The sequence below is a fragment of the Numida meleagris genome, chromosome 1 (genome assembly GCF_002078875.1).
Source record: "Numida meleagris isolate 19003 breed g44 Domestic line chromosome 1, NumMel1.0, whole genome shotgun sequence".
Taxonomy (NCBI): Eukaryota; Metazoa; Chordata; class Aves; order Galliformes; family Numididae; genus Numida; species Numida meleagris.
The window spans coordinates 143,170,070-143,314,248 of record NC_034409.1 but is presented as its reverse complement, the minus strand read 5'-3'; the positions used below and the strand labels follow the sequence as shown (position 1 = coordinate 143,314,248).

At 43.0% G+C, this 144,179-nt stretch overlaps 3 protein-coding genes and 1 long non-coding RNA gene across 6 annotated transcripts in view; 2 read left to right on the top strand and 2 right to left on the bottom strand.

The window, feature by feature from the left end:
• HS6ST3 (heparan sulfate 6-O-sulfotransferase 3) overlaps positions 1-35,629 on the top strand; it is a 297,613-nt gene extending 261,984 nt beyond the window's left edge. Inside the window, exon 3 of the mRNA XM_021402460.1 lies at positions 29,995-35,629. Coding sequence (XP_021258135.1) covers positions 29,995-30,700 — 706 coding nt within the window. The 3' untranslated portion in view covers positions 30,701-35,629. The remainder of the gene's footprint in view (positions 1-29,994) is intronic.
• Positions 70,973-80,772, bottom strand: LOC110408083 (2-oxoglutarate receptor 1-like). 2 transcript variants are annotated; one of them, XM_021416507.1, is made up of 2 exons: positions 74,333-80,772; positions 70,973-72,229 (listed from the first exon to the last, which is right to left on the bottom strand). In XM_021416507.1, the coding sequence occupies exon 2, from the start codon at positions 72,205-72,207 to the stop codon at positions 71,242-71,244; it is 966 nt and encodes a 321-aa protein (XP_021272182.1). In that variant the 5' UTR covers positions 72,208-72,229; positions 74,333-80,772; the 3' UTR covers positions 70,973-71,241. The 2 variants fall into 2 exon arrangements, with proteins under 2 accessions (XP_021272182.1, XP_021272173.1); XM_021416498.1 differs by having other exon boundaries at positions 70,974-74,601; positions 75,111-80,772.
• On the bottom strand, positions 88,142-96,640 carry OXGR1 (oxoglutarate receptor 1). 2 transcript variants are annotated; one of them, XR_002444149.1, is made up of 3 exons: positions 95,787-96,640; positions 91,243-93,036; positions 88,142-88,200 (listed from the first exon to the last, which is right to left on the bottom strand). XR_002444149.1 is itself a non-coding variant. In XM_021416484.1 (2 exons), exon 2 carries the CDS (start codon positions 93,019-93,021, stop codon positions 91,990-91,992), a length of 1,032 nt encoding a protein of 343 aa, XP_021272159.1. In that variant the 5' UTR covers positions 93,022-93,036; positions 95,787-96,640; the 3' UTR covers positions 88,336-91,989. The 2 variants fall into 2 exon arrangements, 1 of the variants encoding a protein (XP_021272159.1); XM_021416484.1 differs by lacking the exon at positions 88,142-88,200 and having other exon boundaries at positions 88,336-93,036.
• On the top strand, positions 122,829-130,373 carry LOC110408073. The gene is made up of 4 exons (XR_002444148.1): positions 122,829-124,286; positions 124,835-124,960; positions 127,987-128,197; positions 128,462-130,373. It is a non-coding gene; the product is annotated as an uncharacterized LOC110408073 (long non-coding RNA).

Sequence of the window (144,179 nt, the reverse complement as noted above, 5' to 3'; positions counted from 1 at the left end):
ACTAAAAGTGCTTGAATTGGATCAAACTTTTCAGTGTGGGGGAATGAGATAGCTGGTCTGTTTCCCCTCAGTCTGTGGTGAGCAAAGATCACGGGGCAGGGGAGGGAAATACGTGATGCCAGCTCTGCCATCTCAGCCAGCAGCCTGCAGAGCAGACTGTTAGCTAAGCTCCTAAACCTTTCTTCTGGCATTATATAAAACTGCTCTGGCATGGCTGAGGAGTGCTAACATCCAGTTGTGTGGCCTCTGCATACCTGCAATGAAAGGAAATGGAATAAAAGGAGAAAAATCTCTTATCTTTGTGATTTTATCAGGGAAAAGTGCAAGCAGGTGTTCATGCTGACTTATTCTGGTCTATGACCTTTACTTTAAAGGATTTATTTTGCATTATTCCTTGCTTTACAGCTTTAAAGACATAGTAATGAGGTACTCTCTGTGCATCCTCCTACTCAGAGAAGCTATATTGAGAAGTACAGCTGCAGCCAGCGGGGTGTTAATCACCACTTACCGACAGTCAGGACTAACACAGGCAATTGGAGAGTGTGGTAATTTCCTATAGGACGTCTGCTCTCACCATCCTGTCTTCCATTAATAGGGTAACGTTCAAAATGCTCAAGCATTAGCTATTTTACCGTGGAGAATAGATTTATGTAAACAAACATTATTCTGGGGTGAAATTAGCCAAGGTATTAAACTGATAAACATGACTGCAAACAGGGCCAATGACAAGAAAGCAGAAGAAATACAACGGTGTTCTGCGAAACACTGAATACCTCCCACAGCCAGAGACAGTGGAGTTGGAGAGTTGTGGGCCACTGATGTTAACATGATATTTCCCTGCCCTCTATCAAGTTGGAAAGGGATTTACTGTCTTCCTGCTTGCTTCTGGCCTTGACAGCAGGGAGTGTCGGTGTTCAGTATCATTTCAAACAACCATCATTACAACAGTGATTATTCAAGATAATAATTAAATCCTTGTACTAGGATGCCATCACAGTCTTGTCTCCTGCAAATTATGTCATCCTTTGGCTCTTCATCATTTGCTTCCCAGTTGTATAAAAAAGTTTTTTTAAGGAAAATGCTTCCATTGGGGACAACATTAAAAGCACGAAGAACTGTATTAATTTTGGATATCCCTTACCTTTTCCAGTATTACTCAAAATGTAGATTGTCTTGAATACCAGGGGACCAGCATGATGGATCCAAGTGACTAATCGCGGTAGGATAAGAGGTTATTACGTGCCAAAGAATTATGTGTCTCATAAAATATTATTAAAACTTAATGTGTTTGATTTTTCTCTTAGAATTATTCAAACAATTTTACAATCTCTGGGTAGCAGGCAGTTTGCAAGAGGGTAATCAGAAAATATTCCAAGAAAAATACGAACCCATCGCTTCTGAATTGTTTCATTACGTGTTATTTTACATTTGTTATGACTTTTAAACTTAATTATCTCAAAGGGTAGATATTAGGTACGCTTAGTGATTTGCCAGACACTGTAATATTGCAGTATAATGACTCATGGTGGAATATATGCATCTAGATATTTTCATTGTTATTGCTGCCATTTAAAATATTTAGATCCGAAGCATGGATTGACACCAGCTGACTCTTTGTTTTAGTAGCTCCTTAATGCGGAGAAAAATTCCCATTTTAAAAAGAAGCAAGAAAAAGAGCTTTAAGCCTCTCCTGGCGATATTCCGGCTTCTCCTTGCTTACCCTCATCTTCAGGAGCAAGATGGTTGCATATATCAAAAACACCTCCCAGATCCAATTCAATGAACATTTGTTTCTGAAGGAAAACAGAAGTCTAAAGGAAATTTGACAAGTGATTTTCCCCGTCTGATGTTTTTATTATTTGCACGTGTACTGGGTGTTCCAGTTTTCAGAGACTGTTCTTAATCCTTTTATGATCGAGTTTTTTTCAGTTTTGTCATTAATGGGCAGGGAGAAATAGGTTAGGCTACTTACATTTTCTCTTGTGTTTCAAACTTGGCACGTACGTTGATCGGATGTGATAGGCCATGGCAAGCAGTACGAACATGAGGAGATGGGCTGCTGGCTGGCTGCTTGTCTTCATGCCAGCCCATGAATGGTGTAAAGGAAATATGCTGCCTATGAATATTCAGTATCCACTTATTCACTGTTTCTTCTTCTGTCAGAGAATCATGAAGTCGAAGGAGCTTTTCTATCCATAGCTAGTAGATGGTTCAATTCTAGAAAGGCCAGCCGATGGATCAGGAGTGACCGGGGACACGGGGCATCTGAATGCCTTTTTTCTCCCTCCCACAGGCTGCTTGTGTGACTTTGAGATTACTTAATCTCCCTCTCCACAGGCAAGGACGATAATATATTCCTTCCTGGATGGGATGACACATTCAATCCATGGGCTTGAAGTGCTGTGATGGCAGGATGTATGCAAATATCCAAATAGGCCTAGCATGGGGATTGATGTTAGCAGCGCACAGTGCACCAGGAGAAACTGCTATCGAGTCTGTAGGTGTTGCATCCTCCCACAGAAAATTTCTTCCATTTACTCCCGCTTTAATCCCTTTTGCCAGAGCTAGCTTCCGTGCTGTGATTGAACTAATTAATGTCAATCATCCAATGGACAGAGAGGATGGCATGCATAGGGCCTAAGGGGAATTTTAGCTGCACAGACCTTCAGTGGCAGCAGATTTCTCTCCGCTGGCTGAATGCTGATGCTTGGGAATAGGAAGGTAAAAATGGATCCAGAGGACAGATAAAAGACTACTTTTACTCCAGGCAAAGGATATGAGAGTATAAAGCAATAGCTTTTCGGTTTGTGTAACAACCCTGCCATATTTGAGATGCTTATGGAAGAGGTATTGCTTTGGCTTGCTTCTCAGCCTGCGAGTTCTTGGCTCCCTTACACTTACAGTTACAGCTTGATGTGGAACTGAATCTGGAAAAACAAAGCTATTTTTAGAGAAAGGGATGAATACCGCTGAATGAGGATGGGGTTTCCCACTGACACAGTAACATCTAAAGCAGAATAGAGCTGACCCACCTTCTCTAATCAAGTCCCGATGTACAGATTTGTCCAGGGTCCGTTCCTGATGCATTTGCCAACATCATGAAACCTTTGTGTCAGCATTGCGAGGAGAAGCTGCTCCAGACTATATTTGGACGTTGAGAGCATTTAAAGGCGGTGTGATCACTCCTGCATCAGCTTAACTGTGCTTCAAAACCCACTTTGAACTAAGCATGGATACCATTGGTTATGGGTCAGGCTCACTGCTGGCAAGAGAATTCATAACTGGTGGTGGCACGGCAGCTTATGGCAGGGGATGACGGCATGCTGCTGAGATAAATTATGGTACCAGCAGGCAGGAGCTGGTGCCAGCGATTAAACCTATCGCCTGTTTTCACCACTTCTCAGATAAAAATAAAACTGATTTTTTGCATTTGGAAACCTGGCAAGGGATAATAAAAAGAAATACAGAAAAAATCCACTTTTTTTTTTTTGCGTTCCATTCAACTCTGTACCCTTCTTTAAGATATTTCAGAGGCAGTGTACCCTCTGGTGAACAGCAGAGCGTTGTTTGGCAGGTGTCACCAGGTGGCACTGCTTCCAAAATGTCATTGTGCACTAAGAAACACAGAGATTGGCATCTCTTTCCTGCTGACATTTTAATACACCTTTCTGATGAGGGCATCGCTGTGTGAGAGGCCAGAGAGTTTGCTATCAGCCGATATCTTTGATTGAAGGTGCTCCCTAGGAGCAGAGCATTGGGGTTCAGCTGAGTGTCTTGAAAGAAGGGATTGCCTGCGTGTTATTTATGACAATCTCTGCTTCAGAGTGAGTGTCTAAATGTAAATTACTCCATTTTCCTTTGGAGTATATCCACTCTGATTCCTCCTCTAGTGAGAAGCCAGTCGGCAGGTTGCTGACATCTGCCAGCATTCAGAAAAGATGCAACACGTGTTCCTAGAAGTTAAAAATGGAAGAGACATATTGCATTTTCTAACATTGCTTTTCTCTCTGCCTGTGCTTGTTTGTTCCCTGTGCTAATTCTGGGGGCAGTAGTACTACTCCAAGTTACTAAAGTTGTCATAATGTCTCAGCGAAAACAGTGCCTCTACCATCCAGGTATCGGTTATTCCAATTAATTTACAGATTTGTTTTCATTATTATTGTCACGTCTTTCCTTTCTGTTTAGCCAGTTATCTTTGGGTTTCTTTCCCTGCTTTTTTGCCTGCTTTAAATTACATAGTTTTCAATTGCATCATTCATGCATCCTACAGCTGTTTACTTTAAGGGATGCAGTTCTTTCTTCTCCGACCTGGTGGAACTGCACCTGGTGAGACTGCTCCTGGAATGGTGTGTTCAGTTCTGGGCTCCCAGAATTAGACGTGGGCATACTTGAGCACGCCCAGTGAAGGGATGCAAAGATGATGAAAGAGCAGGAGCACTGGACATATGAGGAGCACCTTGAGAGGGCTGGGACTGTTTGGCAGAGGAAGCTCAGGAGGGATCATAGGACCATGGATAAATACCTGATGGGGGTATTTCCAGAGCCATGCTTTCTCAGTGGTGCCCAGCAGGAGGACAAGAGGCCATGGGCACGAACTGAGCTGCCGGAAATGCCATTTAAACATAAGAAAAAAAAATATTTTTACAGTGATGGATGGAGACCAGACACGGGAACAGGTTGCCCAGAGAGGTTGCGGAGTTTCAATCTCAAGACACCCAAAAGCCAAATGGAAACAGTCCTGAGCAAATTTCTCTAGTTGACTGTCACTGTCTCAGGGCTCAAGAAGCAGGAATTAATATAGCCCAGCTACGTAGGTTTGCTCCTGTCCTGGCATCAGTTTGCTGCCATTTCCTCCAGATTGTTCGTATTTTTTCTTATCCCAAGATATTCAGGACAATTTGCTGTAAGTCAGCAGAGCTGTACCATAAAGTGGAGTAGTTTGGAGTGTGAAGTGACAAATTTCCTTTTTTTTTGTAAATGTAAAAAGCATTTCCCATATTATTCCATAATTCCAATTCATAATGTTTCCATTCCCAAAAATTCAAGTTTCAGGTTATATTTTCCTTCATGTGTTCTCCTACAATTTTAAAGATCATTCTTTTTATTAAATTCTCAAAGTATCTTTGTCTTGTTTTCAGGTCATTCAGCTTCTTGGCATCTTCCAAGTTACTATCATCTTCACAATTAATTAGTTCACTTGATATCTTTTCACTGAAAGTATTTAATCATTGTATATTACACTAGATAACATTGCATCCAACAGCATTGATCAAAGCAGCACCTACTATAAATTCCTGTTTGCAGTATTTCCAGACTTGACATTAATTTCTGTTTTTCCCCATGATTTAATTACCAGGCTATAAGACCATGTCAAGCACTGAGAAATGGTAGCATTTTTTTCATGGATTTATGGAACACCATTACATTTTACAGCAGTTTGTATACATTGATTGCACTCCTCTAATACCTTCGCTGTGGTGATTGCAATCACTTGCAGCTTCGTGCTGCACCCTTCTAGAAGTCATCCTTCTTGAACTGGAATCTAGATACAGCTTTAAAAGCCTAATTTCCGCCTCCTGTTTCTAGAAATCTCAGTGTCTGAGTTTACAATTTATGGGCAGAATTGCTATCACTTGTCAAGCTCTAAACTCAGGCAACTAGTCACTGCATTCCTTAATGAAATCCCTCAGTGTTACTGGTTCTTATCAGAAACAGAAGGGACTAAATAGCCCCACATATACCATGCACATTCCAAAGTGCATCATAATTTCCTCTACCAAGTGACAGCAATGAGCAGGTCTTGGCAAAAGCTCAGAGACAGAAGAAGTTTATAAATGGATTGGACCATCATTTAGTTTAAATTATATGGCAATAAACCAATGACTCAATGGATGACTGAGCAGCTACACTTATGAAGCTAGAGATCTCAGCGCAACAGTGAAACAAAACAAGCAGCACTCAACTTTTTAAATGCCAAAGAGAGAGCCATCTTTTAAAAGCCAGTGTTTTATAAAAGAAGTGATACGACCATATTGTTTTTCCAATAATGTAGGGCAAGTCACTTGGGGAAAATGTCTTTGCTAGGTGTTCATTAAAGACTCTTACTCTTTACCATGTTGCTTACCAATTGCTGAAAAGAAACATCATCTACCAAGTGCAAGAAGTTAAGTACTTGGAATGATGGCTGTCAGTCATTGAGTTGCATTTCTTTTAACATAATTCACATCAAGAACGTGGTGGTGGTAGCGGTGGCGGCAACAAGGGGTTGTAACCAAAATTGAACATAACTGTATGGAGCTCAGTTGGATCACACCTTCACACAGGTTCACCTCATGGGTCTTAGACAGCTTGGTCTTAGGAGGTCACAGTGGAGGTACCCACCTGTCTCCATTGACTGCACAAGGAACTGAAATCCTTAAATTAGGCTAAATATTCAACACTGGCTGGCAGCAAGTGAATTAGTTATTGCCCTAAGTATCCTGTGTGAGGAGGCAGCTATCAACGAAGTCAAAAAACTGGAGATACTTTGATTATGTTTGCTTGCAGTAACCATTTTTCTGCTAAAAGAGTAGGAATGGGGGAGGCCAACATTTACGAGAGAGCTCAGGAAAAAAATCTGAATTTGGACACTTGTAACAGTTACATGTTTTATTTCCTGGTTAAAACTTCCTATTCTCACTGCCAAATGCTCAAAATAAATGTTTTTAGATGCATAATCAAATTAAAATAAAATGTCAAGAGAGTAAGGACAGACACAGTGATCTCAGACCATGGAAATCAGTGCTACACCATAATGCACTGGGAGAGTGCATTTCCAAGGCTTTGGAATATAAGCCATAGACAGTTTGCAGGGACCAGTTATTTCAGTGCTCCACGGAGAAACACACACATTGCAGCTCTGAAGACACAGCTGAAAGGAGTGAGAGGCAATTTGGTTAACAGTCAGATCAGGACAGTGGTTAGTAAGAAGAGATCTCACAAAAATCAGTATTTCAGCTTACTGAAGGTTTAAGCAAAAGAAAAAAAATTGTTCAGGTGTTTGATAGTGTCGTAGACCAGAGGAAATAAAGGAAAGCAAAGACTTTATGGATGTATTAGCTCCAAAGGATCTCTAAAGCTTTGATCGTCTGAAAAAAAGATATCTAGTCATTGAAAAAGAGGTAATCAAACATCAGATATAATCTTGTTTATAATCATTGATATTTTATCCCACAGATAGTCATATTATTGTATCTGGGGCATATTTCCATATTTTAAACATGGAAAACATCCATTTTGTCTGAAAAATTAAACTGGAAGAGTCCATTTTCTTTGAAGCACATTGGTTTGCCCTCTCCTGGTTTACCTTGCATGACCGTGCTGCTTGTTGAGTCAGGGATGTGAGGTCTCTCCGGTTTCACCCAGCCTCTCGCCCTGTGTTTCCAGGCCTTTGAACCCTTGCAGGCACTCAGGCAGGAGCTGTGCTCCCATATCAATTCTCCGTTCCTGTCAGCTGTGATGTCTCCTCACTGACGCTTGTGGTCTGAAGCAGCCAACTGTCAAACAGAAATGAATTCAAAACCTCTCCAGAACTGAAGCAATATTACACCAATTATTTGCTTCCCCATATTTACACCATTTATTTGCGCTTTGACTGAATAAATCCCTGTCAGAGAAAATAAAACTGTAATTACTTTAATTCAGAGCATGTACAGTCCAGCTATCATCCAGCTAATTTATTGTGCTCACAACTGTCTCTCTGTGTAATGAATTAGATAATAACTTTTTTTAAATTTCCAGAAATAATTGAAACCTTGGTTCAGCAAGGCACTTAAAGCCTTAAAGTCTTTATTTAGCAAATTGCTCATACCCATCTTTAACTTTACACAAGTTAACAGTGGTGATAAGATATCCAATGGGTCCCTCAGATTATCTCATCAAACTATTCTTGTCTGCAGGCAACTTTGCAAAGCCATGCTCGTTATTTGTGAGTATAAAGTGGTAGGCTAATTTTAAAATAAACTTTTCTATGTAGCCTGGATATACTTCTTTATAAAGGATATTAATGTTACTTGTCGCTGGACTGACAATATATTGGCCTATATCCTTTTGGAGTACTCTTTTTGGAGTAAAAAAAGTGGTCGCATTTTCCTGTGAGTTTATCAAATAGAATCCCAGAATGGTTTGTGTTGGAAGGGACCTTTAAAGGCCACCTGGTCCAACCCCCCTGCAAGGAACGGGGACACCTAAAGCTAGATCAGGGTGCTCAGAGTACCATCCATCCTGACCTTGAATGTCTCCAGGGATGGGGCTCCCACACAAAATACTCCTTTTGCATTATGGTTTTGTTTTTTCGCTATCAACTATTTGGAGACAGTCCTTGCACTCAGTAATATAATTCTTTCTGAGAAATACATGGACAAAAATAAACCATGTCATATGAACATCTTCCTTTTAATCATCCGTTACCTGTGTCTTAGCTATTCCTAGTGACTACCACTTAAGGGATGAGTCTGAAAGCACATTGCTGCCTTAATAATCATTGCTTTATTTAGATTTGTACTGTGTGGAAGATGCAATGAAAAATAAGAGACAAGCGTTTCCAAACTAAAAGTGAGAGGGAGACAGCGGATCACTTAGAAGCAATAGTATTTTCATACTGGTAAGCATTTCATCTTCCTAGGCCATGCACACTTCAAATCAGTGCACACAGCAAGACTGTAACGTAGATTAATTACTGCGTCCTGAAGATGCTGGTATTTTAATATCTAGTTGCCCAATTTCAGGATTCCAGTTGGAATTGAAAAGAGGTGGACTGATTTCCAGCAAAATGGGTTGTAATGAGGAATTCAGTAGTCTGAGACCTCAGGTCCTAAGGAGTGAGTAACAAGTCTGGGAGGCTCGTACTCAAAGCCCTTCCTGATGCCCCATTGCATCGAGCCTAAGAAACATCAGATGTGGTCGGTAAGATTTCTTAGGAACCTTCAGTTTTGATTCTGTGGATGTGACTGCATTGGGGCATCTGAGAAGCCCTGTGAGAACCTTTTGGGGAGCACAAGTGGGGGATGCCTTACTTCAGGAGCTGTGCCGCACACTGAGCACCTGCAGGTAGATGGGAATGCCACAAAAAACAGTACCCACAGCTGCTGCTGTCAACAGCTGCTGGTGGCATGTGGCAAGCAAGAGGGGTTTCTTCGTGTTCTTCCACTGTTAAACCTGCCCCTCCCATTGCTTACAAAGCTGCTGCAGCTCCTGCCTCTTTGAGGAAGGAATCTGTCCCCAGTCTCAGATTTGATGCTGTTTCATTTTGACCCCAAAAGAAATCAAATTCAATGTGCAAGATGTAAGAGTATGACTGTTCAATAGCCAGCGAGCTCTGCCCTAAAAGATCAAGAAGAAGATGCTCTCCTGAAAGCAGGATAGCAACACTGCTTCCTCTTGCATTGCCTCTCCCAACATGCAGAAGTTTGCCCTTTCATCTTTTTGTTTGTTTCTATACATTTTTTAATAGGAGGTGGAGGAAACAGTATGGAGCAGAAAAAAAAACACAGTGTATTGCGAGGATGGTTATGATAGCAATGGCCATAAGGAAATGAGAGAAATTCTGTAGTCTGAGCAGAGTCTGTGTGACGTGCAGTAAATAGAACTTTGAACTACGTGCACTAAGATGATGATAAAAAGAAATATGGAACAGTCATCTCACTTGCTGAGCACTGCCTGTTCTGAGCAAAGCAGGGGTTCTGTGGAAAAATAATAATTTTTATTGCAACTAAATATGGTATCATAATGGCAAAATAAAACTGCACAAATAATGTTATTTCTGTCATTTTCTAACTCTGAGGACAATATTTCACCTTGTAATAGAGGCTTTTATGTATTCATTTTCTCACAAAACTACCACAGTTTTTTTGTTAACTATATTATGCTCCTTTAAATCTTATATGCGACATTCAACATTGAAGGAATTTAATATTTCAGTTGTGTCATTTACTTTCTTCTCATTCATATAGTTGTAGTACACTGGAAAAAAAAAAAGAAAAAAAAAATGAAACAAAAAATCAACATGTACTGTATAGGAGGAATTGCATAGCCTATGGTAGGAATGGCATGCAGAAGTGTTCAGGGCAGCAAAGCTGAGCAGGTCATCCTGGTGTGGATGCATAATCATAAATGTAGAGTAACTCCTGCACAGTTTTAGCAGGTTTGAGTTCAAAGCTCGAGTTTGACAAGGTCACATTGGATGGAGCCCTGGGCAACCTGATCTAGTGCCTGATTTAGTGGATGGCAACTCTGTCTGTGGTGGGGGATTGGAACTAGATCACCTTTGAAGTCCCTTCCAATCCAAGCCGTTTTGTGATTCTATGGCTTTAGATCTCCTAGTAGTTGCTCAAAAGTGGTGTGAATAAATGATGCAAAGTAGTACTCCAGCATCAACAACTGTTCAGGAGAAGACAATAAATTATTTTTGTGCTAGGAGACTTTGTGCCAGAACGGGAGTTTTTACTCCCTTGTGTCTCATTTGATATCAGCTATCCTTTCAATTCTGGCACGTGTGGAAGCATAAAAGCAGCACAGGCACCATGTCATGTACTTTGGCCAACTCAACAGAACTGTGGTTTTATGCCAACATTTGCTGTGAGCTGTGTTGGAATTGCCAGGCCAACTATCCGCATGCAGACCTGCTATAGAGTGGTGCTGGAGGGGGTGAGCCACTTTCCAGCCTACCTGAAGGTCTCCTCAGCTGCTCCTCCTGCACTGTGGCCGGGATGTGATGTTCCTCTCCCGTGTACGGGACACCTGCACTCTGATCCTACACACAGCCTATTTCTATGGCTCATTTATCTCTCAGAGCTGACATGCTGTTTGATGTTGCCTCCTACCATCCAGCAGTAATAATATATTTCCTGATAGTCTTTGTGTAAATGAATGGAAAGTGTTCATTTTCACCAGTGGTAGAGAAAGAACTGCAATTTGCAACACCCGCATTGCAAGATCTGGTTTGAAGAAAACAGAAAACACATTTCTTAATGTAGGTGAGAGAACATTTTTGATGACATCCAAAGTCTGCTTTACACCTCTGACTAAAACTGTAGACACCTTTTGTCTTTTTTTTGCTGTTTTTTTGTTTGTTTGTTTGTTTTGCTTTGAATTAACTCATCAGCATGTGAGACATTTCTCTCATCACAGTTAATTAAAAAAACATAAGACTGTGTGGTGGCTTGACAGAGGAATATAGTAGCACAGGGACAGCCAAGATGAGTCAGATGGAATGTTCATCTCGCTCAACACCTTGTCTCCATCAGGGCAAGCATATTACAGTCCTCCCTCTGAATAAAGTCCCTAATCTGAAAGCTCAGGGCTTGAGAATTTCTTGCTTGGTAGAGACATCTATGTACTTAATAGCTTTTGCTGAGTTTGTCTCCTATGAACTAGTCAAGTGGCTCCTTGAACTTCTTTTTAATAAGATATTTTCCATGCAGCTTTCTTCTTATGGAACACAATTCTTCTATTTTAGAAAGCCAAAGCCAGGTTTAGGCTAGCTTTAACAGAAAGAAGTTCAATTGCACTGTTGCAATACTGTAACTGTTACGGGATGTCTAGGAAGTTACAATGAGTTTTTTTTCAAAATCGTTCTGGGTCTCAGATTTGTTAAGAAAACCTGAACTGATGTTAAAGTATCTGAAGCACAGCGAACTAAACTGAGCCCTTAGGGAGTCTAAAACATTGAGTGTGGGATGCAGAAATGGGGAGGCTCCAGTTTCAGTGATCCAAAATTTGAAAACCCCAAGTTGCACAAAGCTCCCCATCCAGGCAGCTTGTAAACGGAGAGGCACAAATGAGGGCAGCACTGTGAAACTGCTGATGGGGAGGCAGCCACATGCATAAACTGGAAGCACTGGAACAGGTTGCTCAGGTGGTGGAAGCCCTGTCCCTGGAGACATTCAAGGTCAGGCTGGACTGGGCTCTCAGCAACCTGATTGAGCTGTAGCTGTTCCTGTTTATTGAGGGGGGTTGGTCTAGGTGACCCTTAAGGGTCCCTTCCAACTCAAAAGATTCTGTGATTCTAAGCCAGCACACCTCTTACCCCAGTGCTGTGTGTCCCCAGCATGCAGCCGTAAAGCCAGACTGAATGGGCATAGATAGCATGGTAAAGTGCTGTTGGGGGGTAATGGGTTTTGCCCTAGAATACAGATTCTGACAATTGTAATATTTTTCACACTTTGGAGTGCTTCCCTCTCTTGTTTAGAATAACTTGCCTTGGAAATGCTGCAAGTAGAGAAAAAAAAAAAGTGATGGTGCCAAAGAGTGAGAGAGAGGCTGGGAGAGAATGAAAATATGAAGGTAAATGTACACAGAGTAAGCCAGAAATCTTGCAGTCCTCATAATGCTGAGGAATCTCAGCTGCCTTCTCAGTTTGAGTGTTGAGATTGTGCTCAGGGCGCAGTGATTTAAGAATTTCACCCACAGATCCTTTGTTCCAAAGCATTTAGCATGGATTCTTTATTAAAATCAAATTATTTTCTTTTAGTTCAGGGTTCAGCAACTGGGTTACATGTGTTTGAAAGCTGGTGGTTTGTTCAGTTTGCTTGCAGTTTCACAATAAATGCAGCCACGTTTTGGGATGAGATAAGAGTATTACATTTAAGAGGGAAAAAATCTTTCAAGAAAGCTCAGCCTGTGTACTCATCCCTCATTGCTTGCTTTCTTACTGTTTGCACAGCATCTGTCGTAAACACTTCTTCTTGTTATGTGGAGAACACCAGGGAAAAAGGAAAAGGAATCAGATTAGGGCAAAGCTGTGCCTGTCTTTATGAAGTTAGGAAGGAGAGCCTGTGCCTTCCCTTCCCACCAGCATCTGTTCTCTCCAGGCTACCATCAGTCTGTGCATCGGTAATCCGGTGGTCGGCAGACTTTGGGATGGCTGTTGGATGTTAGGGTGAGGAATAAGGATTGCCCATGCCTGCTTACTCCAGTCACCACAGTGGCATGGCTGCTGTCAGGCTTTTTCCATTCGTGCTCAGAGATCACTAATGTGGCCCTTCAGTTCGTCCCCTGCTACACCTCTGGAGGGCTCCTGCTGCTCCTCCAGGGGTGGTTTCTTGGTGGGAAAGCCCTGTCCCTGTTAATCATTGTTCTTAGCAGTGAGAGTGCTGTTACTGGAAACAAGGTGGAAAAACGTCTGACTGTCTCCAGTGAGTTATTTTTAGAGCTGTGGTTTGCATGAGTGTGCTTGATGCTGGCGTGTTTGTTACGGCCGTGCAGCAAATTAGAGTGTCACAAATAAAGGTCTGTGTGCATGCAAACTTCCTTTTCAGCTAAGCAGAGACACAGTTAAGCCTGAACATACAACAGCTGCAATCTCAAGGTGGAGAGAAGAAACACAAATGCTAAACAGCATTTAGGAGGAACACTGCGATGCATAGTTTTAGTATATATGAAAAAAATGATATAGTTATAAATCAAAATTTTACCTTAGGAAAAGTTGGTTGAAAAGGAACGTCTTAAGGCACATAAGCAAACGCTGATCAGTTTTTCCCCTTTTCAGTTATTTGTTGGAGTTTGTTTGTTTGTTTGTTTGCTGATAGAACAGGTTTCTCAGGAAAATGTAATGAGATTTCTTTTTGATATGCACAGCTATTAATTTATGTAAAATCACGTAGTATTCAGTGAACATAAGATTGACCCAGTCTATGTAATGTAATCCATTCCTTAAAAGATACAAACATTGAGATCATTACAACTGTAGGGAAATGGTTGTGACATGATGATGTTTTAACCTGAATTTTGGTGTATGCATCACTGTTGGATTGTACTGACGGTCATATTTTGTTATGAAGAAGAAAGTGGGATAGAATCTGTAGAGGAATCTTAATGAATGTTTCATAGTTGAATGTTTGTGTTACTTGGCATCCATGTCAGCTACTTTGCTCCTTGTTAACGCATAATTATCTTTCATAACTATGTTATTCTGTTTCCTTTAGAGCAAGATACATTTGTGACCTGAAAAGTACACTGGCTCTTCAAAGTGGAGGGGAGAAATCCTAGACGTGCAAAGACAAAGAACCTTAACATTGGATATTTGTAGCTCTAGGCTTCATTTTAGATAGGTTTGTTTCTACTGCCTGAATTCATGTTCAGCATCTGCACAAATGTTCATTAATTTTGGTGAAAGATACATTTGAAAGTACACTCCTGCACACTATTCCCCTGGCCTCTGGTTCAGAAGGGTGCCAGATCCTGTTGAGTCTCAATGTCAAAAATCTCTGTGGGAAAAGACTAGAAAGACTGATCTATTTGCATATCTGAGGTACAGCAACAGTGAGCTGCACTAATTTGAGAATGTTATTTTACAATAATAAAATTAGAGAGATTATAACCCACTGTTAAATAAAGAAGAAATTCCTCCTTGTTTTTAAAGGCAGAAAAGAAGAAGAGTGGGAACATCAGCTAAGAGACTCTTTGGCTGGATTTTATTGAGGGTTGGATTGCTTCGTGGGCCCTAACAACATTTTTATATAAATGAGTTGCGATAATAAGGCTAATCAAATGTCATGCTTCAAGTAGTCAGTTCATGGCCTGAAGGGATTGGGAAGTGCTTTCCCTCCACTGGACAGATGTGCTTCATTGATTAGGATTTGCCCATTCCAGAGGAGGACTGCTGAGCTAGAGATGCCTCTGATGACTCACTGCAGACAGTAACTCGTACTGCATCCCATCAGCAACTTGGCTATTTTATTTCACTTGGGTGCGGAAGTGTTGCAGCAAACTGAATTCCATCATTGACACTGGTTAAATGTGACCATATCATAAGGCGGAATTGATGAATGATCATGAAAAGTTTGCTTTGTTTGCTGTAAGATCCATGTACAGATATTTACTCAAACGAGTAAATATCTCATATTTAGCAGTGGGTTGTTTTTAGCGGTGGGTTGTTGGAGCAGTATAGTTAGGTTGCAGTTGGACTTGATGATCTTGAAGGTCCTTTCCAACCTAAGCAATTCTATGATTCTATGATTCTATGAGCTAGCACGTTGGTGGGTTTGTGCTGTATCAGCAAGGCTGAATCCACATAATTGCATGCCTGCTAGTCCCTGCCAGAAGGCAGAGCATCCCTCATAGAAGTTATGTGCCCAGGCATCCCTATTTCATACAAGTCCTTTTTGTTTGTTTCTCAGTGCATGGCTTCCATAGCTGATAGTGGCACAGCACAGAGCGCAGCCTGGCATGTGCTTCATAAGCTGCCTTCATGAAGATGTGAAATCAGAAGGAGGTGGTTTGATTTCTGTTGGGCATGGATGGTTAATAATAAAAACCTCATGAGCTAGAAAGATGTGAATGTATAACTCTCTCTGTAAAGCACTGAGAACATTAGGATAAGGGGAAATGGTTTCAAACTAAAAGAGGGGAAATTCAGACTGGACATAAGATGTTTTTTACCATGAGGGTGGTGAGGCACTGGAACGAGTTGGCCAGAGAGGTGATGGATGCCCCGTCCCTGGAAGCGTGCAAGGTCAGGCTGTACCAGGATCTGAGCAACCTGGTCTAGCAGAGGAGTTGGACTAGATAACCTTTAAGCGTCTCTTCCAACTCAAACAATGCTATGATTCTATAATATTAAGGGAAATAACATGCTGTCCCGAACCATATTTGTTTTCCATATCTGTTGGGAGTTGAGAGCACCATGTAAATAAGTTTAATGCCATTTGTACCTTAACTGTTTTGCCTCGAGGGTGCATTCACACAGAGCTGGAGCCACACATGGTGCTTACTGGGGACTCACCCGGGGAATTACAGTGGAGTACCGTCACCTGGCATCTTGGAGGCTGCCTTGCCACGGCAGTTTGTGCTGACCGTGTGTATCTGTGTGTGTGTGTCTCTGTGTATTTGGGGTGGTGGGGAGTTGTATATAAGGTCCTATTTTAACTGGTAATTGCAGTTAGTAAACTTGGAGAAGTTTTATCAAAGTTCTCTGCGCGCCAAATATACAGTGGACATTTTATATATAAAAATGATTCCCTTTCAAATTACAGTATTTTTTTTTTAATGAATTATACTATTAGCGAAATTCTAGTTAGTAGAAAGAAATGTTCTGAGCTACCATAGTATCGATAGACAAAAGCTTTGTAACGTACTGTGTAGGAAAGCTCCTACAGCTTCTGCTAGGATTTGGGGAAGATAAGAGCGCCCCCTAGTGGAAATTCTTACCATCTGCAGCAGATAGGAATAGCTCTACAAAAGGGAATGCAGCAATTTTGCTTGTAGCTGTGAGTTGTGTTGTTCTCAGGAAGCATTTTTGGGTTCAGTTAGACGCCATCAAGATTCCAGTGAAAACACAAAGTGCAATGTAAAAAACAGCAGTCTTTCTTATAATTATTAGGCGCCTCCTCGTCCGCTTATTTAAGGCTTTGCAGGAAAAGAAAGTAGTTACATTACAGGAAGAGGAATGTTAAAAGAAGCAAAGTTAGCACTTCGTCTTACAGCTGAGTGATTTCCTTCGTTTTTTTCAAATTGCTTCACTGAGTTAATAGGGAAGACTACTCTTACAATGTTTTCATTAGTAGAATCACCTGAAATTCTGTAATGTCCATATTGTCATTTTGTTTGCATTATAGGCAAGCGATGCCATCATAGGTGAACAAACACAGGTCATTTTGTTTACATCACTTGCAGTAAACAAACTCAGATGTTTTAAAAACTCAGCATCCAGACAAGAAAATGCTTATGATGTCTGGATTTTGTGATGATCATTTATAATTTAAGGTCATTATGCTTGATGTCAGAATTAATAAAGACTTGAGGCAAAGCTTAGAATAAATTGATGTACTTTCAAAGGGATTTCAATTAGTGGGCCTTTTTATTGTTAATTACTTTATTAATTGAGCAGCACTACTGTACTGATTCAAAATGTGTTGAAGTGAAAAATCCCACAGAATTTTCCTTTAAGCATCCCAGATTTGGATGATAGCATCTACAGCTGAACTATGAGCTGGAAATTAGAGATGGGGCCTGGTTGCCTGCCACCTTGGTGGCACATGCTTGGTTTCTGTTGAAGTCAGACGAAGTGTGGGGATTTTTCTTTATAACCATTACAGAAGACCTTATGTTAATGTATTGAACAGGTGGGAATTCTGTGTCCCCAGCTCTCTGCATCAGAGCTGTGTGAGTGCTGAATGCCCAGACAGTCCCCACAACAGAGAGACTGCTCCCAGAGCAAGGATGTCCTCTAGAAGTTGCTGAGAGGCTGGGACCTGATCTGGGGAGGCTTTGTGGCTTGTCCTGTGGAATAAGGGATATTTTGTTGTGCTAAAACATTACCTGTGGTTATAGGTATCACACTGGAGGGATCCATTCCCAATATAGTTTTTGTAAACCTTGGAAGTCAAGTTGGCAGAACAAGCTCCAGCTGTAGGTCCCTCTTGCTGAACTGTCTCCAAGTCTGCTCTTCTCTTGTCCCTTGCCTGTCATCACCTTTCTTTTCTCTGCTCAGCCCTTGCTTTCTGCTGCCATGTGAGGCCTATGGGTGATCCCCACTGCTCATCTCTCCTGTACTTGTAACTTCTTTCTGAGGGAGGCAGGGTCAGTGCTCCTTCCCCATGCTGGCGCTAGAGACAGACCTCGGAAGAGGCAGGAAGTAAAGTAGTGCAAATACATCCATATTTCTTTTTTCCTCTCTGTGTAGCAGCATAGCAAAGGCAGAGGTAGGAGGAATAACATTCTGGAGTAAGGGTGTCACGTGCTTCAGATTTTCATGGTCCTTATGAGACCTGGCAATGGTCTGTTCACAATGGGGATGAAATGGAGTGAGGGTGATGTGAGGAACAGATTCCTCCTTTTCCACTCCTGGCCACAAAGGATTTGTTATTCTCTCTGGCACAAATTTATGCATGGTCTTGCATACAATATCTTTAAAGAATCTTATGGACACTGTGTATTTCTTGGTTTTAAATAGCATTTCATCCTATGTATGTTCACATGCAGTCTCCTACAAAGAATGGGGCTTCTATTATGCATGAACTTGAATCAAATTCTTCTTATTTGATTTCATTGTTGCATTTTATATTTGTATTTATTTCAGCAAGGCACTTGCTACTTCCATCTTTTCAGCATTTTGAAGAACACTTAGTACAATTGAGCTCGGTACAGTTTAGGCAAGGAACAAAAATCTCTAGAGGGAACTTCATTAGATTTGTGTCTCATCAAGAAATGATTTACGATTTGTATCAAGGTTGTTTGATGGAAAATGGCAGTTTTGTTTTCCCTTCAAGTTGCCTAATCTGTGCATTTCTATTCCAGCCCACTTCGTTCTTAAATATATTGTCGTTTCCTCATCTTAACCTTTCTCCATGTTCTTACATGCAGCAGTGCTTGGGCAACCATTCTCAGCCTTTGGGCTGCGACATGTAAATAGCCAGCATCTTTCTCTGGTAGGAGACAGCAAATTTACCTTCAGAGAAGAATTTGATAAAGGGTCATCTGCAAACGTATTGTAGAAGGCAGAAAAACACGGAGCTGAGTAACAATTTTCTGGTGGACAAGAAGCTGGTAGATGGAAGTTAACAAACTGGGATGTGCTGAAAGAGGAAATTTCTGTTTAAAGGAAAGTTATTAATGAATTTCCTCAGGGCTGGTCTTAGCTCTGATCCTATTACATGTTTTCATTAATGATGTTAGCACAAAAAGCTGAAGTATGTTAATGGAATTTGCTTAATGACCTTGAGGATTTCAGTGAAAGAGGTGGAGTGAAGTTTGGTAGCACAAACTGCAAGGTCATGCATTCGCAGCTCTTTCCTCTATAAACTGAGTGCTAAAATGGAAGGAGGAGCAGAAGGATTCTGTATGTGTATCCCAGTAATGCAGTGAGTAGGAGTTTCCAAAGTTACGCACAAAAGAAAAAACAATGAATGCAATGAGAAGGTGTGTCAGATAATACACTGCTAGTGGGTTTAAGCAAGTATTTATTATACAAACCGCCTGTGAAGCCTCATGTGAAATTTGCCCAATTCCAGCTGTGTGCGGTGAAATGTGAGATAGTGCAAAGTTAAATGCGAAGATGGATTGCTTGCATGGTCAAAAACCAGAACTGGTCTCAGGTCCCTTCAGCACGTCTTACTTTTATGAGACTCATATCAAACATTGGAGCAGTCTAAGTGTGAGCAGAAGGTACTGGGGGAATGCGGCACGGTCACTTCTGGCTTCTCTTATCACAAGATACAATAACAACGAGTTAACTTTGAATAATGAATGCTTAGAGGCCTTCTCTCCTCCTTTGATGTTCCATTACAAATCCTCTTGATGTATTTGCGATGCGAACTCAAGAACAACTGGATGTAACCAGGCCAGGAAAAGATTTAGTCTAGGAACAAAAATCTTGCTCCTAACCCAGTCAGAGTGATGAAGTGAAAAGTATTCTTCAAAAGGGTGTTTCATGAAGGGGATAACAGAGTGCTGGCAGGGAAGGAGACTGATAATCTTGGGAGCCTCCTGTAGCTAAATATAACAGCAGACTATGGTTTCCATGTGCTTGAGCATCCTTAGCTCTTTATACTCCAGTCTTTCTTCACTAACTTTGCTTAACATTTTACTCTCTTTTTGAAAATTTGAGCTTAAATGCAGCACACAAGAAAATTATGCAGTAGCTCAGATAACTCATGCATATTGATATCTATCTGTGTGCGTTTTCTGAAATGCTGGGACTAAAACCATGTGTAGTTAGATCATTTCATTACTCATCAGTCATCCAGAGTGTTATATCCCTACTTAAAAGCATATATGAAATCAATTTTGTAAAATGCAAAGCACGTTCCCTGTACTCTGTCTTCTGTCTTGGGTAGCCTGGAAGGAACAAGGGATGACAGGTATGATCTAGTTGGTAGGTTGTTTATGTTTTGATGTATCTTCTGTCAGGTCTGTGCATTTGGTGACAGAAGACTGTGCATAGTCACACATAACCATGAAATCACTGGGATGAGAAGGGACCCTGGAAGGTTCCTAACCCAACACCCTTCCCAGGGCAAGGTGAACACTGAATGTAGACAGGGTTGCTCATGGCTTTCTCCAGTCAGATCTTCAAAACCTCCAAGGATGGAAGGTGCACAACATCTTCAGGCAAAGCTTTCCCAATACTTAGTTATTCTCTTAGTGAAAGTTATTTTCCATGTATCATCCTCTTTTTTAATTTTTGACCATTGTCTTTCATTGTCCTGTCGTGTATGCCAGTGAAGAACCTGACTCTGTCTTCTCAGTAACCTCTAATACTGGAAGGCTGCTGTTTGGTACCCACCTAATGTCTTTGATGTGTTTAAAATACTTTGCTAAAGTCTGCATCTTCACAAATAGGTATTCTCCTGTGTCAGGAAAAGAGAGTCACAGCACTCACAGTTTCCTTTGTGTGGAGTATGTCTTGAGATCCACGTTCAGGAATGATTTTGAAGGGCTTATGACAACGTATGTGTAGAAAACATGATTCCTATTTAAAATAGTTATTCTTTACTTAATTACAAAATCTGTTGCATACAAAAGACTCATGTAGAAAATCACAGTTCCTAATTCCAAAAGCCTACAGTCTTTCAAACAAAACTTATCAGTTTGCATAGTCCCAAGCCTATTCATTTGTAGCATGGTTAAGAAGAAATATATATATAACCTATATAAATGTATTTATTACTATTGATGGTAACAGATGTACTGCTGGACTTTTAAAGTCACATATTTTCTATTTAATATAAAATTAAAACTATTTTCAAAATAGCTTAACTAGAATCTCATTATTCTCATGTGATAACATTGCTTTATACCATTATCGAATTTGCCCTAGCTTTACTTGAAGGCAAATTAGACTCCTTGGGTGGAAAGATTCCCTGTGTTGTACATGCAGCATTTGTGTTGCCACGGGTTCACTTTCTTCTTTTTACCCTTCTGGATTACCCTAAATCACTGCTGTTAAAAGTTGTTTGATGTCAGAGAGTGAGTGATCTCTAAAGACACTCTGTTATCTGACATTCTTTAATCAGCTGTAGGACACTCATCTTCTCATCAGCAGCCATAAAAAAATAAAATAGTGCTATAAAGCTTGTCTGAGTTTTCCCTGCTAGCACAGATGCAGAAGTTAGTTTGGTGTTTCAGAAGTTGTTTTTTGAAAAAAGTGTTTGCAATTGCTAAACAAAAAATCAGGACTTTTATCGTGAGTACTAAAGCAACAGATTAATGAAACAGAAACTGAAACTGGTAACAGGGAGTACTCTTCTTAAAATGCAAAGAAATGTGAGGTTTCACATTTTGTAGAAGTGTTTCCCAGTGCCCAAACACCAAATTTCTCCTGGCTGTAACAGGCTGTTGTTGCGGTTTACTTCCTGAGCAATCTCCTTTGCAATCCAGGGCTAGAAATGTAATATCAGCTGTCTGACTCTAAGCCCTCGCCTCATCTTACTTAGATCATCAAGGACAACAAAATTACGGTAGGCTTTTTTTCTTGGTTTGGAAATGTGTGTGAAATAACACAAAGCTTACTGAAAGCTTCTTTTTATTTTGTGAATGCTCCAGCTCTAAAACCTTGCTTATAAGGAGATATCCTAACATGACTGGTATGTATATAATAGATACAGTAAGCAGTTACTTCTCACTCACCACAAAACGTGACGTGACTAGTTAGTTTTCAAAGCTGGCTTGAAGTTTGTACTCTGCCCAGGCAGGGGCTTGACTCCAGGCATGGGATCCACCTTACAGATTGGGACTTCTGTGTAGGTGTCTACAATGTAGACATCTCCAAGTTACAGATACCTAAGATCCCACTATGGTCAGTCTACACAGTACAACGTATAGGGTGTCCCTAAAGTGATGTAGCTCATTCTAGTATCAGCACCTACCTTTGGCCAGCTGCATAACTCTCCAGACACCACTGACTGAGCTGGGCAGCTCCCTGGTGGCTTTTGATGTTGCTTAGATGCATAGCTTTTACGTAGATCCTTGCATTTGGAGTTCTTAGCCTGGAAGTAGTATACTGTCCCATCCCTGAGAAGGGATATCCTACAGATGTTGCTGTACCATACATCACTGGGATGGCAAAAAGAGCAGTTAAACAGCAAAAGCTTGTGGCCAATTTGGAAACTGGAAACTGGCCATTTTGGGGGGCAAAATCTTAGAGGAATAATGAAACATACCTAATTTAGTGCCTCAAAACACAAGTTATACTTCTTAGATTTAACTTATCTGAAGTGGCAGCATTTTCCTTTAATGTGAAGTAGCTGAGTGTCTATAGGACACTGCTGCCGCTGTGTGAAGTAAACACAGTGCTCACCATCCCAGTTAAAAATAACAGAAATGGTGGAGGCTCACATCTTCCAGAAAAACAGCCAGCTAAGTGCCTTTTCTACATGCTGAATTGGTGATGTGTGTGGTAAGAATGGGTAAATGTTGACTTCTTAGTGGTGTCTGCTGTCCTACTGACATTTTCAGTGAAGCACACACATAAATAAATCCATGACAGCCTGAGAGTACAGCTAACAGTATTAAGATCACAAACTTTTTTAAGGGTTGGCTTAGAAAACCATTCCCATCACAGCGGTCTAGCATCCTCTAGCAGATGCTAAGCTTAAGAAACCTATGTGCTGTTGCTACACCTACACAAAAGTCTGCTTGCTAGCTGGTGTTTATCCAACCCAGTGGTTAAGCTGAACACATGCCACTTGATAGCATTTTCTCGGTAGTAGTTATTCAGGAGAAGTATACAGCCAGCTTTTGTCACATTGGCCAGATTATCTGTACATTAAGCATAACATAGATGAAGTAACACTCAGCACAACAGTGCTGCCAGCCATGAGCTGAAACATCTGCATTATGCTAGTATGACTTGACCAGTTTATATTAGCACCAGCCCAACAGTGCCACTTCACTTTCTGCCTCCCGCCACCATTCTCACTATGTGTTCACATGCCTTAATTATTCACATATTGCACTACCCATACTTTGTTTCACCTGTTTATCCTGCTCTATGCACGGTTACCCAGGCTGATATTAATTAGCCTGAATCATAGAATCATTAAGGTTTGAAAGACCACTAAGATCATTTAGTCCAACCACCAGTCTGCACCTGTGACCACTCTAGACCATGTCACACAAAGAAGAGTGAAGAGGGGTAGCTGACCACTGGTTTGCTCTGTTATTGCCATTGACAAAACTGGGAAGCACACAGCTTTTGCTTATGTACTGCAGATCCTTCCTAACATTTCATCTCCTAAGGACAGCCTCTGTCCTTAAGACAAGTGTACAGCCAGGATGGCTATTGCTGGGCATTTCAGAACCTGCCAGGGGAGCACGCTCATTTCCAGGGCTAAAGCTGCTAACATTCTGTCACAGCTGGGGTCATAAACTTGAATAGGTCTTATTTTCTCTTCTACCAGGAAGAACTACAGTATGGATGTTTTTATGATGTACTTGCACTTTTCAGTCATTTTGGTTCTTCTTTCATCTGGCTGTTAGTATCTTAGAAAATATTCTCCTATGACTGCCTTTTCCTCCACTTCAAATATTCCTCCATCTCTGCAGAAGCTGCTGTGAGTGCACTCTTCTCCTTTTATGAAGCTCATCAATCTCTGCAATAAGGTCCTGCCTCACTATTTGAACGAAGAGATCTCTGCTTGCTTGCTGCTTGCTTTTTCACCACTCAGCCTCCAGAAGTACTGTGAGAGCTCTGCTTGTGCTGGCTGCTTCATGCAAGAGCAGGAGTGCCAGGGAAGATGTCATTCATCCTTCTTCCCGAGGAGGCCCTACAGCATGTTTTGTTCTCCATGCATGGGGATCCTTCATTTGTACAGTAAATCTTCCTCAGCCTGGATGTCTGTTTTGTGATGATAGAAGACGAAAAATGCCCTGGTTTGGGTTCACCCTCAATAATCTCCTCCTCTGAAATAGATTTCTAAATCAGGGCAATGCTACTGAGGGATTAATGTAAGATTACAGTATTTATATTGTAATACCTTATAATGTGAAAGAAATACATGTTCTTAGGACATAACTAGATGTTCATTTTATCTGTTTTATTAATTAAAAGTAGGGTTTCTTTTGCCTAATGCTAACAAAGAGACTAGATTTCATGCCATTGGGACTAGAGCTTTCTGAATTTCCAGGTAGTTTCTAATTCTGCTGTAAATGGCAGCATTTCAGATACTGAGCTTCTCAAGCTACTAGGACTGAGACAGTGCTGCACTGATGCTGATCTTGTAGGTGTTATCTTGCTGCAGCTGGAAACAACTACACCATACTGCTCTCATAAATAGAGAATCTAGAATATATTTATTGATATAATATGGATACAATATAGTGATTTAACAAAGCTTGATTGTAACTATGGCAACATCTTAACAGCTTTTGAGACTGCTTGAAACACTTGATTATTTACTGTGTATAGGCTAGAGTAATACACACTCAGGACACATACAGGAGGCTCTCCCCTTGAGACACAAGGTTCAAAGTAGACAGCGTGGCTTTATAAACTCTTTAAACCATGGAGATAAGGAGCTGAGGTGTGGCTGGATCCACTCCTAGTCCCAAACTTACTTAGTGGTTTATGTCTAAAAATTGAGGAGGCTCTCCTGTTGACTTACAAGGTTCAGAGTTGAGCCTCTTGCTTTCTAAACTCCTTGAACCACGAAGGCAAGGAGCTGAGATGAGGATGGTTTCACTCCTAGTCCCAGACTTGGTCTATGGTTTATGTCTGAGGAATTATATGTGCACAGTCGATCTAAGATTGAATCTTAGTGAAGCTAACAAAGCTTGTAATCAATCTAAGATGTGATCTTAGGGAGGCTAACAAAGCCTGAAACAAACTATTAGTCACTTACTGAGAATTTGTATCGGCAAGGCATCTTGACATCAAGGTGTAAAGGATCTCTGTGCAGGTGTAACCTCAAGAGGCATCCCTTCTCAAGAGGAGATCATGACATGCAGCAAGCTGCCATGCAGGAGAGCTCAGTGGGCTCTTCAACTGCTCACTATTTATAGGGTAAGATGATTGATTCATAGTCATCGGTTGCTTTTTAGAAGCATGCTCATTTGGTCCTCACCTGTTGAACCAGGTGTTTGTTATCAGTTCTCCCAGCATCCCCCTAGTCTGAGATAGATTTGTGGTAGTTACCAGTACTGTTGCTTATGAATTTGTATATGTTGCTTTTTATATTTATTCTATATATTTTTAATCCATTTGGAAGGTCTTGTATGAAACATCTTCTCAGTGACATGCCAACATATTCTGCTTGGTTAGCCTTTAAACACTGGGGTTGTCTGTGGCAGCAGTTTGATTAATCAATTATGAAAGTCCATTGAAATGAAGCCAAAAAGCCTTGGATGAGTTTGCTTTGTCAAACCAGAGTAACAAGCTAAAACTTAATTCTTTGCTGAGAATTTCTTCCACTGGCTATCTTTGAAGTTTAACACAGCCATGTAGTCATGAGCACACTTAAAGCAAGGAGGTCATTGGCAAATGATGGTGGATGGAGTTAAATCCAGCTGGTGACAGGTCATGAGAGGTGCTCCCCACTGATCAGTATTGGGGCTCATCCTGTTTAAGATATTTATTGATGATCCGGATGAGTGAATTGAGCGCACCCTCAGTACGTCTGCAGATGACACCAAGTTGCAAGGAAGTGTTGATCTGCCTGGGAGTAGGAAGGCCCTACAGAGGGATCTGGACAGGCTGGATCACTGGGCTGAGGCCAATGGGATGAAGTTCAACGAGACCAAGTGCCGGGTCCTTCACTTTGGCCACAACAACCCCAGGCAACGCTACAGGCTTGGGGCAGAGTGGCTGGAATACTGTGTGGAAGAAATGGACTTGGGGGTGTTGGTCAGCGCTTGGCTAAACATGAGCCAGCAGTGTGCTCAAGGGGCCAAGAAAGCCAATGGCATCTCAGCTTGTATCAGAAATAGTGTTGCTAGCAGGAGCAGGGAGGTAATCATCCCTCTGTACTCAGCTCTGGTGGGGCCACACCTCAAGTACTGTGTTCAGTCTTGGACCCCCCTCACTGAGGCCCTGGAGTGTGTCCAGAGAAGGGCAACAAAGCTGGTGAGGGGACTAGAGCACAAGTCTTATGAGGATCAGCTGAGGGAACTAAGATTGTTTAGTCTGGAGAAGAGGTCACGCAGGAGAGACCATATTGCCCTCTACAATTACCCGAGAGGAGCTTGTAGCATGGTGGGAGTTGACCTTTTCTCCTGATTAACAGCAATTGGACAAGAAGGAGTGGCCTCAAATTGCGCTAGGGGAGATTCAGGTTGTATATTAGGAAAAATTTCTTCTCTGAAGGAGTGGTCTTGTATTGAAATGAGCTGCTCAGGGAGGTGGTGGAGTCACCATCTCTGCAGGTGTTTAAGGAAAGGATAGATGTAGTATTTAGGGACTTGGTTTAGTGGGCAATATTGGTGGTAGGTGGGCGGTTAGACTAGATGGCCTTTGATGTCTTTTCAAACCTTAACAATTCTATGATTCTGTAATTCTATGAGTCATTTACACAGGCAAGAACAAGTGCACATCTGTATTCAGACTGGCTCAGGCACATTCAATCTGTAGTTAACTTGATTCTCTTCTACTGAACAGTGAAAAAGGAGATGGAAGGCCGCCACCACCCCATATTTTTAAGAACTATTTCTTTTTCTTCATTATGAGCTGACTCCTCAGCCATTCCTAATGTGATTGAAAACTGTGTATTTTACACTAAGAGCTCTGAAATGCTGCTCTGTTTAATCCATAAATGTCAACATTTAAAAACAATTTCCTGAGATAATTTTGATAATTTTCCAACTGAAACAAATGAGCATAACCTATATATTTTTTATTTACATTCTTATTCTAGAGTTGTGACATCCTTTCTCCCGAAAAAAAAATAAAAAAAAAATTATAGCAGTGCTGTGACTGCTGGATTGCATTCCCTATGCATCTGTATAGCTCTCTAACAGTGTCACTTGGACAGTGCCCAGGATCAGGTGGAAGAAGTCTAAGATATTCCAAGCTTAAATTGGCTAAGAATGATGAAAAGTCTTGAACAGAAGGTTAAACAGAAGGTTGTGAAGTGTGAATGGGGTGCAGGTAGCTGCGCTCTTAGTGCCTTGAGATCTAAATGTGTAACAGGCTGCTGTAAGGAATTATCTTCCAAATGAAGAAGCCATTCAGTCTTAACATAAGGAAGCAACTCTGCAAGGCGCCCAAATCAGAAGCAAATTAATCGGGATAGCCAAACAAGTTGCAGAAGTCATGTAGTCACAAGGAGGAGCAGTAATGGACAGGTGGAAGTTTCTTGCCCATTCTATGCAAGGGAAGCTACGGAAGTTACACAAAGACATGCGCTTCTCATTTCCCTGCATTTGCTTTCGTATTCCTGTTTATTACACATCAAGCACATTTACATATCCAGAGATGAAATGGAAATGATTGATGCAAAGGAGGTATCTTTGTTAATTGCTGGTGCTCTGAAGCATGCCTGGATGGGATTGTTAGAGATGAGTGAGGAAAGACAGAACTGTTAGTTAGAGGTGTAAATAATTGTTGAGAGCAACTTTTAAACCCACCTGTTACCACTTAGCAACATCTAAAATCATCCATAGAGGGGACGGGCAGCAATACAAGGTCTAAGCCGATCTTGATCTTGATTGATACAAATGTTGGCAACTGGCCCTGAATCTTTTTCCATTTTTTCTCATGTCTGCTGCCTGCTGCATGTTGCAATAATACTGTCTTGCGCTCAGAGCTTACAGGTGTTTGAGAGTTTGGCCACTTTGTCTATACAACACCAGTGAAATGTCCGCTTGTTCTCTTAGTTGGAAAGCAATTCCTAATCTGCTCTCATATATGCAAAGTAAAGCCAAGGTGAGATGAACATTCAGTTTGAGAAGTGAAAGCCGTGCCTGAAATACTTAAATACAGTACTTTTCATGGTGGTACTCCTTAATTTATATCCTTCCACCTGTAACCCTTCTGCTGTGAAATAGTCATTGTCATTAGATAGTAGTTCAAGATATTATCCTGTGGCAGACCATAGTCTAAAGTTTGATTTCATAACCTAATTCCAGAAAATGTATTATAAATCCTCTAGGTGGACAACTCAGAATGAATAAGGACAGTGTGATCACTTCTGTTTCCTTTTGCTTTATCTGAATTGGGAAATATATCTGCATTTTAGGAAAATGTGGTGCACGTCTGACTTTATGACAAACCTAAGGTTTACAGAGAAGCTACAGGAATCTTTAGTGGTAGAATATCAGTGATATCTGAAAAAATAAGGGTATCAATCTTGAAGATAGTTAGTAGTGTCAAGAGTTCAACTGGTTAGCTCTTGTATAAGACGGCCCTAGAAGGAGTCCAGCAGAGGGCCATAAAGATGATAAAGGGCATGGAGCATCTCCCATATGAGGAAAGGCTGAGTAACCTGGGTCTGTTCAGCCTGGGGAGAAGAAGACTGAGAGGGGATCTGATAAATGTTTATAAGTATCTAAAGGGAGGTGGTAGGCAAATGGATGATGCCAGGCTTTTCTTAGTGGTGTGTAGCGATAGGACAAGGAATAATGGCCTAAAACTTGAACACAGGAAGTTCCCTGCTAACATGTGGAAGATCTTCTTTATGGTAAGGATGATGAAGCACTGGAACAGGTTGCCCAGAGAGGTTGTGGAGTCTCCTTCTCTGGAGATATTCAAGACTCATCTGGATGCCTATCTGTGCGACCTATTGTAGGGTACCTGCTTTAGCAAGGGGTTGGACTCAATGATCTCTTGAGGTCCCTTCCAACCCCTGCGATCCTGTGATTCTGTGACTCTGTGTTTGTTTGTTTACAGGGTAGCTTGTCTCCAGCAAGCTTGTCTCCTTACTTACTTCATCCTTGTTTAGGTTCAAGGAAGAATATTTAGATAAGAGTTTTCCTAAGAAAACTTATCTTAGGACTCATGATTTATTAATGTATTATTTGCAGTCAGATGAGTCATGCAAACTCATAAGCCTATTTTTGTACCACTCTGAGTGTTAATTTTAGTCATGAATCTTCTGCTAATTATTCTAGCTGACAGAAATCATAAGTATTTTGGTTTTGTTTTGTCTTTATAATATCACCCTGTAACTTAGGTTAGTAGTTAATGTATAAAACATTTATCTGTAGAAAACTACATGTAAAATCCTATGGGAAACATACTCAATTGCAGTCCATCTCAGATTGGTGTAAATAGATGTTCAAACTCAATCCAATAGTTAAAAGATGAATTGAATGAATTGACAGTGTGAGTGCTGCATTTATTTGCTTTATTTCAAATCAATATTTCTTGGTGTCTCTTTTGTATTCTTGACAGGTGAGGTTGAATAATGATAATCTTTATATCAACAAATGCTTTTATACTATGTGATTATAACAAATTTCAATCAAGCACTTGTCTAAAATTAAGTCATGTGGATAGATCTGGGGCCTCTCATTATCATCACTCCAACCCATTTAATGATAGGCCTCTTCCTAAGTAAGTCTTAGGCTGGTCTTCCATATGGTATTATTTTTAGCACTTGCAGCATCCACATTGTATTGCCCATACTTCTCGTGTATTTTGACCAAGTGCTGTATGGGGTTATCATCTCATACTTGCATGTTTCAGTCCCGAAGGGAGGTGACAGGATTATAGAAATCTCTTTTTCCACATTTTCCAACAGTGCTGAATATTAACATCTTAAGTAGAGGGGAGTACTCTTCAGTTAATTAGCTTCTACATAAAATAACTACCACTGAACAGCTGATAGGTCAAAGCAACTCCTTTTCTCTGGTAGCTGCTTGCTTCCTTTCATTTCTCTCTTTCTTGCAATATACCTTGTGTTTTATTCTCAATGCTTGTGAAGCTTTAAGCTTTTTACTGTCTCAGAAATAGTCACTTTAACTGTCTGCCTTACACTGAAAAAAGTGAAGGGGGTGTGTGGTGATGGCCGCTGGGAATCGTTTTGTTGGAGAATAAAAAAGAAAAATCCACTGAATCTTAAAATTGTGTTTAATGATATGTTTCAGGAACTTCTATTACATCACAATGCTGAGGGATCCAGTATCACGATATTTGAGTGAATGGAAGCATGTCCAGAGGGGTGCAACGTGGAAAACTTCCCTTCATATGTGTGATGGAAGAAGCCCAACACCAGACGAGCTACCAACCTGTTATGAAGGAGATGACTGGTCTGGAGTCAGTTTACAGGAGTTCATGGACTGTAGCTACAACTTAGCCAACAACCGCCAGGTGCGCATGCTGGCAGATCTCAGCCTGGTGGGATGCTACAACTTGACTTTCATGAACGAGAGTGAGAGAAACATGATTCTTCTCCAAAGCGCCAAGAACAATCTGAAAAATATGGCCTTCTTTGGGCTTACAGAATTTCAGAGGAAAACACAGTATCTCTTTGAGAGGACATTCAACCTGAAATTCATTTCCCCATTCACCCAATTCAACGTTACGCGGGCCTCCAATGTGGACATTGGTGAGGATGTGCGGCAGCGGATAGAGGAGCTGAACTTCTTGGACATGCAGCTTTATGACTACGCGAAGGACCTGTTCTTGCAGCGCTTCCAGTACTCCAAGCAAGAGGAACATCAGCTGAACCGCCTAAAGAGGCGAGAGGAGCGGAGGCTGCTGCGGGAGCAGAGAGCTCACCAGTGGCCAAGGGAAGAGGCGGCAGAAGTAGCTATTACTGAAGATTATAATAGCCAGGTCGCACGGTGGTAGCGCTCCACCATCTTGTCTAGCCCATGGGAGGCTGATACTTTGTGCAGCTTGGCTGCCTGGAAGTCAGCCAAGGAAGGCCAGCCGCCGTGGTAAATGAGACAGCATCTGACAGCTGTCAGCTTCCTTGTCTCAGTTTTTCTTGCTTTCTGTCGGTGAGAAGAATATATATTTTTTTTCTCCGTGTACATTAAGTAGTGTTATTAATAGCAGTAGAAGAGGTTTCTATCCAAGCAGACTTCCTTCAAAACCCTAAGCTTTGAGAACGGGTTGAAGAGAGAGCTGTGTCCATGACATTAACGGACATACCCTGTACAATCTGAGCTACCAAAACTTGTGCAGACATGAATCAAAATTGAAAAAAAAAAATTGTTTTGATTCCTCTGTGTTGTGAGAGCTGGTTTGTTTCATATTGTCCTTTGCAACCGTAGTGTGTAGCTTCCTAGTGAATGAAATGGAGGTAAACATATCGCCCTTCAAAAACTTCTACATGCTGGCTTTTGATTAAGGAAAGAATTTGCTGAGGTGATTAAAAAAGACGTAGGAAATGTGGGATCGGTGCAGTGCTTGTTCTTTTCTGTAAGCCCGCAGTCAGAGATCGTTTGTAAGTGAAGTGATGGGAGGTTCAGCTTATTTCTCTGCAGATGTTAAGAATATCAAACTCAGCCAGGTAGCAGCCGTCTTTTGGAGTGTGTGTGGCAAAGAGAAAGCTGGAATGCAAAAAAACTGAGAAAAGAGGACCTTGCTGCAGCTGGCCACACGCTGCTGAGATTATCTGGCTGTAGATGATGAAATCAGCCTTCACATTCACTAAAGGTGAAGAAGGGCCAAGCGAACTACAGGAGAGAGGAAAGAGAGCAGGAAAAGCTTAAATATTAGTGTAACGTTTTCGAGATTTGCTGCAAAGGCCTGGAGATATATTGTCTGTGAAGACAGGCAGGTTTATGATATTGTCTGTTAAATTACATTCATGCCAAGTGAATACAATTTAAATTGGTTTTCTCTCTAACTATAGTAGTAGCTACAAAAAAAACTCAGCTTTCATTTTTATAGGCTACATAATAGATACGTGGGAAGGCTTGATATTTATTACTCTGTATGAAGATTCTTTGTAAATTTATTGTTTTCATGAAGAGAGATCTGTATCTGATTTTATTCCTTGTCTACAAAAAGATTCAGTGGGTTCTTCATCGACACATTGCATTCTTAACTGCACCTGTTTATTCTGATATTTTTTTCTTGATTCTATTTGTAATAGTGGAACTTTAAAAAGAGGGTCCTGTGCATCATAGATCTTTTGAGGGAGTTTTTTTCCTTCTTCTTCTAGCATAAATCTAAAGCATTAGGAGGAAATTTCTCTAAGTGCCTCAACGTGGCTGCTAAATCAAGATGCTGAAAGTATATTATTGCATGCATGAATGGCTTTTACCTTACAGATTTACTAATTAGAGATAGTGGAGTACCTGATGTGGATGCACATTTCTCACTTATTTTCAGAATTCAAGTTTTTAGCCTCTCATTAAAAGTTTAGTGTGCTGCAGAGAAAGAAGTCGATTTTAAAAATTTATCCCTTATTTCCAAATGTTGTTTTTAATGCATGATGTATCTTTTTTAGTTCCAACAATGTTATTGCTGCTTATCTATGCACAATATCAAAAATATGATCTAACAATCCTGTTGAGAGTTAATGCATACAACAACATGTTCATCTGGGAATATCATACGAACGTGAAGAAGCGAAGGAGGATACTGGGGCGACACCACATTATCGATGTAGCTTATTAACAATATGCTTCTTTACGTCAGTGTGCTATTTTTGTGGCAAGCAGCAGGGCTGTTGGTCCCTAATACCTGTTCCTCTGGTGGATGGCACACATCTCCTCCCCCCTCCGCCTTCAGAAGGGAAATCACGGGACTGCAGTCATTCTCCTGCCCGAGCATGGGATGTCCGTCTTAGAGAAGACTGCCCGATGTCCTGACTCGATCCCTGTCTCCCCGAAGAGGCTCCCAGGCTCCTCACTCACACAGAAATACCTGTGTTCAGAGATTTGAATTGAAACATTTACAGTCTGGGAATGACTCTCGCTCTGCATGCAAGAGAAGGGAAGGTGCCTGTGGCGCTCCATACACCATGTCCAGGGTCTGCGAGTGCTCTTCTTGTCTCGGTGAGCACAGAGGGCTGGGGTGCCAGGGAGGCCCCGAAGGGCCCTGTGGCAGAGGCAGGGATGGGCAGGAGCAGGGCTGCTGATAGGTATGCGGGAGAGAAACCGAGTGCGTGGAAGGAAAGACGCAAGGACAGATTTGGATTAAGGAGAAAGATGAACAAGAAAGCAGAATCAGTCCCAGCTGTAAAGTGTCCCTCAGCACCAAATGGATCCCCTTTGTCTCATCCCTGCCTCCAAGAAGACTGCCTCTCCACACCGCTCACAGCAACAGGCGCCTCGTTTTTCATTTTGGAAATGCAGTATTATCTTTTCAGGAGAAAGGAGAGAGTAGAAATTGTTCCCTGCAGCCCCACCAGTTGCTCAAAGTATCAGTTTCAGCTCTCTAGGCACACCAACAGTTCTCCAGACTTCTGCACGACACAAAACAAAACCTAATGAGGAAAATCAAAGCAGTCTTTGGGCGGTTTACATTAACTTTAATAGTTTGGCAATACCTTAATGCAATGCCTAACCTTTTCGTCAGTCATTCCCCAGGAGACAAGATTAGGGTCCTGAAGAGCTGCTAATGTGCTGTAGCATCTACGTTAATGGGATTTGCCTTAACGCTTGGGACTTAGTTAAAATTTAAGGGTTTTGTTGCTTTTTTTCTTTTTCCTGGAGCCTGTGTGTCACATAGCACTGGTTTTGTGGGAGAGCAGGCAGGAGGCTGAGATTCTGCAGTCCCCAGAACCCATGGCTCCATCAGCTCCCTACAGCTACAGCAGTAGGTCCAGTGAACCCCCAGTGCCAACACTGCTGCTATCCTTAGCAGATATTCCTGACACATCCAAAATAAAGCAGTTCTGAAATGCTTTCAGGAGGACTTCTTTTAAGACACAGGCTTGCAGCTTTCTCTTCTAGAGGGCAGCACCCAAAATAATGTCAAGCAGAAGAATAAAGGCCCTAGTTCATATCTCTTTTGTTCCAGTTTTCATTGCTCTGACAGGACAGGCTTCACTGTAACTACGCCCACTCGTGTTAGATCTGAGAGCAGTGTGTTCCTTTCAAAACATTCGTGAACAGCAACACTGTAGAAGTTCTGTCCATCTTAGTGGCTTTGTTTTGTTGTTTAAACAAGGCAACTTGGCTTCTGCTACTGTGGTACTGAAACGAATCTCATTCTTTTGTAATGGAGATGTACTTACTAATCTCTCCCATCACTTCTTCAGCACTGGCTACCTTTTCCAGTTATAATTTGCTGTAGCCTTGGAGCGGACAGAGAGACATGCTGTGTTGTTAAAACGAGTTTCTGGTAATTTGATGTCTAGTCCAAGAACTCAGCCTATTGCCTATGGGTTGTACTTTATTAAGGAATTATTTTTTTTCCTCTTTTCCTCACTCATCAGTGCTAACAATAAAATGCTTTTTCACCATGGGGAAATGAAAAAAAAATACACTTTATCATGTTTGGTATTATTCATTGCAATTGCATTAGCAATGAGGCTGTAATAACCTTGCTAGGTCTTCTGCCCAGCATGTGGTAGTTACCTGCAGTTTGCTAGAAACGGAAGTAGAGAGTAAAAAGCTTGAAGGAAATCAGATCCACGGACAAATTCCTAACTTTGGTGTCTCTGTTCAACCAGTCCAAATGGTGGGTCACATCATCCTTGAATTTGAAGGTGTTTTAGAGTCGGCATCCACTACTGGCTGTGAGGGCCTTGTTTCCTGCACATTTTCAAGAGTTTCAAGTATCAGTAACTACAGCTGAGTGTGTGTCTGGAGACCTTCCTCAGGCTGACCTTCCAGATAACACGTTTCGTTCTGGGCTAGTAGGTTGTTGTTTCCCACCACAGTCCTTACCAGTACTGAGCACTGATGCTATAAATTTTGTTTTATCACTGCTGCATTTTTCCTCCATTGCTGTTCCCCTGATATATGTGGAATTATTCTTTTTTTTTTTTTGTATGGGATAGGGAATATATGTTTTCCAGGTTAGTGGAGATTACCCTGTAGAAAGCATTGAGATGATCATGATAAAATCATTGTCATATAATAGATTGCTGTATCCTCCCTACGCATGGCAAAACGATGTTGAGAAAAGGTACCCAGTTTGCACTGAAATGCTCCATTCAGTTTGTAATACTTTCTTTGTTTATATTTCATGGAGGGAAATGGGTTCCATAGCCTATGAGGTCCTTGGCTTTCTTCTTGGCCATATCAGTAGCTTTGTGATTTCAAATAAATGTTGGAAAAATCAAGAGTTCCCATCAGTTGCCATATTTGAGATAAAAGAGTAAATTAATAGACTGTAAATTATCTTATTCTTTAGGATTTTTCCTTCTGTTTGTGTGCAATATGTGTGTGAACTCTGCTACTAAGAGATTGTATTGTGAGTAACCATATCTACTTTTATTCCTATTTAAAGGGTAGTTTGTAGACCTAGGGGTTTCCATTGATGTAAAGCACAATTTAATGAATTATTTAATGTGTTTAACCATTGTGACGTCAAAAGCAGTTGTTTTCATATATTTATTAGTTGGTGGTTTTCTGTAAATTGATACTCATTAAGAAATCTGTTAAAATGTTTTGTTGAATATTGTTGGGTCCATGAACTACTTATGAGCAACAAATAAACATTGATTGCATCTTTGAAATACTAATGGTTCCGTCTTATCTACATATCCATAAAAATGACTAAAAATACTCCTGCTGGACTGGTTTCAAGCATTCATACAGATTCACCATGACCATAATTATGTTTTTTTAATAAAAGGTACATAGAGGAAAAGTATGTTGACATAACTTAGTCTTTAATTATGTTGGGACCCAATCCTAAACCTCATGATTGCAATTGACTTTAGTGGGTTTCATTTCAGATTGAATTGAGACAGGGGACCTGAGTTTTGCATAGGCACTAGCACTAATTCAAGTGACCTCAGTGTCAGAATTTCCATGCTTGAATTGAATTAAGACTTAAGTACAGAAATAATTGAAATAGAGCTAGTGAATTTGTTGGCCTTCATTTCTACCAGTTCCAACTGTCAGAGTAATCTAGAGAGCTACCACAAGGAAGGATGAGAACTTTCAGTATGCTGCTGCACCTTTTGTCTCATCCACACATCCTTACATCTTCTCTGAGTGCATGGGCCTTGGGAGGAGGTGATGGATTTCAGCCTTCTATCTCATATAAATGGGTGAGTACAACGAACTAGGACAGGGACAGAAACATAGGGGAGCATGGATAGGTTCGAATAAGGAGGGAACTCTGAACTCTTTCACAGAGTAACTCAGGATCACTTTTACCTTAGCTCCCTCAAAGAGTAGTTTGTGCATCTGTTCTGTGAATATTTTATCAGACCAAAAGTTCTCCACTGCTCTTGATTCCAACAATAAGCAAATATGCCACATCCCTAGAAGTGAGTCTGGTTTAAAGAGATGACTGTGTTGTGACAAATTAAGAGTGGGTGACCTTCACCTACATCCTTTTCATCAAAGCCGACTGACCTCTGCTAAGTGCTATGGAAAGCCTTATTAAAGGTAAAAATTGTAGTCTGCACGAGAAATTACTCTTGAGACACAGCGAAAACAGCAGCTGTTTAGGGTAGCAGAAGAAAGGAAGTTCTCAAAAGCTCAGGTTAGTTTTGTTTTCTAAATTGTTCTTCGCAGAACTTTACACTCAAAAAGCTAGTGTTTAAAAAACAGTGTTGTAAGGGGAGGCTGATTGAGTCTATAGGAATGAGTACCTCTCTGGAATTTATCCTCATGTCATCCTACCCAGATTTGTATTTTTTCTAAATTTAACTGTACTTCTGGTCTTCTCTTGAAATATTTGTATATGTGTATGGATAGATATCTGGAGTCCAAATATATCAAAAAGCATCATGAAGAACAAGGTAAAATTAAACATGTGCCTTGCAACAGGACTGTTTGTTAAGCTTTTGTATGCCTTTCAGTGCTTTTGGTGAAATCCTTATTGCAAATTTCAATTTTCATGTCACCTGTACCAATCTTAGTGTGTAACATTTTGGGGAAGTGAAAGGACTGGAGGACTTTGTAATCTCAAGATTTTCTAAATTGTACATGTGGCAACACTTCATTGCTTGCCTGGTGGTTAATGTGAATTAAACTTAATTCCTGGGAGGCAGATGTCAGCCTCTGGAAACACATAGTGTTTTTTGAAACCAGACCACCAGAAAATGATGGCTGAATGAGCACAAAGAGTGGACCCTGACAGCGAAGACCAGATGGCATGGGGAGTTCATTCTATGGAGGAACAATTCAGACTGCTAAACAGAGTCATCCAGTGCTGTTTGCCTGCCTGGCCTCCAACTCCTGCTCCAGAAGGATGTCGGTCTCATCATAGATGCTGTGTTGTATCTGTAAGCCCAGTGCAAATGTCTTGGATACCCACAGGTCTCCAAAAAATAGACTCTCTCCACTGGAGACACATATTTAGAAACCCAGATTGCTGCCCCATTGTTTGTATCATTTGAGGCCATCAATTGAGACAGTCTGCAAGGTGAGAGTCCATCATCATCACCAGTAGTGAGCACAAAATCAAATGCACTGCAGGACAGTGTGAGTGATAGAAAAGCAAAATGAATGTTATTATGTTTCTGAGTCCCGCGCTCTAGTGAAAGCAGTTAGGAAGCAGGGGCAGAAAGACGGTAAATGAAATAAATGTCTGTATTGCTGATAAATATTACTGTACAGCAAAAGTAGAAATGGATTTTGCCACCAGAAGACAGATAACTTTTTTCCACATACATAGTTACATTTCAAGAAATGTGTCGGAAAATTGTACTGTAATGCACAGTTATGGCACAGTTATAAGCAAGTGTGAGAATTGGCATTTCTGGACTTTATTACACACAGCTGGAGAAAGGCTTTCATTTTTAAGGTTTCATTCGCATTTATTTCTATTTTAGCTACAGAGGTTATACAAGGTGTGACACCTTTCAGCGTTTGCTAAGAAATTTGTGATTATGCCCCTAAAATCCAGAATATGAGCAAATGCAATTAGCATGGAGGTAAGTAAATGACGGTTATAAATCCTATTGATACATGAAAGCACAGAGTGCTAAAAATGTATAATGGTGAGAATAAATAAGGCCTGCACTGCTCCTACAAGAGGTCTACTGCAGGATTTTGTCCACTGGGTGAACAGCTTGCGACTTCACTGTGAAACACAAAGGGTGAGAGTCCCTTCACACCGTGAAAGGTCAACTGGCACACAACCTCCTCATGCAGCCCTTGGGGAACCCCTATCAGGGCATAAGCATCTGGGCTTCTTTAGGCATTTAATGTGTCCCAGAAATGGCTCGTTCCCCTCGCTGTTTGCAAACAGGAGAAAAAAAAAATCCCCAAATGTACTTTAGAGGAGGTATAGGTTCCAGCCATGACAGAGAATGAGGAGGCAGCACTTCACCTTTGGAAAGATTGCGCTGGAAATGAATTATAGAATCATAGAATCATTAAGGTTGGAAAAGACCACTGACATCTTCTAGTCCAGCCATCAATCCATCACCACCATGCCCACTAACTGTGTCCCTCAAGTGAAAGTAAGGCTCCCAAGGTAACAGGTCTAGAGGCATTTGGGGATGCACAAAGACCGGAGGGGAAGGGTTAAGAATGGAGAGTGCTGACCTCGGGACCCTCTGTGCAAAGATAATTCTCAAAACCACTGGAATGTGTGAGCTAGCTGAGAAATAGAAGATAGGTGGGAAGGAGTGCAAGCATCAGAGGTCCAAGGAGATGTCAGCTGTGTAGAGGCAGTGTGGATGCCCTGAAAAATCTACTTATCTATGCAAAGTTCAAGGAAATAATTGACAGCAGATTTTGGTGGATTTCTGTCTTACTCGGAAAGCTTTATACTGCTTAATACATGCTCAGTCCCAGCCTCTTGAGGCAGGATCTGATGGGGTCACATCAAACCACATGTGCTCTGTCGAAAGCAGGCAAGGTCACCCAGCTGTCCCTCTGGGATTCCACTGCTGTGATGTGACATCCAAGTGACAAATAAGCAGCTTTGCATTACCACACACACGTGGAGCCTAAGCAGTCTCCCTTTGTCTATAGTGAGTGTAGAGTCAGGATTGCTGCTCCAACTGTGAGACCGAGTCTATGGCTGGGGATGCTTACAATAAGCAGTAATGACAATATCACAGCTTCAGAACTTGAAATGTTTCTAGCAGAATGCTGGAATATGCATGCCAATAAGTGGCTGGATATTAAACAAGAAAAAATCATAGTTGAAATCCATCAGCAACAGACCAAAATAAAACCATATCGTTACTATAATTAACAATACAATCTGAATGGTCTGTGGATGCATGATGTCCCAGTCAGGTCAGGGCTCCAGCAAAGAGATCGAATGAAAATAAACACTGATGAGAAAGCATTAACATTTTGGAAGACACGAATACTGCACAGCTCCAGTTAGTGCTAGGGAGTGGTGGGGTTAATTCTCATGAGTGAGTGAAGATTAATGTGTATGGGTGGATGCGTGTGTCCACTTGTTTATGTGTATATGCACATACGTGCAATGCATTTGTCAAAATGTCACTGCTGGCCACCTGCATACCATTTGGGTTGATTCTTATATGCTGGACCCATATGTTTTGGACTGCCAGTCAGGTAGAGCCTAGCCATGCGCCTGGCTTTGATATGGGTAAGTTACTATGTAAGGACCAGACACAGGGAAGTAGTTCTCCAACCAGCACAACTGCTAGAGCAGGAGCTTCTTGTCACCTGCAGGAGTACTGCCAAAAGTTATATCAAGATTTGCTAGCATGAGAGTGTCCATCCAGAAGCTGAAGTCTCATGAAATGTATATTATTTTTCTACTATTTAAATACCTGCTGGTGATAGCAAGTGGTTCTGCAGAACATATCTAACATAGTACTGGTTTCAGAAATGAAGGTAAAATAATAAATACTAAATCCCTTCCCCAGTTCCTCACCATTTTTTGGCACACTGTAAAATTTGTGTCAGTACTCTCAGGGACTAACGCTTCTTACAGTGAATCTCTTTCTCTCCATCAAACTGCCTTTATGAGCCATGGAGCAAGTTACCTTCTGTGGACCTTAACCTGTCTTGCAGCTTTCCTTGCTTTCTCTCCTTTGATTTGCCATCTGATATGCTCACATTTACACTTAGTTCCCCTGGCTAACCACAGGCTGGGTGCTCTGCTCATCTTCTGGATTCTTCTTAGTTCGATATTGGGTCCCAGCTCCATAAGGATACCCTTGCGCTAACCAAGTACATTGCTCTCCATGCAAAGAAGACAGGAACCAATGGGTTAAATGGGAGCTATGGCCACTCCAGTTGTAGGGAGTCCTCCAGTGACCAAGGCTGCAGGATGTAGGCTCGACACTGGATATATAAATTGCACAACCATAGATTTACTCACCTGTACGCTTATGAGAATTAAACAGCAAATAAATGACTTACAGTTTATCAATGATTTAGATAAACAGTCCTAGGACGTTTCATCCCCTGTTGGATCAGTCAGGAAGCTAGCTCAGCAGATCTTGGGCTGAATGTAAACTTCTCTTGGGTCTGAGCCAGGCTTGTCTTTGCCAGATTTTATTTTAAAGAAGCATCTTTATTTATAAACTCTGAGCAGAATTTACGCTACATTTAAACCAATTTAAATAAATCACAAAATGGAACAAGAATCTGAAGGAACGAATATGTAGGAAAATGTGCATTTGTGGTACTCCTGGGCAAAATATGCACTCTTGTTGAGTCATAATGGTCCTTGGCTTGGGGAAATTAGGCACTGGGAGAAGGTAATTCATCTCCTGAAACAATTCTTCTTCACCATTTCTTGGTCTGCTTCACCCTCCGTTGGAGCTGCGGGGGAAAAACCTGCCCACGGAACTCAAGGTACAAGTGCACTAGGGATTTGTATGCTGACAGCATGATGTGCTGCGAGTTGTTTATTGTTGTGGTGGGTTTTTTTCCATAGTTATTTCCTAGAATTCAGTTTTGATTTTTTTTTCTGACCAATTATGAGCACAAACCTATATTTCCATCAAATTATCTATCATAATGGGAAGATCTTATTTCCAAGTAGTAATATTCAACTCAGAACTCGGTGCAGTGTATGAAAAATTAGGATTATTTTTTCCCATGTCTCCCACTTTGAATTTATCTAAGCTGAATTTCATCTGTCATTCTCTCACTGTCACTCCTTGTCATCAGGGCCTTCTGCAATTCGCACTCAGTCCTTGTCTTTAGTACCCTGAATAATTTAGCAGCTATTCTCCAGCAGAGATCAGTGTCCCCAGAGCTCATTCTGCAAGCTGACGAGGCAGCAGGGGAGCAGAACTTGAGGCAAGCCGATACAGCATCCCGGTAGCAGATATAAAGGCTTCATTTACCATCCCAACCATTTTGATGAAAGTGCTGAGATGTACGCTCCCATTCTGCTGCTCTCGCCGTGGAGGTGAAAAATCAGTTTTTATTAGTGTTGAAATTGCTTTTCACACAGGTTGCCATAAACAGAAAGGTATTGCTTTTTGGTTCATTCTTTTAGCAGAGAGTCATACTGAAAATGTGTTTAATCCCCTTTCTCATCTGTATTCTCAAATTCTTTTAAAACTTTTGAAATTGTAACTGTTTCCCTCCTTTGCACACAGATTTTGGCAAATAGGATTTTGTGTCTTTCGAGCACACAAGCAGCTCCCGTTTTCGCTTCTCTCTGCTGTATGGCTATAAACAAAGGAATATTGAGTGAGCTGGCGGTCAAATTACAGGAAGCTGAAAAGGTCAGAATCTTAAATCATGGATCAGATAAGACAAAGAATTTCAGATATCTCACAGCAAATAAGATGCAGGAAATGTGATGAACACTGTGTATAACAGCGTGAAAACATGTATGGAAAAATGTGCAGTGCTATAAACTTCCTCTTCTGATTTAATTTGATACAACTGCATTTAGGAATTATTGCAAAAATGCGCTGATAGCCACATTATTATTTCCACACAGTGGGAAGCAAGGCTGTGCCACATTCAGAGACTGTCAAGAAAAAAGGGGAGTGCTTTAGTACTGCAAAAATCTTGTTAATAGTGTTTTTGTTTGGAAGCTCAAAAATCTGACTTGCCACCCTAGCAACTGCCAGAGATGTATAATTACAATGATGTTATGCTTATATTTCAACAGTACACAAGAATTTGGGCTCATGTACTTCTCTGGGTGTGTGCAATAGGGAGACACGAGGGAGGAGACATCCACTTTAGAAGGGACAAAAAGTGGGGTTTGAAATACACCTTCCTACAGCCCAGTCTGTATCTGTGGTTATTTTCTCCAGGAGTGTATAGGTGACCCAAGGTTGGTGCCCAAGGATACCAAAGACACTTTGAGGCAAATAACCCTGATTTCTGACTTCAGCGTTCATTGTGAACAAAAGTCAGTTTAATGAACAAGTCCCCAGAATATCCCAGATTACAAGGAGAAAAGTAGCATCTGAAGTCAAGGTGAATTACTGGAGCATGGCAGGAAATGCAGGTGAGTGAAAGGGGACCAGAGAAGGGAGCTGCTGCAGAGTGTGTAGGGAGACCCACTGGGTGAAACCATCCCCTTGCTTTGGTCTTTTCAGTGCAGAGGCAGCAGCCACCTAGTTCCCCTCTGCTGGCAGATGGCCCTGGGATCAGGCTGGTTTACAGCAGAGGTGATATGGAGAAGAAACAGGTTAATAGATTTTGGCAGTACTGTGGAGTGTATTTTCTTCAGCTTTTTCCTGTAAAGCTCAAGGACAAGAAGCTTAGCATTTCTTCTTAAAATATAAGACTTAACTTCTTATTTATGAGCTGCTTCTGATACTGAAAACATCTCGTAGTCTCACTTCAATATCCCAGTGTTTGGCCTAGCGTATAAATAATATAGCCGTATGAGGAGATGCATTTCCATGCCAACGCTGTAAATACATAGTGAATATTGATATACTCTGCTAAAATAGGTGGGAAGAGCTGCCTGCCCATAGGCATGGGGTGGCTCTGGGGTGGGGTTAATGGGATGAAAGGGTTCTTCTGCTAAGTGGGAAATCTTGTGTCTGGTCACCTCATACACTCGGCGTGTTGGTTTGGCAAAACCGAGGGAAGGAACCTCAACCTTCCATATGTCTTATGGTCTGCAGTGATACATCTGACTTCAGTTCTCAGCAGACAGTTAATTCAAGACTGTTGATTAACTGAGAACCTGCCTGAAGCCCAGGCTACTCACCCACTCCTCTAAGGGGAGGTCTTGGTACATAGAGTCCCTTGCTGATTCTTGAAGTACATTGAAAAACGTCACTGGAAAACTTGGAACTGAAAAAAAAAACAACTTCTTCAGACCACATTAGTCAGCATTTATCCTCATGCAGCTTCTCTTGTGGAGGTATATTCCTGGTACGTTCTTCCATGCTCTTCTCTGCCCACTAAAAAACTTCTCTAAACTGTGTGTTATTGACCGTAAAGATCCATGCATGAGATTACAATCGACTTTCCCAGCAAGCAAGATACTCACTTAATAGTTTGACTTTACAGTTTATCACAGAGAAACAGGTCCAGAGGAGGGACCTGTAGGGGTCTGAACACACTTTCGGGGAGAAAATTCTAGCAGCACAAAGTAGCAAGGAGCTAGACGTTGGGTCAGAAGCATGGGAGGCAGGCACATTGAGACTCTCTGCGAAGAATGTATTTGCAGTAATCAGAACTTAACCCTACTCTATACTTTCAACTATGTGGAGAGAGAAAGCCAGGTAGACAGCAGGAATTGATGAAGGCCTGGTGACATCAATTATCAACTTCCTAATTCCACTGGAAATATGTTTTCAGAGAGGTCTGTAGAGCCCAAGATGTGGTCTTGAAATGCAGTAATCAAAATAGAGTAATCTCAGGGACTATAAATGGTGTTTTCTAGGGTATAATTAGTCAGCAGGCTCTCTGCTGATTCTCCCTTCTCAATGCTCTCTCCTTTATGGCAAAGATTACCAAAAAAAAAAACCCAACCAAAGCCTTTCTTCAAATACTTAAATCTCCAAAGATCCCCACTGTTATTAGAAATAGTGTAATTAGTGTGCATGGCCCTGTAGCTTTCAACTTTGCCTCTTAGATATTAGTAAAATTGCTTAATCTCTGATTAAAAAGAAACCAAAATCCAAGAGACTGCAGTTGCTCTGTCAATGCAGAGTGCATCCCATGGAGCAATTACCATTTAAACTCTGCGGTAGGTGCCCTACCAGGAGGCCAGAAGAAAATCTGTAGCCTCTGAGAACCTTATCAGGGAAAAGGGAAGAGAGCCCCATCTCTTTCTTACTTCTCATCAAAGGTGTGAGATAAGTCCCAGGAAGCTGTGTGTGTTAACACTGTTGCTGCTGCAGCTGTATGGAGGCAAAAGCAGCTGCATGAGTTCCTCCCTCAGATTTGCTCCCTGTGCTCTGCTGGCTGCAAGAGCTGTAACCTTTCCTCTGGACGAGGATTTGTCAGCTGTTGGTTTTAATCTGCATCATTAGTGGGAAGATCATTAACAAATTACACACTGTAATGTGTTGGTAAGTTTATATCCGAAGTCATCTGTCTGTGGGAGTCACAGGAGCCCCACACAGCTCAAGGACTACAAACAAACAGAACAAAATCCCAAGCCCTTCCAATAAACCCACGTTAGAGCAAGTGACAGCAAACAGCCCACAGTCTGCATGCTAATACACTACTTTTGCTAGTCCTTGTCTTTCCCTGCATTAATTTATTGCATCTGTGCAACAAACCATCCTTAATCCCACCCATGCGCAGGATTAGGGGTGCCTGGCTTGGCCCTGGCACTGCGCAGGGCGGCTCATGTAGGTCAGGAGGAAAAGAATCAGGGCATTGGGTTGTAGTGTTGCACTGTGCTGGATCTCCTCTAGCAGGGGCTACAGGAGCCCCAGGCCCATGGCGTTAACCAGACCCCAGCCAGTGACTGCAGTGCCATGGGGTGTGTGGCCCACGTGGGAAGACCTGGAGAAAGGATTCAAGTGTGCCCTCATATTGAGCATAACACAATGGCTCTGAGTGCTACTGAAGCCCAAAGTTACACAACAAAATTAGTGAACTAGGAGACTAATTAAAAATGGCGAGCAGGCAACAGAAGGTTAATACTTTCTGCACAAGAAAGCTTGGATTTTTGGTTATTTCCATTGTTTTGAATTCAGAGTATGAAAACACGTAAACTTCTGGCATCTAGGTTTGATTAGATAGACACCTGAGCTCTGCCTTTTCCCTCAGATACATCACTAAAACTGTACTTTCTTTTTAATTTACTCTGTGTGTAGCACCTTGTCTCCTTCCTCAACTTGCAAGATATCTTCCCAAGCTCTCTGAGTGGCTATTTACCTGTTGGAGCATTCACATTGATGCTGCAGTGCAGGTGGCTGCTCTTGGCAGCTTTTCTTTTGGACCCAGTGGGCCAAACTTGGAACTTTTTCAGCTTGAAAAGGTCAGGCCATTACAGAAACTGACAATTTTTAATTTGGTGTCTTTTTCAGGGAGCTGAATGGCACTCACTGAACAAATAAATTAGCGTGAGACTGACTACTTAAACCAAGCTGCAGTTGTCATTTGGGGGAAGAAGTAAATTAATTCCAATAAACAAAGAGAAGTCCTCGATGCCCTTCTGACAATGCTGGGACCTCAGTGAGGAGGGAAAGAAATTTAGCTTAATAATTGCTTATGTCTTTGGCAAACTCCCAGTTTATCTTTCCTGTTTGGGTAATGATAATGTTTTGCATTTCTACAGACAGAGAGGACTCTCAAACACTGACAGAGCCTCAGCCACACAGCACAGCCACAACATCTCACACAGGAGACAAGTTAACCTGGCACAGAGAAGGCCACCAGGGTGCATTTGTCATCACAGCCGTACTAGTAGAAGTTTGTGGGAAAACCCCATCCCTGGAGGCATTCAAGGCCAGGTTGGATGGGGCCCTGGGCAGCCTGATCCGGTGGGTGGCAGCCCTGCCCAATGGCAGGGGATTGGGACTGGGTGGGCTTTGAGGTCTCTTCCAATCCAAACCATTATGTGATTCTATGATTCCCCATTTTGTTTGTAGGAAAGTACAGAGTGAGCTGAGGAGAGCTGCTGCAAACCCAAGCAAATCCATCCTAGTGCAGCTGCTGCCAGCCAGGCAGATGCTGTGGAGGGAACAGCAGTAGCAGTCTTGAGCAGCCAGAGAGCTGCAAGGGGCTCCCTGCTTGGTTCCTCTGAGGCCTCCAGAACTTCTTTTGACTCTAGGCTCCAGAGAACCTGTCCTGGTTCTCCCTTCTCCTACCTCTGAGAAGTGGATACAATCTCCATCAGGGATGTCATGTCCTATCCTTGGTGAATTGCCTGAGACAAGTGAAACAGAATTATCTTTTTAATTTAATTTTCTTTCTTTCTTTCTTTCTTTTTTTTTTTGCGTCATTATTTTTTGATAAAATCTCTTCTGTGAGGGAAATAAAAACCAATATTTTTTGTAGGATTTCTGATGGCTATGGTCATGTGACTGAGAGATTACTTCTGTTCCCTAAACATAGGGGAGTATCCTTTTGCTGCAAAGGATAATTTCAAAGCAATATACCAGGTCAAATGCAGAACATTTCCATAACTACTGGCTAGTGTCACAACATGTTTTGTGGTATTCACACTGAAATGCCTATAAGTTGGCAGCCATCCCCTGGAATGGTACTTACAGTGCTGAGTTAGGGGCAGGTGACACCCATCCAAGCGAGCCTCAAAGAAACCAGTTTCCAAATAGAGGGCAACACCAGAGCCTCTGCTTTACCTACAACTTGGCACCTGTGCCTACCTGGCTGCAGTGGGCATCTCTGCCATATTGGGTTGTATTGTTCCTTATGCTCTGATGCTGACAGTGAGCATGTGGGTCTGGATGACCTGCTCCTCTCTTGCCTGCAAACATAATGGGAGAATGAGACTGAAATGGATAAATTCACATTGTAAATCCTTCTGGCCCAAGGAGTTTTAAGCCTGCTGCTCTGTTTTCTTCCCATATATGGGAAAGTGGTATGGCCATCCATACAGCTGAGAGCAAAGCTGAGCTGAATTGTGAGGGAAGTGGGCGAATAGGAGACAAGCAGTCTTCTCTACATTTTCAATTGAACTAGGGTACTGTGAAAGGAATGATAGGCCCTTAGATGTTTGGGTACCTATGTTTCCTAGAGAGAATTTTTGGCTGAGGTCTATGGATTTGTTTGGATTGCCTTATTCAGTTCATATCTATATGGATAGTGTGTGGGCTTTTTGGTTCTAATCTTATATTCTTCTAAGAAATATCTTATTTTTAATCTTCATTTGATTTCAAATTGGAATTAATTACACAGCCCAATGAAACATGTTTTCAAAGAATCATGGAATTGTAGAATCACTAAGGTTGGAAAAGACCTCCGAGATCATCTAGTCGAAGCATCCACTTACCACCAATATTGCCCACTAAACCATGTCCTTTAGTACTTCATCTGAACATTTCTTGAACATCTCCAAAGATGGTGACTCCACCACCTTCCTGGGCAGCCCATTCCAATACCTGACCACTCTTTTGGAGAAGAAATTTTTCTTAAAATCCCCAAGTGCAACTTGAGGCCATTCCCTCTCATTCTATTGCTGTTACCCAGGAGAAGAGGCCACTTCACCACAACCTCCTTTCAGGTAGTTGTAGGGGGCAATAAGGTCTCCACTGCACCTCCTCTTCACCATACTGAACAATCCCAGTTCCCTCAGCCACTCTGCATAAGACTTGTGCTTCAGTCCCCTCACCAGCTTTGTTGCCCTTCTCTGGACACTCTCCAGGGCCTCAATGTCTTTCTTGCAGTGAGGGGCCCAAAACTGAACGCAGTACTTGAGGTGTGGACTCACCAGTGCTGAGTACAGAGGGATGATCACCTCCCAGCTCCTGTTGGGTATACTGTTTCTGATACAAGCCAGGATGCCATTGGCCTTCTTGGCCCCTTGGGCACACTGCTGGCTCATGTTTAGCTGAGTGTCGACCAGCACTCCCAGGTCCATTTCTTCCACACAGTATTCCAGCCACTCTGTCCCAAGCCTTTAGTGGTTCATGGGGTTGTTGTGGCCAAAGTGCAAGATTCGGCACTTGGTCTTGTTGAACTTCATCCCATTGGCTTCAGCCCACCGATTCAGCCTGTCCAGATCCCTCTGTAGGGCCTTGCTACCCCCAGGCAGATCAACACTTCCTCCCAACTTGGTGTCATCCGCAAACTTACTGAGGGTGCACTCAATCTCCATGTTTTCTTACACATGAGCTACTGTTTCAAGGTCCATGTTTATTATGTGGCTCTCACACTTCAACTTTGTTTTGGACGTCTCATTTTATCTCCAAGGTTGTGCCCTGAGTACCAGCAAATACAAGACCAAGGCCCTTAGCTGGATTAGTCCCTTGTGAGGCAGACCTCAAAAGTGGAAGGGAAACCACTGCCATTCTTTTCCACAAGGATCAGCTTGAACATGAAGAGATTTAATTCTCCCTCTCCTACCAAACATTAAGAGCTGATTCAATTTGTCTTGTTTGCAAACTATACCCTAGGTGCTGACTTACTACATTACACCATCTGTTGTAGTCACCATCTCTGGGGGCCCTGCTGAGGCACAAAAAATACACATGAGACTGTAGCTGTGAAACATAAGCATAAGCCACCAGCTAAATAATGATTTTGAAGGAATACACAAGTCCATTGTTGGAACTGAGAAAGGTCATGAGCTGGTCTTGGACAGGCAAGTCCAGTGCCACTGCACTGAATCTCCTGCTTGGAGACCTCCTGCTGACTACTGACAGGGTGCTCAGGAGAACTATGCAAGGAGAAAATTTTAGGATTTATAGGAATTTGACTGAGGGAACCTGAAAGGGTTCTGGAGGTCAGGAAAGGAAAATAAAGTAAGATGCACTTTTTAAAATCTGTATAGTTTTTTTCAGTTTCTGTTTCATTAAAAGTGAAAGCTATGTTAGGTTTAGGACCTTCTGAACCAATGCATGGGTTAATACAGAAGCTGTTATTTAGTGTAACACAGCCCCTATCAGAACTGCTGTAATAAAACAGAGCATTTAATATTTCCTTTCAATATAACTAGAAATGGGGCTCCACCTGGCAAGGTATATCACAAGTTCTATTCTGTAAATCAGTATTCAAATTCATGCAATCTGCCAAGCAGGTAATGAATATCAAGGAGGTTTCTGGGAAAACTATGGTAAGTTGAATTCTTTAGCTACTGTAATTGATAAGGCCTGTCTTAAAATATAATAAACATCATGCTTTTATGGAGCAGAAGTCTGAGGACATAAATGCCCTTTGGAAGAGAACTGTGCAGGGGACAGCAACAGAATAGCAAGCTAAAATTTATGACGTGCTTTTTATGTCATTAGATGGTCAATACGTCGCTCAACATGCACACAGACAATGCTGTTGTTAAACAGATGTCTCTCAGGAGCTAGAAAGGCCTTTTCTGGTGCCCCAGCCTGGCCCGTGATGATTTCTGGCCTTGCTGTTCAGTTTGCTCTCCTGCTGTTGGAATAACTGACAGCAAGAGAGCATTGTGGCACTTTCAGCTGATGATTCCTGACAAGGTGAGAGTAAGGGTGCTCTCCTTTCCTGTAAGTACTGCTACTTATCCAAGCTTCAAACCCCTGTCTTGGGGCTTGATGTACACTCATCTGATGAAAGCATTTTGTCTGAGAGGTAGTTTAGGATGCCCAAGGCATAGAAATGGGCTATTACAGTTTTCATTTGCACGGTAGTTATCTACTCGTTGCTCATAGATCTTTCTCTGTGGCCAGATCTTGAATATGCCTCACACACGTGGCTCTCCGGAATGCTGTACCAAAATGTCATTTTGGGAATGATTCACTCCTGCCTCTGCAGCAGCTGTTTTGTGGGAATGCATTGAGATGGTATGAATTTACGGTGTGAGCCAGAATTGCTACAACCATTGAACATAGGAAGGGCAGATGTAGTTTGGTAAAGGCAGGTCCCAGCTCTGCAGGTTGGAGCTCCCTTGTAGCTAGATGTGGTCAGATCTTTTCCATCAGAATGGCTATTCCTGAGCAACTTTTCGGGTGCTGTCCATGGGTTGCTCACAGCAGGGTCTGGGAGAAAGGAGATTGTGAAGGTCAAAACTGTGCCCAGAAGCAGCATACTGACAAGGGGACAAGGACATAGATCACTGTATCTCACCAGTGTAGAGGTGGCCAGCTGCATCCTCCATTATCCTGCAGTGAATATTTTGTACGCTAGCCCAGTCTGAGCTGAGTGGAGCTGGCAGGCAGCAGGCTGGGAGGCACCAGAGGTGTTTGCCCAAGAGCTCAGGCAGCTGGAGGATTAACTCCAGAAAAAAAATCACAATCCAGCAGCTATCTGTTGTGATGAGAACAGTGCTTGAGGGCAAAGATGTCCATCCTGCCCTGGAGTTTCTGCACTTACATCCTATCAGCAGGCACAAAGAGCAGCAATTATTGAGGAGTCTGGGTCAGAACCTCCTCACAGAGTTTGATAAGGAAAATGAGAGCAAAGTCAGATGCCTTTAGCTGCCAGCGATCTCCCTGACCAGCAACAAAATTAGCTTGCCTGGAGCATACCAGCATGCACTTCAGCAGTTCAGATTTCCTTAGAGCAGGCTGATAAAGCAGAAAATCTGAAAAGCACTCAAGATGGTCAGGCCCCCAGCGGAGCTGCACTCTGTTATTGGACAGAGTCTTTTGCTGCTTCTCTGCTCCCAGGGACTCCCCCTGCACCTGCACATGCTGCTGAGGCCCATCTTGAGGGGCTTGGAGCTGCAGCCATGCTGCCACAGGCTATCTAAATATTGTCGTCTGTGCTCCTGACAATGAACTCAGCAACACAATGTACTTTATCCTCCGTGCCTTAACAAACATTGTCATCCTCTGACTGAAGTGGATCTTTAAATAATGAATGCGTGGTCGTGTCTGGTGTTTTCTTAGCTACGAAGTGTGAGAATGAAACAATGTAAAAAGCCAGAAACATGGCTAATAAGCCTTTACTTCCATGTGATGTCACTAACGTGGGCCATAGCTCTCTCTGTCTACTCGGGGGCACCGAGCCGAATGCCACACCAATGCCCACCAGTGCTGGAGGTGTCAGGCCCCATAATCTCTTGCAGGGAAAGCCACCGTGAGAAGCTGTTTGTTGATGAGGTTTGGAGCAAGCAGCCAAGAGAGTTACAGAGGTGATGGGAGAGCTGCATAATGTTCATATGTCAGTTTAATTGGGAGCTGTAATGGTCATTCCATTCGCTGGCAATTCCGTGTTACATATGCACAAGTAACATCAAGTGCTACTAATGGAGAAGCCTTTCAGTGATGGGATGCTGCTTTTTGATGAAGTGGCATTGCACTCGGCCTAGACAAATGTGCTCAGGCTAAACGGCGCCTTTAAAATGTTTCTAACTGCAAGTTTTTACTCTGGGTGCAATCCACGAAACATTTGCCAAGATATAAGGAAAAAATCTTATACAGTGAGGATGGTGAGGCACCGGAACAGGCTGCCCAGAGATGTGGTTGATGCCCCATCCCTGGAGACTTTCAAGGTGAGGCTGGATCAGGCCCTGGGCAATGTGATCTAGCTGTGCTGTCCCTTGTTCATTGCAGAGGAGTTGGACTAGATGGCCTTCAGAGGACCCTTCCAGCTCTAAGGATTCTATGATGATTCTATAAAAAATGCATACAGACCTTCAGTACTGCTTCATATGACAGCAGACATGGATGTGACCCTTTGGCTGAGCCATGGAGAGACCCTGCTAAAAATCTGCAGGTTTGGGACACCGGGACCTTTCCACTGATGTAGATTTAAAGGCAATGAGATATGAAGTGCTGTCTCTCACGCCTGTAACAAAGAAAATCCTTAAAAACAGGCCTACTTGTTCACAGAAGTATCTTTGGCTATATCCTGGGATAGGTAAACTGTGGAAAACACGTACTGTAAGAAATGTTTATGAGCAGATCTGTGGTTTGGTCATGCTGCTACCACTGTTTGTAAAATTTATACTTGGCTACTGCACATTCTTGCTATAAATTCAGGCTCCAGTAATCTGCATTCTTATTAACAGCTTGGTTTAAGAAAAGAGGGAAGTGTGGGAGGTAGAGGATTAAAGAACAGTATATGCTTGCCTCAGATACCTCTTCTTAGCAAAAGCTTGCTTAAATGGAAAGAAAAACAACAAGCCCTTCTATCCTCTGGGGGAGCTGGCTAGAAGCTGAGAAGGCAAAGATTGTGTGCAGCTGGTGGGTGAAGAGCAGCCGTCAGGTGAAGCTGTTTTCAGGGAGCTAGGAAGGGTTTAGAAAGCTGTTTATGGTTTTGATAAGCAAGCATGTCATTACGGGGGGAGATAATATGCCAGAAGAAAATGAGCTCAGGAGATATCTTCTAAGCACATCCACATGGAGGGATGCTGCTGCCTGCAGTGAGCAACCCACTGGTCCCTACCCATCCCGTGCTGCTCCCAGCTGCGCTCCCAGGCACCACACCTTTCCCTCCACGCTCATATGCAAAGTGTGTTCGCTCCAATGTAGTCTGGTTACTCTCTCAGTAACCCCAAGACCTCTCCACTTAGGCCTTGCCATTGCTCACATTGTTGCTTTTGCAGGGTGGATGAGAGGCAGTTTGTTCTTGTCAAGTATTCCCCTGGATGTCAGGGACCCTGAGGTCTTCAAGCCTTGTGCTTAGGGTTTGGCAGAGCTTGGAGGTGAGGCCCAATCACACAGACAGCCAGTGAGATAAAAGTAAAGCAATAGCTTGAGCTCAGTGATGAGCAATACAGATGTGTGATATATGGGCATACAGAAGTGATAACTTCATAGCACCATCCTTGTAGCATAGAGAAATACTAGTTTTGTGACAAAATCAAGGAGTCCTGTTCAGATAAGAATTTTGTCTTTGACTATTTTACCAGCTCCTTGTAGAATTACACTATTCTTTGGTATCTGTTTTTTAATGAAATGCACAGAAAAACCAAAGACCATACCCTAAGACTGATGACTGCAGAAATATTTCGGTTCCAGGAAGTCTCCATTATCTCAAGGGTTTGAGAAAGTCAGGTCTCCTGGGTAGGCAGGTTCTTACCACAACACTTGATTAGGAGCAGCTGCCTTGTTGCTTCAGCTCCATTTTCCCCCAGTTTGTGTACATCTGAGTACTCTCATTCTTGCTGTGCTTTGCAGGAAGGCCCCTTGATGAGAGCGCTTGTGAGGGGGAAGAAAGGCAATTTTGGCTAAAAGACTTGGAATCAGCTGCAAGTCAAGCTGGGGACATGAGTGGGAGTAGAGTGAATTCAGCACTCAAGAAAGCATCCACCACCTCACAGTTCACCCAATAAAAAGAGTGAGTAATAATTCTAGCTATATCAGAGCTGTCCTTGGGGAAAATTAAAAATATCCCCATCAGCTCTATTGTTGCTCCCAAATTAGCTCTTCAGTTATGTTCCTTGCATTTATGCCCAATAAAGCTCCGAAGCCTTCTTCAGAACCAGCTGTGGAAATGGATGATTCTATGAGTCCAGTTCCTATAGCACGGAGCTGCACTGGGTCCCATTTAGAATCATAGAATCATAGACTCATTGAAGATGGTATAGATCACTAAAAGCGTCTAGTCCTACTGTCAACCCATCACCTCCATGCCCACTAAACCATATCCCCCTTGCTGATGTCACCCGGAACTGGGTGCTTTGGGGCCAGGTCTTGGGGCCATGGAGTAGGCTGATGTGTGCCCAGGCATCCTCGGGACACACTGGGCCATGGCTGCTGGTGTTCTTCCTGGTACCTCCATCTCCCAGGGCACGATCAACAAGTAGCTATCTTCCTCAATGAGTTGTTCCCTTTCTGGCTAAATATACTGATGGGTCTGCTGATGGGATGTGGATAAGTCTAGAGAAATGTGACTAGAGGTCTGGAAATAAAAAAAACAAGTGACTTGGACTATTTCTTATTTGTACAGTGATAATAGGGAGGGCAGGATTGCCTCTAGGCTGGGAGTGCATGTTGTGGACTCCCATTTGCCACAGGGAAGAGGAAGCCTTAGAGATAGTGGATGCCCCATCCCTGGAGACATTCAGTGAAGGCTGGATGGGGCTCTGAGCAACCTGAACTAGCTGTAAGTGTTCCTGCTCATTGTGGAAGGCCTTTAAAGGTCCCTTCTAACTCAAATGACTCTATGATTCTATAAGCTTTGTGTTGAATGGGGCTCCTGCTGGGATCTTTCCCCCACTCCCCAGGGTTGCTCTATCTTTCCCATGTCCCCTCTGGCAGCAGAGGACTGCTGGCCAGCCACTTGTACCGGAGGTCACTTTCACCTTGCTGCACATGGCAGGGGTGTTTCTTCTATAGTTGAAAAACAAAAATGCTCTAAGTAAAGCTGGCAAAATCAGCAATACACATTGCTGCAGCAGCACATGGCTGTCCAGGCAGCTCCTTAGCTTTAGCAGCTTAAGGATTATTTCATTCCCTCACTCTGTTGCAGAGCAGAGCTGGGCACACTGGTGCCAGCGTGGTTGGCTTGTAGGTGCCCAGCGACACACAGAGGAAATAGAAATGCAACACCACCACCACCCACTTTCTGTGACTGATTTTGTCCTCCCAGGATTTTAAAAGCAAGGAGAGACTGTGTATTAAAGCCGTAACATCGCGTTAAGGGATTGCTGCTTCAAACCTGTAACTTCATGGCAAGCTGTGGCATAGCCTGTGAAGAGACATCCAGCCTTGATTTAAGCACTCCCAGTACTGCACATCTCATTTTGAACCTCAGTAAATTTCACTTCTTCTTCCTGTTCAGGGGCTGTGCATTTGTTGACTGGATTCAAGAAGCTTATATTAACAGTGATTTCTTCCCAAAGCTACACTTAAAACAAGACAGAACTAACCCAACCTCTTCTCCATTAAGCCAAACAGATCAAACTTCAGGGGCTTGTCAGCATGCACACTGCTGTAATTGTGCTGTGAAACCTGTGCTGAACACCTGTATGAAGCGTGGACATCTATAGCAGCTATCATTGCCTCGTACTGATGCCAACAGCACTTTGCAGGAGTGATGGCACCTTCTTGTGTGCTGCAGAAACACCCGTTCTTTGCCCAAGGGCTGTCTGAACTCACTCATATCCTGCTTTGCAGGCAGAGGGACTGACACCATGGGCCCTTGTTGCCTTTTGATGCTGATAGGAGGAGACTTCAGCAATGCTAGGCCTTAAATACTTTTTCCAATGTTATGTGATCTTGTCTGGTCTAACAACCTCTGAGAAACATCTGTGTGAGCACTTGCAGAACAGAAAAGGAGCTGGTCTTTCAGCTAAAAAAATCACAAATCACTATCTGTAGGGACTTGCCCAGTATTCTTTCCAAGAAGAACCTGTGCCATTCTATCCACAGGCAAAGAAATTAAGCCAACCTGCTCAGTGCTCATGGTGGGCTGGCAGCACAGCCAGAACAGGGCCCAGACAGCGCTGTGGGAGATCTTACTGCCCAGTGGGTGCTTTAACACCACAGGCCGCAGAAGCCTGCAGTGAGCTGTTCTGAATCAGCCACGGTTTGTACTGAGCCATCTACAGCCAAGGGCAGCTGCAACAAAACCATCTCCTTTTCTGGCCTGGAAGTGCTGAGAAACTTCTCTGGCATCCGCTTGTGACAGAGTCTTGTGTGTCCATTATAATCAGCAGCCATTCAGAGGGCACTGCGCCTGGGTCCTGTCTTCACAGAACACACCATGCTTCAGTAGGGTGGTTATAAAAAAGAAGAGTGTGTGTTTGTGTGTGTGTAAAACCCCAGCTTCCAGGGCTCTAAATCTGCCTCCTTGTGAGGAATTTCTTAAGAACTGTACATCAGTTTATTATTTCTCACTTCAGTTGCAGCTCCTTGGTGACTGACTACTTCCACCTATTTGTTCCAGAATGATGGCAGCTTTATTTAGGTGATAATAGGTGCGCAATGCTGCTTTATGAGGCTGTAATCCAATTCCCAAGTGGATGAATACTCTCCAAGGCCACACAGTTTCTCCTGACAATCCAAGGAACTGAATTATTGACCAGAAAAATGGTGGTGTTGCTGCTCGTGTTGTTATGCTCCAATTCTTCAGTATTTGTGCTAAATAAATGTTCAGTGCATTCAAAGGAAGAAATAATACAGGGAAGAGCACAGGGAGAGGATGGGGGTGGCCATGAGGAGCAGACTGGAGGAGGGGCTGGAGCTGGGGATACTTCATTATTTGCTTCTAAACTATTTCAGTAGTTCCTTGAGGATATTCTCTACCTTCAGCTGAAGACTCCTGGCTCTGGGTGAGCTGTCAGCTAAATCATTTGCATGGGCCCACAAAGCTGAGAAGTGAAGACTGCCCACAGCTTGCAGAGTCTAATCTGCAGCTGCATTGCTGCAGGATGAAGATGGTGGTAGTGCTCACACGGAGCAGGCTCAGGGCTCCCTACACACAGTGTGGGACAGGGTGACTCAGCATTTTTCTCTGCTGCGCCTCCTTGTCCTGCTTGCTCTTGAAAGAGGACTAAAACTGATTCTTCTGTTTTAAATATTAGGTTTTGGTCTAAATGCATTGGTTGTACACAATGCAATTTGCAGCAAAGAAATGTCTAGAGAGAGGCTGTGTGCAAAGTGAACTTTGCAGACTCCAATACTGCTAGGGTGCAATGGATTACAGATCAGTTCTGGGGCTGTACCTCTACCCTGTGCACCCCAACAGTACCCAGATCAGTTTGATTTGCACATTTTGCAGTGTACACATGAATTCACTGGCTCTTTCACTGTGCTGCAGAGTGGAAGAAACACTGCTGAGAGCTGTCAGGCTTCTTCTCTCGCTCCAAGGCTTAGCACATCTGCACCAGTAATATTTGTGCAAACCCTGTAAGAGCTAATTTGGCTTAGGCATATAAGTGACAGCTTACCTTAAGCATCGCATAGATGGCATAGATTCTATCTTCAGGCCAGCTTATTTCACAACACCAGCGGAGGATAAAATCAAAATCATAGAATCACAGAACATGCTGAGTCAGAAGGGACCCACAAGGATCACCAAGGCCAACTCCCGGCTCCACACAGCACCACATAAAATCTGAACCCTATGTCTGAAAGCAGCGTCCAAATGCTTCATGAACTCCAGCAGACTTGATGCTGTGACCACTGCCCTGGGCAGCCTGTTCCATGCCCATCACCCTCTGGTGAAGAAGGTACTTACCTAAATCCTAGTCCTGCAAAGCATTAAATAAATCTCGCTGACTGTGGGAATAGGAACAGGTTTAAATATGAGCTGTCTTCCATATTTATGTCAGACTAGTTGTGGCTTTCGTTTGTGCAAGAGATTTTCTTGTTTGGTCAGCATACGCACTCATACTTACCTGAATATCTGTGTCTATACTAGCAAAGTGAATATTAGTCTATCCTAATGTTTCCTGTGACCCTTTGGGCCAAACCCCAAATTCAGTTTCTTACTGAAAGGAGAACTGATTGCTGTCCTGATAGCAGCAAGCATTGTGCATGGGCACCATGTCTGCTGTTGGTGGCTCATTAGGACCTTTCAGCCAAGCAGCAGTCTAGGTTAGGAACACTTCAGAGGAATTTTGTGGGTTTTTTGGAATCAAGCAATTAGTCCAGGAGACAATTAAACCTAGCATTTGGCTTTCTTGGGTAGCACATGAATCATGAGTTTGAAGACTGGATTCATTTATTTCATGGTGACAAATCTATTTAAGTGATGTGCAATTTTGGGGGCAGACAGAGGTGCTTATTCAAATAATAGTCACGGTTCAAAGATACATACATTAATTATCCCATGACAGCTGCAGCCAGATCTAACAAAACATTTCTCAGCCCAGAATAATATAAATAAATTTTCCCTCTCCAAGGGGCTTCTGCATATCTGAGAAGTACCTCTGATAATGGACTCCACTGGTGCATGCAAAACATGTGCAAGGAGCAAGACCTGGTCAAGCTGTATGAAGGGATGGAAGAAGATGTTTGTGTGAGCTGGGACCTGTCCTCATTTGGTATTTGTCACTGCTCTGGTCTTTGTTCCACTGACCTTGCCACTGAGTCAATATCTATGCTCATATTGCTCTCTCAGTGGCAAGGCATGAGCTGGCAGTGGTGGTCCCAGTCAGCCCCCATGACCTTAGCCTTTGTCAGAAAACCTTCTACAAGATGCATGAGGGTGACAGCCAGATGGTCATATTTAGAGAGATATCTACTTTGTGACAAAAGAGCACTGCCTTGCAAATTAAAGCTGAGTAACAAGTAAATCTGTATCTTAAAATAGGATTTAAAGGGATCACACAGGTGTGCAAAAGAACTGTAAAGGTAAACCAGAAAAGGGGCTCCAAGGGCTCCAAGGAAAAAGATGTCCCTGGACCTCTTTGCTACCTTTCTATCATTTTTTATGATAAGGATGGTGAGGCACTGGAAAAGATTGCCCAGAGAGGTGGTGGAATCGCCATCTCTGGAGACATTCAGGGTCAGGCTGGATGGAGCTCTGAGCAACCTGATCAGTTATCCCTGTTCACCACAGGACGTTGGACTAGATGACCTTTAAGGGTCCCTTCCAACCCAAACAATTCTATCATTCTATGACTTAGTGTTTTGGTGACCTGTTTTTGACCCTCTGAGTTGCTGCACACATTAGGTCCCACCTGAGAGCGTGGGTTTTGGTGCATGGTTGCGGCAAACCCCACAGTCTGTTGGGCTGGGTTACAGAGGGCTCTCTCCAACTTGTGATCTCACAGGGATTCCCAGGGCAGAGGAAAGGCACTGCTCTCTTACGGAACAGCATTGTAAGCAAGCAAGAAGGTTTATCAGAATGATGTGTATTATTTGTGAACCTTTTGGGGCATCTGAATAAACTTAGATAAAGGAAAACTTGGTCAGATTATTTGCAAACAGCTCTCCTAACTTGTTGCTGTGATTGGTAAGTATGCCTCTTTAAAAGACAAAAATAACGTAGAATGGACAATGTACAAACAGCTGGATCAACAAGATATGGTGAAAGCTGTATAACATGAGGAATAAGTCACATACATCCCTCTGCAGCTCTCTCCTCTGTGTTCTTCTCACAATGTTTGTTTCAGCCATTGTGTTGAATTGTCTAGGTGTAAGTGGGAGATATTTTTATATCGCATCCTTTGATGTGGGCGTTGCTTGGGTGCAACCGAGACAAATTTTCAGCTGTGTCAGTTTTTAGTGTAGCTTAGAGATTGCATTAGGAATGAGTGTTAATGCTTCTCAGTGCATGCGCCGGTTCCACAGGTGGGGAAGATATCTCTCCAGCAGCTGTCACCCTGCAGGCTGCCACTCATTTTAATCTCCCCAGCACCTATATTTCTCAGGCACTTGGCAGCCCCTCGATTTTACTACTGAAAATTATGTACTTCAGAAGTCTCATGAAGAAATTTAATAGTTTGGTTACATTGCAGGAAGGAATCTCCCATAAGTTGTGCTTCTGAATTTCCATAACATTTTCTTATATGCCATCTAGGGTGTCAGTTAGAGCGTGTCCCATCTCAGTGCTATGGCAAATTAGTGGGGTCTAATGAGAAGTCCTTTTCTGACAAGCTCCTGTGAGGGCTTCGAAAAGCTCTCCAGCAAACTCAGTGAGTTTGCAGAGGTGCAGAGCAGTGATGCTTCAGGTGTGCACAACCAGGACCTGGGTGCAATAAACAACCCCTCTTCTCAGGCTCTTAAATCCATGTGTGTGTGTGTGTCTACCTGCACTGTGTTTGCTCACTGTAGTCCTTCTCTTCTTCCCTTGTGATGGCTTCCTTCCTGTTCATTTTATTCATGTTTGCTCAACACTCTTCATCCCTTTTCTGAATTCTGAGAGCACAAATTCTCTCATGGTTTTTGCTTTTTCTTGTAGCTCACATGCTCTTGGTTTTTCAGTGCTGCTACCGTCCTTCCAAACACCCTTCTCACTACTTGCCAAAGCCCAAACCCAAATCCTAGCACAAATCTACACAGCAGCCATCCCCTCCCTTGGCATGCCCTGCAATCCTGCATGCAAAAGGGTCTCATCTGCATAGATAAATAGTCAGTAAAATAAATACATTTCTTAAATTGAGTATATTGCCACTCGGATGTGTGTAGGGAGGGTGGGATGCTCCCTGGTGCAGGATGGGATGATGACAGAGCCTGGAGTGCCCCAGCTCTCGTGTGCCAAATATTGGATATGAGTCTTGCCTTTAAATGTTTTTAATATATTTTTGAATGTTTTTATACTTTATTGTTATTATTATTTCTTCACAATTCCACATGTTCTATTATATTTTTCTGGTTATATTTTTCTACTATTATTGTTCCATTGCTCAAGTATTGTTATTATTTTCTATTTTATTATATTCTCCTGTGTCTCATCTACATGGTGTTCTAGTTCTAGTGAAGCACTGGAACAGATTGCCCAGAGAGGTGGTGGATGCTCCATTCCTGGAGGCATTCATGGTGAGGCTGGACAGGGCTCTGAGCAACCTGCTCCAGCTCTAGGTGTCCCCCTGTCACTGCAGGGGGTTGGAACAGATGAACTTTAAAGGTCCCTTCTAACTCAAATGATTCTATGATTCTATATTTAATCTTTCTATAGAACAAATACTGAGAATACACGTAGGATATTCTGTATTCTTTTCCACATAACCGCATCTTCTCGTTTAGCAAGGCAAACAAATATAATACAGATTTCCTAAACTAGGCTGTCTGAAGATACTGATTAGCCAGAAGGCATTGCAAAAGTTCACGTTATACTTTAAAACATATAATAACATCAAAAACTGAATCTGCTGTTTTTTTTGCCAAACTTTTCAGTACAGAAATAATGATCATCATATGGATAAGACACAGTGGGCCAGGTTCATCATGCCAGAGGCACAAAAGTCAGAACTGTGGACACCACTGACTGCCTTTACTGCTCATCTGCCCTAGGAGGGACTGACTGGGCTCTCCAAGCTGCCATTCCTCCCTCCTGGCTGTGAAACTATCCATAGCTAACTCAGAGATAGGCCTCCATTTTATCTGAATTCAGTTGAGGGAGCCTTACCTAGGATGACTGCTAAGAGAAAGCTTAAAACAAAAAGGCATGCCAGAGATATGCTTCTGTTTATTTTTTTCCCCCAGAGGAGAAAGAAACAGATCCTTTACAGAAAGTAAAATAGTCACCCTAAGAGGGTGATGTAATGCTAGATATGCATATAAAGCAGGTCAGATAAGGATGCTCTTTGTATTCTAAGTATGTGAACGAATGTAAACGACTTGGACAGTGAGACACACTCAATTGTGCAGTGCAGAAATAAGCCACACAATCGTCTTGAAACATCAACATCTTAACAAGAAAATTTACATTAAAATTTACACAAGCAAATGCCCCACACTTGAATAGCTTCCCCCTGGATACACAGCCAAATCCATTTTAGTACAGAACATTATGTTTATCACACAGGCAAATAGAGCTTGTTTCCATGACACAAAAAAGAAGCTCAATAGCCAGGTGCCACCTATATTAAATATAAACACAGCAGAATAGCTAGAGATTGGTCTTGGAACCAATAGTAAAACCTTACTAATTTGTGCATGGCAGAAAATTATATCTGAGAAGTGATCGTGTTTACTTAACCCAGAAAGTCACCACATTGTTTTGAAAACTGCTTCCAAAGGTTTTGCCCACTGCTACAATTATTTTGTAATCATTTCTTTTTGTTCTGAAAAGGTAAATTCTGTTCAGCCAACATCTGCCGTCAGCGTCATGCTGCTCTGGTAGTACAGGAGAGAAAAGGAACAAGTGAAATGTGTATTTGTATCCCAAAGAAGAGGTTTAAACATAACACAGCACTGTTATTTTGAAAGACTTATATTTTTGTATTAGGTACTTCCCCGTGTTTCTGTATCTGCACGTCTGTGTTTATGTGTCTCTATAAGCACAAATGCTAAGTAGCTGCATCATTTACATTTTTATGGTACAAGCCCTTGATTGAATTTTCATAATGCCAGGAGGGTCCATTTGGGATTCTGATCCTGCTGTGCAAATGCTCACTAAGGCATCTGCCCCAAAGAGCTTCTAACTCTAAGCGGATAAAATGTGGCAGGGGAAATAATTAAGGGAAGATAAAGTGGTTCTCTGCTGCTGGATGGGAGTGTTGGCCAGCTCTTGGACAAGAGCTTGGAGTTACGCTGAGCTCATGGCCGGACTGTCCTTCCGTCTTTGCTGGTGGATGACTTGGCCACAGCACACAGCGATGTCATCCCCTCCTCTCGTGATTATGGTGCACAGGAATGAGAACACAAGCTGCAAGCTGCTGCGATTGCCCACTGCCCCTCCACTGGCAGATTTAGGTAAAATTCAGAGCCCCCAATGCCTTTGTTTCCCTCTACGCAAACCCACAATATATTTTGATGTTGCCTTTATCTCTGTGGTGCTGGCCCAAGATGCTGCAGGAGTACAGGATGGCTTTAGAGAACAGGTTCAACTTCTCAGCAGAGTTTGTGTTTCAGATTCTCAGACCACAGCACTGTGATTTTAAGTAAAGTCATCCTGGTCACCACTCCTCAGGGTTTGCATATGCAAACTGATGCACAGCCACTGAGGTTAATGTTTGGGTTGGTGGTTTCATGAAGGAGAAATCTGCTGAGGGATCTGTGGGGATGCACGACATAACTATTTGCATAGGATTGGTACATATACAGAAAATAAAGTTTACTGACAGTCATCGTTTTTAAATACAGTTCTTAAACAATGACACGTTTAACTGAGGGTCGTGTTTAGTCCTTTGGAATGAAGATGTCTGATGAATTAGCAGAAGCTTCTTCTTTCCCATATGGTCACAGGACCAAAATGCATTTTGTACATCCAGCCGTGTGGTTACACTTCTATGCAACACGTGACTGGCTGACTCAGTTTTGTGGGTTGCTTTTGCGGTTTTATGCGATGCCTTCCCTCCCCACAGCTGTGCTGAGCATGTTAATCCATACCTCCTGCTCCCTGTGGGGTCAGCAGAGATATCCCAGAGCACATGCTGCTGGAGAAAGAGAAAACATTATTAAAGAAGGAAAAGGAAAAGGGGGTCATATTCACTCAGAGAGTCTCATCAAACTGGAGGTAGGTTTTTCTCCCCTCCCTTTTCACTGTCCCTCAAGCATTACCGTGCATGGCACACATACAGGCCTGGAGCCCATCCAGGGCACTTGCTCAGGTAGGCTTGGACTGTCTGCTGGGCATTTTAAACACTTCAAAAAGGGCATTTTAAACACTTCAAAAATAGAGATATTTCTGTTTCCTCAGAGGTGGAGGACAAGCCGGGTGTATATGTCGTACACCTGGTGAGACTTGCCTTCTCCTCTGCTTCACTGTCAGTCACCAGGTCCTCAAGCCCCACACTACTAATAGGCCGGTGTTGGGGACAGGCTTGACAGTCTGCCACCATCACTGCTGCTGGCACCAGCCAGGTTTCTCCTATGCCTGTGTAAAAAAGTCCTCACTGTTTTTCCTTGCTGTGGAGACCAGCTTCAGGGCAGGTAAGACTGCACCGGGCAAGGGATCTGAAGCAAAAAAGGCTGATTAGAAAGCTCTTTTTAGGGCTTTTTGAGCCAGAAAAAGTGCTGTGCCTGTGCCAGGGGGCTGGCAGCTTGTGGGTGGGCTGCTGAGCTAGCAGTGCTGGAGCTGCCGCGGCCCGCTCGTGACCTTGACCTTGACCCTTGGCTGCTAGGCTGTAAGTGGCCTAAGGGAGGGCAGAAGCTAGCTAGAACACAGAGGGTGAGCAACAGTGCCACTGGTCACTGAGAACAGGGAAGGGAAATCAGTGTGTGAGCACGGCCTGCACTGCCCCTATGGTACTGCAGCAGCAGGTGTGGGAGGTGGGTCGAGCAGCAGGGCATGTGAGTGCTGTCCTTCTTTGCTCAGGAGACCAGCTCTCCTACTGTCAGTCTCTGAGACCACAGGTTTAAACATGATCTCCATCAGACAGCGGGCTTGCCCCAGGAAGACTGTGGTGACCCAGACGGAGGGACTGCCCAGAAATGTGGCGGTTCAGGCCTCTGGCTGCAGGGAGTGCCTGAGCCTGCTGCTGCGGGTGAAGGGCGGCAGAGATTCCACCTGAGTTAGGTGTGAGCAGGTGGATGAGCTGCTCAGTGTGGCAGTGGAGCTCAAGGAGGAGGAGGAGAGATTAAGGACCATCACAGAGTGTGAACAGGAGATTGACTGGTGGAGTAACTCTCTAGAAGAAAGACACCGGAGTGATACCCCACAAATAGTGGTGGACCCTCTCCCTTGCCATAGCTGAGCAGAGGCAAACAATTTGAGAAGAGAGGAGGAATGGAAACAGGTCCCAGCTCGGTGACACAGGCAACACTCATCCTGACCTACCTCAGTTCGCCAGGTGCCTCTATGTAATAGGTTCGAGGCCCTGGAACCTGAGAGAGAGGTGAGTGAGGATGCAGGAGGAGGTCTGCTTGCAAAGTTGTCTAGGGTGAGGTGGTCAACTCCATGCCTGGAGACTGCCTCTGCCAGGCAGGACAGAAGGGTGGTCATCATAGGTGACTCCCTTCTGAGAGGAACGGAGGGCCCTATATGTCTGCCTGACCCTACCCGTAGGGAGGTGTGCTGCTTCCCTGGGGCCGGGTCAGAGACATTTCTGGGAAACTCCGAAGTCTGATCTGCCCCTCTGATTGTTGTCCTTTATTAATAGTTCAGGCCGGCAGTGATGAGGTTGCTGACAGAAGCCTGAAGATTATCAAAAATGATGCCAGGGGACTAGGGCAGTTAGTTGATGGAACAGGCGTACAGGTAGTATTTTCCTCTATTCTTTCAGTGAGAGGCAGGAAAACCCAACTTATAAACACATGGCTGAGAGGCTGGTGTAAACACAAGAATTTTGGGTTCTTTGATCATGGGGCAGTTTACTCGGCACCTGGCCTGAGGTCTGCTGATCAGTTTCACCTGTCTCAAGAGAGGAAACAAATCCTTGCCCAGGAGCTGGCAGGTCTTGTAGAGAGGGCTTTAAACTAGATATTAAGGGGGAAGGGAATAAAACCAGGCCTGCTAGAGGTGAGCCTAGGGGAGTGATAATGGGATTAGGGGTGAGGCAAGGGGTTCAGCTGAAGTGCATCTATGCCAATGCATGGGCAACAAACAGGAGGAGCTGGAAGCCATCGTACAGCAGGCAAACTGTGACTTACTTGCCATTACAGAAACATGGTGGGATAGCTCCCATAACTGGAGTGCTGCAATTGATGGCTACAAGCTCTTCAGAAAGGATAGGCAAGGAAGGAGGAGTGGTAGTGTGGCCCTCTATGTTAGAAAGTGTTTTGGTGTTATTGAGCTTGTGGCTGGGCATGATGAGGTTGAATCTCTGTGGATCACGGTCAAGGGAAGGGCTGACAAGGCAGACATCCTGGTGGGGGTCTGTTATAGACCGCTAAACCAGGATGAAGAGACAGATGAGGTGTTCTATGAGCAGCTGGCAGAAGTTGCGCGATTGCCAACCCTTGTCCTCATGGGGGACTTCAACTTCCCTGATACATGTTGGGAATACAGCACAGCACAGAAGCAGCAGTCTAGGAGGTTTCTAGAGTGTATGGAAGATAACTTCCTGATGCAGCTGGTGAGAAAGCCTGCCAGGGGAGGTGCCCTGCTAGACCTGCTGTTCACAGAGAAGGTCTGGTGGGAGATGTGGAGGTCAGGCACTGTCTTGGACAGAGTGACCGTGAAATGGTAGAGTTCTCGATTCTTGGTGGAGCCAGGAGGGGGGGCAGCAAAACTGCTACCTTGGACTTCTAGAGGGCAGACTTTGAATTGTTCAGGAGGCTAGTAGAGAGGGTCCCTTGAGATTCAGTCTTGGAGAGTAAAGGGGTCCAGGAAGGTTGGTTGCTCCTCAAGAAGGAAGTCCTGAAGGCGCAGGAACAGGCTGTCCCCCTGAGCCACAAGATGAGCCGATGGGGAAGGAGATGGGCGTGGATGAACAGGGAGCTTTTCCTGAGGCTCCAGGAGAAAAAGAGAATCTACCTCCTGTGGAAGAAGGGACGGGCAACTCAGGGAGAATACAAAGAGGTTGTTAGGATGTGCAGGGAGAAAATTAGAAAGGCAAAAGCCCAGCTTGAACTCAGCTTGGCTGCTCGGGTATGTCAACGGTTTACGGGCGTTAGGCCCGATTCCGTGACAAAGGGGACGGGGGACCCAAGGGCCCACGTCCCGGGAAAAGGGGAAAGGGGAAAAGGGTAGGGAGATGGCCCTGAGAGCAAAGAACAGCGGCAACAATCTGAGGAGAAACAAACTAATTTACTAAATAAAATATCGGAATGCAAAACAACACACTATAATACAATATAATTACAATTTAAGCTGATAAATCCAACACAGAGAGAGAGAATGTCCCAAAATCAAGGTAGGCCTTACTCTACTACCGACAATAAGACGGCTGGAGAGCGAGGTGCTGCCAAGACGAGAGACGGCGGAAAAAGGGACGAGGTCTCGTGATCTGCAAGTTTTTATACTGCGAGCTTTTATCTTTTCCCTCCGGCTGGAAAATGGTAACAGAGGAGCAAAGTGCCGTGGGGACTGTAGTAGTCCTTCTCTTCTGAGAACCAGGTACATTCACTACATGATGTTATGATGTGGAATACCAATAACCGAAAATCATAAAACCATGACAGGGTAAAAGGGAATAAGAAAGTTTTACAAATATATTAGCAGTAAGAGGAGAACCAAGGAGAATCTCCTTTCTTTACTGGATGCGACCGGAAACATGACCACTGAGGATAAGGAAAAGGCTGAGGTTCTCAATGCCTTCTTTGTGTCTGTCTTCGAAAGTCAGGCCAGTTATCCTCAGGGTACTCTACTTTCTGACCTGGAAGTCTCAGATGGGGAGCGGAATAAACTCCCCCCGATTCAGGAGGAAACAGTCAGAGACCTACTATTCTGCATGGACTGCCCAGGGAGGTGGTGGAGTCACTGACCCTGGAGGTGTTCAAGGAATGTTTAGATGTTGTGTTGAGGGACATGGTTTAGTGAGAACTATTAGTGATGGGTGGATGGTTGGACTGGATGATCTTGTAGGTCTTTTCCAACCTTGGTGATTCTATGATTCCTTTCCACTGGAAGATGATTTACTGGAGACAAGTGGAGAACAATGTTTTGCTCTCTGATGTTTTCTTGAGTCTGCAGCTTCCTTTCACTGGACATGAGGCTGATGGAGCTGCCTGAGGGGTGAGAACGTTGCCTCCTGTACTTCTAGAGATGGATCTGTTTCCTCTAACAGACTAGTGAGAAGTCTCCAGGGGGCCCTCCCAGTGATCCCAAAGGGCAGGCTGGAGATGAGAGCAGCACATTACACGGTATACACAGTGGCATTCCTAACACTTACTATTTGTTTTCCAAGCGTGATTGCCACTGCTTTCATTATGTAAGAAAACATTTTATGAGCCACCATTTTTGTTTCAACTATTGCTGGGAGTCAGACACCAGATAAATTCTGTACTTTCTGAGAAAAAGTCATCCTTGTCCTTGGTGGGTACCTTCCTTCTGCCTGTGCAGTTACTTGTGCAGGCAGGTTAGGAGGTCTGGGACTTTACTGAGAACAGTAAAATGTCTGTTTTGACTTTATGTCCCTGTGGCTTGTGTGTGAATCCAGTTATGCTCCAGTGCAGTGAGTGCATTACAAACATGAGCATTAATTGACTGTAGTATGCTACTTATTTAAGGATTGGTGCTCTACCCATAGCAGACTGAGTTACAGGACCACTTTATTCCTTGAACTTGGTTAGTTTATTTCCTCTTCTCCCCTAACACAGATGTATTAGAGGTTGCTGGAATGAATCTCAAGCTTTTGCATTGTAGCAGTTCTGACAAACTTAGGAGAATGTTAAAAATTAAAGCTAAGAAACCATGACATCCATACAGGTGTAAAACCAGAAATTAATATAATACTAATATAGCTAAACTGTTCTCCCTATCTGTGGTGATGAAAATCTTAAAATATCAGGATTGCGTTCTGCTGTGGGACATGACTGTCATGGCAGATGCTTGCAGTTTCTTGATAACACTGCGGTAGTCTTTCCCTTTCCTTCCCTGGCTCAGGCTGAGGATGAACTGCAGCGGAGTGAAGGGAGAGCTGAGTGATGCTGACAACTGCACAGCAGCTCTGACTGTGTGACTACCACCTTTGGTTGGCCGTTGTCACACCATAGGATACTGGGTCAAGAATGAGCCTCCTGAGATCTACAGCCCTACAGCAATCAGTGTGACAGGCATGCAGCTGGAGCAGCGGGAGGCGAGAAGGGCAGGGGAAAAATGGGAGTATGTCTGCACAGAGTACATTCAAAGGGGGTAGGCTATCGCAGAGCAATGTAGAAGCTACATGCCAGCACTGCCTGAGGGGATAGGAACCAGGCAGGAATCTTAACATAGACCTCCTCCTTTTTTATGCCTACTACTGAAATTGTAAAACTACAATTTATAATCAAGTCACTTATATATTTATTTACTCTTCTTGTGTTGTAGAGGAACCAAGATCTGGTTCATCCCCTTGACAGTTCAAGATGATTCCCGCCCAAATTATACAAGGTGATGATGCTAGTACAGAAGATGTTCCAGGCGTTTTGCATTTTAAAACGGTGTGGAAAAGAAAAGGGAAAGGAAATCGGGGTTTTTTGATGGTATGCTCAAACCTGAAAAAACGCCATGTTCAGCTTTGCGTTCTGGTAGTGTATCAGCTGCCTCTTGTGTCTCTGTGAATGTGAACAAGCATTTGTGAGCAACACTGGAAGTGGGGACAGTGCAAACCCAGCACAGTGTATGTAGAGTGTAAGATATTTCCATTGCATTTTTATTTATTTTTGCTACGTGCAGCATCTCTGCAGGCCTGCACAAGGCAAGCTTCTCTCTTCAACTAGCTTTCTTCCCCACACTTTGAGGATGGGTACTGGTCACAGTCATGCTGTGCTGTGCGGAATTTTTAAAACTTGCCTCAATTCCACCTAAGGGCTATTTCTGCAGAAAAATAGCTTCCATCTGCATTTTCTGCCACAGCTTTTGCTTCAGAGCCCACCTTCTACTCTGTCCTGGACAAATGCTGTTCTTCCTTTCCCCACCTCCCTTATTATGTCAGGGATGGTTTCTCACGTCCTCTCCTGCCCCTGCTGTGCCTGTTGTTTGCTGTTGCCTGCTGTTTTTCCCTAGCTGCTGATAACCTAAGAGAGGTAGTGAATAGACCTCCTGTGCAACAGAGGAGTCACAGGCTGTCTGCCAGTCATTCAGGTTTGTGCGTAATGGGAGCAGTGGTCTGGTAGTCACTTGAAAATCACAGAATCATAGAATGGCCTAGGTTGAAAAGGACCTCAAAGATCATCAAGTTTCAACCCCCCTGCTGAGTGCAGGGTCGCCAACCACTACACCAGGCTGCCCAGAGCCACGTCCAGCCTGGCCTTGAACACCTCCGAGGATGGGGCATCCACAACCTCCCTGGGCAACCTGTTCCAGTGCGTCACCACCCCATGTGTGAAAAAATTCCTCCTAATATCTAACCTACATCTCTTCTGTCTCAGCTTAAAACCATTCCCCCTTGTCCTATCGCTATCGACCCTTGTGAATAATCATTCCCCCTCCTGTTTATACGCTCAAAAATAAGACCACATGTAAAGGGACTGGATAAAGAGAAGGGTCTCAAGAAAGCCTTATGCCAGCATGTGTTGTCATTGATTAATGTATATTTTAGAGTGGTGAGCAACAGTAATGAAACATCAAATAGAGATGCTATAAAAACATTAGATGAATCACTCTGTGGTGATACTTCTAGTCTCTAAGTATTATGTTGATAATAGTTTTGTGCTGATGATGGCTAGGATACCTCAGCTGGTCCTGGGACTTCTCTAGATGGTGTCTGCAAGTATTAGACTTCTATTTTGCTGTTAGTCTATTTTTTTTCTTGTGAAATGGCCCATATTATTTATCAGATATGTTATTACCCAAAGCTATTCCTTAGAATCATAAAATCATAGAATTGTGTAGATTGAAAAAGACCTTTGAGATTATGAAGTCCAACTGTCTCTTTATTTGGTGTGAACAAGTAGAGCTCCAATGAGTAGAGAAAAAGGCAAATATGAATCTCTGTTTTCTATGGATCTGGGCCATTTATACATCCATCCACTTACACAGAATCACAAACTCATAGAATCATAGAATTGCTTGAGTTGGAAGGGACTTTAAAGCCCATCCAGTTCTAAGCCCCTGATACGAGCCCGGTTGCCAGCCACTAGATCAGGCTGCCCAGGGCCCCATCCAACCTGACCTTGGACACCTCTCGGATGTGACATTCACAACTTCTCTGGGCTGCCTGTTCCAGAGCTGTACAACCCTCTAAGTAAAAAAAAAATTTCCCTAACATCTAATCTAAATCTCCCTTCTTTTAGTTTAAAGCCATTAGCCCTTTTCCTGTCACTGAAACTCCCTGATAAAGAGTCTCTCTCCGTTTCTCACATCTGGACTAAAATTAATCCAGAAATAACAGTTGATAGTACAGAAAACCCTTATAGGAGTAGTCTTGTATTATTGCGCCATTCAGCTCAGGAGATTATTGAAGGCACTGAATAGGGTCTTGTTGTAAACCCCCCTCTTAACCACCTCTGGAGAGTGATCCATCCCACTTTATCCTGGACCTGTATAAAAGTAAAGCACCTACATTTGGGTCTGTGCCTGATCTATTTACCTTTTATGGTCAATGGTGAGAAACAGGCACTTCTAGGTCATGATTCATCTTGTCTAAATGCAGGCATCAAGAATAATTAGGTGAATCACACTCTAAAAACTGCTTATTTCTCCCCACTATAGTAGAAATTTATAGCAGGAGGCCAAGGTGATTAGCTTATATATAGAGATCAACCCTGTCAAAGTCTCCAGGGAGGTGAGATGAACTCTCCTGCAGGTCTAAAGTAGGTGAGATGAATTGCCCTCTGGAGCATCTCATCCCTTTTCTTTGATTAGAAAAGAAGTCAAAGCTAGGTACCTAACTTAGAATGGACACTTTACTTCTAAGTTACTAAAATTAAATGAAATTACTCCCATCCTGAATCTGTATCTGCCACTAACAAGCAATTATTTTTTGCTGAAATTGATTGGCCATTCCCCAGTAGAGACATCAAGGATACAAGAGATAAATGCAGAAAAAAAATCTGAGAAATTTACTTTTTTTTCAGTATTTTATTTCACATTTTTATTTTAAAATTTGGGGGGGGGGGGGGGGGTTGCTTGTTTGCTATGATGGTGATGTGTAACTCCAAAACACAGAACAGATACATTCTCCTTTGGCATTGGCAGCGTGAGCCTGAGTACTCTGACTGAGGAGAGGTTCTACCTGCCTGGTTATGGGCAGGTTTGGACTCTACCTGCATAGCTCTTTTATGGCATCAGTCTCTTCTATTTCAAGTTCTTGTGTGTCCAAAACTTGAGGAGTGAGAGGATCGCATGCTGGAAGCTATCTCCTGCCACTACATAGAGCAACAAGTTTCCAAATGTATTTAATGCTGCTAAAGGTTTAGTCAGAATAAACATAAAAAGGATCATATTCTTGAGATTGCAGCTAGCCACTCGCACACGAAGCTCAATCCGAATCCCCTGAAAGACGTGGAAGGGAAGGAAGCACACATAGAAGACCACCAAGAGGACGACGGCAAGCCTGCGAGCTTTCTGTTTGTAGCAAGTCTGTGTATGGGGCCCAGTGGCCAAGGCATGAATAATGAGTGCATAGCACAGAGTTACCGTCACCAGGGGCAAGAGGAAGGCAAATATCGTCAGCAGCCAGTTATACCATCGAGTAGTGTCAAGGTCCTCTGCAGAAGACAGGTCTGGGCAGATTGTCCTGTTCTGTGTATGCTTTATGGAGATCAAGGTGCCCAAGGGGCTGATCATTGCCAGGGAAATCATCCAAACTACTGTGCAAGTCACCACTGCCCATCTCTTCTTTTGAATAAAAAAGCATCTAACTGGGTAGACAACTACAAGAAAGCGGAAGATGCTGAAGCAGCTAAGGAAGATAATACCGCTGTACATGTTGAAGTAGAAGCCAAAGTGAATAAACTTGCACATGAAGTTTCCAAAAATCCAGTTATTTCCATTAGCAGAGTAGTGTATAAAGAAAGGAAGCGTAGCTACATACAGTAGGTCAGTGACAGCCAGGTTTAACATAATGATGGTGCTGCCTTTCCAGGGCCTCATCTTGACAAAGTAAACAAAAACAGTCACGATGTTCCCTGGGAAGCACACCAGGAAGATTAGGCCGTAAAAGGCAGAGAGGTAGAATTTCACCTGTAAGAAATTTTCATCCTTGCAACTTGTCGAAGGGCCTGGCAGAGCAGTAACATTGTCTGCGTGTTCAGGTGCCATGTTTGCAGAATTCTTCTTTAAGCTTCACAAAAATCAGATGTTTATTTTTTAACTTACTGTCAGGATAAATGCATTCGATTACATCTCTTGTCATTGCAGCAAACACCATTATGATACAGTATAGTAAGGGGGAAGAATAAGGTTTTGTTAACATACCCAGATCTGACTATTTCCCCTCCACTCCTAAGTTTGATTTCACCCTTCCACCCACCTTCTGTTGAATTTTGATAATGATTAATTTTACCTTTGCTTTATATAACCTCCTACATTAAAGATGACAATTGCTGCTTACGTGCAAACCTACAAGGGCAGCAAACACACTTTTAGGAAACTAGAGAGTTTAGGCTTAGATTTTGCAAAACTGTGTGTTAGTCTTAGCCTTTCAGAAAGTAAAACTGTACCCATATTTTATATTCATTAATTTGAACTAATCAGTGGACTGTAGTCGTGAAATCAGAGACAGTGTTCTGCTTTCACGGAAGCCAAAAAATGCTGGGTGCAGATACAGATCTCAGGATCCAATGCTCCTGTAACCTGACAGTCATGGTTCGTTCCCTGAGTATGATTGTATTCTCCTGGAGCCATTAGAGTATGAAACTGGTAGAAATGCTTTTCAAGGAAAAAAAAAAAAGAAATAAAAAGCTTGATAGTGGCATAAAACTGATTTAAATGACTAAAGACTGTTTCTCAAAGAGCAGAAGAAAGGTGGAAAGCACAGATACTGATTAAAGGCTCTGATCTTGCTTCCCATTTTGTGCAAATTGGAACTAGATAGACTTGTCTCTGAAATGGTTTCTCATCTGCCATGGGCAGTTTGGATCTCTCCACAGTGAATTCGAGATATAACCTTTCTTGATACTGGTAACCAAGGATGAAATTAACCTCATCTAACTTCAGACATAGAAACGTTAGATGTCTAAACTGGAGCCAGTCATCCTAAGCCCCCCTTTGCCATCAGGGAAGAGATCTAGTTTCCTCCAGGGCATAATATCTTCCCATAGGAGAAATTTCAAAGATAAATGATTATCTCTTTCGACACATCTATTTTTCTCCATTGATGACAAAGGTAGCCCAAGGAGACTAGTTCAGACCTGAACATCTAAACTTTAGATGTCTCAGGTGAGACAAGAGGCATGCCTCTGTGGGTCTTAAGCATCTCAGATGAGAACCACTCACCTAGATCCTGGGCTACTCCATCTGGGAAAATGTTTTTAAGTGATTTTATGAAGTGTTGTAAGAGAGGATACCATCAAGCAAATTACTGTCTCTTGTCTCAGAAACACAGTCTTTACATTAAACCTCTGTTACACTGAACACCCAGGATGAAGCCATTGCATTTAAAAATAATAATAATAATAAGTCAGAATTGTACCATATTGCTGTCCCGGAAATCCTGTGTATAGGATATACTTTTTGATGTGATTCAGATAACAGCATTTAGCATGTTACCTCTATGGCAGTTTCTGCATTATCCTAGGGACTGGTAGAAATGCAGGTTTTCTCTGACAAAGCTACTCACTAAAGCTGGAACACAACAGGATCATCCTTATCCTAACCAGTGAGAAAGATAGGTATCATTTGGTTATTTAGGAGCCCTTCCGAGTGAAATTTGAGCAATGTTCCCATAATTTAGTTAAAAGAGTAATGCTTCTTAACAGAAATCATGGAATCATTTGAGTTGGAAGGGATCTTTAAAGGCCATCTAGTCCAACCCCCCTGCAATGAACAAGGACACCTACAGCTACATCAGGGTGCTCAGAGACCCATCCAGCCTGACCCTGAATGTCTCCAGGGACAGGACATTCACCACCTCTCTGGGTTAACTCAGAGTATAGCAGCTTCATTGTCAAATGAATTTGGTAAAGACTATGAAGCTTGTTTTAGACAAATGCAGATTAATGTTCAGACAAAAGCTAAATGTACATTTTTTCTCTCTCTTCTGCTGCCTGGTGATACCACTGTCACCCAAATTTATGTCTTTAACAATAAGGTACGTTTTAAATAAAGCTAGATAAAATTTTCTAGAATACTTGATTCATCCTCAGTTTAGTTTCCTTGTGCTGCTGATCTGTACTTTACTGCAATCTTGAACCCTCCAAACTGAAAATGGAGAAATACTGCTTACCTGAAAAGCTGCAATTCTGCTTCCAGCTTTTATTGCTGTGAACAAAGAGCACTACAAATGAAATGTATTTATGTCTTCCTTACAGTGAAGCAGTTTTAAGTATGGCACAGTCAGTGCAGATTTTAGTATGGCATCAGTCACTGACTTAGGTATCAGCTCTCAGACCTGGGTGGTTGTAGGATCTATCTTCTGCCCCGTCACTCATGATGTTCTGCCTTCTGAGGGCACATCATGTTTTGCTGGCAGCAGTTCTTTGTGCTGAGGTAGCCCTGTAGTATTCAAATAGCAGCAGATCACATTTAAATTAGTGTGTATGTGTTTATAAAAGAGAAAATTAAATTTATTCTCCATTTCCTGTGAAGTGAAACCCAATCACCAAACGGAATAAGGTGTGTTGCCATTTCAAGGTCAGGTGAAACATATTATGACATCGTTTCTTCATTAAAAACAAATATCTAATGAAGCCCAATTTTCAGCTCATGTAAGAAATGAAGTTTTCTTTAGGAATGATGTGCTTTTCAAGAACTGTGGCACTTTCTGCTTATTTTTGGTGAATAGATTAGACGCAATTAGCACTGGCTAGTTATTAATGAGATAGCTGAAGTTGCAAACTTGCTTTCTTTTGAGCCTTTGCTTTCAGGCTTCATGATTCCCAAAAGCTGCAATTTTCCACGCTCCTTGAATGAAAAAAATGTTCTTGAATAAAAACCTCATTATCATCCTTAGCTCGAGGAACAAGATCAAAAGAGATTATTAAAAAAACCCAGAATCATAGTACCTTGCATTTTGAAACTGCAGGCTTCCATCCCTGATCTTGCAGCCTGGTTCATGCATAGAGGCCCCAGCTGCCCAGTATGGCCAGCAGCCTCGTGGCCTTGGTGCATTTTATATGTCCTATTCAGTGATGACGTCTACTTTCTAGTATTAAGAGAGCAAGATTCCAGTTCTGAACAACAGGTGTATTTGTGTCGTTGCAGAGAACCACTTACATAAGAATATTTTTAGGAAGACCATCGTAATTCTGCTTGGCTGCTTACACCATAGGCATGAGTTGGGAGAACATTATTTGTTTTGCTAATCATGCTGTAGGGTGAGAGTGGTAATGGGCACAATTAAGACTGGAGGTGTTTCCCTGTTACCACTAGGGGAAGGACATCGTCTCTGTTCTTATCTGAACAGAGCATTTCTCTAGGTCAATGCCTAGAGCACTTTTTAAAAATATCTGAAGTTTCTCAATCATTGTAAAATACATTGTCGCGTACCAGCTCAGGGATCAGCAACTGTTTAAATAGCTATTACTCTGTTCCCAGTCACTGCATGTGTCATTAGAAATCATTTGTATGAGGCTGTAGTGTTAAAAGCACAGAGGGAGCTAATTATAGTTAGGGATCATTTAATGTATCCGCTGCTTAATCCATTACACTCCTGTGCAGCAGGGGCTAGTATTTATCCCACCTTGGTGGTGGCGGTGCCTTACAGGAAGCAGAAATGGGCTTTCCCAGCACCATGGCCATAACTGCTAGGGATCCACAGCACTGGGGTTTCAAATTGGAGTCACCTCCAAGTATCTGACTTGGGCAGGAAAAGAGAACAAAGCCTCTATTTTCAGACCTGTTTCAAGAAAGGGGTAATTCGTGGCCATACAGAGCAACTCTGCAAGAAGACCAAGCAGCGCTCCTTAGCCTACCCAAATCTTTTCTCATCTTTGGCGTAAAGAGACCATGCTGGCTCCTACCTGCCTCAGACCTTGCCTGACCCTTCATCGGAGTTCAATCAAATCCTCTTTGCACCTGAACCTTTGGAAAATTTGCTTTAATTTGCAGCTATTCATTGGTCCAGAGTCCTGTATCAGGCACTTGGGAAACTGTGGACAAACTGACAAGTGCCACTTGTGAATAGCTGATGTAAATTGCTTGCATGGTGTCATTCGAGATTGCTATAAAGGAAAGATGATTCTCCAGTGTGACTCGCAGCTCCTCAGTCTTCGGTGTTATCTCTTTACCAGTACTTTCCCCACCTCATCTGCACGTATCTTTTAAGTTGGCCTATAGGTAGACCAGTCTGATCCTTACCTAGAAACTAGGTCCTTTTTGTGCTTTAAGGTTATGCTTGCCTAGCTCCCCTCTACAAGCAGTGGAGAGAAATCAGAACACCTTCTGGTTTCACAGTTGGCTTCAATCACTCTAATTGCAGGCTGCTGCAGAAACATTGGCAGCACAACCTCCCTCCTCTGTTCTTAAGCCACGCGTTGTCAGTGGCTCTAGTGTTTCTATAGTCATGAGATACATCAGTTAAATGAGTTGGCTGAAAGCAAGCCACTTTTCTTCTGATTGTTTTTGGTATATTGGTGAGTGGCTGTGGCTCCTCCTGTGTATGCATGGGCTCCAGTGGCAGGGACTGGCTGGGGCAAGAAGATGGCAGCAGAAGACCAGCTCATGAGGAGGCATGGCAGTGAGACCATATGGCAGGTCGTCTTGTAGATGAGTTACCATTTTTCTTAGTTTGATGACCATATACAGGAATTGCAAAGATCAGACAAGAGCAAAGAGGAAGTTATTTGCACCTTCCCTGAAGCAACCATTACAAAATCCTGTGGAGTTCATGTGTGTATGTAAGTGTTGCTGCTGATTATTTTGTAGAAAGGAAACTGGAATGATTTGGCAGTAGGATTTTTAATTAAATATTTCCTCTTAAAGCTTTATACTGTTGGCAGGGTCAGCTATCACAGAGTGTACGACACAAAGAGGATAATCTTTTCATATTGTGTTTTTCTTTAATGAAGGCAGAGCGAAGAGGACGCACAGGGCATGGGTTCATGCATCTGGAGCACGCAGTCTGCTACAGAAAAGTTGCAGTCTAGAATACAGAAGTGGAGAATAAAGTCTAATGCCTTTGTTTTGCTTTGTCATGTTAAATCACTTGTGGCTAGTTGCAAACAATGCCTCTTTCCTCCATGTGGGCTGGCCATTAACTTCTGCAGGCACAGGGGTAAAGGAGATCATACAGGGATTTCTGTGGTCTCTCAGCATCACCACTGTGTTTGACTGTTATTATGACTTGTAGATGTGAGGATCAACAAGCTGTCCCTCAGCCTCAGAGGCCACTCTTATCTCCTGAAATCTGATCTAAAATTGATGAGTGTAAGTGAAAGACTCCTGACAGTGGTGCTGGGCTCAGGGTCAGACCTTCAGACACAGACACACATGGTGTGGCACAGTAGGAATCACAAGGATAGCTCTGATTGATGACTATATAGGAAAATAGGCAGTTTGCTGGGCAAGTGCTAGGCTTCAGAGTGTTAAGAGCTTCCATTATACATTTTACTTTTAGTTCAGCAAACATATAATCTTTCCATGGGCTATTTCCCTTAGCAGGCATGCATTTGTTTGGCTGGTCTTACCCTGTATGTGATTGAATACCTAATTATAGTTGTTATCAGAACACTGTCGAGAAATGCTCCGTTCTGTTGAGAATGGTACCATGCATCTTCATCACACAGGAAAGCCAGCTCCTGCACTCCCTTTGCATTTCTCCTCTGGGACAGACTAGTAAGGGCAGCATTTTTTAATCCCCAAACGCATGTTAAGTTTCAATTAATCACTGCTAAATGCTGCCATCCAATTATGTAGGTAATAGAGACTGTTAATGAAAACTTCTGGAAAGGAATATTTTACCCTCAGAAAATTGCATGTATAATCTGGAATATAAGCAGTGCTACTGCATCAGCTGAGCAGAAGTAGTTCGATACAGTTCCAAAAATAGTCTGCATGGATCTGAGGTGCTATTTTATGGCTGATGTTAGTCCTTGAAGTGAATCAGTGTTCATTGGCTACAGTGCACAGAAGAAGGAAAACATCTACTGAAGCACTGAACTTTCAAAAGGTGAGCTGCACCATGGGGAGTGGGCAGAAGAAAGGCAATGGGATGGTCTGCCTGCTTAAAGCCAGTATGTGTTCAGATAGCTTGGTACAGCTTGGGCAAATCCATAAAGTGGTGAATAAAAAATGCTTCAGGAGCACCCAGCTATGAAGCAGTCTTAAACGTAGCAGCTGTGCTGGGTAGTTTTCCCAGCAGACACTAAAAGCCAAACTAAACCCATCGGAGATGTGACAACGGTTGTAATTGTTTTAGGTAATGGGGCATTTCCTGAAAATGACCCAACTTAGTTGATCTGAAAGCAGAGAGGACCAATTTGCTGCTTGTTATTCTAGTTTTTAATTTAGAGATGAAGCAGACTCTAAACTCTTGTGGGATAAAATGGGCATCCTTGACTTCCAGTGTTGTGTCAGTAGAGGATTCAGCTAAGGGTGCTGATAATGTGGCCTCCAGTGTACAAGCAAGCTTGTAGTCATTGAAGACATATTCTGTTGTGTTGCCACTGTGGCTATGTATATATATTTTTTGCAGGGTGCTATGGCAAATGAAGGAAAGTCTGCCCTTTGCCTTAGGCCACTCTAACAGTTTGTCTTCAGCTGATTTGTTCCACGGCAGCCACCTACATGTGAATGTAAAATACACAGAAATGAGCCTTGTTGTTATCCTGGTGCTGTTCCCTCAGCTGACAAGAGCCCCCAGCTGTGCAGAAGACCACTGCATTGCTATCTTAATGCACTGGTCTCGGCAACCCTACTATCATCATCCCCATGCTGCCTCCTTCCCACACCCATCACTTCTATGGGTCCTGCTCCCACCCACTTTGGAAATGAGCCTTTCCCAGCAGGGCTGGTGTCAAGGGGAACACAGGGTGGGCAGTGAAAGGAGCTCAGCCATGTAGGATGTATTTCATATTTGAAAAGCATTATTTCCCTTCCAAGCTCACTTCTTTTAATTCCTTTCTTTTCATGATCATTAGAGTTATAAACAGGTAAACCAGTTTGCATTACCACTGTTCCATTCTGATCAGGTAATGATGAGGTACAATTTTAGTTTCATAAAATATTAAGCAGAGATAATCCTCAGTCAAAGTGAAATTCAGAGTTTGCTTGACCACAGTGACAAAAAAAGACTGAAATAGATACCCACAAGGAAATGCATCACGAATTGTCATGTGATTGCGGAGTTGAAGGTCCTGTATTTTTTTGGAGAAACCTCCATTGCTTACAGGGGGAGAGTTAAGCAAACTGGGAAGGTGCTCATCCCATGCTGGAAGAGAGGTGAGAGGCAGCCTTTCTCAACAAGAGCTTCATTATGCAGTGAGGTAGTGGAAATTGTCTTCATTTTTTCATGAAATATCTTGTTGGTCTGGAGACAAACAAGTATTTCTTCGAGGATCATCTCCACAGAGGACTTAGGGGATAATATTAGATCCTTTTCTTTTGATTTTAGGATGCAGTGGCCATCACTGCACCAGTTAGACCAGGGCAACCCAAAGCTGCTAGAGATGCCTCCCTTCTCTGAGCCTCCTGCTGCCCCTACGGCTGACGCACCAACTACCTAAGGCCATTCATGCCCTTTGCCCATCACAGACATGCCCCATGCATCCTCTCAAACCAAGTCTGAAGGCAGCTCCCTCTGCTCCCCTGCTCGTGGGGTTCTCTGCTGGCATCCTTCTGAGAGTCACCCAGCAAGGATCCACCTAGTCTTTGGCAGTCTGGTGCTTTTCAAATAATGCTAAACATTATTATCCTCACCCAATTAAATGGCTCTCCAACAATTCAGACTGGCTAGAGAAATGGATTGAAATAGCCTTCAAGGAGATAATTCATAAAGCTGAGCCTGTGGAATGCATGCTTTCATTACTATTATTTTTATCTAATCTTTAACCTCTGATTATTTTCTGCTCTTCTGTGTCAAATACATGAAAGAGAGGTGTTCTCTGCAGAAGCTTTCTTTTGCTTTGCTCAGAGCTTTGGGGCCACTCCTGAGTTTTGGTCAGTTCTTCCACACCTTCTTTCAGATCTGCAGGACTTGAATGAACACAGCACCAAATGTAGGCACAAATGTAGGCCAAATGCAAAATCTGGAGCACTGGAAAATCAATAGTGTAATTCAAAAAGCAACATTTTGCTGCTGGTCTGTGCCGGGGTTGGTTCCTGCTGAAGCAGAATCTTCAAAGAATACCTAGTAAGTGAATGAGAGCATGGACGTCGCTTTCTCTACCTAAGCAGAGAGTTGGCAGAAAACAGTTTCCCGGGGTAACTTTACAAGCAAGTGCTGCATATCCCCAAGGTGTAGAGTAATTTGGCAGTGTATTTTTGTCATTGCTCTCAAAGCTGGCCCTGCCTATTACTAATACTGTGATGATAGCCATTCAAGTTTGCAGTATTAGGGAGATGGTGAAGAAATCACAGCATCATATAACAGAATATTAAATCCTTGAGAGAAGTAAAAAAATGAAAGCCAGTTATAAGGGTGGTGAGACACTGGAACAGGTTGCCCAGTGAGGTTGTGAATGCCCCCTTCCCTGGAGGCATTCAAGACTAGGCTGGATGGGGCTTTGAGCAACCTGGTCTAGTGGGAGGTGTCTGGGCCTACGGCAGGGGGGTTGGACCTAGATGATCTTAAATGTCCCTTCCAACTCAAACCATTCTATGATTTATATGGTTCTACAAATTAGAAGAAGCTCTGTGCTCTCAACCTTACCTGTTTGTTTGTTTGTTTTGTTTCTTTCTGAAAGGCACTGTCTAATTGTTGGCAAGAAAATGAGATGGTACAATCTGCTGAAGGATATCAGACATACCATGCCCTTCATGTATAGGCTCTTTGAGGTCAGGCCAGGTATTTTAGCCCTTACACTGCTTTTTTGCAACGTACTGCACTCCTGCTACACATTGGCATGACTGATGACATGCTAGAACCTGAAGAGGGAATGGCTAACTGAGCTTTTGCATCAGATTTTGCACATCATTTCTAAGGAAGTGTAAACTGGTGTATTGCACTAGCTTTGGAGCCAAGTTAAATTGCACCAGCAGAGCATCTAGACTTCTGACTCACTGGGTTTTGTGACAGTCAGTGCAACAAGCCAAGTGCAGACACCTCCTTTCTGTGCCTTGGGTGCAGGCAGCAAGTTGTCTGTCTCTCCTGAAACCAAGGGGTTTTGCCTGCTGGCATTGCAGGAGGTGTGGTGGAAGCAAGTGCCTCGGGAGTCTGATGCCTGCAGTCTGTACTCTCATTTCCACATCCCGTTCTGCTGTTTGCCCTTTTTACAGCATATTTAACTGATATTCAGCTTGTGATCTGCAAAGCCCTTCGATTCTTTCTTGCAGTAGTGCTGCCTAAGCGGATAGACCCAATTTTTCCAGTTTTGGTTATCTTCCTATAAGCATAAATTTTTCACTTGTCCTCACTGAATTGCATCGTGTGTTTTCAGATCATTTCCCCAATTTCTGTAAATTGCTTTGAATCGAATGCTGTCCTCAAGCATGCCTACAGTCATCTTGTCATCTGCATGCTTAAAGGGTATACTTTCTACTCCATTGCCTAAATCACTAGTGAATATAGTAAGGGTGAGCTCACTGCATAATCTGGACTTGGATGGAAATTTTTGTGATGCTAAACATCCTGGAGCTGGATCTTGCACTTCTATCTTAGAAACCTCCAACAGTGTTATTTATGTCCAGAGCAGCAGCTCAACCATAGCTCCAGCAGCACAAGCTTTTGTGGGAAATCTGAGAGAAGCAGCAATATATCAGGTTTTGTGTCTCTTGTGGCCCCCTCCCAGAGCATTTCAGAGATAAACATGCTCCCTCCCAGGATGGGAGCTGGATGATGCCAGACCAAGCAGCTTATGAGGCCAGCAGCCCTTTCCATCCTACTTGTACTCCATTCAATTCCCCATTCTGCTTCTCTGTCTGGGTAGCTGAGAATCCTGGATGCTGCTACCTGGTTTCTGCCAGCATTTTTGATAGATTGAAGACATTCACGTGAAGCATTTTGATTCTCCTGACTCGGCGTTTTCTTGGGGAAAAGTACCCTGTTGGAAATTTTTCCATTAGCTGTCATCAGCATATATGAATTCTTCCCAGATAAACTAATACAGGGAAGTCAGCCCTCATTCTGAGAGCAAATGGCTCTCTCTTATCTCGGGCTGGGCAATTTTTCCTAACTCTCACCCTCAATGGTTGGTTTGCAGAGATAACCCTCACCGCAAACGTGGCAGCAGTTGATTTGAGCTGAAGTCTCCTGGATAGCAAATTGCTGATCTCTTCACCACTGGCGGTGAAATATCGTGTTGCCTCTGCATGCCAGGGTTGGGGACAATAAACTGTCTACCAGAGATGGCTCTAGACATGATAGAATGAGGGTTTCAGCAGTCATATAGTTAATTCTTTCTTTGGAGACTTGATTCAGAAGCTGCTTAGTGTGGCTTTTCACCCTCTTGTATCTCTAGCTTATGAAGAAGAGTACAAAAACCTCCATTGTCTGCCTAGGAGCAGAAAGGTTTAGGGTGCTCCTGAGATGATGCTTTTCATGCACCACAGAACACCAGCAACAAGTAGGAGCTACTGCACAGCTCAAGCCAATGCATGTTTTGTGCTTTGTGAAATCAGTGGAACAGCCTTGAATTTCTCCAGGAGGCCTAAAATAGGAATACATATGACTGCCCAGAATAAAGACCATCTCTCTGTATTAAAGTATCTTTAGTTAAGGCAAGACAAGGAAATTTTGTACAAAATTTAACATCAAATGCTCCCCTGAGGCAACAGTGAGGTGAGAGAGAACAGGTGCTGAGATCCATCTGGTCCTTGCCAAAGTCACCTTGCTGATTCCCTGCAGGAGAGGTTTGCTGCTTTCCACCCACTGCCACAGACTTGTGTAGAACAGTCTTTCTTTAGCACAAGATAACTTTTTCTTCGGAGCGATGAAGATTTTTGCATGAGAACCACATCACTTGAAGTAGTTCTCACAGTTACCGAGGCAAGGACAGTTGGTAGAGGCATTGATAACCTCTGGGTAGAGAAATCTGACCCCTTGGAACAGTCTGGTAGACATCAAATACAGCCCTGTGCTGAATTCCACATACCTCTCCTCAGCCAATGCCAGTATCCAGCATTCACACATTACAGTACGAGCCAGATAGAGAATACATAATTTAACCTCATTTGTCAGGACTGCATTTCAGGATTAATGCTTCTTCCTTCCCTCCCAATAATGTGCTGTGAAAATCTTTTTGCAAGGTATTCCCTTGCCTCAGTGTGGTGAAAACACATGCTGCTGCCCAAAGGGCTCCTCTCGTGCTCATTAGGGCCGCCGATGTAATTCATTTCCAGGCACACCTCCTCTTTAGCCTTTGATGTGGTAACTGTGGAGACTACTGCCTGTGGTGTCATGTCTCCACCAATTTCATCAGCTCGTTGGACGGGAGGGAGATGGTGGGAGATTCACTGCCACCCACCAGGCTGTGTCAGCAGGTGTGACCCTTCCAGAATAGAGAGGACACGTGCCTTTTGAAACCCACAGCTCCTGCAGTAGGGAACACTGCTGTGCTTGTCTTCCTGAGTGCAGTGAATTCCAACTCTAAGGCTGGGAAACTGAGAGGAATTAGCCCAGCGGTGGGGGTTGTCCTAGCCCTAGGGCCTTCAGGGCAGGAGATGTTTTCCTGCTGCCTCTCCCCAAGAGTTCTGCTTCTGGTTCTGCACTGGGAAGGAAGCAGAAAATAAACTCTGATTAATTCTCCTTTTCTGAGCCTGGGCTATAGTGAATCAGCATGGAAGCCTGCTTCAGAGAAGCAGGATAGGTGGTGAGAGAGATCTGTTCCAGCGCCTTTCCCTCAGGCAAGCTCACCTGGAGGGGGATCTGCTCTTCTGGGGAGAGAAAGAAGGGAAGGAACGATGCGGTAGTGTCTAAAGCCACACTTTTCCCTCATGAAACAAGGTTCAGAGTAACCTGTCTGCATTTCAGATGTGGAAAAATGGGTGAGGAGGGAACACAAGCTGTTATTGCCTGCAGCTGTAGAGTGGTCAGCGCTAAGAGGGAGAGCAAAACCCACCACTGGATGTGGCAGTCAGAAAGGGGTGAAGAAGTCATTGCCCCTTTGGGGCAATGGTTAAGCTAACGCTCTGTTAAACTTTTCTCACTGTTCGTTGTACTTACACGGCCCCATCACTGCTTGTGAGACAACATCCATAGGCACAAGACCAGAGGTACTTGGTTTATGATAATTTACATTATTTACCACGTAGCCACTGTACTCGATTTAAAAGTATAAACAAGCTTGTGCTTCTCTGGAAAAAGTTGAACCAACGCTCCCACCTTGCACTTGTGGATGATACAAACATCATTTTGTTCCTCTTTCTGCACTCTCCCGTTTCTCCAGCGCAGACCTCCTATTCCAAATTACACGCTGCTTTCTCACATACTTAAGGTTTATCCGAGGAGATCCCTTTTCTAGAAGTGTTTTGTCTGCCCTCTACTGGGAATTCGAATTATAGTACCTGCAGGGAACAGCAACAGCTCGAAGCCCCTAATGCATAGCCAGGAACTGCTGCAGTAATTGCTTTTTGTGGCGCTTCTAGCACAATACAGTGCCCCATTCCGGTTCCTTCGAGTCTGGATTTAAGGGGAAAGGATGGAAGAAATGTTTGCTAGGATTTTGTTCTGGTACAGAGGATTTCCATTGATGTTTGTCAGCTACAGACTTAACTATAATAAATATTGTTTTATTAATCATACTGAGAGCTCATGAGAATGGAAATTTAGATGGTGTGTGAAAAATCTGCATCTTAACCCCATTTCCTCTTCTGCCAGAGCAAGGAAAGTGCTGACACCCATACCTGAAAGCAGAACATAGCAGAAGGATGTGAATTGGGGCACCAATTCCCAGTTCCTGGGACCAGTTCTGCTGCCTGAACACATGTGCTCTCCCAGTGATGGCAAAATGAGCAGAGGTAATCTTGCCCCTGGGTGAATGGGACAAATACAGCTGATTATTGGCTCTGGGCTGAAATCACACTCAGTGGCAGCTGAATGGAGATAGGGATCTCGTCCCCGAAACCTTCTGTGAGGGAAAGCTATGGGATGGAAGTTGCTCCTTTCACAGGTGCAGTGCTGTGCTGGGAATGCACGCAGGCTGAGCTCTGCTCTAACTTGGCCTTCATGGCTGACCCACCACTGCGGAGCAATAAAGATTCCCTTGAAAACCTTGCCTTAAGCCTTCAGTGTACTCTGAAAAGCCCGGGAACCGATCTCTTCCTGCTGCTCATTTGCTTTGTGACCAGAGGCAAGTCGCTTATCTCCACTGTGCCTCAGTTCCATCACCCGTTAAGTGGGGGTGATGTACAAGTATCTCCATGCAGCTTGCCCGCAGACAGGTAGAGGTGAGAACACTCTTGTGGGCAGGAGCTGCTGCCTTGTCTGCTCAGATAACTTCCTGTTGCTAAAAAGCCTCATGAAGGGAAGGGAAACGGGAGCTTTCAGTGGGATGTATTGCTTTGAGTTGCTGAACAGTACGTTTGTGTCTCTCTTTCTGCTAGGTCGTCTTCATTACTGCCGAGACCATAAACAATCGGACAAGCCTGGTTCATTCCGTTGAAAATAGCCCCTCTGGGATCATTCAGGGCTGAGGTGAATCCACTCCTAATGCTCCTCTGTTCTGTGCCAAACCATCTCCTTTCTGCCTGGCTCAGATGCAGGGGAATTGTCTTGAAGGTGCCCTGGGCGTCTGCCAGCTGCTGGTCAGGGCAACCTACAACCACAATTTTAGCAGAAGGCATAGAGAAATTTTCTAATACTTCTCCTAAAGAGCTGATGGCTCCTGAGGAGCAGATGGTAAAGGGAGAGGGAAGGTCAGAGCAACCTGACAGCGAGTTTGCTCACCTTGCTGACAAGGGAGCGTGCTGGAAACACAGCTGTGCTTAATGAAAAGATATGAGGAAACGTGTCTCTGGGAGCTGGTACTTTCTACCTTGTTTTATTAGGATTCAGTACAGCATTGGCTGTCTGCTCCCAACGCTGCTTTTCTTCCTTCTTCACCTTTATTCCGTTGCTATTTTACAAACTTAAAGTAAATCCATGACATAATTTGATCACAGAAGAAGTATGGAAAAACACCTCAGAGCTCTGTTTTCCTTACAAGAGCAGAGTGTCACTGTGACTGTAGCTTCCAGGCAACCACCTCTCTCTTGGTTTAGATATCAGTGATATCATCTATTGCAGAGAGCAAAGGAACTGAGGAGAGATCTTAGGAGTTAAAATACCCTTTAGATCAAATGCCTTTTAAGATTCTGGAGGTGATGAATCAAACGCACTTTGCATTATACTTTCCTGCAGCAACCCAGAAAAACCATGTTCCCTCTGTGTGTTTTTAAGAAGTCAGCATTTGAGTTTTAAATTTTGTTTTGGAAAGAGACTCAGCTCAGTGTTTACCGCCTTTGCCCCTTCTCCCTCTGGGTCCCAGAGTACAGCTCTGACTCAAAGCAGGAATGTATTTTCTCTCCTGTGTTAGAAATCATCTCACTGGTTCTGTGCTCCACTGCAGCGCACAGGCGCCCAGGTACCAAGGATGCAAGACACATCAATTAAAAGCCCTGTTCTCTTCCAGTTACAAGCCAGAAAGCAAGCCTTGAAATACAGCTTCTTCCAGGCACACTTCTTTCTCCCCAGGACTTAATCTGTGGCTTTTATGTTAAAGTGGCATCAGCTGACACCGCTAATGCCTCCACTTTCACAAAACATAAGGGAACTGTAAAGGAACAGAATAAGCATTTTTTTTTAAATCTCTTCTCCTTTTGTGCTGGCAGGGAAAGGTGAATACATTTTGGGGCTTGTCGCAGTTGAATATCAATGTATTCATTCCTTGTTTGTTGTTATAGAGTTTAGGTTCGTTCAACCTGCATTTGCAGACGACAGAAGAGTGACAGAGGGGAGCAGTCATCCCAAGTTTATCCTCCCAGCAAAATGACAACATCTGACTAAGGTCTAAATGACTCCATGGTGAGAGTGGCACTGCCCTTCCTTCACGTGGTGGATCTCTGCTGAGGAGTTAAACTGCACAGCTAATGTCACCGCAGCCCAACTGCGCACACCTTTACACCCAGATGAAATTGTGGCTTTGTCTCAGATCAGGATCCAACACAGAACCTTCAATAGTCAACTATCATCAAACTTTTCACTCTACTAAATGTTAACCAGGTTATCAATTTTCATTATACATGCAGTTTAGGCTCTTTATAGGCTTTTAGTCAGACTGAGAGCACTGGAATTGCTTGAAAGGGAGCTAGATTAGGACAATACTTTCTTGTTGTTTTTGTTGTTGTGCAGAACATGATGAGTGGTTTCCCTTGGGGATCAGTACTAGAACAGACACTCTTTAACATCTTCATCAATGACATTGACAGCGGGATTAAGTGCACCCTCAGCAAGTTTGCAGATGACACCAAGCTGTGGGGTGCGATCAACACTCCTGAGGGATGGGATCCCATTCAGAGAGACCTAGACAGGCTCAAACAGTGGGCACAGGAGAATCTCATGAACTTCAACAAATCCAAGTGCAAGGTCTTGCACATGGGTCATACCAACCCCTGCTATCAGTACAAGCTGGGGGATATAAAGATAGAACACAACCCTGTCAAAAATGACTTGAGCACTGAGGGATGGCAAGCTGGACATGAGCCAGCAATGTGCCCTTGCAGCTCACAGAGCCAACCATATCCTGGGCTGCATCAAAAACAGCATGGCCAGGAGGGCAAGGGAGGTGATCCTGCCCATCTACTCTGTGCTGGTGAGGCCTCACCTGGAGTACTGCATCCAGATGTGGAGTCCTCAGTACAGGAGAGACACGGACCTGCTGGAGTGCATCCAGAGGAAGGCCTCAAAAATGATCCAAGGGATGGAGCATCTCTCCTACAAGGACGGGTTGAGAGAGCTGGGGCTGTTCAGCCTGGAGAAGAGAAGGGTCCGGGGAGAGCAGCCTTTCAGTATCTGAAGGTGAGCTATAAGAAAGAAGGGGACAGACTCTTTAGCAGGGTCTGTCTTGTGATAGGACAAGGGGAATCATTTCAAAATAAAAGAGGAGAGATTTAGATTGGGTATAAGGAAGAAGTTTTTTACAGTGAGGGTGGTGAGGCACTGGAACAGGTTGCCCAGAGAGGTGGTGGATGCCCCGTCCCTGGAGACATTCAAGGTCGGCCTGGAGGGGGCTCTGAGCAACCTGATTTTATTACAGGGGTGTTGAACTAGATTACCTTTAAGAGTCCCTTCCAACTCAAACGATCCTATGATTCTATGCCATTGCAGTCAGTATTTTTTCTGGGAAGTTTGAGTGAGAGTTGAGTTTTGCTTTCATTTCTAAGGGGAACACACAATGTTGGCAGAAAAGGTAAAAATTGCTGATTGCCTTTCCTGACAAGTAGTGGTAAAAAATAACTGCTGCAGTCTCTGACACTATGTAAGTCACTGTGAAGAGTAAGGTTCGACATGTCTATGAAAGCAGTCAGCAATTCCACAATTTCTTCATTACTATCATCAGAGCTGACATTTCTCTAAGAGGTGTGAACGCCGTTTACCTTGCAAAGTTTCTTTTTTGGACTCTACACAGTCCCAGGCAGAGAGTAGATGGCTGGCATGCACTAGAGTTGACACGACTGTCTTTGCAGACAAACTTCCAACAGAAACCTGGTTACTGGAGAATAACTACTTTGTGAATCAGCCTGCAATATCATAGTAATTTATGTAGCTTTGTCGACACTGTATACAGAGCTCAGAAAGTGCCTCCTGTTTACTGCAATTGAAACACTTGTCCTTGTTTCAGCAGTAAACTGACAGCTGCTAAAAATAGAAGCTATCGAATCTCACCCTTCACAGTGAGCAGAAGGAATGAGTCACATGAGATAATGATCTCTCGGTCCCACAGGGCACCTGAGCAGACCTTGAATTCTTTAAAAATGCCTGCACTAGGGCTGAGGTTTTGTCCCTCTTCAGATTCAGCCACACTAACAGAAAAAATGACAGCCCTTCTGGTGGAGGCTATTGTCCAACCGGTGAACCACGGCTCTGAGGAGCGTTCCCTAAATACAGGAGAGGTTCAGGTTGGAAATCTGGAAAACTCTTCACCAGAGGGTGCTGAGCATAGAACAGGCTGCCTAGGGCAGTGGTCATGGCACTGAGATGCCTGAGTTCATGGAGCATTTGGACATCACTCTCAGATATAGGGTTTGAATGTGGGTAATCCTATGTGGAGTCAGGAGTTGGATACCATGATCATTGTGGTCCCTTCTAACCTGGGATATTCTGTGATTCTGTGATTCCATGACTTCAGCACTTTGCAAACAGGTAGTTCAGCCCAAACTGAGTGAAGAGAAACAGTGGGCAAGCAGGTGAGACAGGAAGAAGGCAACCAAACTGTGGCTAAGTTAAGGGAAGAGGAGGAGGAGGCGGAAAGGCAGCCCCTTTCCAAATCACTGGAACTGTGAGACTGTCACTCTTGCTGCTGACAGAGATGGAAAGCCTTGAACACTTCCATTACACACTTTTTTACCTTTAGTCCCTTCGTTTTATGTTGTATGTGTGGCTGTACTTCTGTTCATGAGTGATAAGCTCAGCTTGGCCTTGAGAAAGAAGAGCTTCTGAGAACATGAATTAAAAATGTAATGATGGTCCTTGCTCTGAGAGAGGAAAAAAGGTATTTTTAACCCACTGAGAGGCTTCAGATCTGTATGTATAGGCAGTAGGAGACACATCTTGTGCTTTCACTTACATAGAAGAGGAAGAGAATACATACTGTGTGTTTGTGTTTTTTTTTCTACACTGGAAAGTTAAGATGTAATGAATTTATGATGTCAGAAAAAGCTTCTCACGTGAATCATCGTGTGTGTTTGTTTAAGTTCTGTGGATCAAACATGCATATGTGAAACCAAGCAGCTTGAGCATGAATGATCACCATCTAGTGGCAACACAAGGCACGTAAAAATATTATAATGTCATACACGCAGTACTTGCACGGCACTGCCTGTTCTGCAGTCAACCATAAAGCCCCAAACAAGGGAATCTTGCATTTCCCACATATCTTTGGAGTGGTACTAACCCATGGTGGCTACCAGCCATTGTCAAGGAGCAGGTGGCTGCTCCTGGCCTGCCACATGCCCCAAGTGCCACAGAACTGTGACAGGATGGTGGGACAGCCTCCAGCCCCAGGGATGTCCCCAGGTACTACTTCTTTCACTGGCATTGATGTCATCAGCAATGCACACCTAATTGCAGAGCTCAGTGGCCTAAATGGATCTCCAGAAGTCAGGTCCCTCTTGCCAAATGCCTTGATACCTGCTCCTGGAGACACCCAGTGGCGTGGGCTCTTCTTGTCCTTTCCAGTGCCTCATTACCTCCACAAGAGAAAGCCCTTCCTGATGTCCCTCCTTGAGGTACTTTCAAACCATCTATTTTTCCATCCAGTCCCTTTCCCCTTTGGTCATTCCCATGAGAATACTCTTACCATGCTCCACTCACCACGTCTTCCCCATTTTTTTTTCCTTTTGTGTTTGTACAGTTCATTATTTCTACTTAAACGCAGTACTTTGCACCTGTCACTGCCTAATAGCACCCTATGCTTTTTCAGAACGTGGTTGCAATTAGTCTATGTAATTTTGTCCTCTCAGCTTTATGTCATCTGCAGATATAATAACCAGACTTCATTTCATCAACCTATTTGTTAATGAAAACACCAGCTATCCCCAAACCCAGGACAGATCGATCAAATCCCCACTGCTCCCTCTACTTTGACAGGAAATCATAAATATTGCTGTTCTGAACACAGCTCTGTAACCAGTGGAGTTACAGTAGCTACTGGTTTCATCTAGACAGTTTCTTTAGCTTATACTTAAAAGAATCATCTCAGAGTCAAAATTCTTTCAGGAGTCAAGCTTTATGACATGTGCTTCTTTTCTTCCACATACAGGCTTGCTAATGTGTTGCAGTAGAAAATCAGATTAATATGGGATTGTACATACCCAATAAACACTGATAAAGTGCTAGGTACTCACCTGTACTCATTCCTTGTAGATTTATCATCTGACCGTTTGTTCCAGTACTTTTCTGAGGTGGATATTATCAAAACTGTTTTTTTAATTCCTTGTTCCTCCCTTTTTTCAATACATGTACCGTCTTCTATGTATTTCCTTGTATTCACCACATTTTCTTCCTTTGATACTTCTCTCTCATCTTTCCCTGGGACAGCTCTGAGATTTTGTGATCCAGTTCTTCAGTGGCCTGTGTTGAAGTTCATCAGGCCCATCTAATTTGAAAATACCTGATTCATCTAGATGCTTTCTAAGCATGTAATTTATGTAATTCAGAGGTTTCAGCAACTGTGACAATCCTCTGCATCTCACTCCAGCTGTAATTAACAAAGTACTACACCAGTGACAGCACTGAACTCAGTGGAAGTTGTTCTCTTGTACAAATCCAGCTCCCTGTGTTTCTGTTGCCAACCTCCAAGCCTGAAGCAAGAGAATACGGCATTTCCCAAATGTCTTTGGAAACAGTCTGATTGGGCAAGATAAATTCTACCTTCAAGAAGGTTTGCAACCTTTTGTCTTCATTCCATTTTTTCTTAATTTGGTTGCTAAGAGAAGTATGTATAAGCCTGCTCCTGAGATGGCTTTTTGGACGAGCACTCAACTGCAGAGAGAGTGAGAATCCAGCTGCAGTTCTCACTGCATATCCATACACCTGCCTATGTGGCAACAAAGCGATCCCAGGTTTGCTGGAATTTTCTTCAAGGGACTCTTTTATAACCTTGCGGTGATTTCTGACTTGCTCACATAATTACTGCTCCCAGGTGGCTGGATGCATTTGCTCCACTTGCACCATGAGAGCGAGAGGATGGCCTGCTGGAAGTTACCTCCCATCACGACATACAGCAGAAGGTTACCACAGGTGTTGAGTGCAGCTAGAGGCCGAGAGATGATATAGGCGGTGTGGATCTGCTTCTCAACGTGACAGCTGATGGGACACAACCGCAGTTCAACCCGAGCCACCCGAAAAAGGTGGAAGGGGAGGAAGCACACATAGAAGACCACCAAGAGGACGATGGCAAGTCTGCGAGCCTTCTGTTTGTGGGCAGCCTGTGTCTGGGGTCCGGTGGCCAAGGCACAAATAATAAGCGCGTAGCACAGAGTCACTGTCACCAGGGGCAAGAAGAAGGCCAGGCTGGTGAGCAGCCAGTTATACCACCTGATAGCATCCAGGTTTTCAGAGCTGGTTAAGTCAAGGCATAAGGATCTGTTTTGCTCCTCTTTTGAGGAGATCAAGACGTTGATGGGACTGACAGCTGCCAGGGAGATCACCCAAATGGCTGCGCAAGCCACTGCTGTCCACCGCTTCCTTTGGACATGGAAGAACTTCATAGGGTGAACAATCACCATGTAGCGGAAGGTGCTGAAGCAGGTGAGGAAGAGGATGCTGCTGTACAAGTTGAAGTGGAAGCCAAAACGAATGAACTTGCACAAGAATTCCCCAAAGATCCAGTGCTCCCCACTGGCATAGTAGTGTATCAGAAAGGGAAGGCTGGTGAGGTAGAGCAGGTCTGTGAGCGCCAGGTTCAGCATGATGATGGTGCTGCTCCTCCAAGGCCTCATCTTGAAACTGTAAACACAGATTGCGATGACGTTTCCTGGGAAGCCCACCAGGAAGATGAGGCTGTACATAACAGGGAGGTACGAAGTCTTCAGACTGACTTCTACATCAGTGCAGTTGGGAAAATCACCTCCACTGTCCTGCCAGGTTGTGGGGTTGGCTAAGTCATCACTTGTTGTGTCCATGTTTCTTTCTTAATGCTTAAGGAAGAGAGAAATGCTTAGTATTCTCTGACAGATAAGACCCTGTACTAGCCTGTTAAAAACAATGAATAGCCAGGTCTTATTTCAAGTTCCCACTACTGCCTCTGTCAAAGAGCCTTTATTGAATAAGAAAAGGCCTTGCTGCTTTGGTGAGAATCAATCCTGATCTGTAGGCCTTTTATTCATATTTATACAGAGACAGAAAAAATTGTATTCCCACATATGTACTTTCAGGGAAGGGGCTCCACAAGCAGAATGTAAGGGACTCCCAGCACCACGGTGGATGAACGTGTGTCCCCCAGTACATAGAGTTCACCTTCTGCTCTCATCAGGGCTCAAGTGCAGCAGATGGGCAGACTGGTTGTGTTGTGCCACCAAAGGCACAGAGAGGAATGTCCAGAATGTTGCTGCTGCATAAAAGCTATTCACATCATTGCTAATTAACTGGAAAACAGAGCAGATGTTGAAATGTTTGCATTTTCTTTTTAACACCGGAGTTCAGTACCATTTTTATTCCTGCTTCTTGAAAATAACTGATACACGAATATTTATTCTTTTTAGTTCATTAACAAGATTAATGTTCCAAAGAAACAGGCTATTTCTAGATTTTCCATTAGCTGCTATGTAAATGCCTGTTCCTTAAAAAAAAATTATATGGTGTTTTGCTTAGACAATAGTCTTCAGAGTTTTCTGAAACATTTGTATAAATGCAGCCAAATTTGCAATGCAGCCATTCTCAAGATACATTCTGGGACTTGACCAAGGTTCAAGGGACTTAAAGATTGTCCAGTGCATAGAATCTCCAGTAGGAAATGTGGGGCCACTTGAAGCTCATAGGAAATAACTGCCAATGTCACGCCCAGTAGGAGCTCTTGCGTGGATGCCAGTTTTCTTTTAGAGCTATTTTGATGGGGGAAAAATTGAGTAAATCTCAAGTGTAATTATTTCCTGAGGTAGGCAACCTCTTACAGGGTGGTGCTCATCCTAAAATTATTGTGGTCTGTGTCTGTTAAAGAGAATCCTACTGAATCATCACTTCCATTTCTTGTTCCACCTCAAATTTTCTTTATGTGGCTCCCATCCTCAGTCTCTTTTGGGATCTCACAGAGACCCAGGATTTAAATTCAAATCTTTGTGGAACATTCAGTTCAAATGTATTTGAAACACTTAGTGTGTGGATAAATCAGTGGGTTGAATTCAGGTATATAGCAACATACACAGTAGTGCTTTCCAGGCTAGCATCCCATACTGTGTAAGAAGGACAGGACCGCCTGAGAAAAAACAGTGCTGTCTGTGAACTTCTATTTCATGCCATACAGAGAGATGCACATGGATAAGGGCAAAGAGAAGATGATGTGGAAAGACAGCTGCTCAGAAGAAAAGCAGCCACACTGTTGTACCCAAACCAACTTAAGGCCACCCATATGGCTAATGTTTAACCAGCCAAACAGCGAAGGCCCCGCTCCACAGCAGCATGCTCTTGGCACTGGGAGGACAGCCCTGAACACAGCGTGGTGTTTACAGTGTGCACCTGTTAACCAAGCCGAAGGGCATGGCTGGGTGCTGCTTCCTGCGCTTTCTTCATGGTTTTTTTAGGACTATCATTATGTCAACAGCATTTTTTCCTGCCTACCAGAGTGTTGCTGCAGCAAATCCACATGGACCACAGAGCAAACCCATAGGGGCTGTAGGGCAAATACCTACAAGCACCAAAAACGTGGCAGCAGCAACACTCAGCTGCTGCAGTCCATGAGGACCACCACATTCTCCCAGTGGCCCCCTTCCTTATGGGTGAGGTGTCTTGCAGGGTAGGGTCTGAGTCCTGAGCCAGCTGGGAACACCTGGTGTGGGGACAAGCACTGCAAGAAGAGCACTGGGTCTGGGGTGGTCTCACTTCTGACCTGTCCTAAGATTACACCCAATATAACAGGCTGACTGTGACCAGAGAGAGCAGACAGCAAGTCTTTGCTGTTGGCCTTATTATTGCACAGTCAGAATTACAAATAGAATGTAGACAAAACTTAAATCTAATTAAGCAACAGTTTGTGCTGTGGCAGATTTTATCACACTAAGTAATTGGCCGTAATGGGACTTCTGCAGCCTGAGCTGAGGGCAAATGATATATGCTGTAGACACATAATGAACTTTAAATAAATTATCCAAGAGAAAAACTCAAAATAAAAGGGAACTAGATTATTGAAATAGAAACCCTCTCTCAGTCTTAGCAGCAGAGCCACTGCTCCATTACACGGTGTTCTTTACTGTAACCAATTGATTGGAGTCACTTTAAAAAATGTTGTGATTGCATGTCTTTAATTGCAGTCACGTATAAAGGAAACGTATCTGCTCCTGCATTGTGATAATTTAATTAGAACCTGCTGGAAATAAAAGCCAAATGTCTGCAGCCGTGGCAAAATAACCTAATGCCCGTAATTGGACTATATTTCACACAGATGTGTTGCTGAATAAATTAAACAGGATTTGGCTCACAGCGTCTGACTCCTCTGCTGGCTCAGATCTAAGAACCACAAATGATATATTTAAGGATGAAGATATGAGTCCGACTTTCCTTAGTCTCCATGCAGTAGGAATATGTGGATTTAACCTCAGCAGTGGATGCATTCCAGAGAAGTTTGTTTTGTTGTTAATTTGTTCCATGCCTTCATCGCCCTTTAACTCTTTCCTCATCTCTTCCCATTTTGCCCTTTCTCTGCGTTTACAATGTTAAAGCAAAATAGACATGTTACCTGTAAGTCCTCAGGACAATCTCCTCTCCTCCTCATAGCTGGACCCTTAAATATCCTGCTCCAACTGGCAATTGCCTGTAAATACAACAGGCTGGTGCAATGGGGAGGTCTGGGAAGCTGCAGCAAATCCCTCATCTGAAGGCAGGCCGTGGAAAGGCTCTGTCTCTGTTTGCAGCTCTCTGCCAGGTGAAGGCAGCATGGGCAGCCCCAGCCCCTCACACCGGCATGCAGACTGGCTGCCACGTCCCTGTGCCAGCTGTCCCCTGCCTGGCCTCTGCCGCCTGCACAGGATGTGGGGACTGGCCCAGAGTCCATCACAACGTGGGTCAGGACTGCCTGTAACCTGTCTGGTTTGGCTGAGGCAGTATGTTTTGGCTGCTTCCAGACTCCTGGAGGGAGGCAGCCTGGGCAGAGAGAAGCAGCACTACAGCAGAGTTCAAGCAAAGGATCACCAGCTCCCATGGTCCCAGCACAGGGGAGGTGGGAGATGAGGGTTGTTATGGAGAAGAAGCAGGCTATGACCTGGAGGGAGCTGCCCTGCAGAGGGCTGGGTGGATGCTGAAGGCAAGACCAGGCCCTGGCCTTTCCAGAAGGGTGCCTCTGCTGCCCACACTGGGAGCAGTGGGACCACTGCCTCTCATGTGGGGAAGAACTTGGCTCTGAGATGAGCAGGGATTGTGCAGATTAGAAGAATGAATGAGCCTTGGAAGGATGTCAAATAATCATAGAATCATTAAGGTTTGAAAAGACCTCTAAGATCATCCAGTCCAATCATCAACCCATCACCACCATGCCCACCAACCATGTCCCTCAGTGCCATATCTACCTCTCTCTTCTCTATCCCCCTCTCACATCTGTCTCTCTCTTCTGAGAGGGAGGAAGGGCATAGGCACCTTTTTGGGTGTACTGGGACAAGTGTTTTACCTCCCTTGCACATTGACCTGCAAGGAGCATGGGCTTGCCCAGAAGTGCCAGAATAATTACGTGGGAGGGGGCAGTTGAAGATTTTATGGGATGATTTTGCTTTCTGGTGTGATGCTACCTGAGACTATGGCACTGCTGAGATTTCCTGCAGAAACAGTATTTACACATGTTGCTTGATCTCTCCCCCCATCCTTTCCAGTAGTTTTATTTCTTGAGATAACTGTGCTCCATTGTGGTCTGTTATCTTGTTTCAAAGCAGCAATCATTGCTCTAGTCTCAAGTTTCTCTTCTCCTTTTCTTGTTTTCTTTTTTCTTTTTTTTTTCCTCCATGAAGAAAACAACAACAACAACAAAAAAACATTTTCAAAAGCATAAGCTTTTTTGCAAACAGGTGGAAAAGTTATTATCTTTAGAGGAAAATGTTTAGTTGAGGCTTAAAATAATGTTTTCCAACACTGAGCTTGATTTCAGGTCTGGCAGTATTGCTCATTTGAATGGCAGTAGAGGTTGAGCCTTCCCTCCAATATTCCATTGCTGTGTGACAGATGGCAGCAGAGGGGCAATCTGACAGAATGGTGTCTGACCTGGAAGTGCATGTGAAGTGAAAGTGTGTCGCTGAATTCCTCCACATGGAAAAGATGGCGCCCATTGACATTCAGTGACGCTAGCTGAGCAGTTATGGAGACCAACCTGTGGATGTGAGCTGAGTGAGGCGGTGGGTGCTGCATTTCAGCAGAGGCCACATGATTGTCAACATGGCCCTGAGAAATGATATGGACTGCTGTTCTTTTTTTTTGTTATCGAAAAGAATTGAAACCACTTTTTGCCATGTGACTAGCTACTACAGAGTAGTAATTTCATTACTGTACCTCATGGAAGCTATTTTCCAAAGGGTGTTTTAGTTCAAATTTGTGTGGAACAAATTTGTTAGTTTTTTCGAGAGAAAATTTAAACAGGAATGGTGATAGCCATGCTTGCACTCATGGGATGAGACTCCTGGCACCAGTACAGCAAGAGTAGTGCCTATCCAGACAGCAAAGCACAGGTATTCCTTAGTGGGAGCAGCTAGCTACTGAAACAAATCCCCTTAGTAAAGCAGTAGATTCTTCAACTCTTGAAAATTTTAAATCAACACTTGAGAGTCTTTTGCAGAAACACTGGTACGGCAGCAGAGCAGCATGAGATGATACCATCATGCAGCTTCATGGGAGAGATTCAAAAGTTTCAAAGGCTCGGAGAAATTCTAGAAAACTTAATCTGATTCTTGTATACCCATCAGTAAAAGATTTTGCTCAGAATTCCCAGTAACTGTTGTTTGGCAGTGTGTGTTTTCTTGATTTGTTGTTGTTGTTTTTAATAAAGGACAATTCTGGTTGGAAGAGAAGGGGAGAATGCTCTCATTCATTTGATAGTCTATTCTGAAGGTCAGTTGTGCCCACAGCTGAAATCATGTTCTTAGATTTTTGTATGACTCTCTCTGGCTTCTGCTTCCAGACTTCCTCCTTCCTCATGCCTATCTCTGCTATAAGAAGAAACCCGTTTAGCAATGGCTGCATGGTTTTTGTTGAAGTATTTAAACATTATAATCCAATCACCCTTCATATTTCTTTCTTATTAGGTTTGTAGCTTTAGGTTATCCCACTGTATGCCTGAGCTTCTACAACCTATTCTCTCTTTCTTCCCATCAGCCTTTTTAGGTAGAACACGAGGTCCTCCAGACTCCATCACACATTTCTGCATCTTGGGCAGTGTGGTTAGAGCCAATGGTATCAGAGTCATAGAAATCCAGTGCAGTGTGCACACACAAGTCAGTGTCAATCCCCAGTGTGCACACACAAGTCAGCTCTGCCCATCTACCCCACGGGATTCTGCTGAAGGGCATCAGAGATGGCGTCTTGTGCACACCTGATGCCACTGAACCCTAGTGTGCTCCTGCAGTGGTTGGAATCCTACCTGCTTTGGGGCTCTCTGTCCCTTCATCCACTGATCACATCAATTTTTCTTCTTTATGTGACCGGCGCATCAAGTGATGACTGTGGGCATCCTCCCACAGGGACGGAGGAAAGGAGAGATGATCATTGTATCCCTATCTTCTTGATAATCCTGGAAATGGAGAAAATCTTTCTCTCTACTGCCACAGTGGAACAACAGTACTGTAAATAGATGTCCTGTGCTAGGAAACCATTGCCCCAGGTTGGTTCCCTCTGTCTTCTCTTCCAGCAGAGAATTTTCATACTTGCAGTGGAGACATTCTGTGGGCCTTCCACAGAAATACGTTCATTGATTGTGTCATCAAGGTGATTTACAAATACATAATGCATTCATAAATGCTCATTCACTCCCCCAGTTTTTCCCTTGGGAATAACTTTCCTTTTCCTTTGGCTCCCATTTGACATAGTGTCCCCAGATTGCAGCTGTCCTGTAGGAGCTCAGCAGCATGGCAGTTTTTCTGCTACAGCACCTACACCACTCATTCTTCCTGCCATTCATTCCCCTTTCCTGCGCCGAGTACTTCCTTCCTGTGCTCAGTGGAAAGCCCAGACTGCCAAAATGTGATGCTAATGCCCCTGTTATTCTCTTGGTACAACGTGTTTGTCCCCAAGGGAGGAGCAGTGTGCCTGCTGAACCTAGAAATGCGAACAGAGGCAAGCGGGATGGATGCACACCCTTCCTGTGCATAGCAGTCAGACATGTATACTCCAAAGATGTACACCTGTTCCCAACTAACTTTCCCACATATTGTAGCTGTTTGCTGGAGTGAAGCAATAAATAAGCCAACTAAGAAATAAATAAATAAGAAGAATGCCAGAAATGCCAGTGGAAGCTTGCACGGCAGGATGAGTAATTGGTACATTAGTCTTTGCTGGGTTTTATTTGTAGCACTTTTTCTTTATTCAAGTTCAGTGAGATTGTACTGCTCTGATAAGTTAGGCAACTGCTGTAGAATATATATCTCAAGGATGGGTTGTTGTGTATATCACACTTAAGGGCTGGCTGACTGTGTCTGAACTAGGAGTTCATGCTTCTTACTTTAATTCTCTGCTTTCAGATCAGTGTTCAAGACTTTGATATTTTTTCAAGCTGTCTCTGGTATGGCACGGAGGAAATCCCTCTCCTTCATTATTGTGCTACATGCTGCTGAGGGTCCCTCTTATCTTTCAGGGTGTGCTTTGTCAAGGGTGGGTGTTGGTGGCAGATCGTTCTGCAGCTCATTGCAAGTTATTTCCTCATTCCCCCTCCCTGTATGGGTTTGCAGGTTGAGCTAATTACATGTCCTGTTCTTAGCAGTTAGGGATGAACCCTGCTGCTTTTCTTTAGCTACAGAGGTCCAGCTGAGGCAAAACAAGGACAAATGCAGAAGGGCAAGAAGTTATCTGTTTTCAGTATCAAAGTGCCTCACTGTGCAAATTGTGTATTTGGCCTGACCTTTCTCAGCCCAGATTCTCACACCTTGTAGGCCCCTCCTCAAAATGGAGGAGGATTGGGCTGGCTGGTTACCCATCCCCAATTCCAGAGAGCTTCTGTCTTCTTGATTTGTTGATTTTTAAATGTTAGTAGTGTTGCTTTGTTCATAAATATCCTGACTTCTGTCCTGACAGGAAGAGTGATGAGGTGCTGGCACAGGCTGCCCAGGGAAGTGGTGGAGCAACTGTTTCTGGAGGTATTCAAGAACTGTGTGGATGTGGCACTGAGGGACATGGTCAGTGGGCACGGTGGGGACTTGTGGGCTGATGGTTGGACTAGATGATCTTAGTAGTCTTTTCCAATCTTAATAATTCTATGACTTTGGTACTAACAGCTCCAGGTTTCATTTTTGTCAACCAATCTGAAGTGTGGGTGATTTACTGGTACTTATTATAATAATACTGACTCTCACTCATTGCAGTTGACAACGTGAACTGAAGACTTGAGAGCAGAAATGAGCAGAGCATCCGTGTCCTTAAAACCCAGGTCAGTGTGCACCAGCTCTGCCCTTCATGACGAACAGCAGATGTCACTCTTGCCTAACGTATAGAGAGCTGTTTCTCCACTGGAAGAAAGGCTCCTTGGTGAAAGCGCTTGAGGGAAAAAAGAATTTTGAGTGCTGCTCATAACTGCTAATGAATGAACAGTTTACTTTCAAGTGAGAAGCTGTCTACTTTGGGAAAAACGTGGTTTTCTGGTGTATTCAGGACTTGTCCTGAATTTCTAAAGAAAGGTGTATTTCTGCGCCCCTTTTTTATTCACTTCTATTATTATTGTTTTTGTTGTTATTATTATTATTACCCTTGAGCACAATCTTTGAAATTTATGTTGGGGGACTGCTGAGTTGCACAGAACCACCCATCTCCTCAAAATGTTGCCATTTTGAAACATAAACCAGTGAGAACGTAATAGTAAATGTAGATACTGAAAGGAGATACTGGAGGAGAAATTCTTGGACATCCACTTTACATGCGAAGAGCAAACCAATACTGCCCCACTATCTGTGATGCATCTAGCAATGCAGGGCTCCAGCCTGGGCTGTGAGGCCAAGTTCTGCTCTCCTCTCTGCACAGCAGCTCTAAGGACTCACCTAGCAGCTGTGCAACTCATTGCAGTAATCCCTCAAGCACTGAGGTCTGTAGAGTGTAAAAGAGAGAGCTTTGTACTACAGTTGTGTATGGTGCTACACCTGACTTGTTTTTGAATAACTTGTTCAGAATCCTCTTGATTGTCTTGGGAGAACAGACTGGTGCCCAGACAGGGGTAAAATGCCTGTAAAGTGGCAACCTATGTGAGCACATGTGCTGTTTAATCTTTTTCTCTTTTTCTTAGTAAGTAAGAACCACGTTCCCCGAATAGAAATATCAGATGCTCTCAGAGAGGTGACAGATGTTGGTGTACCTCAAAGAAAACATCACTTTTTAGAGATGTGTAGAATTTGTAGTCATCTGTTGGAGTTTCAACTGGTGGTTTCTTACAGGAGTTGTGCTTCCTTAAATAGTGACCATTTTAAAGACTTTGCACGTAAGAGCAGGAGTTTTCTTATCAGAAAAAAAAGTCCACTGTTTTGGCATATCAACTATATCAAATCTTCCAGTTGTGTCTGGATCCCTAGAAACTCAGTTTCACCGTACAGGGCCAGAAGGTGTTTACAGAAAGAGGTACCAGTTTTCTTTGTTGTTAATGTCTTCTGAGGACATGCAGTTTCAAGAAGGAGGCAAAAATGGGAGAACTGCACAACAGGGACATTACTTGAGGGAGAGATGCTTAGGCAAGACATTTCACATTGCATGTCTGGTACATACTCCTTTCTTTCATAATCCCACTCTGTACTCTGAGATTTTTGTTGATCTCAGTCAAGCATTAAATGCTTGTTTTTTAAAAGATCTTTGAAAACATAAGACTAATCAAATTAGTGGTGTTGTTAATAATCCTAGTGAAGATGGTGACAAGGATGTATGTCAGTTTGGCAGCTCTTTAATTTCTCCAGAGGAAGTCAGTGCACAGCTTCTTTCATAACAGCAAGTCACATCCACCCCAGAGATTCTGCAGGAAGAGAGTAGTCCATCAGGAGAAAATAGATTGTTGGCAACTGCACAAGTCTAATTAAACCAAGGGGTCCACTTAACACTAAGGGAAACCTCATGGATCCATCCAGTTACACTGTCTGGGAATTTTATTTTTCTGAAAAGTATCATTTGGAAACAAGCTGTCACAGTGAGTGATAGCCTGAAGAGTACTGGGGTTTATTTAAGAACTAGCAAGATGGCAAGTTAGCCCTACCTGATTATCTGGGACATCCACTCCTTTGCTGTCCCAGTGTTGTGGTCACAAAGTCTGGCTGTCCCTTCCCAGCAGGGAGATTGCTGATGGCACAGGATGTTCAGGCACAAAGTCAGGCTGGTTCATGTTGTGATGCTGCCCTTCTTTAATAGTGTCAGGCATTGTGGACCAAGGGCCCTGGATGTCCCACAGCAATCACCTCCATACAGCTATACGGTCTGTATCTTTTCTTTCTCTCTGTTGTTCTTTCTTTCTTTCTTTAAAAGGCCAGGTTGGATGGGATCCTGGACAGCCTAATCTAGTGGTTGGCAACCCTGCCCGGGGCAGGGGGTTGGAACAAGATGATCTATAATGGTCCCCTCCAACCTAAGTCATTGTGTCATTTTGTGATTCTGTGACACGAGTGTAGTGTGCAGGCGTGATCCTGCCCTGCAGGGACATGGCAGGCAGTAGAAGAGAACAACCTCACCAAACACTCCCATTGGCGCACGAATGTGGTCCCAGGGTGCAGAGGTGCCTTGGTTTGCCATTGGGCTGCAAGGCTTCCCTGTCTCATCTGAGGTGCTCTGCCAGGTCACAGCGTGTGTGCCCCGTGATGGCATTCAGCAGCCCCATATTATGTCATGTTGTACCCAGGAGACACCACTTGCTGTCTGTTGGTGAGGAGGAGCAAGGGATGAGCATGAGGGGCAGCCACCCCAGTTGTTGCTTGCCCTTTCTTCTCCTCTTCCCACTGGCCTCTTGTCACAGGCAACCCCAGGATGTCCTGTGAGGAGCACTGAGTCCAGGAGGGTTGGGCACTGAAGGGAGCACTGGCCACAAAACTTTAAGGCTGCCTGGAAAGTGGCCTCAGATGACAGGTCCACCAAGGAAACAATCAGGCTTTTACATGACTCTGCTCCCCTGTGACCCGAGCAGGAGATGGGGTGGTGTCAGCCATGTTCTGGCCAGCAGACTGTGCTCCATGAGCAATGCAAATGCACTCCTTTGTCCTCAGATGCTCCTTATGTAGTTTTTGATGCTTAGGGGATGTGGCAGGCTCCCCAGTAAGTAAGTGAAGCAGGATTCCCTTAGCGCTGGTGGATATTTCCTCCAGGCAGCATCTGGGGAGCTGCCAAGTCTCTGCCCACAGCTTGAAAGAATCTAGACCCATGTATGGATCCTGTGCATGGACCCCGCAGTCCCTCTCCACTCCCTGCAGATCCTTTAGGATGAGGTATATTGCAACATATCTTGAAAGCTTTTCTGCTTTGTTCTCCACTCCAAATGTTTGTGTTGGCAATGCATGTCCAGCTTATCTCATGGAAGCCATTATGGAGCATCTTGAGGGTCACTGCGGTATGTTTTTCCTCGGAGATGCATGCGGTCCCTGGACATGGGTCATGCAGGCCTTTGTTCACCTGGCAGAATCTGGACCTACATGTGGCTCTCACAACACTATGTGATCCCCTGCCAGGTTCTGCAGCCCCCTTATAGAGAAGCCTGCCACAATGTGGAGAAAGGAAAACTTTCCTCTGTTTGTTTACAGACCTGCCTGCATGCAACACATCAGGTCTGCACCATTTTCAGCCTCAAGGCTACCCCAGGGGTGAGCGGTCCATCTTTGTTCATTTCACAGTGTCAGCACTTACTTTCAGCCTTGTCTTCCTGTGGAACATACCTTACTATGTTCTTTGCTGTTGCTGGGCTTGAAAGCTCTCCAGTGCTGATGATGAAGGCAGAAGCATTTGGGGCAGAGTGTAGAGCTTCCCGGGGGTCCTTTCCCCCAGCAAACCTGTGCATGGTTCTTTTTGTGCCAATACGGTGCTTCTCTTGGCACCTCGTACCCATTTGCCACATACTTGTTGGTGGGAGAGGGAGAATAGTGTCGGTAAGAGCGTCTGCTGCCATTCAAAGCTGAAGAGCTTAACTGCAGTGTATGAGAGGAGCTGTGATCTTCTGCTTTTGGTTGTGGATGTGGCCACAGGTGCTGGCTCTGCAGCTTTGCAGTGGGATCCTGATTTGGAACCTTGGAGGAATCGTGTGAGTACACAGTGCATATAGATCTCATTTGAGAGCTGCCAGGTTGCACCCGGAAGACCAGCCTGACCCCTCTGCAGATGTTGCTTATGAAGAAGTGTATCACCACATGTAATGCAAACGTTCCTCCTCTGTGTTTACTTACAGCTGTTGCACCAAGGATTCCTTCGGCACGTTCTCAGATGGATCTTGGTTTTGAGCCTCAGGAGCATCCCAGGGGTATGTTGTCAATGTCTGTTTAGCAGAAGGAACAAACATTTCCTTCTTGAGAGGAAGCTACTGTCAAGCGTTGGGGAGCTCTTAATGCGTGCAAAGCGCATTCACTGCCATTCAAAGCTGAAGAGGGGCATCCAAATACACAATGGGAGCTGTTCTGCCTGTAGTGGCAGAGCTGGCCATACAGGATGGCTGTCAGCTTCCCAGCAGGATCCTGGTTTGGGTCCTTGGAAGTACGGCATGGGCAATGCACACCTATTCATTCCCTGAGACACAGCTGGAGGTAGTGGCTGTTCAACATCTCCCTTGCAAGCGGGCTCTTGCTCAGGAGGACTGTAAGATCATCCTCATCCTCTGCTGCTAAGACAGGGGAACGAGGGACAGGAATAGAGTGAATAATATAATTACTTGCATTCGTCCATGGCACTGTGATTCCATCAGCAGTGCAGAACTAACTCATGAATGTGTTGTACTTTCATTTTCTCCAGGTGCTGGTGCTGAGAGAACTTCAGAGAGTGTGGATCATAAACAGGCAGAAAATCACTCCACAGTTGTGGTTCTTGCCATCCTGTTGTCTGCTTATTCTGGCAGCTTTGCATTACCTGGCGAAACGGCTGCTGAAGAAGAGACAAGAGTGAGTTGTTTCTCCAGCAGTCTTTGCTAGATGGCTGCTCTGTGCAGGGAAGCACTTGCAGTGAGAGCATCCCAGAACACAGTGAGCTGTGGGCTTCCCTCTGCTAGGATTTCTGTGGAGAGATTTCTGTGGTATTTGTCTGTTAAGTCATACAAATTTGGACTCTTTTCCAAAACCCCTTCTTTTTGTTGCAGGGAGGCAGTGCTAGGTGAAGCTGGCTTTGGAAGGAGAAGCAAAAACCCAGCTCCATTAGAAAAAGCTGAGAGACTAGTGAGAATTACCATAGAAACTGATATCAGCACCACTGGCAGCTGTGCAGCACTGAGGAGTGCACACAGGAATCGGATGTGTTGGCAGGCACAAGAACCAACAACATTGCCACTCGGCGATTGGTTGAAGATACTGTCACCCCCAACTGCATAGAGGAGGGCTGCAGATGATGTGTTTTCCAGTTCTGTTGCGTAAATAAACATGCCAAAGCCAAAGAAAGTGTTGGTCGTCACATTTCTTGCTCTCGCTTTTTAATAATTGAAGATGTAGCAAGTCTTAATTTTCTACACTGGTTTGATTTTTTGATCTTTTGTGGAAATTATTATGACAGTGCTCTCCTTATTGATGAGCATACACCATCAAGGAAGAACTGTAATTTTATACCATCTCTCATTCACTAACATTGAAAGTTCTCCTAGTTGGTAGGAAGTCTCTGATGGGACCCAATATAGGGGCCACCTCAAGATGAAGCCCCACAATGTGGAATGCCCTTAAGATAGCTTGTACTCCTCTGAACCATACTCCTGGTGTAAGGCACAGCTAAATAAGGTAGGCTGCTGGATTTTGGGATGGTTTAGGCAGCCCAACAGGGCTGTTTCTGCGGCACAGGGAGTGCCGGGCACATTTCTCCATCTTCCTGGCATGTTGAGTGAGCCCTGCTCTATCTGCTCTCTGCACAAAGAGACACAGCTTGTGAGGGACATCTGGAGATCATCTAGTCCATCTCCCTGCTAAAGCAGGTTCCCTACAGCAGGTGGCACAGGAAAGTCACCAGGCAGGTTTTGAGTATCTCCAGAGAAGGAGTCTCTACAGCCACTCTGGGCAGCCTGCCCTGGTGCTCTGTTCTTTGTGCCGCTCTTCAGGTGCTCTTCCACTGACCTCCATTCCTGTTCCAGACTTTGGGAATCTATTGCTGGTGCTGACACCAGGCAAGTGGGATTCCTGTATTCCTCTCCACCGTGCTACCCAAAATGCTCGAGTCTAAATCACACGCTGCCAAGAGCTCAGAACATGTGCAGGAAGCAGAGTAACTCTGACAGTCTGTTGTCTTTCACCTTGCATTCTGCACCGGAGTAAAGGAATCCTTGGAGATGCAGGCTGCCCAACACAAATGCAATGCAAAGACGTTTTGGTGATTATAGAACAGTGCTTGGCACAGCATCAAGACTTTCTCTCCAAATCAACTCTCCCAGGCAAAGATTGATATTTGTATTTTATTGCTATTGTATTTTAGGAACTTTCCAACGAAACCATTCCCTTTGAAAAAAAAAAATTAAGATGAATTTATATTTAGCAAATAGTCTGCAGATCACCAATAGGCTCTTTGGGCAGCATACAGGCACTGTGGTGGTGTGCGTGGTGCTACATGATCAATAAGGGACTGTATTAGGGAATATACTTTTCACAGGGAGTGTATATTCAGTAAGTAAATAAAAAGAACTAGATTGTATTGTACAGTAAAATGGTAAGCTAAATTTTTGATCACTAGGACCAGCAAAAGAAAGCAAATGTTATATTATAATGCCAAAAGCCCCGCAAAAGCTGGCTTTTAGTCTTGCTCGCTTTTACCCAATGTCTCAGTGAGAACAAAGTTTCTGTTCCTAAGGAAAAGCTATACTTGATTTCCTCAGCTACCTGAACAATATTTGAAGCCACACTAGTCAGGGCAGATGCTAATCTGCAGAATGTGGCATTTTCTAAGGTTGGCTGCATATCAGCCTCTCCCATGCCACAGCTTCATGTTGTTAAAACGTCTTTGGGAAACCCAGTAAGAATGATTGCAGTTGCTCACTTGGGAGGTCTGGCTGCTCACCTGAAAACAGGGATAACCAAGTCTCTTTCCTGCTCCACTGAATGCCCAATAACTCTAGGTCAAGTGCCATCAGCAAAAGGTTTAAGAGCTTTTCCCATGCTCCATTCTCTGTATCTTGTAACATGGATGGCAGATATGCTCCTGAGGCACAGATATTCAGTTTAAAACCCAGAAGCTAAAGGTAGCTTCCCCACTTCTTGAGGAAGAGCTGTAGCCAAGTGGCCACCAGCTCAGGGGTTGGCAGAACCTACCCACAGATTTTTGAACTCAACTCCCCATTCCCAGTCTTGATTCCAGACAGAACAGAGCAAAATTGGTACTGGTTTGGGAAAAAAACAAACCCACTTTTTTTTTGCCATGTCTTTGGGTCTCTTCCAACTCAGGATGTTCTATGATTCTATGATAAGTGTACGTATACATATCCACTTCTATCAGAAGAGGTATTTTTTCCTGTATTCCCACTGCTCAAAGCTTATCTAACATTTCCTCCTAACCTTCAGACAGGCGTTGCCTTCCAGAAGGAACCCAAACTGCAACTTTCAATGCAAGTCAAGAAAACGTTCCAAATGTGCATTTAGAATGGAATTAACTATAGCTGGAAAGCTCCTTGGTTATTTGCTTTCTTTTAAGGAGCAGATGATCTTCTAATGCTGAGTTTGAATATTTTTAATCAGTACTTTCAAATCACTGATTACTTTTCTGACAAGCTTCATATTCTTCAACAGCAGTTGTCATTTCTGATGTTATAGTTTAATTTCTTTCTTACACTTTGTGAGCTTTAGGTATCATGTTTTAAAATAGTTGCCAGTGGATTACTGTAATATTTTCAATGCTTACCAAAATGATCTCATCAGTTGGTTTTAAACACTGGCCTTGTTCGCCCAACTTGAGCTTATTCAGAAAGTACCAAAAGTGTTTCCAGGAAGATGGCTATGATGAAAAACTGTCCCAGTGCAGATGTTTTGCTTCTGTTAGAAGTACATACTAAAAAAACCAAACAAACAAACTTGAAACTGCTACTATTATGTAAATCTTTTTTCTGTTAAAATGTTCATCTAAAGGACCAAGGCAGAAATTCAAAAGGTAGACTTAATGCTGTGCTAAAGATTTCCTGAAGTGAGATAAGCACTGAAATGATGTTAAGGAGAACCACAGAATAGAAAGCTACTGAAAAAAACAGGGTGGGGAAGGAGAAGCTTGTTGTATCAACAAGCATGTGATTAGGAACTTTATCATAGCAGAAGACAATTAACCACCGAGGGCACTCACTTGCTTCCCCCTGCAATCACGAGCAAGAGCCTTGGCAGCAGCTAAACACAGGGTGTGTGCTGTGCAGAGCATGGGGTATTCTGACCTTCACGCTCTGCACAGGACTGGTGGCCAAGGAAGCTCAGCACCACAAATATTTTCCAGTGTCATGCTGCTGTGGGGCACAGTATTTTTAATCATCATCTTTCTGTATGCTAGCACTGCCTGGGGACCCTAGGGAGGCTGTCACCGCAGGGGAAGACAAAAAGGTCTCCTTCCCCAGCCTTTAAAATGTTCCTGCTCCAGCAGCATGCTCTGCATTTTGGCATCATTTTGCTTGTATTTATGGTTTAAATATGAAGAGCTGCATTATGATACCATTCATTATCTCAGTTTAATAAACGTCATAGTCTTCTACCTCACAGAATTACGGAATTGCAGGGGTTGGAAGGGACCTGAAGAGATCAGCCAGTCCAACCCCCCAGCTAAAGCAGGTACCCTACGGTAGGTTGCACAGGTAGGCATCCAGATGAGTCTTGAATGTCTTCAGAGGAGACCCCATAACCTCTCTGGGCAACCTGTTCCAGTTCTCTGTCATCCTCACTGTAAAGAAGTTCTTCCACATATTTGTGTGGAACTTCCTGTGTTCCGGTTTTTGGCCACTGCTCTTGTCCTATCACTACACACCACTGAAAAGGGTCTGGCCTCATCCAATTGCCTCCTGCACTTTAGACATTTATAAACATCGATCAGATCCCTCTCAGTCTTCTCTTCTCCAGGCTGAACAGTCCCAGGTCTCTCAGCCTTTCCTCATACAGGAGATGCTCCAGGCCCCTCACCACCTTTGTGGCCCTTTGCTGGATGCTTTCTAGGAGATCCCTGTCTTTTTTGAACTGGAGAGTCCAGAACTGGACACAGTATTCCAGATGCAGCCTCACCAGGACAGAGATGAGGGGGAGAATCACCTCCCTTGACCTGCTGGCCACGCTCTTTTTAATGCACCCCAGGATATCATTGGCTTTCTTGGCCACAGGGGCACACTGCTGGCTTATGGCCAATCTGCTGCCCACCAGGACCCCCAGGTCCTTCTCTGCAGAGCTCCTCTCCAGCAGGTCAGCCCCTAACCTGTACTAATGCATGCAGTTATTTCTTTCCAGGTGCAAGACTCTACATTTGCTCTTGTTAAACCTCATCAGGTTTCTCCCTGCCCGACTCTCCAGTCTGTCCAGGTCCTGTTGAATGGCAGCACAGCCTTCTATGTCAACCACTCCTCCCAGCTTCGTGTCATCAGCAAACTTGCTGCGAGTGGACTCTATCCCATCACCCAGGTCATTGATGAAGATGTTGAACAAGACCAGACCCAGCACCAACCCCTGGGGAGCACCACTAGTTACAGGGCTCCAACTAGATTCTATGCCACTGATCACAACTCTCTGAGCTCGGCCAGTCAGCCAGTTCTTAATCCACCTCACCATCCACTCATCTATCCCCCACTTTCTAAGCTTCATTACAAGAATGCTGGGGGATACAGTGTCAAACACCGTGCTGAAGTCAAGCTCCACAACATTCACCTCGTCATTTACTTGCTGTTAATGCATAGGCCATAATCACTGTGGTTTATTTGGCCCAGTTGAAGGTTATTTACCTATAAGCAAGAAGGAGACATAAGCTATCACTTTGATATTTGCATGACCTGTACTGAGCTTGCTTTACATCTCTGCATTGCTTAATTGCACTCAGAAATGGCACCACTATGCATTATTTCCACGTTCTGCACACAGTGCTCAACTTGTGTTCTATTTAGATCACGAAAAAGTCTGCTTATACAGTTGCTTTCTACTTCTTGCTAATGGAGAAAATGGAGACAAAAAAACCCAACAACACACAAACCCCCATAATAGCAATAAATGAAGTATTAAAATAAAGATGACAGTTTAATGGGGATTTGTTTGAACAGTATGTTTTTCTTTTAACAAGTTGTTCTGGTGCATTACTAATGGTTTTCAACAGCCTGAAATGGAGCTGCTGAAAACATTATGAGGTTTGCAAACATCTTATGTTTTGGGCCACTGGTTAGGCATGCAAATGGTCCTACTGAGCTTTCAGAGCTGAGATAAGTGCTCTAAGCCTTGGAAAGCAAGTTGTCTTTCTCCTATTGAACATTGTGCTTCAGCTGTCAGTCTCAATTTTTTATATACAGATTAGCTTTTCTGAACAAAGAAGAATTTGTCTATTACCACGAGGAAATGCTGTCACCTGATAAGACTTAATCTTGTGGTCATTATTAATAATTTTTTGTAATCACTCCTCTCTTATTTAGGCTTACTTTCTTGGCGAAGCTTTTGGCTCACTGTAAAGCTGTGCAAAGGAAAATGCTGGAGAATAACCACACATGACTTAATGCAACAGCCTCTCTTCACAAAGCTCATCAGTAGACTGGGATTTTCTTAAAAACTTTACAGATTTCATGCTGAGTGCTTCCAAAATAATACTGTAACATTGAAATGGAAAATAATGCCATAGACAAACCCAAAGCCAGGTGCCTGGAGAAACCTAGCAATCAGGCATTTATTGTATGCATTTTTATGAAGTAGATGTACAAGTCTTGGTTCTCTTACTGTTTCTCCTGGTTCTGTTGCTTCTCTTCTCCACCACTAACAGAAGTTTGGGGATCTTGGCAACCTGATCATGGCATCACAATAACCCACACAGCATTTCTGTTGTGCAGTGCTGTCTTGCCCATAAGCCATGAGGGAAATTCCTTGGTGGTTGTCAGCGCACAGAGCCAGCTGTTCATCTCTGTAACAGGAACAGCCCAGAAATAGCTGTTCTGCTCAACGCTTCCAGCCACATCAATCTCCATAACAGGCGCTGGGATCTCTGCACGACAGCACTCCATAAAATTACTGCATGATGTGATGGCTGGCACCCAAAATAGTGTTTGAGCCCTGGCTGCTGGGGTTAGTCCTTGTTAGTCTGTAGTGCCCTGACTGCAGGACAGTGCAGCTTCTGGTGTGACAATGGGAGAGCACTTTGCTCCCCACTGACTGTTGCTGGAGAGATTGGTGCTGGAAGCTGACTCATTCATCTCAACCTTCCCCATTGCAACATTTTTTTCACCCAAGCCCTAGAGCAAGGACATTTGTCTCTCCTGAGGGCCTGCAGGACACCCAGGCTCCTGGGCACATCTGCCTCCCTGCTGCCCTCTTCCCCATGGCCATACACACATGAAAATGCTCCCGCTCCATTTCCTCCACACCTTGTCACAAAGGTGAACAAGGGGCACTCAGCTTCTGATGGAAGCATCCACAGCAATATTATTAATAGAGGCAATGTATTAAGATGATAAATGCTTCCACTGCACAAAACTCACTCTGAGGTCTCTGTGTCTCCTGTTGTACTGTGTTTCCTGTTCCTCCTCCCCACGGCTGCCACTCCTCTGGTCCATGTCCTAGTGAAGCCAGTGAAGCCAGCACGCTGCCTTTGCGCTATGTTGGGCACCTGACAGAAGGAACATCTGCATCCCCAGAAAGCCCAATAAGAAACTTTATTTGTGTTTTGCAGGCATAGGTGCACCGAAACCATCACCAGCAATTAGTAAATTGCCTGTATTTTCCTGTAGGCTCAAGCTAGTGTTTCCCATTCTCCACTGACAGATCTTCCTATGTAGCCTCACAAAGCGATGTTTCAACTAATATGTCGTCTTCTTGCACATGATGCTATTGTGCAGTTAAGTCAACCTGATTAAAGTGAGAAAGGGCATAGCTGCTAACCAAGGGCTCCTTGCTGTACTGACAGCAGCCCTGTGGAAACCGAGAGGCAAAAGGTGGCCCCTGAAATACTCAGCAAGCAGATTAGCTGTGTTATCCTTAGCATTGCTTCTCTGCCTGGATGATGAAAACGGTTTCTGCTTTTGCTTGTATTCTTATTCATGCTGAGCCAGTATCATGTGCCACCCTCTCTGGAACATGATATAAATCCCTTATTTGACCTAAGTATTTGCTATGAACCTGCAGATAAGTATAGCGTAGCCCACGTGTGTTCTAGCATGAATACCTTGAGCTGGGCACCCAGCCACTCAAAGGTGACCAACTAAAGAGATACGCACTGTGGCTGATAAGAAAAACATTGGCCACATGAGGAAGGAACAGCTGGTGGTTTTCACTCTTCCGGCCCTGTCTTGCCATGAAACCCAGTAGGAGTTTGTAGCTGGATTTTTTTCATCTGCTAGTTCTTCCATTTCTGTTTTGCATCTGCAATAAACGTAGAGTTCTCTTTTCCTCCATAAATTTTTTTCATACAGATCCAGTTTAAAAATGAAATAATGCACAAATACAAACCTCTCCCAGGACGACTTTCCACTCTAACCCCATTCTGAAGTCAGCAAGAATGCTAAAGTCAGGAGTGTATTCACCTCCTTACAGTTGAACAGAGAATCAAAGTTGTTCTTATGGGGGTTGGAAAGCTGGTCAGTACCATCAGTGGTGCACAGTGTACCTCATCCTCAGGTAAGAGTTTCCATTTGATCTTAAAACCCCACTGACTGGGTTGGTTCAGGCTACAGTGGCAGACTAGAGACTCACATTGAGACTGGAAGCCCAGCCACAGGCAAGTGAAGTAAGGCCAGTTGAATGTGCAGTGAATGTGAGAGCTTATTTACGTGACTTGCCCTTGGAGTGCTCCTGAAAAGTGAAGGCAGGCACGAGAATAGCTTCTTTTTTGCTTTTTTTTTCTTTTTCCTCCTTTGGCAACAAAAGCACAAATTCACATGGTTCAGCTGATGGTCAGCTGAAAAACAGCTACACCCTATCAGGTAAATGGAGCTTAGGACAGGTTTTTCTCCAGTGGATTTTACATCAAGTAGATTAGAAAAGCTTCAGAAGTTTGTGTTCCGCACATCACACTGTAAAAACTAAGCCATGGCAAGTAACCTGCAATAAGTGTCTGTGAGAACTGATAAGGATGCAAAGGAGCAGGAATTCAAAACAGATAATCTGAAAAAATGCAGAACCACGTATGTGCACAAGACAAGCAAAACTGATACTTGTTAAATATGGTCTGAAGGACCTCGGCTGAGTATTAAACCTCCATTGTGCAAATATAGCAAATAGACATTCCGCATCCTACAGAATTAAAATATTCAAAACGACTGGTTGAATTGCAACAGAGGCATAGAAAATGATACTGATACTGTTTAAAGTGGTAATCCTAATGTTGATTAGATCTGAAGTATACATTATAGGCTTCTTATAACATTTTAATTGAGCATATGCGTGTATTTGTTAGCTTACTTATGGGTGAATCTGGTGGAAGACTGTCTCAGTATGTTGTGAGGACCCAGGACTGTCCCCCCCATGTAAGAGCACTGTCACTGGGCTGTAAGGTCTGTCCTTTCTGCTTTCTTTTTCCCTCCGCTTCTTGGCCTCACCTTGGATGTCCTCCCTCTTCCTAGGAGGAAGCTGTCTGATAGGAAAAAGACATCGTCTTCTCACTTACTGTAGAAGAAAGCAGCTGTGGGATTTTGTCAGCCCTTCAGTGCACAACCACTTGGGAGGGCACAGTCTGAGCCTTCCTCACAGTGTCAGAGCCCAGAGAGCAAAGGGACTATCACCTCCCACAGCTCTTGTGAGGTCAGACATGAGGTAGGTACCAAGTGGTTGAAGGAGAAACACTTCCCGTGCCCAGAAGCCTAAACCAAGGCATTTGGGGATTTTTAAACTAAAAAAGCAAAGAGCCTGTGCATCAGGGGTCTGTAACAGTGCAGCAGAGGGCGTGCAGGATCTTCTGTGTCAGGCAGCTAAACCCTGTCCAGGCCTTTATAGGCTGCATCTGGACCTTACAAATTTCCATCTGCAATGCTTCCAGGACCCGTTCATATAGCAGACTAACAACCTGTAACATTTCAGTTTAAAATGTCTTTGGAGAGTTATAGTAAACATTGATAATATAACAGAGAATACATTTCTATTTTGTTTTTACTATTACAGCTCTTAAAGTAGAAAGCATTTCATACAAAAAGACTCTAAAACTAATCTCCTCCTTTAAATTTTACTGAAACCATCTATAAACCATTTTCATAAAAGCATGGTAAAATACTTGCCCTTCTGCTTCTTCCCTGTGTGAGTGGTGCATGAATTTCTGTCTAAGCTTCTGGAGATGAGGACTTAGAAGCAAATATTGATGCTGTCTTAGCTTTTGTGCTGTGATGAACACCGCAGTAACAGAGCACACCAATAAAGCGCTACAGTTCTGTATAATTATTGTATTAATTGGAACATTACTTACAGAGAGGGCTGCCTACACAGCATGCACCTACTTTCTGAAATGCTCACAGCACTCAGCGCACAGCAGGCAGCCAGCATAAAAGTTCGGTTAAAGAAACAGTGAAATAGCCATCCATATAAGTGCAAGTTAATGAACGGAGTCCTCCTGGCAGGAAGACTTGAATGTGAGCAACCATTTTCAAATTTAAGAGAGGTGACCTTAAAAGCCTGCCATGCCTCAAAAGTAACGCAGTGTTTATGATGATGCTGGTGGGGCCCAATAGATTTAGAAGAACAATGAATATAGTCTGTTGAATTAAAATACATTGTATAATACATTATACGTTATAAATTCTATTCTGATAAAGAGCCTTTGTGGAGACCAGAGTAAGAAAACAACGATTTCAACCGGTAGGGCCGCCATGTAGCATTTAAATTAAGTGCTGAAATAGCATTTCACATACTAAATCCTGTGCGTGGCAGTTGTTTATGGATCCCTCTTTTGTGAAAGTTTGGTCCAGACACCATGAAAATGAACTGCCACTCCCTCCCTATGCACCTAAAACTGAAATTAGTGCCAACTATTCAGCAAAGCGTTTCATATATGCAATATCCCCATAAAATCCTTTCATCTGGCAGAAGGGAAATTGCCATTGCAGTGTCCAAGTGACTTCTTAGCAAACTCAATGGAAAAAAAAAATTTGCAATGCGTGCAGGATTTCTTCAAAGCTAACAGATTTGATGGATTGTTTTTCCCAAGATTAGTATTTCATTATTGAATATAAAGTATGGCACAGCTACTATGTCATTACTCATTTTTACAACATCAGCTCAAAGTCCATGAATGACTCTGCAGTTTATTCAGCACAGGTATACAACACTGTGTGTTGGAAGAGATTTACAGCACTCAATATTTTCATAGGATAGTTTGTAAAACCCTTTTTATAATTTGCTTCCTAAAATGTCACCTCTGCAGACTTTTGGACAGACGGTCCATCACATTTAGGACTTTCTGACCTAGCTCAATTTAAAGCAGGACGATAATTTTTGCCATTAATGAAGAGTCGTCATTAATCAGGCTTTCATTGTAGGCTCTTCTGACGCATCATTTGTGATGTTAGAACATACACACTGTCCTTGTAAAATGAAGCCAGTCACTTCCTTGGCAATTATATGGTATAACAGCAGTCTGGATCCCAGTTAATCATCAGTGAACAATGAAGCATTTTATGTTAGGTGTTCAGAGGAACATGGAGCACTCTAGTGCCTAATTTCCTCTGTGGATCCTTTCAAAGAATTGCAGAATCACAGAACGGCTTGAGTTGGAAGGGACCTTTAAGCCCACTCAGCCCCAACCCTGTGCCATGGGCAGGGCTGCCACCCACCAGCTCAGGCTGCCCAGGACTCCATCCAACCCCGCCTTGAGTGCTTCCAGGGATGGGGCACCCACAGCTGGGAAAACGTGTTATAGAGAAGCACTTAGGTTAAAACTGTTCAGCTTTTCAAAATAAGATGGAGAAAAGATTCGGTTACAGTAAAGCTGTACCTAGGACTATTTAATCTAACGAGGGACGACATAACAAGAACCGATGACTAGAAGCTGAAGCTAGATACATTTAAATGATAATTAATGTCTTTCCTTCTAGCAGAGAGAGTCATTAACCTTTGAAACAAACTACCAAAGGAAGTACCAGATACTCCATTTATTGAAAATTTCAAATGAAGACTGTATGACTTTCTGGAAAATAAAACACATCGGTGGAGTCCACAAGGGAAGTTTTTCTGTGATTTGAACAGTTTTACACATTAACACCTTCAGTTTTAAATACCCTAGCTCTCTCTGAAGTACAAAAACTCCAGTGTATTTGATAAAGACGTGAAAAAAAGCTGAGACAAGGCAGGACACATCTCTCAATTAGCATTTTCATTGGAGTGCTTTTTACTGGATTCCCAGCAGAAGAGCACCTGTGCTTGGTGGATCCAATACTGCTCTTTGTTTCTGTGCAGCAGAGACCCACCAGCAGCAGGATCACCGGGATGCCCATGCTGCAGGAGGGCAGGAGGACAGTGCTGTGCTACAGGGCTGCTCTCAGTGAGTTCTCATATCTGGGATTGCCCCGACCCAAGTTCATCACCTTACACTTGATCCTGTTAAATATCGTCAGGTTCCTTTAGGCCCACTTCTCAGGCCTGTCCAGGTCCCTCTGAATGGCATCCCTTCTTTCTGTTGTGTCAACTGCACCACGCAGCTGGATGTCATCAGCAGACTTGCTGAGTGTACCCTCAAATTCACTATGTCATTAATAAAGATGTTAAAGAGCACCAGTCACAAGATGGCTCCCTGAGGGACACTGCTCATCACTGGCCTCCACGTAGACATAGAGGAGTTGACGACAACACTGGATGCAGCCATCCAGCTAATATCATATCAACCAAATAGTGCATCCTTCAAGTCCATGTCTCTCCAGCTTAGAGAAGGATGTTGTGCTGGGCAATGTCAAAGGCCTTACTGAGAAGTCCAGGAAAATGACATGATTTGATCTTGCCTTGTTGACAGATGCAGTTACTTCATTGTAGAAGGTTACCAGCTTGACTAGGCACGACTTCTTTTTTCCTCAGAAAATACTGAAAATCAATAATGTATTTATTTATTTTTAATGTTTTCTGTGGTGGTTTGAATACAGTCAATTACCTTGTGGTTATAACATCCATCTGTGTACATCTAGGTACCCATTTTAGACAGACCTATGTTGTACGAAAAAGGAATAGGTGGTTACCAGACATTGTCTGGCATTAATCTATGGGTCTTATCCCTCTAAGGCACCCTTGACTGGGTGCAGCCATTAGCATTGCACTTATTCAAAGGCTTTTTTTTAAGTTTAAAGGTTACACAAGAAGAGAAATAAAGTATGCTATTGCTGGCATTGAAAGAGCAAAGCTGTCAGAACCACCACACTTCAACATCATGAGGAAAAACATGAAGTACTTTCCCAACTCAGGAAGAAGGATTTAAGACATTTGATGTTCCCATGCATTGGGAATGTTAGTGAGTACCAGTACTAGTTGTTAATTTCCAGTTCAGTGGTCACATTTCACATCAAGTCACTTAAGTACCTTGAAAATCGATGCTTTGTACTTGAATATCACTTGGTTACTCCTTTCTTAGTATGAATGTTGAACAGGTAGGAGGAAAAGATCCATACGCAGTGCTCAGTGGTAAAGTTTTAGCCAAGATAACATCTTTTCAGTGGTCACTTTTTGTAAAACAGTCTAGAAAGAGATAGTACAGAGATCTGCAGATTGCATGCAAACGAACAATTGCTCCTATGTTTTGCTTATGAAAGACATATTCAGTTTTTCCTCATTTAAAGATTCTGACATAATACTTAAATCATCTACAGATGACACCTATGTCTGCAGCTGAAAGCCCTGTGATGGAACAGTAGCCCAGGGCAGCAAAAGGATACTTGAAGAGACATGATGTCCATGTTATTTGACTTCCCCTCATGCCTTACAAAAAGTCAGAAAAGGGAGCAAGCTGGCAGCTTCCACCCCTACAGAAACATCAGCTGCTTGCAACAGCCCTCCCACTTCTAAAATAAATGGGGATCTGCTGACCTTGTGCTCTAAGTGAAAAGGAGACAGACATAAAATAATCATTCCGGCTGAGCTAAGAGCATTAGGCACTCACATGGATCAGCCTCAATCAGACATGCTGAATTCCCCTCCAGATGAGGGGAGGCCCTGCTTGCCAGGCTACTTTCCCAGATAGCAGACAATGATGAGGAATGGCACTTGAGATGAGCAGTGCTTTCCAATGGCTAGTGGGTACTAGAATCCAACTGAAAGCAATGGCAAATAGTAAGACCCATGGCCAGTGAGACCATTTCAAAACTGTACTCCTGGGCTGGAAAGGGCTAGCTGAGCACTACCAGAAGTCTACCTATTTATTTGCAATTAGTAACTACTGAAAAAGATACCCAGCAGTTATGTGTTATTTGCCAATCACTGAAAACAAAACCCCAGATTCCCTGACAAATACTATAGAGACCAGTATTGGCAAAAGTATGAGATTATTTCAGATTGTGAATGTTGGTTAAAAAACAGTTAGTAATTCCTTGTGAGTAACAGACATTCCTATGAGGTTAGGGAGATGTAAGGATGTGAGAAAGCTATACCCCTTCTCCATTAATATCTGCTGATGTGGCATGCCTCTGCTTTCATCACTTTATGCAATCTGACTCCAGTGCTCTGCAGTGTCTGTTTGATTATAGCTGGGTCTGCTCCTGTGCATCACCACCAACACTGCTACCAGCCCAAAGGAAAGAACCAGCTAGCGATTCAGACAGCACTGAGATACAGGGAGGCTTTAGGCACTGTCACTTTTCGAGTCCCCTGTGTGGACGTTAGAGAAGTGTTCTTGGAGAACGATCAGTTGGAGAGCAAGAAAATCCAAATTCCTCACTTCTCTTTATGTCAAAGCCTATTTTTCCCTGAGAGTAGCTACATTTACTTCATAATTCCGGATCAAATCGAGCAGAAGTAGGCAATAGGCATATTACTCCTGCAGTTTCAAACACTGGTGGCATTCCCTTGGCTCTGTGACAAGTTTAAAACCATTACAAATTGTTGCTAGATTGTATAAATAGTTACCAAGCTTTCTCTGAAAGCCCACTGTACTTCAGTAGTGTCTGGATAGAATTTTGCACGAGTTAAAGCTGTAAATAGTATCTTCTTCCCTCCAGTATGATCTTCCTTCCAGAAATGCTACTCCATACCACTGGTTCATTATTTTTTTCCGAACAAATTTGCCTCAAAATATTGAGTTTTTGATTGCTTCCACTTAGTAAAAGGAATTTTAAAAGACTTAACGAAAGTAAATTAAACCTACCTCAAGGAAGGTAAGCACGTATGTTTAAGGGGACATTTAAGTTGGATGGTTTTCCTACAACCGATCATACCAACCTGTATTTGATTCATGGCTAAAGTGGGTTACTAAAAGTTCACATTTTAAATGTAAACAGCTTTGATTAAAGTTTTTTTTTTTTTTTTTAATGTTGCAATGCTACTGTAACATTGTAATAGAGACAACTCAGGCAAACCTGTGGTAGGTCAGATGCTTATCACAGCCATCTGTTACGGTTCTGGACTTCTTTCTCCCATTTCTCTCCTTAATCCTTGACAATGACGAAGAATTTTTCTGGCTGTTGTAACTGTACTCACTCATTTCTGTCACAAGTTCATAGAAAGTTTGATTTACTAATGTGAAATATGAGTTGCTGAAACATGTGAATTCATACTCTTTTTTATTCTTTCTTTGTGATTACTGGAAGCTTTGCAGTTTTAAATTTTGTTTCTGACTCTAAATATATCAAAGCTGTTTATGTTGCCAAATGCCAAAATACACAGATGGAGCCCATTTAATGGAGTCGATTTTTAGTATTGGATATGGACATTTCATGCAATCAATCTGACATCGTCTCCATAACACCATTTTTTTTTAACTTTTCCATAAGGTAAATAGGTGTTCGGCCAAATCCTTTTGGCTCTACTCTTAGGAATTAATTTCACGGAATTCACTCTGCTATACGCTCACAATATACAGACTGCTGAGTCAATGATATTCTATTTATTATTTCATTTGAAGAGCTCCTGAAATGTCTAGTAAATTTTATCTTTCTGGTAACTCCTAATACTGTGTGTGTATCAGAGCCATGTGCACACCACATTCTATCTTCTCAAGAAAGAAAAAAACTCAGCCTCCACTCTCCCCAAATAAAACGGAAAATGGAAGAAATAAGAGCTTCACCTCTACATACGTGTTCTTTGGCCTTGACTGTATTTATTGATCGAAGATATGGAACTAAGCAAACATGAAATTATTCTTCAGAAACACTAAACTTTTTTCTTCCAGGAGCCTGAAAGAGTGCCTATGAAAGATGGCTGAATTTAACAATGATTTCTGGAGCCTGAGCTGTATGAAGAATAGAAGGATTATGTTATTAGAACCCTACCTGTGACAGGACTGGAGAAGGTTACTTAGATCCTGTGGCTATACTACTATATAGGAGTGAGATGAGCTGCTGAGACCAAGTGACAAGCACAGACTCATGCTCTGGGTTTCTCTCTCCTCCCATGTGCTTATGTAGCTCAATGGAACATACTTCTTTACATGAGCTTTTTGACAGTTCAAGTTGTTGGAAGTGATGTATAACTTGTTCTCCAGCTTGCCAAAGTGGCGTCTTTGTAATACAAAGCTGCATATATGTATGTCATCTCTGAGACTGTAAAACCTTTTGAGATTGTATTGGGAGATTGTGTAGAATGCAAAGACTCAGACTTGGAGCAGTCTTGTCCATGCCCTCCTGAAGTGAACTAGTTTGAAGAACTGAGCCCTGGCATTGATGGAAGACAGAAGCCAACCTTCAGGGGCAGCTAAGCAGAGAAGTTCTCCCCTTGTTGACCTGAATTAGGGATACAGTGCAATTTACTGTGGTTTACCATTCTCCACAGTTCAGTTTGAGATTTAATCTGGTTTTGGTGTCCAAGCAACTTAAGAAGGAGCAAAACATTCCTCCATTTCTATCACTGTTTCTGTTTCTGGAATACTATAGTAAGTGAACAACCCAGAAGTTCAGTGTTTCAAATGCTGGGGGATGATTAGCTACACGGGCAAGCCTAAACACCCTGCAACTTCTGTAAGGCAAAGGGAGGACACTGAAAGATTACGTCATGCACTTTCAAACACGGTACTTTCACGCACAGAGAACCTTTCAGGTGCTTTTCCAGTCAGATGTGGCACTCGCAGGACAGGATCCTAAAGAAACTGGTTGGACTGAGGAGACTTACATGCAGTCTGAGACAAGAGGGGCACAGTGCTCTTCTCATAACAGATGAATAGAGTCAGGAAAAATACCAGGACTGAGGAGAATCTTTACACCAACACTGTGCAGAGTTCCCTGGGATTTCAGACTCCTACAGGAGTATTAATGTTTTCCACCTACCATATTCAGTCACTCATGTTAGGAGATGAAAGCAAACCTCGTGTAGGATGTTCTGCAACCAGCTCCAGACCAGAGAAGGCAATTCCCAGTGAGCAGAGCTCATTTGGTATCATTCCCAGATCTTGCCAATGAGCTGCATGGCACATACCAGCAGTCACTCAGCAAACCTAGCCAAAGCTCTGTTATTGATCTCAAATGTCCTCTCCTTTCCCCAGCAAGGCACTGGAAATAGCATAAGGCTCTCCATTTACTTGGCAGTGCAGCCTACGGACACAGCAGGGAAGTGCTGTGGGACTCATCACATGGCAGAGACAGATGGGTTCTTCCTGCTCTTTACCTCCTCCCATTGCCTGTGCTTACTTAAATGCTGTCCTCCCCTTACCCTGCAGACTAAACTCAAGGGATATTGGATGGCTGCACAGTTAGCATTGATACCCATGGCCGTGCTATATTCTGTGCACTCAAGTTCTCAGGAGTTGCCATGTCATCCTGTCCAAATCTGTTCTCTAAGCAGGTCATGGGGTATGGTTTACAGAGGCATCAGTCCAGCTGAATATTCTCATACAAAGTCATACAGTTTAGAGGGAAGACTGATGTGCTACAAGAATGTCAATCTAGATAACAACACCAGGATTTGAACATCTCCACATACCATCAAGACACTACAAGGGATGCTGGTATTGGACTTGTCCCTGAAGGTCCTCCACCATGTAGCTGGCTGCTGAAAGTACATTCCCCCCTCCTTGTTGCTGAAGGAAGTCAAGGCCCACTTAAAGTCTTCTGAGGGACTCCAGCTGTCAGGTAGGACTACCTATGTCAGTGGGATGGAGCATGGGTCACAGCTGTGGAGATAATACTCTCATGCATACAATACTAATGTCTGCTGAAACAAGCAAAGGAATAGCCAATGAGAAGATAAAGAGGAAAAGAGCTTTTATGATTGTTCCTGATGACTAATGCTGTGCCTAGGGCCCCCTACACCCCATGCTTCTAATTAAGTTAGCTTGGAGCACCTGAGGTGAAGTAGGGCAACTCAGCTGAGACAGTTCAAAGGCAATTTGTTCAGTAGAGCTGAGGAATCAGACTCCTAGGGCTAAAGCTAGGGAGAACACCAACCTGGAGGTACATGAGAACAAGTACCTGTAGGACTGAAGAAGGCTTTCCCCCACCATTACAGGCATGAGCACTTAGCTGAGACAGGTAGGAGTAAGAGTAACTTCAGATCTCCAGGATAACTTCTCTACTTATAACTACTGTGTATCCAAGCAAAAGAACAACTGCGCTTAAAACCTTGTGTTTGTGATGATCTCCCCTCAGCTTTTATCATTCCATAGCTGTCTGCCCTAGAGTTCCTCTCAGGCCCTGCACGATATGTGAGGCTGTCTGTGTCAGGGACAGCCTCAGAGAAGAGCTGAGACAGAGCAACCATCGAGAGAGTTAAATGACAAACACCTTCTATTCTACCCAATGAAACCATCAAGTACTCAAGTTTGATTCCCAAATATCTTGGATCTGTCTTACTAATCATAACCTGTCTGTGCTATGGCTATGGTCCAAGACTATAGTGAATACTGTTACCTTGTGTTCTGATAGCAATTCCCACCTCTTTTTGTCACTGGTAATTGTTCTCCCGATTGCAGCTGAGTGGTCATTACTATTATAAGGAACACATAAAATGCTAATAAAGGGTTGCTTGTTTGTTTGCCTCACTGCTACCTCAGGCATTTCTCTTATACTTATTGCCCATCATTAAAGCATGCCCTCCCTCCCCTGGGTCTCATTTCCAGATAAGCTCTGTGGCCCCAGGAAACATTTTGCATAGTTTAAAAATTAGCAGTCAGTCTGGAGATGGGAGGATTGCCAGCTAGTCAAGCAGCACTAAAAATCACTGTTGTTTTTGTTTCTGCCTGGCTCAGTACTCCACTTCTCAAAAGCAAATGATATGCTTCAGTTTCCAATGTTTTTCCTATACTTGCTTTACTGCCCTGTACTGTCTATTGAATTTTATTCTTAGCTGTGGAGAGCATTGCCCTGCTATCATGAAATACAAATCCCAGTTCTCCTAGTGCTCCTTCTGCTTCTTTTTTCATTCTTTAAAGAAAAATCAAAATAGGAACCAAATAAACTAAGACATAGTCAGAAAGAAGTAAGGAAGGGAAGGTCTAAGTGAGACCGATGGGACACTGAGGAGTAAGGTTAGGGGAAGGAGAGGGTCAGATTAACAGACAGTAGCCAGAAGTCAGCTGTAGTCGAGCTGTATACATGAGCTATATACTGCTGTTTGGGGTGTATGAAAGAAGTCAGTTAAGTCTCTGGAATGGAGTTCTCTGTCATCTAGAGGCCACTGCAAACAGAAACAGGGTGAGTAGGAGGTCATTCAAGCCCATACATTATATATTTAATCATTGTTTCCTCTAATGTAAAGCTTATTGCTGTAGGCATGCTTTCCATTTTATGCATCCCTCCCTTGGGCTGCGCATAATTCTTCATATTGTGGCTGACATTCGGGCATCTAAATTACAGCTCTCTATCTTGCCTTGCAGACTGCAGTGACTTTTTTGACTTTATAGTATTTGCTGTCCAGATGGTTGCTGTCAAACAAGAAACAGGTGGCAGCACTGACATGTGGTTTGCCTATAAATTTCTTCACAAAACAGCATAAAACTGCCAAACATTCTTAACGCTGGATGGTCTGTATTATTAAAAGCCATTTCATAGTAGATAGCTTACTAATTTCTGTGGGACTCAGAGAGACAGAGCCTTAAAAATGTCTGTGTGCAACTTAAAGACAACAGTTTCTCCGATTTGCACATTCTTTCCCCAAACACCTGATTGCCTTTTCACACTTGGCTCTCAGTTCCTGTATTTTCATCTCCTTTCTGCAAATTCTGCATTCATTTCTAGAGCAGGTGCCCAACAATGGATGTGACTGCAGCGGTGAAGAGGGCATTGGTGAAGTGGGCACAGGAGGAAGGTGAGGAAAGCCTAAGGAGCAGTGTGGGTGATTCAGGAGTGCAGGACCTCATCATCTGCAGGTCAGTATGTCCATTTAAACCTCTCTCATTCATTCCCTCCACTAGATGGTACTAGGGCAACACATTTGTCTTCACAGGCTTCCCCAGCGATTATAAACATAAAAATGTCCTGCACATAGAAGCAGTGAATGGTCAGGCTTTTCTGACTACAAGAAACTTCTGGCAAAGACCATTAAACTTCCAAGGTGAAAAATTCAGAATTTACAAAAGGCCACAAAACAGGTGGCCTGAGCAATCCTAGCTTGATATTACACCTATTACAACATTATTCAGATGCATATATCATGTTTCTTTATTCAGTTTTTTTTTTTTTTTTCATTTCTCCTCTAAGGGCATATATAAAGCAGAATACTGTTACAGAAAACACATGGTAAGAATTACGTTGCGGTTACATTCTACTACAGTCTTCTTCCCCAAAGTTGCCGTTTAATGAAAGGTTAATTCATTTGCCTGTCCTCATCAAGACATGCATTGCTTGTTGCAACGTATGGCATTCACAGCAAGGCAAAACTAATCCTGGTAGTTTGCTGGTGTTGCTGGCAGCCCAGTAAATGATAGTAGTATCTATGACTTCACAATATTCACACATCTTATAGTGATGTTTTTAATACCTGAAGTTCCATATCTTTGGGATTTTTTTCAAGTGGAGGAGTGAGTGAACATATAGAGAAGAGTGAATCTGCATTCAGGCTGGATGTTAGGAAAAATTTATTCTCTCAAAGAGTGGTAAGGCACTGGAGGAAGAAGGGGGTGGAGTCACTGTCCCTGGAGGTGTTCAAGAACTGTGTAGATATGGTACTGAAGGACATGGTTTAGTGGGCATGGTGGTGATGGGTTGACGGATGGACTAATTGATCTTAGAGGTCTTTTCCAACCTTAATGATTCCATGATTCTATGTTCATGGCAGTACTGTGGTTCTTAGGTCCCAGGTAGAGTGCAGTAAATTCCTCCATGGGCAGGATGGTGAACACCTTTGGCTATTTGAGTTGTAGGCTCATCTGAATGAGATGGATTCTGCCATTCTGCTTCAAGACAAACAGAACTGCAATAACGTTTGTACAACTTGTCAGCCAAAAATGCTGTACAGCAATAAAGGAACAAGCCTCTCCCTCTGTGCTGGAGGCTCTGTCAGTTCATCAGACAAGTGCAAAGCTGTCTGAAAAGGAAAAAAAGAAAAAAGATGAAATAAACACCTAGCTATTAGGGCATGTTGGCCTCTCTCGTATGTCTCTCAGACTTCTAAATCAAAGAATCACTCAACTTCTTTGGAATAAAAATTTATTGACTCTCTGCAACAATAAGCCACAATAATTTTCATTTAAAACCACTTCAAACTTGGGCTCAATCTTGAATACTTATCCACTACTTCTACATTGCCTTCATTTTAGTTGTTGGATTTATATATATGATAATTCACGCTCCTGCATTTTCTCAGTGTGTGTGACTGGAGGATTTAAAGCATTTGGTACATACCCTTTTCACATCCTATGGCTGTAAGACCTCCCTGAACTCTAGAAAAACACTAGGAGAGACAAAAGGAGAAGATAATGTACCCTTCACGTTATTTCTTGCTTATAATTCTAGAAGATTTTATTGGTCATGAATGTTACAGTATGACATTCCTCAGGATGTTTCAAGTTGACAGCATCAATCTCTGGCCAAAGTATACATAAGATGATTTGAGAGCACTTTTAATGAAAAATGGGATTTTCATAGATTTTGTTCTTTTAACGTACATATTTCAGAATTCTATTAAAGGCTACATGGAGGAAGACATTTGGAGTTAGTTCCACCAGCATTAAAGCGAGATTAATTTCTCCTTTTTTTTATTAGTTTTTTTTTTTTTTTTTAGAACTGGTGCCATTCTTATGTTTCTATAAAGAGCTTTTCTGCCTGCTAGCAACTCTTTACTTTCTAATGAACCTATGACTGACAGAAAGTTGAGCTTTTCTTTCCTCCCACTAATACCACCATTGTGTGCGCCTTGTTAACCAGTATTGTGTATCAGTCACAAGCTGACTCCTTTGTGTCTTTGTAAAGTATCAATTTAGTCAGCATTATCTACTGGGGAGACAATGGCTCTGGTACGCTCGAACACAAAATCCTGTAACATCATAAGCCCTAAAAGCAGTGGTCTGGCAAGGAGGGCTGAAACATGGGAGGTGGCAAGGATGGTGCTGCCCATGCAAGGACACAGTGAGAAGGACTGGCAGGTACAGCACAGGGACAACCTAGGGAGCACCTCCATTCTGGCCACTGGTTGGGTTGCTTGTTGGGAAAGAGCTACACCATCCAGATCTGCCTGCCAGCATTTCTCCTACTTGACTAAGTTGACATCTAACATCACTGACATATTCCCAATGCCTATTTTGATTTTTGTTTGATCAGTCTTTTCCAATAGTGAACTCACTTCTCTGCACTGAAAAAAAAAAGCACACAAAAGCAAACCCTGTGCGTGGAATGTGCAGAACGTAACAGCTCCGTTGCTGGACCTGGCACTCTGCAAGGAGTTTACAGCTCCTTGTTCCTGCAGACCAGAGCTAGCTCTCCAACAGTTTCCAGGCAGACTTGAAACAGGAAGGGAAGACCAGCTTCATCCCTGCTTTCATGTTTTACTGCTGGGCAATGGTCAGCAGAAACACCCAGCCCCCCAGTGATGGCTGCGTCCATCAGACCAGAGAGGGGGAGGGCAGCAGCTCTGTGGGGGTTCTGTGTTTTGGATGAAATTGTCCCTTTGTTAGTCCAAAATAGCTCAAATCGGGCAGCTTTCCAAGCATGCAGTGAAAGACGTCTGTTTGAGACAGTGCTCCGAGCAAGCTGAGGACGGAGGGCTGGAAAAGAGGTGCCTGACTGGCTGGGTTCCCACTGGCGTGATTAATGTAATGCTGCTGGGATTTTACTGCATTATTAATGAAGTGTTAGGGGTGCCTGCAGCACTGCAAAAACATCTTTGGAAAATTATTACTAAAAATCTGAATTGGCGTATCGGATAACCTTTCCTATTATTTTCTTTCCCTGCCCATAGAGCCCTTGTGATGTCAGGGGATGGCTATGAATACCAGCCAGCAGAGCAAGACCACGCAAGCGCTGTGCCCTCCACTTCCCAAAGAGCGGGGGCTCAGAGTACCTACAGTGCACCCCCAACATTGCTCTGGGGCTGCACCCAGTGGTGCTGGGTCCCATCCCACAGGAAGGGCTCGTAGGCATCACTGATGAGCAAGAAGCTTGCATCTCAGGTGATGATCAGTGTAAAACATCTCTGTTTTTACTAAGCTGTTATAGATGATATCTGAATTTTTTTTTGTCTTTTTTAATCATCTTTGCCACGTCTTATTATTGTTTTATTTTTTTTCCCCTAAATCATCAACTCTTGTTATCTATATTTTAATCATGCCCCCTTTTCTGATGGTAGCAACTGGAGGTTTGGTTTAGGGATGTTTTGTTGATGTTGTTATTGTGTTTTTTTTTTTTCAAAATTTAATTTAATTTAATTTTTTCAGACTGCTGCGCTGTCATCAGGCTCTGCCTGTCTGAAGCTTCCCGTTGCTAAGAGACTTTTCCCCTCCGCCCTTTTTGCAGCCGGTTGCCATAGCGCTGCCAGCCTCTGCTATCAAGAAGCAGAGAGCAGTCATTACTCACCGCCTCTCCTCCTCCAAAAAAAAAAAAGAAAAGAAAAAAAAAAAAAAGAAAAAGAAAAGCAGGGCTGAGCGACAAATACACACTCTCTTCTCTTTTTAATTCATTTTGGGACCCAGCAGGAGGATCCCTGCACATTTCAGCCTCAGATGCACACTGCGATATTTTCTTGCAGAAGTTCTTGCTTTGGTCTCTGTGCTGAAACACCATGAACTGCAGTGCTGACTCATGGGCACCTGTGACGTTGTCCATGGCAGCAACAGATATCTCAGGATGTACTTCCTAAGATGTCTCTCGTACCTGTGCAACTGGCACTGCACCCTCCTGATGGTAATTCACTCTGGTGTAAGCAGATGTTCTGCAACTCTGCAAATCAAAGCATCCTTCCTCGGGAACACTGTCATATGGGTAGAGCTTCTCTCTTGAGATATTTTTTAATAACAATAATATCATAATCACTAATATATGTGCCATGGCTACCATCAAAGCACAAAAGAATACATTCTGTTTAAAAATTAGCTTTTCAAGTGCACACAATTTTGTATGAGGAATCATCCCCAGAAAAATAGAGTGCCTTCCATTTTTTTTAAGGAAAAACATATCGCTAGTGGCTAGGGTGAGAGGAAAGTTAATGTCAGCCCTAAACAAAAAGAAAAACTTAACTTATTTCAGCTCTAAAATTGAGAGTTTTCACGTTGCCGGCCTGCTGGCTGCCAGGCTTTGCCAGCTGGGCACCACAGTGTAACACGGAGTGTAGCAATGCAGACCTGGAGCTCTCAGCATCCTTGTCATCCAGTGTGCCTGGTTAAAAAAGAACTATTTGGCTTCTGTATAAAACTGGAAGTGTGCGTACATGCTGTAACATGGTTTGCTAATAACGAATTTGGTAATATAAGATTACCCGTGTGAGGATATAAATTGTGTAAGTTAAGTGTGAGATGGTATTTGGGCAACAGAGGCTTTTACATCAGTGAATGTTAAAAGCAGTACGTGAGTTTGACAGAGAATAGCTTCAGTTATTCTATTATTTTAGTTTCCATTAATCATGGCAAAAGCCTCCACCTCGGTTGTCAATATAAAGCTGCTCAACATCCAGAGAACTTTCTTCCCACGTTCTGCAGTTGGTGAGATATTGTGCTAATAAATGCAGCGAGGAGCTACACTCCGTGTCCTTAAATGCCCTTCCATTTATCCAGTCCAGCATCTGCCTGCTTGAACAAGTGCATCAGATACAGGCAGCCTGCCAGCTATTAAAATGTTACACCTACCGCCATGGAGCTAAATTGTACATTTTGTTTTCCCTTGTCCTTGACAAGGGCTCACTCCTAAAGGAAGAGGAATGTGCTTAATGTCTGCTTGCCTCAAACTCCCTCTTTATCCAACTATCTGTTCCCTGATTTGATATTTTATATTCTCTTCTTTTCATGCTGTTCTTGGGAACAATAAATATCATTGTGCAAGAAGAGACATTTAAGAAAGAACCTTTGCCAACTGTATGGAAAACTGATTTCAAAATCCATTTCTACTCTGATGAAGCATGGAAATCAAATATAGTGGAAAAAAATAAATGGGATTATTTCACCATTTCTTTTTCAATTGGGATATTTTTGTTCTTTTGGGGAGCTGACCTGAGATAACTTCATCTAGAGGTCCCTGTGCCATCATCAGAATGCAGACATCTCCGAGGAATTCTTTGGTTTCAGTAAATTGCATTTTCTTATTGGGAAAAAAATACAATAAGAAATATTATTCAGAGCTTTACTATTTGTTGTTCTAAAGGAATTCAAGATTTGAGAACGGTTGTATTCAATAAATCAGAAATTGAAGGCCCGTGGAAAGCTCTAGAAATACTGATTTAAGGCAAAGTACTGGCAAATTTATTACGTGAATACCCTTGCCTAATCACAGAATTAGGTAAAGATCCATACCCTTGCTTAGGCTGCTTTAGTTCTGGGCTTCATTTCACCCAGAAGAGAAATTACTGGAATAAATGTTAAATATCCAAATCAGAAGTATTATTGCCTGTGTTCCCTGATGGTTGAAATGGTAATGGAACAAATTGAACATTAACCTAGTAGGACCAAGGCATCTCTGTGTGCCTGGTTTTGACATCTGAATTGTGCAATAACTTCTCCTTTCTGAAATTATGCAATGGTTGTTAGTCAGTCTCTCATTTCCTCCAGCATTTGTGCATAGATTACATCCGCCTATTATATTTTAGTATGACTCATTAAAATGCTAATCGACAACAGTGTGCGATCACAGTACCAGCATAGATCTACATCACTGAAGGGTCTACATTTTGGTACCTTTTTCACAGCCAACACAGCACATCAACTGAAATCCGCAACAGCAGCTTGCTTCTGAGTTTCTCAGCAAGGTCAGTTAGCTTTGTGTGCTGACAGTCTCTCTGTACTTCTATGTTTCTGCCTGTTGTGTGAAGTCCCCTACTTCTGCTATCTTTCCAGTTTTCTACCTTTCTTCTCTCTGTGCTTACCTGTTCTTGAGGTAAATTACAGTCTCGTGGTTAAGGTACTTTCATGAGAGCTGTCTCCTCTGCTCTCTGATTTCTGTATTTCATCTGCCTATCACACTTCCACTTCCTTGCTTACCCACACAAAACCTGGCTATTTTACTTCCATGCCTACCTCCTATCTGACTCTCTTCTCCAGTCCTGTCCTACACAGTTATTTGGTTTACTACGAAGTACTTCCCCAATCACCTAAGTTTTTTATCAGCAAATGCCTTTATCATCCACAAATTCTGAAAGACAAGATATCAAGCTGATCAAACAGTACATTGTGCTTGTAGCTGGTGACAGACAGGACACTTACATTACCCCTTAAAACCTTTACATAACGACAACTTTACATCAGCACAATTTCCATTTTGCTGAGTCTTAGTTACTGAGGCTAGAAATAGATTGCAGGAAATTGTTTTTTGCTAGGCATATGACTACCCTGTTCCCCTCTTTTCCACCACTGGCTGCACCTTGATAGCATATTGATGATTTTCCTTGCCACTGAAATTATTTTTTCTTTTAAATTGTTCTGTAAAATTACTTCCCTATGACTATTAAAATTTCTTGAGTTTTGCATCAATTTCTTGAAAATTTACATTAAAATTTAAATCTAAGTATTCGAAGATATTTTCCTTTTCTTAGAGGAAGTTACTGAGAAGGAATGACCAGTTTTAATTCAGAGCTGCAGGCTGCCTCTTTCAAAGATCTCACTCTACTGACAGGAGCAGTCATTCATCTTTCAACTCCGTCAAAAAGATGACGTGCCCTGCTCTTGGACTTTGTATCAACTCACTTCTTTGTGTCACTGCTTTACTTTCTTGTTCCTGGAGCCTGTGGCCACTGGGACAAGATCTGTGGATTTATCTGTGTTAATTTGGACATCAAGTTACTTGAATTTAAGCCATGGTTTTAGGAAGGCGCAAGTTTATCTGCCCACAGACAGTGATAACAAGCAATGATGACAGTCCTGAGAAATGAGAAAGCTGACTCTGACTCTAATAACCGAGTCATAACCTGGATTAGCTGAATCTGGGACTACCATGACTTTGTTTAGATCGTTGTGACTGAAGAAGGTTGAGGCATTCTGGCTGCTTTCAAAATAAATATGTCGATCATCTGCTGCCATTGGCTCCCACTCCAGTTGGCTTACTTGAGTTTTTAAAAGTAGCATGTCTGTTTGTCATGCACCTGGTGTACTTCTATTTTTGTACTACTATGCGGCATTTTATAAAGTACATAAATCATGCCAAGTACTGCAGTATTTTCAGCATGTGTATGTGCATGTAATACTAGCACATAGCCCCAAAGAAAATCCTTCGTCAAAATTATAGATCTCTAGATATTCATTATTCACCATTGTTTGCATTTCTGTCCAAAACACTTTATTATCCTTTTAGTATGATGGCAGTTTTCTTGACCATTGTGCAAGCTTGTGTTACTTAGCAGCTCATCTCACCCAAAATTGGAATAACAGGCCTCTTTTTGTCTGCCCAGACTCACAGTTTGTTGTTTGATCTAATCAAAGAAAAAGAAACACCAATCACTTTCGTAGTTCACTTTTCCTTCCACAGAACTCTCAATATACTAATATACTTCATGTACAGCCAGAGTTTTTCAAAACAACAAGAAAAAAACCACAACCCCACAAAACACCATGTAGAAGAAGCTAAGCTTCAGTCTGAAACAATGTGTGACAGTATCTGTTAAGAGTAAATAGGAGAAACTCTAGCATGTTCTGTGGAACTTTTGAAGGACCGGCTCAGATCCATAGATGCTCAGATGTTGCTGTGATGGGAGCCTTCAGAAATGAGTGGATAGATAAAACTGATATTTATCTGTCACCATTTTTGTTGTTCATGCTTTGTATGTACAGGATTTCTTTCTCAATAATAAACATGTAATGACGTTCTTAAACTGATGATTACTTTGGGTAAGCAGTTTCCTGAGTATGAATTGGAATGAACTTCCAGTTCGAAGGATGAACTTCCTATTCCCTTTCTAGAAAAGTGATTGTTTAAAGTCACCAATATCTGATTCAAATCCACTTCCATGTCTTTCAACTGGAGATGCCTAAGTAAAATTATTTCTTCTCTCTACAGATAATAAAATGTAATAGCCCACAGCTTCAGAGATTAATGTGTATTTGTTGCTCTTGTCATGTTTTTGTCTCCTGTATCACTCTTTTTTTTTTTTTTCCTCAGTCTAATTCCCTATTCTCCTGTAGATTTGTATTTAAGATTTCAGCCAGAGGCACACAGAGCTTCTCAGAGAGTCTCTTGAAACTTCCCAGTCCATTCCAAGAAATCAGCATGAACATTCTTGTCTTATGGGACTCCCAGAATAGAAAAAAAGGCCTACAAGGGCATTTGCAACATGAAAAACCACAAAGAAGAAAAAAGTGAGTCAAGTTGACTACAACTCAGCCTGGTTTTTTAACACTGGTGAGAAACTCTGTCCTCTTATTTCAAAATCAAGGCCTCTCTCCAGTCTTCACTGGAGGCAGTGGAATGTTTTTCTGATTCCGTGATTTTGTGACCTGAATGAGAACTGCATTAGTCCTCAGCACTCTTCTGCTGTACACCACATTAAAGCAAGGACTTAGGTCCAGTCAGGCTGTGGCAATACCCCAAATCACTATTTCCTTCCCAGATAATGCAATTATCTGGCAATGTTTTGTCCCTCCACATTTCTTAAAGGTTTTTAATACTTTATCAAAGCTTTAAGAACACAAGTTACAGTTTTCAAGACACCACATGCATCTTGAATCCTAACATTCATTACAAGTCGATTGAACTTTCAAGTCAGGTTGATGCAGGAGGAGAAAACTTACTGTGCTTTTGAGGTAAGATTTACACATTTTGTCATTCCTCTGTTTCTTTTCAGTCTTTTCATAAACAAAAGTCACACTCTTGCCATCTTGTACCATTCCATCAGTGCAAGATGAATGTCAAATTAATTTAATCCAGCTTTTTATGATCTCACTTGCTCTGTGAGATCCACTGTTTGCACTAGGGTTTGCTCAAGGAATACCAAAGATCAGTTATTGACCATTAACGTAGGAAACAGAACTAAAATTTATCCTTATTATTGAATAAAATTTGTTGATGCTATTTGTATGTCTGTAAATATGGCCTTTCATAAATAGATTTAAAGCTTTTTATATCCCTGAACTTAGTGTCCACAGGCCACACTACACAGAGGCAACCAAGCTCCAGTATCCAAGATAGATACTAGTCTGAGAGTCATTGAGGATCTGATCATAGAGAGTACAGAAGAGACAAAATCATTCCAGAATAATACACATCTCATTCCCTACCCGTAGCACTGGAAAACCATATACTGAGACTTGCTGGTTCCCTAACAGCACCTTTGTTCACGTGGTACCTTGATCTGGGCACTAAGGACTCCTCATGTATTTGGAACTCCTGAAGTCATGAACTAGGACTAGGAATGCTGATAAAGGCATGCGTAAATCCTCTGCTTGCAAGAGATTCTAAAAGGAGCCTGTGAAGTGGCTGAAGATATCTTGGAGCAATAGTTCAAAGACTTGGAGAACAGAAATCCCAGTGAGGGAATTTCTGTTGGAGAGCGTTGGGAAAATTTCACATTCTCTCATTTTCAGTTCTTAATTGAAATACATAAATGATATTGCGGATTTGTAATGCTCCCTATAGTTGTATCTCCAGAAACAAATTAATATATCAATAGGGCAAAACAGACACCTCTAGAGGGCTGTCTCCTTCCACTTTCCCCGCAGGGACCATGGGTGTGACTCAGCATTCAATGGCGGCACATGATGTAGATGTTTTCAAGCAGATGGCATGAACTTTTCTATGTTTTGTATGTGCAGGAGGTGATCTTGATGTCGAACTAGAGTTTGTAGATCTAGGATAAACTTTTGCTCTCTTTCAGGAAACCAATGTCTTCAAACAGAGAGAAGGATGGAGTTTCCTTCACCCATTCCCTGTGCTGAGGGAGATAAGTAACAACCCAGCAGAGGACACAGACCATAGTACGTGACCACACATCTGATTATGTGCATTCCAAAATCTTTTGCACATTAGGGCTTGTACAGCAACTGCCACACTGCACAGCATGTTCAGTAAAATAGTGAAATAGTGTTGAGAGGACCTGTTGAGAAAGAGGTAGGGACTGTTTTCACACTTAAGTACATACTATGTACACAGATTTGTGTGTGCTGATTGCTTTACGCTCTTGCAGGAAAAGTGGCATACCATTTGTACTCTGTGAACATAGTGGTTCAAAAGCAAAGCAAAACCCAATTGGCATCTCTGCTGATTTTTATTGCATTTGTTATTGTTGGGAGCGGAGGGATTTTGGGGTTGTATGGGTTTTTGTTGTTGGGGTTTTGTTGTGTTTTTGTTTGTTTGTTTGTTTTATGGTACAGTGGTACCATACATAGCTACCGTGTAATTTACTATCTAAGGTACAACACATACATATTTTCCATCTTCTCCAGTTGCATTTGTTGTCAGCCACTCTGTAAGTCCTAACAGTCTAAAATCTCTCTAACAGAAACTTCCCTGTTTCCCCACCCTTGCTCTCAGTTTGCCAGAGATATAAATCTTTTCAAAATAGCAGCTCTTCCTCCCCAGAGAGTCTATTTATGTGATACAATAACTACAAAAATAAATACATAGTTAATGATGGACTGAATTCAGATTTTCTTTCACCCAAAGAAGGCAAAAATTTAGCTTTCACCATGCCCAGGGCATCCAGAATAATCAGCGCAATAAAGAATCTGTTCAAATAACTTTAAATACAGCTGTTTAACCTTTGAAGACCTTATACTAGGATTTGACAAAGTATTTTCAACAATAAATTAACCGTGTTTTCGGCTCTTAAGTAGCCTTTGTTTCAGACACTAGTAAATACTTCCATGTTTAACATAGGATATATACTCATTTAGAGATGTGTAAGAGAGTTTTCAGCTGCTCTGAATGATGGATAAATACCATATTTATTCTAGTATGTTTCTGAAACATAAGGAATTTTAGTAGCGAAGTCCAGAAAACCTGGTGCTGCCCCTAGTACTGCAGACTTGTGTACTCTACTTCTGTTTGCACACACTGCTGCTCAGGCTTTTCCCTAGCCAGCTGCTGCTTGGGCCACACTGAGCCAGCATCTGGCTGTTACGTTCATGAGCACCAATGGTCTCATTGGACATGGCCATTTCACCTCCATTAGAGCATAGCCATTTCCACCTGGTTAAACTGACACTAGAAATCACCTGTTTTGGAGATGATATCGGTCTGATACTCCTCAAATGTTTGTGTTCAAAAACGCAGAGGCAAAATGTCATTCAAGGGCATCATTTTCTAGAGCAGATGTGCCAAACAGTGAGAGCACACTCTCATTCACTCTTTAGCCCATAGATGAGGAAATGTGGCTGGCAAAGTCATGACAGTGGAAAAGCAAGGGGAAAGGGAAAGCACATGAATATTTTGGTTGGCAAGCAACCTTTTGCATAGAATGGGGTCTTGGCAGACTTCGGACTTTGTAGCAAAAGAGCTTTGGATTTCAGTGAGCTGAACAGCTGGAGTAAGCAGGTGCAGAGAATATCACGCTGCTGGTAGCTCAACTTCTCCTTCTCATTCCACTGCTACCACAACAGATCACTGGAGCTAGTTTGTTCGTTGTGGTTTGTGGGCTTGGGTATTTTCATCCCAGTTGTAGCCATTTGACAAAAATGCAACATGGTTTCCCTTCTGCCCTGTCAATCACAAAACACTGACAAGGGAGAAGGGAGAACAAAATAGCAGACAATAAAAATGTGAAATGGCTTCAACAGTGCAATAGAAGCACTGAAGTTCAGAGCTACAGAAGAGCAATGCAGTATTTCAGGAGAGAATACATTCATTATATGGACAGTTTTATTTATTTAGCCTCATGTTCTTATACAGTTTTTATTGATCACAGAACAGTTTAGCATACCTGCAGAAATGTTTTCTGCATCCCACTGGGTATTACTAAAACCCCAGTAATATTTTACATTCACTGGGGTCAAGAGAATTTGTTATGTGTACTGCCACTGCAATACCCAATTTTTAGCAGTAGTAGACAGCAATAATGTTTCCACTGATGAATGCATTAAGGGCTTAATAGCTGTAAATTGCAGATTACTAAATACCAGTGGATTTGTTCAAAACTCATCTTGAGTTCAATAAACCAAGCACGCCAAACGTGTCAAGACAGTTTTAACGTCTCTTCAAAAATATTGATCATTGTATTAGTAATTTTTTATAAAGCCTTCAGTGAGACCAAAATTCCTATACATTCATAGACAGTTTAAATGTTGCTTGCAAATTTTATGCAGAAGAAAACACCACACAGAAGTAATCTTTCATTCTACAGGACTTCTTTCTGAGGATTAGGGTGACAGTATAGTACTGTGTTCGCATTCCTCCAAATAGAATCCATAGCCAGTATTTTCTTGCCACAGAAAGTGGCCCAAAACCCATGCATGGAACTTGACCATGCTATGCCACCAGACACAGCTGTATCTCTCGGCTTAACTGTAAGTTCAGGTTTGTATAATGAACTGCTGGACTGCTGATAGCATGGACTTGTTTCCCTTTTCTTGCAGCCCTGCTTGGCACTAAAGTCAAGGTTGAGAAATTTCTGTGTTCTCTAGACACTGGTTGGCCTTGGCCCTCTCCCAGTTACTGCACAGGTCTGTTCCTTCCTTCTCCCTGTTTTCATGTTTTCTATCCTGCCTCTTTGGCCCTTTCTTCCCTTTTTAACCTGTCCAAAGGAGCAGACTGCTAGCTCCTATTTAGCCATAGTGAACTATGTTTAGTATAGGCATGCTCCTATACAGGCTTTTGGACATAAATTCTGGAGCACAGACTTGTCTCAAAATCCTGGGAATTATACTAGTGAGTTAAGATACTCATTACCTGAGAAAAGCATCCTTACTTCTAATCACTGCCCTAATATTAGTGTTTCCAAAAATAACTTTGTTGTCTCCAGTCTTAGCTGCATTCTAGTGCTGTTACCAACTTGAGAACCACTGAACCTGAAATACAAGTGTCACCTACCTCATTAGGTCAGTCTCATACTTGATTATTGAATGTAAGTTGTTTTTCGACATCAAAAAGCTAGGTAGTTTAATATTGTTCTCTGCTTTGGTTCTCTTGGTAAATTCTGAACCTTGTCCTTCTGCTGATATAATAAGCAGGTTTTTTTTTTTTTTTTTTTTTTTCCAGCTACCAAACAGCATCAGTCTGTTTTAGCTATATGGAGAAACACTGGATTTCCTTATATATTTCTCACTTATGCCCAGTACTTTCTGCTCGAATTCACTGGCTTACTATAGCTCTCCTTCAAAACAGTGACAAGACATATATTGAGCCAAAAAGGTCTTCAACTTTCTTCAGAGAAGAATGTATCCAGAAAAACATCACTTTGAGTACCTCTGTGTAGCTCATATTACTTAACAAAAGCTGTTACAAAATGAATGAGATGACCTCTACTCTAACAAATAGGTCGCTTGGATTTACTAACGCCTTGCTCTCCCTCCTGTCTCTTCACTCAGTAAATATAGAGCACTGTTCAGTGCTACTGCCAACATTTCTGTGAACTCAAGACAACTTAACAGTTCTTGGCACAGGCGCCATTAGGACCAAGTGAGCTGTCTCTTCTCCTGACTGTGTCCCCTCAAGTGTGAGGTTTGATTAACTCTGAAGCGCAACGTCTGCAATTCTCCTCTACCCTGCATACCAAACACACTCAGTCTGGGTAAAACTCTTTTCCTTAGTAGTCTGTGAACGTGCGAACATGTGAACATGATCTTTTTATCAAAATATTGTCCAGAGAAGAAAGCAAAATTCAACAGTCAAGGCAAAAGTTAAGTTAAAAGGACTTGCCATTCTTCAAGCACTATAAGGACTATATGAGTATCTAGCTTGGCAAAGCTTTGCCATCATAAAACCCACAGAACATATTCTTCCCATCTTCTGCAGCCTTCCAGGCAGATGCTTGTTCTGTGCAAATAGCTCCCCAGATCTCTGTAGAAAAATGTCCTTGTCAATTTAGATTGTATTCTGGTTCATTTCCTAGAGTTTTTGACCTTGCTAGTCAAAAATGATTCAGTGAGCTCTTCGATGAATAGGTCCTAACCTTCCATGGAGAGCTGTTGTGCTTGATACCAAACTACAAGGACTTTTCTAAATGACTGTCTTGTCTTCTGCTTCTTTTCTGATGCAATGTCAATACACTGCAAACAAACTAAAGCAATATAATCTCCTGTGATTATGCTAATAACCAAGCCCAGATCCTCAAATGTTTTCAACCATACTGAAGCCCTATCAAAAATAGATGCCCAGACAAATACAAAAGTTGTGTCCACACTGCATGCCAAACATACAAATCACCACAGATTGGCGGTGTCCCTTGCAAGAACGGGATGGAAGGAAAAAGTTAAGAAATATATACTCAAACTTGTATTACAGGAAGACAAAAATCTGACCATAACTATATTGAATATCTCTGGTCCTTCCTAAGTCAAGTCACCAAACAAAAGAGTAACACAGTAGAAACAAAAAAATACTATTAAAGATGAGGAAACTCAGGGCTGAGGAAGAAAGTGTGTATGTCTGTGTTGAACAGTTAGCAGCAGACTATTCCAAAATGAAACAAAGGAACTGCTGCCACCATTTGGTTTTGCACAAGACAGTGGGGGAAGAAAGAGCTATGTGGCTGTGGGAGAGCTATCAGGAGAGGACTGAAGATGAAGCAGCAGGGCTGGACTGAGAGACAGCTGACCAGAGGATAGGAAAATAGATTTAGGGAAGGAGTGGGCAGAGCTCTGAGACACATGGTCATATTTTTGGGTGGTCCTGTGTGGAGCCAGCAGTTGGGCTTGATGATCCTATCCTCAATGATTCTTATGAGGAGTGGCTGAGGGAACTGGGATTGCTTAGTCTGGAGGAGGCTCAGGGTAGACGTTATTGCTCTCTACAACTCCCTGAAAGAAGATTGGAGTGAGGTGGGTGTCAGCCTCTTCTCCCAGGTAACAGCAATAGGAGGACAAGAGGGAATGGCTTTAAGTTGTGCCAGGGGAGGTTCAGGTTGCATATTAGGAAAAAATTCTTCTCCAGAAAAGTGGTGAGGCTCTGGAATGGGCTGCCCAGGGAGGTGGTGGAGTCATCGTCCCTGAAGGTGTTCAAGAACCATGTAGATGTGGCACTGAGGAAGTGGTTAGTGGGCATGGTGGGGATGGGCTGATGGTTGGAGTAGATGATCTTAGCGGTCTTTTCCAGCTTTAATGGTTCTGTGATTCTATAATCCTTATGGGTCCCTTCCAACTCAGGATATTCTGATTCTATGATCTGATGGGGAGCTGACAGGGCAGAGAAAGATCATCAAATGGGAGAAATCCAAATTGTTGCAAATGGTTCTCTGAGGTCCCTACTTACAAATTCAAGACTAAAATCATGCCAGCTACTCAGTTTTTCTTTCTTTCAACGGGTCTGCTAGCTCCAAGAAACTGAAACAAGCCCACCCCTCGCTGTTACGCTGTCCCAGACTATTACATGGCTGCCCCTTCTCATCCCGAATTGCAAATGCAGCATGACGATTTCATTCAGTGTTGTTGGGTAGGATACAATTCACGCATAAAAACCACACACCACATTGTTATTTTCCTCACACCATCTGCAGAATTTATTAACACTGAGACAGAGCCTGAAAGATCGTGGTGCCGAGGAGCGGTGATGGCACTGACTGCGGTCAGAGCTTGGTGACACGCTTCCCACCGCGTGCCACCAACGTCCTTTCACACGGAACCAGACAACGCTGTTCTCGGAGAAGGGAAAAACACAACCCTGACCGCCGCGGGCCGCAGGGAGCGAGGCGGGCGCCATGTTGCCTCCGGGCGCGCCGGCAGGCGCCAACCGCCCGCGCAGGCGGGGAGGGCCTGAGCAGCGCGGCCGCTGAGGGGGTAGCGCAGGGCAGCGGCACCAGTGTCCCCGCAGGAAGGGGAAACGGCGCGGCGGGAGCCTGGGGACGGGCCGGCGCCGGCAGCCCTCCGCGGAGGGACCGCCCCCTCCCCGACCCCCCTTCTTCGGCTGGTGGCCTGCTTGGAAATATTGCTTTCTTTTTCCCCGTGAAGTGTCTCATGTGCTGGTTTTATGATTGTTGCATTTTCCTCTGTCAAACACAACCTTGTTTCTAGAATAATTTATTTCGGTGAATTCATGCGTTGCTCTTCACTGCTTGCCCCGTGGTGGGAGAACAGGCGTTGTCGGTCTCCGTACCTGGGGTCAGGTGCATCAAGGTGGCCTAAATATACGCAATCGCTTTTCCTCTCTGAAACACAGTGGGCATTTTCTGTGGCTATGTGTCTCTTCTTCATGCAGTGCAAGTCCCTTCATACAACCTTTTTTTTTAGGAAATCTCCTTCCACATCACTGTGTATTTGTCTAGGCTTAATCCCATAAAGGGCATATGTTTGACTTCCTTCGAATACACACCTCTGGCACTATTTTAAAAACGAGAGTCTTGCTGTTTTTCTAATTAAGAACCAACCCCTCAGCATGTTGAAAGATGGGTGGTTACAAGCCTGGACAGACAGCAAGCTAGCGCAGTCAGCAGCTAGCTGATGGCAGTAGGTCACATTGTGCTAACTGCTTTCCTACTGTACCCTGCCATGTGTAGCAGCTTATCCTTTCACTGAGGGGTAAGCAACCTCAGATTACCCCATCCACTCTACAGCTCAACTCCTCGCCTCAGCCCCGTGTCCTCTAATTGCATATTGTGCTAAAAAGTGCTACTTTTTAATCAGTTTTTAATTTGCTACCGTGCAATTTCACTGAATGCCTCTCTAGGCTTGTGTTGAGCCAAGGAACAAAGCTGTCTCAACAAAGCTTTTTATCTACCTTCACTTGTACCACTCTTTAAATACTATTATCATACTCTCTTTTAAATGTCTGCTTTGTAGAATGAACAATCCCAATCATTTCAATCTATTTGTGCATGTTTTTTCTTTACCCCTAACATCCTTGTTGTTTTTCTCTCAATACCGTACTGTTTGCCATGACACGATCACATTTGCAACCTGTATTATACAGAATATTAAGCTTTTGTCTAGATAATGAGTCCATAGTAATTTTTGGGGGTGTTTTTCTCTCTCCCACTCTCATGCATCACAAAGCCAGGTTTTGCTTCTGAGTATAGCTGTGTACTGAGGAAAGCCTTTCATCTGAGCCATCCCTTCTGGTGAAGGGTGTCTTTCCTGACTAAGAATCCTGAAAAATTCAGAGTTTTCTCTCACACATGCATTATCTAGCAATGTTGAGCTGAGTCTGCCATTATGTTATTTATTTACCTGGCTAGCTTAAGTCCTAATGTTCCTAAGGGTCTTTTCAGGACTTGAGTAGCCTGAGTGGCCATCACTGGATGTGGCTCATAGCCAAGTCTGTAATTTGAGGAACTCTTTAAACCAGCATAAGCTTTCACTATTCCCCAGCTGCTCGTTCTCTGCTTTATAGAGTCGTACATGTTTGTGTGGCTACGCCATGAACCAAGTTTTGGAACCAATTGAGCTATAGGCTAACGCACAGATCGACCTGATCTGTCTGAGCATGTAGCTGTGGTAACAGCTGTGTCCACAAAAGAGGGGCAGTAGGGCAGGGAATTGAATGAGCTGTAGAGCATGGAGGAGTTTGGGGACTCTTTCTTTCATTAGCAATATTGTCTCATATCATTAAGAAACACTTGGTGAACTACAGCAGCTTTTAAGAATGACAGATTACAGTTTTGGTAGAACAAGCTTTGTGCTGAAGTTTCTGTCTCTGTTGTAAATGAACACAATGACAACACTTGAGATGAGCACCTCGCAGGGACCCAATCACTCCCAGAGTGGCTTGCTGTGCATGCCCCTCCATGCCATGGGATTCTTCATTATGCAGTGCAGTCAGGAAAGGAATTTCAAGAACTTTCATCCAAAGTGGGTTGGATCCAAGTTGACATTAGATGTTGTTGAAAAGCAGAGTTGGGGTGCTGCATTAAAAGTTAAATTAAATTGGTTTGATATATATCAAATGTCAGATATATAGCTGAGGCTATTAGAGGCTTCCAACAATAGGCATATGAAGAATCATTAGCCTTGAAAACCCTGAGGATGAGATCACAAACACACAATCCAATTAATCACATGGGTTGGTTTTGGAAAAGCTGATGTACTATAGCATCAATTTGTTTTTACTCTGACAGGTCAATTGGATCAGTGTCAGATCTTCTGTGGGGTGAAAGACTTTGCTTTTTAATATACGTTCTTTCCTGAATGGCTTCTCTGCAGCTTTATTTTATCAAACACCTTTGGTCTACCTTGACATTGCAAATAGTGTATCTAAAATAGGCAAAACTACTAAACTAGAATTGTTGCAAGATTATTTCAAGATGCAGGCTTAGCATTGAAAATTCTCCACAATAAAGTTGCATTACATGATTTAAGTTGAATTCTTCCCCAATCACTTTGAAGTATTTCTAGTTCGTTCTTATTACCCCAACTTTAATCACATCTCGTTTTGAGAAAGGATTCCCTAATCCATATCTTTTGGAGAGAAGCTTCAGAGCTAACATGATCTCATTACCTCTTCTAAAATCTTGACTAAAATTGTCTAATCAGAGACATAGTAATAAAATTGGGAAGTATGATACAGCTAGGGAACCTTATGCTTTTAGTGACTGTAACAGTATTTCGGTTGCTATAAATTGGTTTGATTACAAAAGCCTTCCCTGAAGTAATGTGTGAAATATTTGTAATGTAGTCATCAGACTTATTAATGCAATAATGAAAATAATAAAATGCAATTAAGGCAAAGAAGAGTTGATGCCAGTCTACACTAAGTAAAAAAATAATATGGCTACTTTATTTGATTTTTTTTTAAAGAGAGGTGGAAGTGATATTTTGTGTTCTGTGTTATCTATCCATTTGTCAAGTTTACCCTGGACTGGTCAGTACTAATAGAGAGTACAACACTTAACCTGAGTAAGTCCTTTCTTCTTTACTGTGCTCAGTTTCCCTTTTGTTCTCC

What these genes read in the sequence shown, in the direction of transcription:
- LOC110408083 (XM_021416507.1), bottom strand. Translation starts at nt 72,207, where the DNA reads ATGGCACCTGAACACGCAGACAATGTTACTGCTCTGCCAGGCCCTTCG.
- OXGR1 (XM_021416484.1), bottom strand. Translation starts at nt 93,021, where the DNA reads ATGGACACAACAAGTGATGACTTAGCCAACCCCACAACCTGGCAGGAC.